General features: G+C 44.5%; 4 protein-coding genes and 1 long non-coding RNA gene across 13 annotated transcripts; 3 read left to right on the top strand and 2 right to left on the bottom strand.

Moving 5' to 3' along the window:
- Positions 1–71,192: 71,192 nt before the first annotated feature.
- UPP1 (uridine phosphorylase 1) lies at positions 71,193–90,998 on the bottom strand. Of its 6 annotated transcripts, none has more exons than XM_053361432.1 (8): positions 90,954–90,998; positions 85,746–85,808; positions 77,600–77,717; positions 77,213–77,371; positions 73,572–73,686; positions 73,276–73,485; positions 72,571–72,717; positions 71,193–71,488 (listed from the first exon to the last, which is right to left on the bottom strand). In XM_053361432.1, the coding sequence occupies exons 2-8, from the start codon at positions 85,790–85,792 to the stop codon at positions 71,349–71,351; spliced, it is 936 nt and encodes a 311-aa protein (XP_053217407.1). In that variant the 5' UTR covers positions 85,793–85,808; positions 90,954–90,998; the 3' UTR covers positions 71,193–71,348. The 6 variants fall into 6 exon arrangements, with proteins under 6 accessions (XP_053217407.1, XP_053217408.1, XP_053217409.1 ...); XM_053361433.1 differs by lacking the exon at positions 90,954–90,998 and adding an exon at positions 90,157–90,432; XM_053361434.1 differs by lacking the exon at positions 90,954–90,998 and adding an exon at positions 89,901–89,919.
- A 1,023-nt stretch (positions 90,999–92,021) lies between these two features.
- On the top strand, positions 92,022–94,937 carry LOC128399477 (uncharacterized). The gene is made up of 3 exons (XR_008327230.1): positions 92,022–92,244; positions 93,568–93,656; positions 94,649–94,937. It is a non-coding gene; the product is annotated as an uncharacterized LOC128399477 (long non-coding RNA).
- A 12-nt stretch (positions 94,938–94,949) lies between these two features.
- On the bottom strand, positions 94,950–113,027 carry C13H7orf57 (chromosome 13 C7orf57 homolog). Of its 3 annotated transcripts, none has more exons than XM_053360968.1 (10): positions 112,903–113,027; positions 112,412–112,468; positions 110,612–110,809; positions 109,463–109,583; positions 109,150–109,306; positions 103,628–103,675; positions 102,239–102,339; positions 100,913–101,028; positions 99,784–99,934; positions 94,950–95,752 (listed from the first exon to the last, which is right to left on the bottom strand). In XM_053360968.1, exons 2-10 carry the CDS (start codon positions 112,464–112,466, stop codon positions 95,710–95,712), a joined length of 990 nt encoding a protein of 329 aa, XP_053216943.1. In that variant the 5' UTR covers positions 112,467–112,468; positions 112,903–113,027; the 3' UTR covers positions 94,950–95,709. The 3 variants fall into 3 exon arrangements, with proteins under 3 accessions (XP_053216943.1, XP_053216944.1, XP_053216945.1); XM_053360969.1 differs by lacking the exon at positions 112,903–113,027 and adding an exon at positions 112,610–112,882; XM_053360970.1 differs by lacking the exon at positions 112,903–113,027 and having other exon boundaries at positions 99,917–99,934.
- A 148-nt stretch (positions 113,028–113,175) lies between these two features.
- Positions 113,176–132,943, top strand: SUN3 (Sad1 and UNC84 domain containing 3). The gene is made up of 13 exons (XM_053360971.1): positions 113,176–113,236; positions 117,446–117,580; positions 118,384–118,481; positions 119,481–119,571; positions 122,060–122,115; positions 125,195–125,283; positions 128,708–128,736; positions 129,398–129,569; positions 130,044–130,128; positions 130,617–130,732; positions 131,639–131,806; positions 132,338–132,430; positions 132,704–132,943. The coding sequence occupies exons 2-13, from the start codon at positions 117,471–117,473 to the stop codon at positions 132,818–132,820; spliced, it is 1,224 nt and encodes a 407-aa protein (XP_053216946.1). The 5' UTR covers positions 113,176–113,236; positions 117,446–117,470; the 3' UTR covers positions 132,821–132,943.
- Positions 132,944–133,214: 271 nt separating this feature from the next.
- HUS1 (HUS1 checkpoint clamp component) lies at positions 133,215–142,432 on the top strand. 2 transcript variants are annotated; one of them, XM_053361648.1, is made up of 8 exons: positions 133,215–133,275; positions 133,366–133,493; positions 133,577–133,753; positions 134,435–134,542; positions 135,855–135,929; positions 137,433–137,532; positions 140,692–140,811; positions 142,028–142,432. In XM_053361648.1, exons 1-8 carry the CDS (start codon positions 133,224–133,226, stop codon positions 142,108–142,110), a joined length of 843 nt encoding a protein of 280 aa, XP_053217623.1. In that variant the 5' UTR covers positions 133,215–133,223; the 3' UTR covers positions 142,111–142,432. The 2 variants fall into 2 exon arrangements, with proteins under 2 accessions (XP_053217623.1, XP_053217624.1); XM_053361649.1 differs by lacking the exon at positions 135,855–135,929.
- Positions 142,433–142,986: the final 554 nt, after the last annotated feature.

The raw sequence follows: 142,986 nt of genomic DNA, 5'->3' as shown, positions 1-142,986 counted from the left end.
CTTAATAGGCTGCACAGTCCTTTCCTTTTTCAGCCTGTTTTAGACTGGTGAGACCAAACCACTGAGGGTCTCCTTTGTGACACTCCACTAAGCTCCATAGAATTTTTCAGATTTCTACCTGCTGAGGATTTGCCTATAAAACCTATAAAATGTAAAGAGGTGCAGCCAGAAAGATTAAAAGACTCAGTGAACCCAATTTAAAAGGGAGACTTGAAACATTAGAACTCTGTGCTCTTAAAAAAGAAAAGACGGTGACCTCATTTCCAAATGCTAAAGGGAGGGAAAGGGACAGATGCTCAAGATGAAATGAACTTGTGTCAGAGGCAGTAACCCGGGGCAGACTCTAAAACTTAAGGAGGGCTTAAAAGCAGTGAGGCAAAGATTCCTTCTGGGGATTCTCCAAAGGTCTAAACATGCTTGAATAGACACATTTCAGATTTCTCATTGGCTAGTTGTCACGGACCCCATAGGTATCCATTCTCCTTCTGCCTCTGAAATGAAGCACTAAAGCATTATGCAGCATAGGAATGTGCTAAACAGTCTGTTTTGTAACTGCAGTCTAACTGCTCTCATTTGCGCATAGCTGTTGTTTCTTTCAGAGAGGAGAAAGGAATATGATTTTAAAAACTAGTTGTTCACTATGTGCACACTCAAGGGTTGCTCCCAACGCTTCAGGCCTCAGACACCTCTAGAACCATCAGAGATCATCGTGCTGTCCGAAAATGTGTGTGCAGTATAGTGTAATAACAGTTCTGTCACAATGCCTTCAATTCAACTTCACTAACATGGGACCTTGAAATTCTGGATCCCATCCAAAAAACACTGATGCCAAAGTTTTGTGCCATTTTGTGCTGTGAACCCTGCATTTTGTGCCATCCCTCAAACTGAGAAATTGACAAAGCAAATCAGGCTCACAAGTTAATGGCAAAAATTCCAATATTGTCTGAATGGCTCCAAACAGGTGCCAAGGTTTTGTGCCACAAACCCCACATTTTGTGCTGCCCTTCCCCAAACTGAGTAATTGACACGCAAATTTTACACTTTTTCATGACAAAAAGAAGAAAGTGAAGATATTATTACTTGGCACCACCATCGTAATTCCTTCTTTCTTGCTTGCCTCTTCTTGGTAGTGTTCTTGTGCTTCAGGTGGGGGGGGGAGAAGTCCCATGTGCCACCACAACACTCCTGCCCTCCTTCTATGAGCAGCTCACGTGGGAGGACCCTCGCTGAGCATCAGTGGGACTGGGAGGACAGTGATTGACATACCTATGACAGCTTTTAATTTCTAATGTTTTTGATTTTGCAATTGGGAGGGTGCAGGATCACAGCTCCAGTGCACTGCTGCCACTGCTGCCCAGCATAGCAGAACCACAGAAATGGCATGCCTGGGTCAGTCCAGCTATAATTCTGGGTACATTTGTTCCTATATATGTGTTTAATAAAACAAATACATCTATTCTAAACACTATCTTCTAAATACTAATGCAGTTTTGATTGCTAAGTTATTTATAATGCATTTCTTATAATCTACTTAAATGTTTTATTACAATCAAGAGGTATAATGAATTTTGTTAAATTAATAAATAACAGAAAAAATAAAACATTTCATGCTTTTTCAAGTCTGGATCAGATTTCTTTTGGAACATATCTATATCGCTCCTCACTCCCACCCCACCACTGCCAAAGGGCCATTTATTCTGGGAAGAAAAACCCTGGGAGAGAGGGGACTGGATTTTTTTTTAATGGGATCTATATTTCCAGAAATATTGCAGCTCTGTATTGATTACATTTTACTTTGCTTTAGTGTTCCTAAATCCATTGATCTTGCTAAAGAAGACCAACATGTTTTACACAAGATCAAATACACTCCTTGTTCTTCTGACTTTCTTTTTACAGGACACCCAAGAAAGAGAAGTTTGGCTGCTGGCTCAAAGTGGACTCTCTCCCACAGTCCTAGTTACCCAACGTTACAGTACAGGACTGTCATGGGGCAAACAAAGCACATCGCCACAATACTAGGTGCTTTTCTTCTGCTCTGAACCAGATTTGCTCTGGATAGAGGATAAAAGGCAACATGTGCTGTTTTAACAAGAATCTTCCATTCCCCAAGGTTTTTCTTTTTATGGTGTCATTAGAAGATACTCAGGAAAAAACCTAGATCATTAATGGATCTGACTGGGGTGGGGGAATCAATGGTCAAATGTTGCTTCTGCGTATCTCCATTGACATTGGAGCAATGGCCAGGAGCACTTGGGATGATGGGGGCCACTTTGGGGGGTGGCTAGCACCATGGTAGAGGGGGTGACCAAGACCTCTGAAGCTGAGACCAGTCTTGGCATCTGAAGCATGGTGCTTGTTGCAGCCGCAGTGCCTGCTGGGATCTGCACTGGCTAACTAGCTGCTTCCTTCACCACCACCATTACTGTGGCAGCCAGATTAGACTTGGAGGTCAGCTTGGTGGATTTCCTGGCGGGGACCTTCTTCCTTGGCCCTGCTTCCAGGTCCCCAGGAGCCTTTTGCTCCTTCCTCTTGCAAAATGCCCAAGTCCTCATCTGAGGCAAGCCGCTGAACTGTGGGGTACTTGGGGGTCTGCTTCACAGCTCCTACTCCCTCCTTTTGCCTGGCCTTTTTTAATCAACAGGAGTGAGAACTCTGAAACTGTAAGAAAGTGCAGCACAGTTACAACTCACACCAGCCGGGTTAGCAGGCCTTCCAGTCTCAACAAGAAAAAGGGCTAAAAGCTGAACTGACAAAAGAAGAGAAAAACCCTGCAATCTGCTACTTGGTGCAGTGAAGAATGGCACAAAAGCGCCACAGTTGCTAGGCAATAGCCAGGAAAGAAGCAGCAAGCTTGCAAAACACAATGCCATTAGAGGAGGCAAAGGAAAGGGCTCTGATACGGAGAGCCACTAGAGGAAAGGCACCCACCTGCCAAACTCAGTCCCCCCCACCTGCTACATAAAGGGAGTGTAGAGCTATGGGCAACTACCCAGAATGGTCCCAGGATACAGAGGTATGAATTGATGCTTGGGGCTGTGGAAGCCTGCAGGGCACACCAGAGCAAGGCTGCTTGAATCCGTGGACTTGAGGCAGACTGGGCGGAAGGGAGACCACGGGGATGGGAGACTGAAGGGAACTGACCCTTTAAGGTGCAGGCAAGCAGGGCCCACAACCCACTCACAGGCCCAGCACCCACTGCCTGCTGCCTCAGCCACTTGCAGCTCTTGCTCCAAAGTAAATTGTTATTATTATTTGTAGTAGTATATATCAAATTTCTGAACTGCCCTTCATCCAAGAATCACAGGGCAGTTTACTATATAAAAACACAGAAATACATAACACAGTATCACACACACACACACACACACACACACACACACACACACACAACAGTTTAAACAGCCATAGATTTTCACCTGGTGCCTAAAGATATGTCATGAAGCTGAGAGAGGAGCCTTCCTGGGGAGAGTGTCCCACAAATGGGAGGGGGCACTGCAGAAAAGGCCTATTCTCATGTCTGACTACACTCAGTTTTCCCTTCCCTCTGTATCAAGAAACCCAAGAGGGCATGGCCACTTTCCCTCAAGTTCCTAGCACTTCCACTTCATTGACCAGTTCCTCCCTGTTGGTGAGGACCAGGTCCACAACAGGTGATCCCATTCTGGCTTCTTCCATCTTCTGGGAAATGAAATTGTCAGTGAGGCAATTGAGGGATTTGTTGGCAGAGTTTGAATTCCAACAGATATTGGGGTGGTTGAAATCTCCCATGACTACTATATTTCTCCTTTCTGCATTGCAGCAGGTTGGACTGGATGACCTTCAAGGTAGCTTCCAACTCAACTCTATGATTCTGGACTCTGCTATGCCAGTAGACTGCTAAGCTACTTGTGTGACATTCTGAGGATTCAATACACACCTGGAGCAAGCCGTGTGGGACAGGGCAGGCTGCTCCCTTTCTCTGGGTGACTTTGTGGGTCCTCAGGTGATGGGAAATGCCAGGACTTCCTGCAGGCATTCCCATCCAACTTTGCTGTGCAAGTTTCCCTTCAGACATTATTTTCCACAGCACCAGGCAACCTGGCAGCAGCCCTGCATTCAGCAGGCTGTTCAGTAGTATCATGTACACAGCCCTCCTCAGCCTAAGTTTTTCTGTACAAGTTCCTCTGTCAAAAATTGTGCAGCACTGGGTGACAACAACAAACACTAACCATAGCTGTCAACCTTCCCTTATTTGGCGGGAAACTCCCTTATCCCAGCGCCGTGTCCCGCTGCTGTCCCTTATTGATGATGTCTGTTATGTACTGAAGTTCTCACCCTGGGCCAGCAGGGGGATACTGTAGATAGTTATGCAAATGAAGGATCCAAAGTGACGTTCAGTGATTGGATAGTTTGTATGCAAATGAAGGATCGAAAGTGACGTTCAGTGATTGGATAGTTTTAGAAAACTGTTACAGTAACAAGGTACTGGAGCTCTATATAAGCAGGCTGACTGAGCCCTTCAGCTCAGTTCAGTTCTGGCCTCAGAATAAAGAAGAGCTGTTTGAAGAATTGCTGTGTTGTCTGATATGTTCGGCCACAACTTAACAATGTCCCTTAAATTTCCCAGGTTTCATGCTCACCCGGCTCAGGAGGGAAGCAGCGGCTTGGGGTCCTCCGCCGCGAGAGAGCGAGAGAGAGCGTGCACATGAGCTGCCGTGTCTCCGTCTCTCCCTTTTCCCCCTCAGGGGAGCGTTGTGAGGAGACGGGTAGTGGCGGGCAGGCAGGCAGGCAGCCCCTCTCTTGTGAGACTTCCGCCCGCTGCCAGGGGAAGCCAGAGGCAGCGGCTGAGGACGTGGCCTGAGGAGGAAGAGGAGGGGATGGGGAGGGATGCAGAAGGGCGGCGCTTCAGCGGCTGCCGCAGCGCCGCAACCGCCTCATGTCGGGCTCGCTGGCGGCATGGAAGAGAATCTCTCTCCCTCCCTCCCTCCCTCCCTCTCTCTCGGGCGGGGAAGGGCCGATGGAACTCCTCGCGCCAGGACGACGGCAGCCCCGACGTGCTGCTTAGCATACCCTCCAACCAGTGCAGCATTTTAATTTTTATAAATCATTTGTCCACCCATAGTTCAAATTTTTACTACAAGTTTTCTGTCAATCCTACCAATGTATGCAACTTTTTACTTTTCAAATAAATTATAAACTTTCCCCATTCTTTATTAAAGAGGTCCTCTTCCTGGTTTCTAATTCTGCCTGTAAGCTTTGCCATCTCGACATCATTCATCAGTTTTGTCTGCCACTCTTCTATGGTCGGAGTTGTAGACCCTTAGGATCATGTAGTCCAACCCCCTGCAAAACACAGTCAGTCGCAGCAAAAGCAGCATTGCTCCATCAGTGCCGGATTTCTGCATAAGCGAAGCAAAATCCCTTATTTTGGCTGCTGATCCCTTATTTTTGAGGCTGCTGGTCCCTTATTTTCAAATCCGTAAGTTGACAGCTATGACACTAACCACATTGTTATAAAGAGCTAGGCTCATCTGCACATGTGTATCTTTCCTTTCTTTCAATATTCTTCAAAGTTGTTAAAATGGCATGATAATATTAGGAAGAAGAAATGCTAAGCTTTAGATGTTGACTTTAAAGAAATGAATGGGAATCTCCAAAATGCAAGGCAACAAAGGCAGGGTGTGAATTCGCTTGCTGCTGCTAAATCAATTTAATGGTGGAGGAAGTATATGGTCTAATAGAGCAACTGAAAGTATCAAGGAGCACACCAGGGACAGTGAGTGCCTGAGGCATTATTTGTGGCTGCCAGAAGAGTCTTTAATGAAAGCAGTTCCCTGGATTGTGTGCTGCTGTTCGCGGCAAGATCTGTTCATTGTGTTTGGGAATTAAGAACTTCTAAACTCACTCTAGACTGCCTTTCAGGTTTCTAATTGGAGCAATAACAGAGAACAAGTCAATGGAAAATGACATATGTGACCAAGTTAGGGGACAGAAAATGGAGAAAATCACCATGGTTGAAGAAAAAAGTCAGCACTTAAGACACCTAAGATCAATAAGACTTAGTCAATGCATGTCTAACTCTACCTAAGTGCAATATAGCAAGAGCAAGTCATTACTAAGTCCTTGTTCCACTGATTTCCTTGGGGCTGCTTTATTAGGGCACAGCCCTGCCAGGAAGATTTGCAAGCAATTAAATAAAATATCCACCACCCCCCACACAAATCAGCCAAATCTCAAAGCCACACTCTTTCATATCACCCCACTCCTAGGGGCCCAGGTCCCTTTGCTCACCTCCCCCCCCTTTTTTAGGTCCTCCCATCTAAAAAGTTGGTGAGCATTGCTATATTTCTTTCTTTTCCACAGTTGCATTTCCCAACAAGCCCTGTAAATGAACTTGTAAAGGGTTGCTAGATGGCAAGAGAGCTGGGATTGGGCAAAAACCTCTGACATCCTTTCTTGTGGCTCTTGTGACTGGAGCAGAGAGAGGGGGTGGGGAGAAAGAGAGAATGCAAACTGCTTGCTCTAGACTTCTGGGGCGACATCTCCTTTCTAGACTCCATCGAATGAGCTAGTAGTAATGTGCAGCTAAATGGCTGCTTGCTGTAAGAGAGGAATTCTAGGAATGTATTTCTGATAAGCAAGGACTGTGTGGATCTCAGAGAAGGTACTCAGTATGTTGAAAATACTAAAAACACACCACCAACTGTTGGTGTCATGCAGCAACTACTGAATGAGCAATTGAAAGAACCCAGAGCATAAAATGAGTTGGACAAAGCTAACGCTGGAGAAGGCATACAACCATGCTCTTCCGCTATATATTGTTACAATTAGTCATTATTAAGAGCTTCCACTGGTCATTTCCCTGATTTCAGCTAAACAGGATCTCCTTAGCTGAGTTTTAATAATAGGTGGAATGAACTCATTCTGTTCCACCCAAACTCCAGAGTGGATAACAGGATCCAATTACATCTGTTGCTAGTCACGTCTTTGAATCTTGTCCTTGAGATCCTCAAAGGTGCAGAAATAGCAGCTTTGAAGGCAAACAGTAGCTGGGAACATGAGGGAGAATGACATGTGGCTATAATACAAGCATCGTGGTATTATTAATTTTTGTATATTTTTATTTATCTTGAAGAATAATAAAAATGTCTTTAGAAGTACAGATAGATATTTCTTATATTTGAGTCAATAGCAGTTATTGCAAAAGTTGAGAAATGCAATGCATCAAGTAAAAATAGAATAAATAATTATTTACACACACACCCCACAAGACCTCCCCCAACAATAAAGTCTTTTTTGTTGCTGGCAAGTCATACACAGTGCACCCTGCAGAATAACATTTCAGCAAAACTCCAGCATTCTGACATTAATAATTTAATTATAATGAATACATGCTGGGGGGGGGGGACCCGACCTCTAAACTCTATTCCAGCCACAGGTGACAAAACAGAACTTCCTGATGAATCCTAACTCAATGGTTCCACCCAGCAGCCTCCCTTTGAAGTTCCTTTGCTGAAGGAGGATCACCTTAAGGTCAGTTACAGAGTTCCACAGAAACCACTTCGCCTTGTCAATTGTCACATAATTATCCCTATCAGCTCTATTTTGTATTTTGTATTATTTTGAACCCCCTCACTCCTGCATCTTATTTGGCTCTGTTTGACAAGTTGGGCCTGCCTCACGAACCAAGGCTGAATGGAAGCATGTGTGCTCAAAACTGCTTGCTCCAGTTGTCTGGGCTCCGTGAGGGTCAGACAGCCACTTTGCCTGCATGCCTCATCCCTCCAATGGTGTGCAGGCAAAGCTACACCACCCCTGACCTCCACTGATGTCCAGGAATGCAGGTGTCCAGGAACTGTTTTTATTCCCCCCTAAGTGTGGCATTCCTTTCATAGGTCTCAAGTTCCTGAACCGATACACAACTTAATGCAGCTGAATTCTTTTTGTGTTATATCTGTGGTAACTACTTTTATGCACACAAGTCATCACCTGATATTGCAGGAATTAAGTGATGTGTGAACATCATGATATCAGGAGATCCTTGGAAACCAAATTTAATTTCAGATTGTTACTCCTAACCTGATTCTCAAGAAAGGAGTACAAGGAAGTGGACAATATCCTGTTTAAATATGCTTAAATTGTTATAACATCTAAATTCCCATTACTGTACTTGGAATATAGATGTTGGGTGAGCAGAACACAACAAATTCAAAAGGCTAAGATCTAAAACTAGATATAAAATGTATCTTATCTGTCCATTAGCAATACCTTGTAGAGTAGGCCAAGTCTGACCCTCAAGCTAACTCTTAACTATGGAGATCTAAAACCCCATCAAATTAGGAATTTCAAAGCACAGACTAAGCCTTAACTCAAGCGCTTAAGGGAGACTATTGCTGTGATAAAAGGAAGCTCTCCAGAGCTCCTCTTGGTCTGATTCTTAGCAAGTTTTACTTTGATGGTTGATGAAGATCCCAAGACAATGTAGCCCTTTTGTACATTTGCTTGGTCTAAAAGTATTGGGACTTTTCTTTAATGTTCTGAGTCCTGTGCTCTATTTCTGATAATTTTATCTCCTCAATTAAAATTGCAATACATGGGGTGGTGCAATGATGCATCTTTCATTCTGTGATGACATTTTTGTTTTGTTCCTGTGTGGGGGTTGAATGCACAATGGCAGGCTAACTGTGTGTGTCAGGCGCTGTGAGGCTTAAGCATGGAGTAGGTGGGACGAGTGCCAGTTCCCTCCCCCGGCAGGTCAAGTCAGGTTGCAAATGCCATGGAGCAGAATTCTTTAGTGCCACTTAGGGCTGGCGTACTACTAACTCGTTCTGGAGAAAACAGATCAGTAAGGTGGGCTTCCTCTCTGTGAATCTAGAACATGGTTTCCCCTGCCTGCCTCTCCTTCCCGCCTGATGCCCTGCCCCCCAACAGACATGGATTGCTCTGGGTCATCCGGCCCGACCTGCAGTGATCCATAGCTGTCTGTACCAAATTCATACAACTCCCCAGCCCCTCTGAATGTGCCAGATTTGGCTTGGGACCTGGCTAAATCCAGTGCACAACCCAAATAATCATGGTGAAGCTTTCCCCATAATGTGTTTCCAAATGAGAAAAGGTTTAATCTGTTTAATTTCTCTTTAGAAATAATAATGATAATTTTATTATTTATACCCAGCCACTCTAGGCGGCTTCCAGCAAAATATAAAAACATAATAAAATGTCAAATATTAAAAACTTTCCAGTACAGAGCACTTCCCAATACAGGGAATAAGACCGAAGCAGGGAAAGTGCATTAAAGAGGAGGGGGAAACTTCTTGAGAACCTCAGAGATCCTATCACTTGGTGTCCAAATTCACGTCAACTCTGGCTTCATTTGTTGGTCTAATACTATAAATCACTGAGAAGCAGGAGCAGACAGGCTTGCTCATTTCACAGAAATTACTTAGAAGAGTACCTGCATATTTTGTTTCATATCTTTTTTTGTAGCCCCTTTCCTCTTTTTTTAAAACAAAAACAGGTTATCAATGAAAACCTTCATGCGCACAGGGCTGGCAACCCCTGCCTCAAGCAACATAAGCAGAGTTCCACTACAGAACATTGATGTTTATTTGTAATAATAATAATAATAATAATAATAATAATAATAATAATAATAATTTTTTATTTATACCCCGCCCTCCCCAGCCAAGGCCTGGCTCAGAGCGGCTTACAAGCAATAATAAAAACAAGATGAATGATTACAACTTAAAAACAAAAATAAAAAACAACATTAAAATAATGGAACATTAAAATATTAAAATGTAGCCTCATCGCAGGAGGAGAAGGAAAAGAAAAAAGAAAGAGAGGGAGGGAGGGAATCAAATTGGCTCCAAGCCAAAGGCCAGGCGGAACAACTCTGTCTTACAGGCCCTGCGGAAAGAAATCAGATCCTGCAGGGCCCTGGTCTCATGAGGCAGAGCGTTCCACCAGGCTGGAGCCAGTGCTGAGAAGGCCCTGGCTCTGGTTGAAGCCAATCTAACTTCCTTAGGGCCTGGGACCTCTAGGATGTTGTTATTTATGGACCTTGAGGCTCTCCATGGGGCATACCAGGAGAGGCGGTCCCGTAGGTACGAGGGTCCTAGGTCGTGAAGGGCTTTAAAGGTCAAAAGCAGCACCTTAAATCTGACCCTGTACTCCACTGGGAGCCAGTGCAGCTTGAAAAGCACTGGGTGAATATGCTCCCATGGCAGAGACCCCGTGAGGAGCCTCGCTGCAGCATTCTGTACCCGCTGGAGTTTCTGGGACAGCTTCAAGGGCAGCCCCGCGTATAGCGAATTACAGTAGTCAAGCCTGGAGATGACCGTTGCATGGATCACTGTGGCCAGGTCGGGGCGGGAAAGGTAAGGGACCAACTGCTTGATGGTGGAAAAATGTCGCCTTGGCTGTTGCTGTAACTTGCACCTCCATGGAAAGGGAGGCGTCAAGGATTACACCCAAACTCTTAACGGAAGGCAATGGCACTAATTGGACCCCCGCAAGAGAAGGGAGTTGGTCCCTCATCCCCATGCCATCCCGACCCAGCCAGAGGACCTCTGTCTTCGAAGGATTTAGTTTCAATCGGCTCCCACGAAACCATCCAGCCACAGCTTCCAAGCATCTGGTCAGTGTGTTCGGGGCCAAGTCGGTGTGGCCATCCATCAGCAGATAGAGCTGAGTGTCATCAGCATATTGGTGACAGCCCAGCCCAAAGCTCCGGATAATCTGGGCAAGGGGGCGCATAAAGATGTTAAAAAGCATCGGGGAGAGAATTGCGCCCTGCGGCACTCCACACACCAAGGAGTGGCGTGACAACATTTCCCTCTCTAGTGCCACCCTCTGTCCCCGACCAGAGATAAAAGAGCACAACCAGTTACGAGCTATGCCCTGTATCCCCACGTCTGCGAGGCGGCGGTCCAGAAGATCATGATCGACCATGTCAAAGGCTGCTGACAAATCTAAAAGGATCAGCAGTCCTGACCCGCCTCGATCCAGTTGTCTACGGAGATCATCTGTTAGGGCAACCAGAGCCGTCTCCGTCCCAAAACCAGGACGGAAACCGGACTGAAATGGATCTAATGCCAATGTTTCCTCCAGAAACCTACCAAGCTGTTCAGCAACCGCTCTCTCAATTACCTTACCCAGGTATGGAAGATTTGAAACTGGGCGGTAATTGGATAGGTCTAAGGGATCTAATGAAGTTTTCTTTAAGAGTGGACACACCACTGCTTCCTTCAGTTCCCCTGGGAATGTCCCCGTGTCAAGGGACAAATTGATAATTTCAACCAGGGGGGTCCGCGCAACATCTGGACACTCCCTAATCAGCCAAGATGGGCACGGATCAAGGAGGCAGGTGGTGGGCCTACCAACTTGGAGGAATCTATCCACATCAGTAGGGAGTATCCGATCGAAATGGTCCAACACTGGACCTGAAGTCAGTCGAGGGGCCTCCAGTTCAGTCACTGTATCTAAATTGGCAGGGAGGTCACGGCGGAGCAACAGGACTTTCTCCGCAAAAAAGCTCGCGAATGCCTCACAGCTGTGGGTCGAATTTGTGCTTAAATTTGGTTGTCCTCCTAAGGACGTTATTGACCTAATTATTCTAAAAAGTTGTGCCGGGCGAGAGCTAGCGGATGCAATGGAAGCTGCAAAGTAAGATTTCTTAGCAGCTTTCATAGCCATCTCATAGGCTTTCATAAGCGTCCTATAAGATGTTCTTGAGGCTCCGTCACGAGTCCGTCACCATACTCGCTCTAGCCATCTGAGATCCCGCTTCATTTTTCGGAGCTCCTCAGTAAACCAAGGGGCCCGGTTTCGACGGGGTCGCAGAGGGCGCTTAGGCGCAATCTCATCAATGGCTGCCAAGAGCCGGTTATTCCAGTCCTCAACAAGGTCATCTAATGAGTCGCCAGCAGAAGCAGTGTTCCGCAAGGCTTGTCGGAATCTATCAGGATCCATCAGTTTTCGCGGACGAGCCCAAATAGGTTTGCCACCCGAGCCGGGGAGGAGCGGGAAGTCAATCTTGGCTTTCAGAGCGTAGTGATCAGACCATGGCACTTCCACAGCGGGGAGCATGATCACATCTATGCCAGCCCCAAAGATCAGATCCAGCGTGTGGCCTGCTTGATGAGTGGGGCCCAAAACAAACTGGGAGAGCCCTAGTGTTGCCATGGAAGTCACTAGGTCCAGAGCCTGTGAGGAGGGAGCGGCATCGGCATGGACGTTGAAGTCTCCCAAAACCAGTAGGTTTGGGAACTGCAAGGCCCAGCCCGCCACCACCTCCAGCAGGTCTGACAGGGTGGCTGCAGGTGTGCTGGGTGGTCGGTACACCAGCCAGACAGCCAAGCTCTCCTTGGTGCCCCACACGAGACCAACACATTCAATGCCGGAGATCGCCGGTGATGGCAGAGCAATCCTCCCAGATTAACAATGCTACTCCTCCCCCCCGACCCACAGTCCGCGATTGATGGAGGACAGAGAAACCTGGGGTTGTTATCTCATGTAGGGAGACTACTTCGCCTTCCCGTACCCAGGTCTCTGTCACGCAAGCCAGGTCAATCCCCTGCGAGACAAAAAAGTGACGCATGGTGGCGGTTTTGTTGCCTATGGACCTGGCACTGCACAGCACCAATGACGGAGGTGTGTAATCCTTGCTCTCCCTACCCTCATCCCTTGGGATGGGGCGTAGATGGGAAGGGGTTCGAGGATCACTGCATCTCGAAACCCTTCGCCAATAGAGATATCTAGCCCCACCGCCATTCCTCCCTAGCCCTTCAATTGTGGAAATCCCAGATTTCACATTTGTGAAAATGTTTCATATTCCGCAAAGAGAAACACATGCACTGTCATCTGAAATATACTCAGTGGGGGTATTTGGGAGGGGACCCATTTCCTGCAGGTGACTATTGTAGCATTTCTAGAACCACTTAATGATTTTCAAAATATTAAGTGGTTTATAAATACATAGAGATAAACAGGTAAGTGCAAGAGCTTGTGCTTCGAGTCATCTAAAAAGAATAAAAATTGAAATTGTTGCTGATCATCCTAAACCTGCTGATTAGAGTTAGGGTCAGGGTTATAAGGGATGCGGGTGGCGCTGTGGGTTAAACCACAGAGCCTAGGACTTGCCGATCAGAAGGTCGGCGGTTCAAATCCCCACGAGAGCTCCTGTTGCTTGGTCCCTGCTCCTGCCAACCTAGCAGTTCAAAAGCACGTCAAAGTGCAAGTAAATAAATAGGTACCGCTCTGGCGGGAAGGTAAACGGCGTTTCCATGCGCTGCTCTGGTTTGCCAGAAGCGGCTTCGTCATGCTGGACACATGACCCAGAAGCTGTAATTCTGCTCCCTCGGCCAGAAAAGCGAGATGAGCGCCGCAACACCAGAGTCAGTCACGACTGGATCTAACGGTCAGGGGTCCCTTTACCTTTACCTTTTAAGGATTATAAGGGCCACTTTTAGACAGAATTGTATGTTTGCATTTTGCTGATGGAAACTGCAAACTGGGGCTGTTCAGAGTTTCCTTCCAATAAATAAATAATAATAATAATAATAATCTTTTGATCGGTAAGATTATTCTATTGATAAGAAACATTCTCCAACTACCTTAACATTTATTCATACATCACAAAAAGAGTTCATGACCATTACAAAAACTGACATCTTCATAATATAAACTTAAAATCAAACAAGTTGGTTGTTAATTTTTCAGGGATAACATACACCATAAGAAGCACAATGGTGCTACTATTGCTTCTGAACCTCTTATTATTATTGGCACTGATATATTGCCACAATTTTTGCGAACAGCATATGGCTAGAGGTTAGAAATGTCGGCACGTTGCTGCGAAGGTGAGAAATCCCATATGGTGTTGATGTAGCAAAGTGCACCTTGTCAAGCTGGGCTGGAAGAAATGTTCTCTAAATCTGTACTTGATTAATTTTATTGATTCAACCCTTGCAATACCAAACATGAACTTCATGGCCCACATGGAAAGTTTTTTGAAGTTTTATGCATGTAACAAGAAAACAATTATCCTTGCAAATAACAGCTAATCAATTTGCAATAGATTAAGCAGAACATGCATGTCAAGCTACTTTACAAAGAGGGTCACAGAAAAAGAAATTGAGGACTTCTCCTGTCTACCTGGGACACACATCTGCAGGATGAATTGTTGGTAAAGGAGTCTAAAGTAATTCCTTGTTGTCTACAGGATGCCTGCAATGGTCATTTTCTATGCTGCTTTTCTGTTGTGGCATTTTGGTACATAATATAAAGTAGGTCCATTCCTTGTGGTCTGGCAGAAGCACATTGTTTACTCCTTAAAGAGAGAACTGCCACAAGTAAAAAAAGGATTTCAGAAGATTGTGTGATTTTCTGAATGTCTACAAAGAAAATCTCCTTGATCAGGTAAAGCATGTTGCCACTCTACAGTAATCTTTGAACTTTGGTCTTGGAAGCTCATTTTCAGTGATTTTTAGTTTGAGTGCTGCTGTCAGACTTTTAGTTTCTCTTACAAGTTCACTTTCTAGAACCTCACCAGTTTCCTGTGGAACAGAATATGTTGCCAGGGTCATTTTTTTGGCCCACCATTGTGACTGGTTTACTGGATCCCTGAACTCTTCTGGACTCATAACAGGACATTAAACTTTTGTACACTTTTGTGTATATGAAGTCATCTGGCTTCTGCCAGACCACAAGGAATGGACCTACTTTATATTATGTACCAAAATTGCTGCATGCATGGATCCAGGTTTTTAAAAATGGGTGCCCAGATATTCTTGCCAACCATCTTTGGGAGCTCTCTGGTGGTTATAGGTTGCAGATGAAATTAGAGTTCTTTTGACCAGCTCCATATTCTTGAGAATATCATTGGATGCAGCCTGTTGGATTCTAGTTTCCATGAGACAAGACTTGGCAGACTTGGAGTCATGAGCCTGTACAAGGGATATGAAGGACCTGGCAGGGAAAGCCAGCACCAAAATCCCTGTAGACAGTCGCTGAAATAGGAGGGAACCTGACCACAAGGAAGGACGTCTGGGTGGAGAAAGAACTTTTCAGCCGTTTACTAAATTCTTGCAGTCTTTTTATGTTCCATTCTCTTTGAGAGTATTCTATGCATTTAGTATTTGAGCAACTGACTTAATTTTTTGAGTAATAAAATAAAAATTTCCCACATAGGTCATTTGATCTATTATTTATATATCTTACATCATTATTTTTATTTATCTTGAGCTTCATGTCCTCCCCCTACCCTTTTAGTTCATGTACAGTGGGGGTTTTTTGTAGCAGGCGGGTGGTGAAAAATTGGGATTCAGCTTATGTTGCTCTACCAAGAGTGTTTTCCTTCTCGTCCAGCTGCAGTGTATTTGAAGACTATTCCAGCAATACAAACAAAAAACTTGTTTGTGTGTAATTTCATTTTGACTCCTTTCAGTAACTACCTCAACTGAGTTAGATAGGGAAAATATTTAAAAGGTGGGAACATGGTAAGTTTAAGGTAATCATAAAAAGGAGAAATTTAATCCACACACGTGAAAAGGCTTTGAATGGGGAGAAGGGGAACAGTACATTCAAAGTGCCATGGAGATTAAATTTCACTGGTCAGAAAATGGCTCTTGGTTTGAAAAGCTTTTGTATGTCCCCTTGTTTGTTTTGAGGGTCATTTCAAAAGCCACAGAGACACCTCTTGTCTTCTGCTCATCAGGATTTTGATTTATTTGCACTGGAACTCCACCACATACAGCAGCCTCATTTTATGAGACTGCTGAAGCCGTCCACATCAGCCAGCATTTTTGCAAACTGCAGCTTAACAAGGGCTCTGTATGTGGATGCCAGAATACGGAAATAATTAATGATCTCTTGCAAAGGCTGCCTCAGCTTGGTTCTCACCTAAATTAAACATCCTTGTTAACTCTATCCATCTTCGCAACTTCAATACATCACCCGTATTTCTGTAGAGACAAATGGTGATGTATTTAAAATGTTTCATTAGAGATCATGCATGAGTGAGCAAACTATTGCTGGCCGCTGCCGTGGAGTCTCCAGCGTTAGGTAGCTTTCTCTGTACTACACAGCTCAAAAACTGTGAAAATCTACAGCACAGTTGATAAAGGTGGGAACTGTTGGCCCAGTCTACTCCTCTCTGGGGCGCTTGGGGAGGGGAAGTACGTAGCTCTGGTGGGGGGGGCGGCAACTGCAAGTTATGTGGTCTCTGCAGCCGAGCAGGTGCTGCAATTCTCCAGCACTCTGACTTCACCCTGAGGGGTGCACTCCATTGTCTCTCGAGACAGACAGATGCCAACAACTCACTTAATCCATACATGCTCTGCTAAAGTGATGTGGGGAGAAAACAGCATGAATTGGAGCACTGGAAGGTGCTGGTGTTTTCTGGTGCTTCCAATAACAACAACGTCTTAATGTCTTGCAAGTTGCCAGTGGCTTTTGTTCCACATCTAGGAAAATAAAATTGAATAGGCACAGGGGGTGTCAAGGGAGCCATGGACTCAAAAAGGCTGAAAATCTCTCCTGTAAGGAGACTGCATTCTGTGTCTACAACCGTACGCTGTTTGCACGTACCTGGAATTGCATTACTGTCAGTAAAAGCAACTGACTCTTCTTAGAAGTGGCATTTCTCTGGTCTTTTGCACTCTGCACATGCCCCAACACCTATATGGAGATGCCAAGAGGGTTGAACCCGGGATCTTCTGCATGTAAAGTAGGGGCTCTGCCACTGAACTCACAACCCTTCCCCTTCCTCAAGTATACAGCAGATTCTGGGGGGGGGCACTCTTAACACATGCTGCATTTATTCAGTTCTTCCAACACATTCATTATCCACTATAAATACCTTTAATAAATCTAATGAAGCCTATAGTGAGGCCCGCCAGGCACCAAAGACTCTGCCCCCTGCCCCAGCCCAGCCACCCCCAGCATTTGGGCACACACTTTTGTCTCTTGAGACAGATGGATGCCAACAAGCAGCAGCCAACATCATTTTATTATGGTATTTTAATTTTATTATTTTACTGTAAGTCGCTTCAAGACATTCATAGTGGGAAGCAATGAACAATTCTGAAAAACCCAAACCTATTTTAGGGAGGAATCATGGCTTAGTGGAGACCATGTGTTTTGCATGCAAAATGTCCCAGGTTCAATCACCAGATAAAGAGAAAAATATAAAAGGATTAGGAAGAAGGACCTCTGCTGAGTTTCACTGGCAGCCAAAGTCACCCCCATCGTTCTACCCGGACACAGAGGTCCAGCTCCAAGGGCCTTCTGGCAGTTCCCTCACTGCAAGAAGCCAAGTTACAGGGAACCAGGCAGAGGGCCTTCTCGGTAGCGGCACCCGCCCTGTGGAACGCCCTCCCAGCAGATGTCAAAGAGAAAAAAAGGCTACCAGACTTTTAGAAGACATCTGAAGGCAGCCCTGTTTAGGGAAGCTTTTAATGTTTGACGCACTATTGTATTTTAATATTTTGTTGGAAGCCACCCAGAGTGGCTGGGGATACCCAGCCAGATGGGCGGGGTATAAATAATAAATTATTATTATTATATAAAGTTGACAACGTTAGACTGTATAGACAAACAGTTTAACCTGATCTAAGGCAGCTTCATATGTACACAGTTTTATTTAATAGAATGTGTTTTTCAGTACCTTTTCTTCCACAATGACCTATTGTGGAAAAACTGAATTAGTCAAGTAATTCCCCCACCTGCAGCCTGAAGTGGTGCAGTCCAGGCATTTTGTGTAGATTCAGAGTTTCATCTATGGCAGCTGTTTCACATCTGCATGTCACTGTCATTATGATCTTCTGGTAAACGAGTGATGGGTATGCATGAACAAATTCACTGCTATTTTTAAAATGTGGCTTTATTTTGACTTGCAGAATTGGTACTTGATTTTATAACATTGCCCTCCCTTTCTCCATGTACCCAAGTTTGATAATATTTTAAGCACTACTCTCATTTAAACTGCTTGAGATTTAAGTCTCACCTCACTTAATTTATGAAACATGAAAGTTCTCCCAATTTTTTTCTGCACCTCCTGAAACTTAATGTACACACTCAGATTTTTTTAACCCATAGTGTAATATTTCTGAAAATCAATACAGAAAATAAGGTACTGCAAATAACCCAGGAGCTCACTAAACAATAAAGGAGTCTATAGCACCAAAGAGCCTTACTTCAAAAAATGATTAAATGGCCTATTCTGTAGTGGGGGGTTTTAATATAAAAAAGTATTTTCTTTTTCATGCTGCTCTCATAAAAAGATACCTTAGAGGTGCAATTCCATCTTTTACAAGAGGGATTTAATGTTTGTAATTTCAGACCAGAATAATTGAGATGATAGGAAAGGAACCGGAGACTGTTAAGAAAAGGACTTAGTGAGGCTTTTTAGTACGAACCATTATGGGGATGTATGCTTTCAATTTAAACAGTTATTTCCAGGCATTAACACAAAGAAAAAGAAAAATCCTGCTTTTACCATCAACAGAAATCCAGAGTGCCATTTTGAGATTTTGCATACAGCAGCAGATTATCTGGTAAGCGCACCTGGCATCTCTTGGGATCTCATGGCGATTGGGATGGTGTGTTACGATATAAAGCGCTAAAGAAAACAAATCAATTAGTCAATCAAAATATCCCTGACCAACGTGGGAGCCTGAGGGGACTTCCGGGTTGGCGCCATTGTCTAATGGCGGATTCCCTCCGAGCTCCGGAGGGAATCGGCTCAACAGGGGTCGGGTTCTGCCGCGGCGGCGACGCGGGGACCCTTAGAAACCACAGGTGCTGAAGCCTGTGGACCTGGTGACTCGGCGGGCACCATTTGCGCCCCCCCGACCCGTAAAGGAGCCTTTTTAAAGGCTCTGGAACGGGGGACGGAGAGCGGCGTGGTGCTGAGAGTTCGACTGCTTCCCCTGCTGAGTGAAGCCGCATGCCATGGACAGAGAGCGCTAACTTCTTCCTTTGAACATTTGGATCAAAAGTAACGACCCGTGAGTAACACCGTAATTGGACTTAAAAGGGAAATTTTATCTTTGGGAATTCGGCACGATCGGGCAAGGTGTCAAAAGGAAGTCTGCCTGCCCGCCTTGTAAACATCGTAAAGCAAGGATTTTATTACTAAGGTTGTGAGAATACCTTTCTTTTTTGTGGAGAAAAGCAATTAACTTTACGTTGGGGCAATTTAAGTGACTGTGCTGGAGGATAAGAGCTAACATTGAGAACGGAATTTACCCCTCCCCCAAGACCCGGGAGTGATCGGTGAGAGAGCCTGCGGAAGAGGTATAAAGATTTTGACAGCTGTCAAATTAGCTGTCAAGGTTGAAGAAAAGGGAAACTCTGTTTTTGCTGACTTTGCTGGTTATATTTGCTACAATTTGGCAACAAATTGTTAAAATAAAGAAGAAAAGGTTAACTTGGCTTTTGGGTGGGAATTGGAAGACATTAAGTAACTAGAATCCCTCTAGAGGGGGTTCAGGACATTACAAAAATGGCTGTAAGTGGAAAAATACTGGCTGAACTGGAAAAGACCTTCTCTCTCCTGGGAAAACTGCAGGAGCAGACAAATGTTTTGACTGTGAATGTTACAATAATGAAGGGAACAGTAAATAAAGTTGCTGAGCCTGGAAGGGATACGATTCAAGTTCCTGCAGATGAACAGGGAAGTGTTGTTGATCCAAAAATCCTTACAGCCAAACAAGAGAAGGAATTTGAGTCATTTGAGGAGGTGTTTAAAGAGGAACATGAGGACCTGAAGGAAAAAGAAGGAGGTGCTGTGATGCTGCAGATGATTAAGGAGAGCCAGAGGCCTGTTAAGTTGGACACAAAGGAAAATAAGAACAGGATGATGAAAATTTGGTTGGAAGTGAAGAATGGAAATTGGAGAAATCTCGGGAGACTTCCGGTGGAGCGCGATCTTGTCGCAAGCGAGGGATTTTTCGGAGAGGAAGATCCCAGCTATTTCGGGTGGAAAGGGGGTGTTACAGGGCGCAGTAACCCCCCAAAAAGCCTCTGGAGGGTGTCCGAGGCCCCAGGTTCCCGGCAGTGCCCTTGAGCTGCCCGTCCGGCCGTCAGGTAGCCCCCAAAAGGGTGAAGAGTACGGCGGAACGGGATAGCGGGCTATCGGGAAGCCATTGCTGCACTCGAATAGCGAAGCCCCGTGCTTGCAAGGAACAGCGCTCCGCTCTCAAAATTAAAGGAATTTGGACCTATTTGGACTAAAATTAAAAGATTTGGACCTAAAGGAAGCTCCAGATTATTAAGAATTTTTTTTTTCCGAGTTCGGCTTTTATCTGGGATCAGCTTTGACGCAGCGATACAGCAGAGCAGGAAAGCGAAAGTAAGTTGCCTCTAGCGGTTACTGTTTCCGTTTCTCCCATAACTTTTAAAAACTTTTCGAAACTTTCTGAAACAAAGTTGAAGTATCTTGCCAGCCTAAAGAAACCTAAGTTATATGCTAAAAGGGAGAACAGAAAGTATCTGGGTTTATTTTGAGATTGTCGATGGAACGGAGGAGCTAAAAGAGAAGCCTTCGGTCTTTGAACTTTTTTTTTGTTTTTTGTTTTTTTCCTGAAGACAAACAGCATTTGATATTACGGATAGAGGGCAATCTGAAAGGGCCACAACCCCAACGTCTGAGATTTAATATATTTGGATTTTTCTTTTGTTTGCATCTCTTCTATTAAATTGAACAAAAATTTAAATGGGACTTATCAACCATATTCTCTAATTGAATTTTGGCCCCTAGTGGCAGAAACTGGCAACTACAACTTGTTTTTCTGAGATCTTTCTTGGCCAGTGGAAAATTTTTTGAACTGTCTTTGTTTAGAAAATCCTTAGTTTATGTGACCTTGACAGTTCCCAGTTCCTTTGTACTCTCTTTGTACTCTCTGGACGGAAAATTCCTCTTGGGATGTGGTAGAGCGAAAGAAGCCGACTTGCCAGCAGAGAACTTTGTTTATTTTTATGACTCCAATAATCAGTGGAAGAGGAGACGGCTATATTTGGGCTGTGAAGAACATTTTCTTTTGGATTACAAATTTGGTCTCTAAACCAGCTTGGTGACAAGACCCACAACCCTTTCTTTCTATAAATATTATATAACTTGGATTTGTATGAGGGACAATACATCAGTTGGATTACAAATTGGACTACAATTTGGATTATAATTGCAAAAATTAAAAGGAAAGCTGAATTAAGGATTAGCCCGATTGGGGGCAAGAAGATTGGTTTCCATCTGTGACTGAGATATTGGAAAGAGTGGGACTAACTTTGGTTTATAAGTCATGTTTTTCTTTTAAATATTTAATGCATTTATTGTATATTTGAATCTAAGTTTTGAAATTTGATTTTATTGTGGGGATTTGGTGAAAAGGGGATTATATTTAAAGATATTGAACTAAAATGACACACCAACAAAAGAAAGGGATGGAGGGGGGAACGCCAACTGATAGGAGAGCATCCAAACAAGAATCTGACTTTAGAGCAGAAATATTGAAAATGTTCGCAGAAATTAAACAGAGCGAAAAGAATTTGGATACTAAACTGGAACAAGTGAATAAGAAAATGGAACAAGTGGATAACAAAATTGGGAAAATGGATAAAAAAATTGACGAGACAGTGAATGAACTGAAAGGGCAAATAAAAGAGGTGTCTAAAAGAACACAATCTGTGGAAGAAGGCCTGAAAAAAACTAAATTGGAGATGAAGGAGGTGAAGCGGGAGGAAGAAAGGCTGAAAGTGGAAATAACAGAAATTAACAAATCCCAGGAGGAAATTAAAGATACAATTGCCATGAATGAATTGAGACAGAGGGAGGTTAACCTGAGGTTGAGATCGGTACCGGAAATGCAGAATGAAAATATTAAAGAGAAGCTGATAGTAGAAATTGCGAAGTGGCTGGAACTACCAATGGAAGATGTGGCAAAAACAGTACAAAATGCATTCAGAATGAGAGTAAGAACAACAAAGGCAAGGAAATTCCCAGGTGATTGTTTAATTACATTTAAAGATCGGGAGATGAGAAATTTGATACTACAGAGGAACAGAGAGAAAAGATTATACATCGATGGAAATTACATAATTATTTTTAAAGATATACCGATTAGGTTGTTGAAACGAAGAGATCCATACAAGCCACTGGTACAGATACTTAAGAAAAATAAGATTGATTTTAGATGGGAGTTTCCGGAAGGAGTCTCCTTCTTCTACAAAACTAAAAAACGCAGGTTGACAAGCCCAGAAGAGATTGGGAAATTTACGAGAAGGTACAAGGAATTACAAGTTGAAGAAGAAGATGTGAAGGGTGCAGGAGCAGGAAGAGGATCAGGACCTAGAGATGAGTCAGAATCAGTGGAAGAGGAAGAGGAGCAGGGGAAAAGATCCGAAGAAGAAGAAGAAGACGAAGAAGGAGGTGAGGAAGAGGAAGAGGAAGCAGAAAAGGAAGACAGATTATAAGTAAACAAATAAAATTATTTAATTCGACTGTAAGATGGCGTTAAAATTATGGAATTGGAACATTAATGGGATGAATGATAAAAGAAAACGAAATAAAATTGAACAATTTCTTAAGAAGAAAAATCTGGACATTATATGTTTGCAGGAAACGCACGTGGCAAGAAGACACAGGAAAATTTTGATAAATAAGAGACTAGGGAATGAATTTATATCATCGGATAAAGAGAAAAAAAGAGGTGTTGTTCTATACATCAAAAACAAAATTGAAGCCAAACAACTCTTTAAAGATGAAGATGGGAGAATCATAGCAGTCCAGACCAAGTGGCAAGGCGAAAATTTAATAATTGTCGGGATCTATGCACCTAATGGAAATAAGACTGATTTTTACAAAATTTTGGAAGAAAAACTATTTGAATATATAGATCAGAAGATCATAATAATGGGTGATATGAATGGTGTGGTTTCTCTACAGATGGATAGACTAAGAGAAGGAAGAAACAAAGAAGGGAAACTTCCAAAGACTTTTTTCTCAATGACTAAGAATTGTAATTTGATTGATATTTGGAGGCTCAGACACCCATTGGAAAAACAATTCACGTACTATTCAGAACCGAATCAGTCAATGTCAAGAATCGATCAAATTTGGGTTTCAAATGAACTGACTCCAAGAATTCAAAAGATTGAAATTCAACCTAAAGTAATTTCAGATCATAACCCAATAGAATTGGAATTAAAAGGATTTGAGGAAAGATCTTTTAGATGGAGAATTAACGACTATTTACTGGACGATGAAAAGATCATGGATAAGGCACGAAAGAAATTAACCGAATATTTTATGGACAATCTTAATATAGGTACAAAGATTAGCATTGTTTGGGATGCAAGCAAAGCAGTGATGAGAGGTTTCTTCATTCAGCAGAATTCATTGAAGAACAAACTCAGGGAAAAAGGGAAAAAAGAAATCCTGAATCAGATCATGGAAAAGGAGCAAAAATTAATTAAAAAACCAAACAGTTTAAAGATTAAACAAGAAATCAAGATTTTACAGACGCAATTTTCAATTATTATAAATAAGGAAATAGAATGGAACATTAAAAGACTGCGACAGAGAAACTTTGAATATGCGAACAAATCAGGTAAATTGCTTGCATGGCAAATTAAAAAGAGAAAAGAACAGAATACAATTAACAAAATTATTGTGAATGGAGAAGAGAAAATCTCCCCAAAAGAAATCAGGAAAGGATTCTTGGACTTTTATAGACAATTATATAAGGACAAAGAAAGAAATAATGTGAAGAAAATTGAAAGATTTTTAAGAAATAAAAAGGTGCAGAAGATCCCGACAGAACAAAAAGACAAGCTGAACACCCCAATTGAAGTTGACGAGATTAAAGAGGTCGTAAAGGAATTGAAGAGAGGAAAGGCCCCGGGACCAGATGGATTTACATCAGGATACTATAAGGAAATGAGCGAAGTTTTGATGACTCCATTGAAAGAAGTAATGAATAATATTTTAAAAACAAGAGAGATTCCAGAAACATGGAAAGAAGCATTTATAACATTAATTCCCAAACAAGATTCAGACTTAACACAAGTTAAAAATTATAGGCCTATTTCTTTATTGAATACAGATTATAAAATATTTGCGGGTATTTTAGCAAAGAGAATCAAAAAGATATTAATGAGTATTATCCACAAAGACCAAGCAGGGTTCCTGCCAGGCAGACAACTGAAAGACAATGTAAGAAATATAATTAACACTTTGGAATATCTGAATGCCAGGAACGAGAAGCAAGCGATATTAATGTTTGTGGACGCTGAAAAGGCCTTTGATAATATAATATGGGAATTTATGTTGAAAAATCTTGAATATATGGAGGTAGGAGAAGAGTTCTTTAATGGTATCAAGGCAATATATACAGAGCAGCGAGCTAAATTGATAGTTAATAATGTGGTTTCCGAAGATATAAAAATATCTAAAGGAACAAGACAGGGATGTCCGCTCTCACCACTGTTATTCATAACGGTTCTGGAGGTCTTTTTAAATGCAATAAGACAAAATAGTCGAATAAAAGGGGTAACAGTAGGTCAGAATGAATACAAAGTGAAAGCTTTTGCCGACGATCTGGTTATAACGATGGAAGAACCATTAGAAAGCGTTGGAGAGCTACTGGAGGAGATTGAACAATTTGGGATGGTGGCCGGGTTCAGATTGAATAAGAAAAAAACTAAAATAATGGCTAAAAATATGGAGCAGGATAAGATAGAAATATTGCAACAACAAACGGAGATAGAAGTAGTGAAGAAAGTAAAATACTTGGGAATATGGTTAACAACCAAAAACATTGACCTGTACCAGAATAACTATGTTCAAATATGGAAAGGTATAAAAAAAGACCTGGAGGTGTGGAATAGAATGAAGCTGTCCTTTTGGGGCAGGATTTCTACAATTAAGATGAACGTGCTCCCAAGGATGTTATTTTTGTTTCAGACAATCCCCATAATTAAGGGGAGTGGAACCTTCAAAGATTGGCAAAAAGTGATATCAAGGTATATCTGGCAGGGCAAGAAGCCAAGAATAAAATATAAATTACTTACAGATGCGAAAGAGAGAGGAGGCTTCGCCCTGCCAGATTTGAAACTATATTATGAGGCAGCATGTATTTGCTGGTTAAAGGATTGGATTAAGCTTGAAAACAAGGAATTATTAGATCTTGAAGGTTTCGATAACAGGTTTGGGTGGCACGCTTATTTATGGTGTGATAAGAAAAAGGTTCACAAAGGATTTGGAAACCACATCTTCAGAAACTCGTTAATAGAAGTATGGGACAGGTACAAAAGTCTTTTAGAACCAAGGGTTCCACACTGGTTATCTCCGTTGGAGGTTATGAGTGTAAAGAAAGTGAATATGAGAGGCAATTGGGCTACATACGGAGAATTGGTAATGAAGGAAGGAGGAAAATGGAAACTAAAACCATATGAACAAGTTAAGGACTATGTATATGATTGGTTACACTACTTCCAGGTAAATGAAATGTTTAAGAAAGATGCAAAGGAAAAGGGGTATATAGAAAAAGACTCTAGGTTTCAAATGGATATAATTAATAGTGATAATAAGATTTTGTCAAAAATGTACAAGATATTGTTGGAATGGTGTACGAAGGACGAAGAAGTTAAATCAGTAATGATACACTGGGCTAGAGATTTTGGATATAATATCCAATTTGATGATTGGGAGAAACTATGGAAGGAAAATTTAAAATTCACTGCATGCATGGGATTGAAGGAAAATGTGATGAAAATGTTCTATAGATGGTATATTACACCTGTTAAGTTAGCCAAAATGTACAAAACGGACAATAAGTGTTGGAAATGCAAAGAAAGGGAAGGAACATTTTATCACATGTGGTGGGAATGTAAGAAAGTTAAGAACTTCTGGGAAGGGATGTATAATGAATTAAAAAAAATGTTAAAATATACTTTTGTCAAGAAACCAGAAGCTTTTCTTTTAGGAATCACGGGAAAAGAGATAAGAAGGAAAGACTGTAAGCTATTCCAGTATGCAGTTGTGGCAGCAAGAATTTTACTAGCCCAGAAGTGGAAACAGGAAGAAACACCGACAATTCAAGAGTGGAGAATGAAACTAATAGACTATGCGGAGCTAGATAAACTGACTGGAAAAATAAGATATTTTAAAAATCAAAAGTTCATCGAACATTGGGGGAAGTTTGTAGATTATCTGAAAAATCTATGTGATCCACAAACAACGCTAGTGGGGTTTCAAGAAGCACTGTAAAGGTTAAGATGTATTGTTTGGGAAAATATATATTGGTAAAGGTGAAAGTTAAAAGGCAATGCAAAAAAGGAAATGCGTTATAGTTAGGAGTATATATGGATGATTACCAGAAAAATCGAAGGAAGTCTCAAAAGTGTAATTTGTGAAAATTTGGTTAAAAATGTATGATTTTTGTTGTAAACTAATAAAAAGTATATTGAAAAAAAAAAGGAAATTGGAGAGATCTCCTCATATGGGGATCTGAAGACATATGGAATACAAATTTGGCTAATGTGGAATTTGGAGCCTTTGGGACATTTTGGACTTATGAGAAGTAAGAAACAAGATCTTGGCTCCATTGTTAAATATGGAGGTCTGGCTGGAAGAAATATGGACCTTATTGGAACAGAGCTTCTTCGAGATCTGGAATTTAAAATAAAGAACTATCAAAAAAACCGGCAGAGAGAAATTGAGAGAGAGTTAAGTGCCTCGGATGTGAGGTCGCCAGGCTGATTGCAGATGGACTGATGGACTTTGGTTGGGGTTCGAAACCGGGAAAGGGGGTGGTAGGGCTTCGGGAATCCAAAGGGTGTACAAATATATTTTGTTTTAATTAAGTTGGTTTTGCCACTAACATAAAAATGGGGATTTGGGGGAAGGGATTTGGGGCCGACCTTAGAAAAAAATTGTTAAGAATAAGTGTTGATGTATAAAAATCGAGGTTTTTAAGTTAAAATGGGTTAATTAAATTGATGGGGTGAATTTAGGAAAAGTATTTTAAGAATAAGTTTTGAAATATAAAGATTGAGGTTTATAAGTTAAAATTGGTTAAGTAAAATGAATCAGAGGAAACAAGGTAAAGTGTGGGGACAAAAATTTGCTGAGCTAAAAATTGGAATTGGGATACAAGAAGGGCAGGTGTGGGGAAGTCAAGGAAATTGGGTATGGAAAACAAGTAATGTAAACTTTTTCAACTGTTGCTTTTTCTTTTTCTTTCTTCTCTCTTTTTTTTTCTTTTCTGTTTTTCTTTTATATTTTTTTGAAAATTTCAATGAATATATTTAAAAACGTGGGAGCCTGTGAAATACACTTTAGTCTTACATGAGTCTGGAGATTGGGAGGTATTTAGGACTGGAGACCCAATACACGCACAGCCATATTTCCAACTGGTTCCACAATGGCCACTACTATGTGCTTTTAAATACAAGTGTTCTTGGGCAGGAAAAATAACTCTAGCATCTGCAGCAATGTTTGCAGCAGCAGGCGCAATTGTAAATGCCACTCATCCTTTATGCTTAGAACCTTTCTGTGAACCTGGATGGGGGGAAGGTGAGCTACTTTGGAGAGTTTGTAAATAAACTGTTTTTAACTTCCCAAACGCAGTCTTTTTCTGTGCCGGGGAAGAGGGAAACTGTTGTGTATTGAGTCAAAGGATTTTATATCTGTATTATTATTGTCTGTATGTGCATTAGGGTAAAGTAACTGCCTTTTGGTTCCAGAGGGTACAGCTACTATTGGTTCATTTAAGCTGCTGTATTTGGATCCTCTGTCTTATTGGTTTCCTCCAAAAGGCAGGACTGTGATTGCCTGATATTGTTCCCTCCAAAATGTATCCCTTCTAGCTAGTTCCCTGTCCCTATAAATGTAGCTCTCCCCTCCTCAGTTCTAAGTCTTGTTTGCTTTAATAAAGAAGTGTTACTACAGAACTGTCTCCAGCATATTATGTCAAGAGAGCTGAAATCACAAACCCCACGTCACAACAACTGGCGACGAAGGTGGGATCCGGAATGCTGAGGAGCGGTTAAACGCAGCCCTGCCTCAGAGTCCGGATTGTAGCTAAGAACAAGACTCACTGGCCAGCTGAGAAGACGACCCTGCCCACAGGACAATGGAGAGTCCAAGGGTATTGGAGCCCTTCCAGCCATCAGAGCCCCACACGTGGGAAGACTACGTCGAACGCTTCGAGTTCTTCGCAGTGGCTCAAGGGATCACCGATGCCAGCAAAAGAAGGGCCACATTCCTGAGCTACTGTGGGCCTGAGACCTTCAAGCTGGCCAAGGCATTGCTTGCTCCAGCGAAGCTAAGTGAGACACCTCTCGAAGATATTCTTGCCTGCCTGACAAGCCATTTGGCGCCTACTGAGACCATGATGGCCCGGCGGTTGGAGTTTCATAAGAGGCAGCAGCGTGCTGGGGAGTCTGTATCTGCATTCCTAGCTGAACTGCGGAAGCTCGCTCAGCACTGCGACTTCAAAGATCTGGAAGAGACTCTCCTGGATCGGTTTATCAGTGGTCTGAGCAGCAAGAAAGCCAGAAGCCGCATCGTGGCTAAAGAAGAGGTTACCCTTGCTTCAGCCTTGAAGGAGGCCACCACCACGGAGAGTTATGAAAGAGAGGAGCTTGATGCCAGTCGCAAGGCCCCTAAGCCACAGATAGAAGTTGCGCATGCCATGGACGAGCTAGAGGCTACTTCGAGCCAAAGCCCAGTCCGTGGGGTCGAGTCAGTGCGTCAGGCCTGCACAGTGCACAAAGAGCACCAAGGCAGGTGCCCTGGTTGTGGCGGAAACCATGAGCGGAAGAGTTGTCATTTCCGGGATGCTATGTGCCGGACGTGCGGGAAGACAGGTCACATCGCCAGGGTCTGTAGATCGGCGGCGTTGGGAGCGACAGGAGCACCTAGACTGGAGCATCGCAGACCGCCCACGGCAAACCATGTTCTAAAGGACTGCCACTATGTAACGGAGATCAACGGGAGGGTCGTGCAGTTTCCAGCGCAAGGCAAGGCACACATCAAGGTGAAGATTGAGGGTCAGCTGTGCGACATGGAGGTGGACTCCGGATCTGGATTCACTATCGTGTCGGACCAGACCGCGAGGACATTCTTCCCCAGGGGTAAGTTGCCCCCTCTGGAGCCCTTCCCGGCAACTTTGCAGTCATACTCAGCGGGCCGCATCCATGTCATGGGAATGTGTGCCGTGAGAGTACAGTTCCGGGACAAACAGGCGGTACTCAAACTGGTGATTGCGAAGGGCAGTCGCCCCAGTCTCCTGGGCACTGACTGGTTCCCCGCCCTGGGACTGAGTATATCAGGGCTTAATTCAATCCAAACCTGCCCTGAGATGAGCGAGGCATTATGCAAAGAATTTGCTGGTCTCTTTAACGGAAAACTGGGTTGTTATAAAGGGCCCCCAGTTGACTTCGAATTGGACCCTGGGGTGGCCCCAATCCGACTCAAACCAAGGCGAGTGCCATTTGCACTGCAACCCAAGATCGAAGCAGAGCTGGATAAATTGGTCAAGCAAGGAGTTCTCTCACCCGTGGACTCTGCTAAGTGGGAGACTCCAATCGTCACGCCCCTTAAAACAAATGGGGAAGTCAGGATCTGTGCAGATTACAAATGTACTATCGATAAGGCACTCAGGGGAAACTCATACCCCATTCCAGTCGTATCACATCTGTTGGCTAAACTGGCTGGGGGCAAGGTGTTCGCCAAAATTGACCTGGCACAAGCTTACCAACAGCTGCCAGTAACCCCACAATCAGCGGAAGCACAGACTATTGTCACACATAAAGGGGCGTTCAGAGTTAACAGATTACAATTTGGAGTTTGTGTGGCCCCAGGGATTTTTCAAGGGCTCATGGAACGCCTGTTAAGAGGTCTGCCGGGGGTCTTGCCATTTTTTGATGACGTTTTGATTGCTGGAAAAGACCCACAGGAACTGGTTGCGCGTGTCCATGCAGTGTTGCTCAAGTTCAAGGAGGTGGGGTTGCAACTGAAAAAGGAAAAATGCAGTTTTGGGGTGCCAACTGTGGATTTCTTGGGGTTTAAAATTGATGTATCAGGCATCCACCCCACAGATGCTAAGATTAAGGCCATCATCGAGGCACCACGACCACAGAACAAGACGGAGTTGCAGTCATTCCTGGGACTTATTAACTTTTATCATTCGTTCTTACCCCAGAAAGCTTCGGTAGCTGAACCATTACATAGACTGTTGCAGAAAAAGAATGTGTGGCGATGGGGGCAGGGGCAGCAGAAGGCTTTTGACTCCTTGCGAGGAATGCTGAGTAGCAGGAGCGTCCTTGCTCATTATGATGAGTCGAAGCCGCTGGTCCTGGCATGTGATGCCTCTCAATACGGCCTGGGGGCGGTGCTGAGTCATAGGGAACCGGATGGGTCGGAAAAGCCCATCTCTTTCTATTCCCGTACGTTGTCGCCCACGGAGTGCAACTATGCTCAAATTGACAAAGAGGCGCTTGCAATTGTGGCAGGAATCAAAAAGTTCCATGATTATGTGTATGGTCGCCATTTCTCCATTGAAACGAACCACAAACCACTGTTAGGGTTGTTCAACCCAAACAAACAAACGCCACAAATTCTCTCCCCCAGAATGTTGCGTTGGTCTATATTCCTGAACGGGTTTCAGTACACCTTGACCCATGTGCCGGGGAAACGGTTGTGCCATGCTGATGCGCTGAGTCGATTGCCCCTTCCTGGCGGGAGCAATGAGGATCCTGCTCCAGCGGAGCACATAATGATGCTGGAAACACTTCCGGGGGCTCCTGTAACGGCTACTGATATAGCTGAGAAAACGAGGAAAGATGCTGTTCTCTCCCGTGTGCTCACTTGGGTGGGGAGGGGGTGGCCAGGTGGTCCGCATGAAGACAAATTCAGGCCTTATGCGACAAGGCAGCACGAGTTGTCCATGCATAAGGGTTGTCTCCTGTGGGGAGATAGGGTGATCATCCCAGCACCACTGAGAAACAGGGTTCTTGAGACGCTTCACATGGGACACCCGGGAATGGTCAGGATGAAGTCGCTAGCCCGATGTTATGTGTGGTGGCCTGGAATGGACCAGAACATAGAACAATGGGTACGAACATGCAAGGCATGCCAAGAGGTGCGGCCAGAAGTGGCCAGAGCACCAGTTCACTGGTGGGAGCAGTCCAGATCTCCCTGGAGCCGGCTGCACTTAGATTTTGCTGGGCCATTCCAGGGGAAGGTCTTTTTGGTTATCGTCGATGCATATTCCAAATGGTTAGAAGTGGCGATGGTCCCTAGCATGGCATCAGCTGCCGTAATCAAGGTGTTGAGGCAGCTGTTTGCAACCCACGGGTTACCTGAGACCATTGTATCAGATAATGGGCAGCTTTTGTATCCCAAGAATTCAGGGCATTCTTGGCTGATAACTTCATAAGAGGGGTCACATCCGCGCCCTTTCACCCATCCTCCAATGGGCAGGCTGAGCGCATGGTAAGAACAGCCAAAGAATCCATTGCACGCTTAATGGAGGGTAACTGGTCAGCTCGCATTGCGCGAATGTTATTTTTGCAGCATGCGACGCCGTGTACTGCGACGGGCAAGTCGCCAGCTGAGCTGCTCTTGGGTAGAAGACTGGTAACGGTGCTGGATTATGTCCACCCGGATAAAATGCCAAACCGTAATTCAAGAGCAACCCCCCAGGCTGAGACTGACACAACAAGGTATCTCGCCCCTGAAGATCTGGTCTGGGTGAGGAACTATTCACGAGGTTCGCGGTGGGTGGCTGGTGTGGTCACCCGGACTAGTGGACCTGTGTCCTATTATGTGACCTTGGAAAATGGGCAAGTTTGGAAGAGACATATAGATCAGCTGAGGCGCCGGGCGCTCAGCAGGGAGGGGTCAGATAATTCATCTCTGGCTAACGACGCAGAGCTGCAAGACCAGAGTGAAAATGGCCCAGAGGTGCAGTCACCAGGGGCTTCAGCAAATGAACCAGGGTCTGCTAGTCCTCAGGATGACGAGGTACAAGTAGGGGACCCTGCGATGTTTGGGACTCCATCTGTTCCTGACGAAACCCCTATAGCACCCCCCCTACCACAGGTAACATCCAATCCAGAACCGGCAACACCTGTTGTCAGGAGATCAAGTAGAAGTTGTAGGACCCCACAGTACCTGAGAGATTACGTCTGCGGTGCTCACTAGGGGGGGAGGGGTGTTGTGTATTGAGTCAAAGGATTTTATATCTGTATTATTATTGTCTGTATGTGCATTAGGGTAAAGTAACTGCCTTTTGGTTCCAGAGGGTACAGCTACTATTGGTTCATTTAAGCTGCTGTATTTGGATCCTCTGTCTTATTGGTTTCCTCCAAAAGGCAGGACTGTGATTGCCTGATATTGTTCCCTCCAAAATGTATCCTTTCTAGCTAGTTCCCTGTCCCTATAAATGTAGCTCTCCCCTCCTCAGTTCTCAGTCTTGTTTGCTCTAATAAAGAAGTGTTACTACAGAACTGTCTCCAGCATATTATGTCACGAGAGCTGAAATCACAAACCCCACGTCACAACAGAAACATAACAAGGAACTTAGAAGGGGATATTTTAAAGGTCTGTCAGCCTATATTCCCACGCTTTACTTTGCTGCACATTTTGTGATTTTAAATCTTTGCTGGGTTTCTCTCACCAAAGAATCCTTACCCCAATCCTAGATCTTGGCATGTAGCTAAATAATATGCCAACAAGGTTTGGCCAGATAGGGAGTTCACACCAGCCTATCTCCAGCTGAGCTGGGATAAGGGAATTATGCAGGCCCAGCCTCAAGTAGCCCAAGTAGCCCAACCTATTCCTAACTCACTCATTCCAGTGGATCTTGGATTTGGATTGCACCATAGGATGCAGCCCATCAGCCATGTTTCCTAGGTGCTTAGAATTGGGTTTGCAGCCTCCTTCAAAATGCGCTCAGTTTGAAATGGGACTCACATCTTCTCCCCACCTTTGTCTAATCCTCTCTTCTAGTCTCCCACAAGTAGAAAACTACAAGCTCCATGATGCCTGAGAGGCCTTGTGGAGCATCTACACAGGAGCTAATCTGGTCACATTACCTCCTCCCTTCCCGAGAGTCAAGGTGTATTTGCTGCTGCTACTAAGAAAGGGTGCCCTTTAAAGTCTTTTATAAGCATACCATCCCAGAAAACACAGTTTTCAACCTATCCAACAAACCAATATGTTTAAACAATTTAGAGGACCTGTTTCAAACATGGTTATGGTGGTAGCTGTCCCTCAAGAGGCAAATTTAATTAGCTACCTGCTGTGTCACAAGCTGTCAAGGAGATTAGTAGGCAGTTGAAGCATCATCTCAGATCAAGGCAGATTTAACAGGATCTCCTCACCTGAGGCTGCTTCATCTGGGTCAGTTGGGACTAATAATATAAAAATCATCTAAGTTCTCAAGTGAGTCAGCAATACAAGGTGGAATGACAGAAAAGTTACCCCTGACAGTCAAAGATATGTCACATCAGGTGCCAATTCAGCCTACTTTCAAAAAAGTTAGCTATCTAACATGTGTATTAAAGAGTTCTGCTCTGTTTATTCTTATTTGAAATTCTGAAGACATGGACAGAATCTTTTCCACTGATCTGTGAACGTCACCCCGTGGTGATTTGGAATTGGCTCGGTTCCATATTTTTCTGCGTACTTCCACCCCTGCAAATTCTTACAGCTCCAAAGCTTTAACTAGTCTTGACACAAGCTGATTGTGGCATGTTTTATCAATGAATAAGTCCTATTCGTATTCAGTTTCATACAGGACTAATTTGGCAACTGATTCATAGAAAGCTTGGCTATAAGCGGTTTCCTCCTTCCCCACTCCCTTCCCAGGGAAAACCTGCACTTTAGCATTAAATAAGAAGAAATGGAAATCTGCAGAAAACCCGTCTGCCATAATTCGCTGCAATTAGGCGCTAAAGAGAGGTTTTCCCTGGTGGGGGGGGGGGAGCAGGACAAGAGGAAGTGTGGATAAGCCCTAAGTGAGTACAGAATTGTATCCTAGGCTTTAGTTTAGGGTTGGAAAGCAGGGTTATTGCCATCTTAACAGCTGTGTTATCACGCAAAATTTCAACAGGTTAACCTTTTCTAATATGGAAATACAATTATGGGGAAACCTTCACCTGCTCACATTCTTTCTGTCAGATTTTTTGTTCTGTATGAGAACCCCTGTTTTACTTGGGAGTCCTCCACTTCTCCTGCAAAGGAAGATGCATCTATTTATATGGCACATGCAGCCCTCAGGCAGGTCGGGGCCCAATGCACACAAAGTGAGCTGGCCCAAAAGATTCTGTGGACGCCTTTGGGCAGCCGTGCCACACTGGCCCCAGACTGTGTTTCATGTATTTCAGCCTTCCTTCAAAGAACTTATAGGAAGCCTCGTTTTACCTTCACACCAGCTCTGTAACTTAGAACGAAGAAGAACTTTCTGCTGGATACCTCAGAAGGTGGTAGGTTTTTAAGCAGAGGTTGGATGGCCATCTTCCAGAATGCTTTAAGTGAGATGAATCAGATGAAAGGTGCTTCTAATTCACAGAAGGTCTGTTCCCTCTCTGCAAGTCTATGAATTCTGAGCGCCTTTCCTCGGCCCCAGGTGGGCTTTGGCACTACAACCTCCTTCACCCGATGCTCAGTCCATAGACTTGTGGTGGATTATTTGACTTGCTTAATGCTTCACAGCAAGTGCAAAATATCATCCATGATACACACCGGCTTTCAGTCTATTTTCTTTACTTTTACAGAAAGGTAGCCGTGTTGGTCTGCCATAGTCAAAACAAAACAAAAATTTCCTTCCAGTAGCACCTTAAAGACCAACTAAGTTAGTTCTTGGTATGAGCTTTCGTGTGCATGCACACTTCTTCAGATACCAATCTGAAGAAGTTTAGGTATAGAGTCCAGATTGGTATCTGAAGAAGTGTGCATGCACACGAAAGCTCATACCAAGAACTAACTTAGTTGGTGTTTAAGGTGCTACTGGAAGGGGAAAAAAATTTCTTTACTTTTGTTACATCAAAATATAACTCTGATAAAAATACTCTTGATAAGAATTGCTCTTTTTTAATTCATCCCAATTAGTTACTCTGCAGAAGTATGAGACGCACCTAACTTTCATCTTGTGTATTTTATCATCTACTCGGGAAAGTTCTAAACTCTGAAGTTATAACTTTAATAAATTAAACCTAATTATGGATTCCACTCAGAAAAGCAAGTCACCTGCCAGGTTGACAAATGCACTGAGAAAGGGGAACAAAAATGACACCTCTTTCCTTACTCTTCACTTTGAATTCAAGCCATTTTACCTCCATGGCAGAGACAGTATCATTTTGCTGATAAACTCAACGGTACGCACGACATGATTCATGTGATACTTGCAATTATCCACTTGACTACCTAAAATTTTGAAGCTGATAGCATCACTCATCGCAAGTTGAGTCATCATGGATGATTACTGCTTGTTGCCATAAGGGAAAAACTTGGGAGCTAAATTGGGAGGGGCCAGTGGGGAATGTCTGGGTGGTAACTCACCCCATGATAGTTAATGCCACTTTGAATGTATTAACTCATTAAAACATAGATACAAGGTTATTTTATAACCGCCCTGCAAAACTTTATTCAGCTTTGTGGGTCACAAGTTGTTCACAAATACGTTACTGTAATGTCATATAATGAAAATGGATCAGACACTGAACTATATCTATTGTTATACAATTGGTGGCCTCCAAGCCCAGTCCAGACCAGCAGACACTTGCCAGGGGCACTTGGCTGGCAGAGGGAACAGCAGAGCTGTTAGCATTACCATAGAGAGTCATTGAGGTTGGTCTGCAACTCCTTGTCCCAGGTGTGACCAGAGACTGGAGATTTGGAAGGCTGCCAGGGTAACTGCTCTGGGTGAGGGCAAGGGGCCTCTGGGAAGAAGAACGAGGAAGAAAGGCCAAGATCCATCTTGGCGAGGGTGAAGGAAGGACTGCCTGCAGTGCTCTGAGCCAAGGTGTAAGATCTGGACCCCCTCCGTACAGACTGAGGATGTAAATAGGCGAATGACCCCTCTTCCTTAAACCACAACAGCCTCCACCATATTTTCTTTTCTCCAAAGTGACACAGACCCTGTGTGGGCATCTGGGATCCCATGCGCTCTTGCTGCAGCTTGGCAGAGAGTGGGACAGGTGCTTTTGTAACACTATTCTGGTCTCACGGGGCCAGCCAGATGCATACGGAAAGCCCAGAAGCAGGACCCAAGTGCAACAGCGCTCTCCTCCCCTGTAATGGGCAGCAACTGTATTCAGAGGAACACTGCCTCCAACAGGGGAGGGAAAATATAGCTGGCAGCCACTGTCCTCCATGAATTTGTCTAATCCTCTTTCTAAAGTCATGCAAGTTGAGGGCCATCACTATTGTTATAGGAAAAAACTGCTCCTTTTCCCTTATGGGGTATCCAAGAGCCCGTATAGAGTCCTTAAATAGGTTCCCTATCAGTAGGAGAAAATAAGAGAGGCCAACCAGAGAATATTGAGAAGCAAAGCAGCTAGTAAGCCTGATCTTTATTAAAGCTGTTGCAACAGGGACCTGTTGCACCACGTGCCAGAGGAAGAAGGAACCCAGAACAATGGTGCACAAGCCCTTATACAGACTTCTGAAATTGCCCACCCCGTAGCCAGATACCACCCCCAAAACATCATACATACATCCCAAAAATAGGTGGTCTACAGCAGAAATCCTGTCTGCCAGCATACCTGACAATGGATACCTGACTACATTACCTGGACAGCCCAGCCATTGTTTTGTGATGGTAAATACTTTAATTCCTGGATCCAGGTCACAGGCTCACTCTATTCATATACACATACGCCCTTAAGACAGGTAAGCAAAAGACAATGGAGAGGCGTTCCCATTTCCTTTTTTTTTTTTTAATAAGATATTTATTGAAGTTTAACAATTACAGAAAAAAGAAAAACACAATAATAATAAAAAAGATTACACTACTTAAAAAAAAAATACAACACTAAAGTGAAAAAAGAAAAGAAAAAGAAAAACATTAACATCCAGTATTTTCATATCATTATCTTTCATTTACTTATTTCCTTGACTTCCTCACGCCTCCCTTTTTGTATTCTATTTCATAATTGTTCCAGCAAGTCCTTTCCCTCTTTCTCAAATTTTGTTCCTTAATTTATCTTAACACAATTTAACCTTGAATTTTACACTTTAACCCAGTAACAGTCCATTTTTACTTAATTCTTTATAACCTTTCTGCTAAGACCATGCAAATCCATTCCAACACCTTTCTAGCATTCATTAATTTTACAGTATTTTTTTAAGTATACTTTAAATTTTTTCCAGTCTTCTTCCATCAACTCTTCTCCCTGGTCTCGGATTCTGCCAGTCATTTCCGCCATTTCCATATAGTCCATCAGTTTCATCTGCCATTCTTCCCGAGGCGTTCCCATTTCCTTCCTCCTTGCAGAGAAACACTTGAGGTCAAAGCCTCCAGATTGTCTTTTGCTTGCCTTTGTGGGAGCAAATTCTGCAGTTTAACTTTGAAGTACTTTCTTTTTTCTGTCCTGAATATTCCAACATTTGGCTCATTGGATGGACTCAAGTTCTAGTGTTCTGAGCGATTATGCACTCGCTTCTCCACTTCATACACCTCTAGCCTGCCCCACTTCTAGTCACTTTCAAACTCTCAGATGACCTCACCTTCATACAATTGTTTAAAATCATGTTGGGCAAAATAGATCCTTGCAGGATTCCACAGTGCATGCCATGGAATCAGGAAAAAACCCTGAAATGCTACTTTCTGAAACTCACCTTCAGTTAGGAGAGGAACCATCTTTTCACTGTGGCCCCAACTCCCATTCCAGGGTTGAGCAGAAAGATTTCGTGGCCAATGGGATCAAACACTGCAGAAAGATCAAGGTGAGGAACCCGGTGAGGAACCCGGCTTGTCCTCCTCCGCCCCCCCCCCCCCGCCCTCCCGCTCTCTGGGTCCAAAGCCGGGACCTGGCTAATCTGCTGCATCCAAAAGAAGCTGGACTTGCTTTTCATGCCTTTTGCTTTCTCTTCTTTCTCCCTTTGCTTGTGCAAACCTCTCTTACTGTCCCCTTCACCCACTGCTCTGTCTGTGTGTTTCTTGCTGCTTACTCATTTCCAGTTGTTTTCCTCCTGGTTTTTTCTAGTTGTTTTCAAAGTTTCATCCTCCTCTCTTTAGTTTGCTCTTCTGGAAAAATCTCTGGACCTATTGTTCTGAAAATTGGCGTGAGCATCCCCTCAGAAAGCACAACCATGCAGACAAATTGCCTCCAACTCTGGCAGAAAATAATTAAATTAGAGGCTTACTTTTTTAAAAAAAGTATCCCTGCATATAAAACCCACTGAGTTGATTTGCCTGCAGTTTGGCATGCTTAGAGTGGCTGGGGAAACCCAGCCAGATGGGCGGGGTATAAATAATAAATTATTATTATATTATTATAGTCTGGAGGGGCTCCTGTGCCTGCCACATTCCATCCAGCTTACCTGAAAAGGGGGGGGGAGGTTATGATCAGTCAGTTGCGGGGGCAGAGTTTTGGATTTAACATATCTGATTCATACCTGAATAATGTGGTACTGAGACATAACTTTAACTGCCAGCTTTCAGTTTCTGTCTGCTGTGCTTCTCTTTTGCTAACCTGTGAGCTTACTCCCAACTCCCCCCGTTCTCTTTCCTGGGGAAACTTGCCTTGCACTCCTCACTAGGCAGATTTTCCAACTTGCCTAAGTATTGTGATAAAGCGTGTTCTCCCTAACAGAGAGCACGTGTTGCGGTTGGGGGAACAGGCCACCCTGTCATGACTAGGCAAATTTGGTATGGAACCCTAGCCTTAAGGGGTTAATTGGGTTGCTGGGGAATTTTGGTTGTTGCCAATTCGGAGGAGGGGTCAGAGGCTTTAAATATAGGGGCCAGACGATGGGACGTCCTCTTGGCTGTTTTGCACCGGATCACATGGAGCACTTGGACAATCTTCTCATTGTCTGGTTACATTTCTTTATTTCTGTATTTCCCCTTTCTTTTTAATCCTCTCTAGTCCCTTAAATAATTTAATTCCCCCCTTTTCCTGTTCAATTTCTCACCCCACCCCTTACCCTGCCCTGTGGGAAGATTCTCCCTGTATCTATGGCTTGCCTTTCCCAATAGGGAGAGAGCCTCCGTTAGGGGCTTTCTTTCGCAAAAAGGTTTCCCCCATTTCTCTTGTTGAAATTGTGGGGCTAGTCAGGGCTGTTCCCAGCTTAGCTGGAATCACTTTCGTTTATAGTATCCCCAAAGGTTGGCTTTATTTTGAGTGTGTGCAGCGCTGTTGGCCAAATTTTAAGCTAGCCTTGGGTGGGAGCACTAATTTGAGTTCCTTTAATATTGCTATGAGACTAAGATTCTCAAGAGCAGAAGCAGGGAGGCCTATTCAGCCTGCACATAACTTCCAAGCCTAAGTCTGCTACAGGTAGCAGTTAATTGTTACGTCTCTGTGACACGTGACTCATTCTCGCTATAGGAGTGTATCTGCTTGCAGGCCCAGTTGCTGCTAATATATTTCTGAGGCAGACAGAGGGCCCCAGGGGCTCCCTGTGCCTCCAAGGACTATGAGCACTCTGTATATGCTCTTGAACTATGCTGTTTCTGAACAAGTTTATTTTCTTTAAGTTTGTTTTGCCCTGATAGTGGCGACTGCCATTTTAGAGACGAGCCATTGTGGCTTAGTGGCTAAAGTATAGGACTAGGACTAGGTTCATATCCCCCTCTTAGCCATTGTTATAACAAAACAAAACAAACTGCTCCTTTTGGGCTATTCTGTTGCTGGGTAGTTCGGCCCATTCGTGATAAAAGAACTTTGGGTTTTCTTGAAGGGGTGCTTCCCTCTAAAAGGGCAAGCAGGGGTACCTGGACAAGCTGTGGGCTACCTCAACTCTGCTATTTCAGTGGAAACATTTATGCCTGGCCTAGCAGGTGATCCTAGGGCTTTGCCCTAGAATTTAATGGCCTGGAAGCGTTTCCGGCCTGAATAGTGTCCCCATGTGGTCCATGAAGCATTGGTTTCACTGGGTCAGCGCATAGTGCCGGTAATGCCTAGGTTGCAGGATTGGTCCCTGTATGGGACAGCTGCATGCTCCCCCATTGCTCTACCTGGACACTTAGGTCCTTTTGGTGGTTACCTCACTGCGAGGGATGTAACGGGCGCCACGTTTGCAATATGCAAGTGGGAGAAAGCACCTTTGCGTGCCCGCATTGCAGTTTGCTCTGTGCGTTGCAGGGCACGGCACTGCACGGGCTGCAATTGCATTGCATTGCGTGAGAGATTTGCAGTTGCATTGCACGGAGGGTGGGTGCATTGCACGGAGTGTGTAGTTGCATTGTAAGGAAGGTGTGGTTTCATTGCACGGAGTGTGTGCATGTGCATTGCACGGAGTGTGTAGTTGCAGTGCATGGAGGGTGTAGTTGCATTGCACAGTGTTTTTTGCATTGCGCGGAGTGTGTGTGCATTGCACGGAGTGTGTAGTTGCATTGAACGGAGGGTGGGTGCAGTGCACGGAGTGTGTAGTTGCATTGCACCGAGTGAGTAGTTGCATTGCATGGACTGTAGTTGCATTGCATGAAGTGTGTGTGCATTGCAGGGAGTGTGTTTTGCATTGCACAGAGTGCGTAGTTGCATTGCACGGAGGGTTTGTGTGTGCATTGCACGGAGTGTGTAGTTGCATTGCATGGAGCGTGTTTTTTGCATTGCACGGAGTGTGTAGTTGCATTGCACGGAGTGTGTAGTTGCATTGCATGGAGTGTGTGTGCACTGCACGGAGTGTGTAGTTGCATTGCACAGAGCGTGTTGTTGCATTGAACCGAGTGTGTAGTTGCATTGCACGGAGCGTGTTTTTTGCATTGCACGGAGTGTGTAGTTGCATTGCATGGAGTTTGTGTGCACTGCACGGAGTGTGTTTCTGCATTGCACAGAGTGTGTGTCTGAAAAGGAAGCTGGCTTGGCGGCAGCTTTGTCGGGACTTCTTTAGGGGTTCTGGCCAGCGTCGGCCCTGTAAATTTACATATCATGATGGCAGCACAAGATGCCCCCTGCCCAAGCGGGGGCTGGAAGCTGGCAAGCAATAGCTCAATACCTTTTTGCCCATATTCCCATTTTATTTAGGGATCCAGTTGGATATCGTTGCTAAAACATAACCACTTGCCTATGGAGAAGCTGTCTGCCTTGAAGGAAGTTGTTTTGTAATACTTCCTCTGTAGCAAGTGATGCTTCATCAGATCCGATCTTGCTGGGTCACTTAATTAATCTTCCCACTAGGCCAGGCTGCCTGCGGCCTGAGGTCCCCTTACCTTTGTGTACGCCTACCAAGTGTGGTGAAGGCAGATATCAGGCGATGGTAGCAATTCCTGAATGTATGCAATAGTAGTTTGCCATGGCAGGATACCTTGAACCCGCACAGGGATTTTCAGGTTCATGCTGGTGCTGCTGGATCTTTGCCCCTTGGTTTTTATTTCAAGGGCTGCTGGTGTGCAAAGCTATGGCCTCAAGCCCGATGTGGTGAGGCAATCATGTGACATAACTTTTCTTGAGTTTTCCCCATTGTAGTAGCAGTTCACATGTGGCCCGAGGAGTTCAGTGACCATCGGATCTGCTTTTGGTTTGATAACCAGGTAGTGGTGAGCGTCTTGGCAAAACAGTCCTCACGCTCTAGCACAGTCTCTGCCCCTCCGCTCATGCTTTCGAGCTGCGCCGCTTAAGGTTTAATTTTGTGCTTTCTACTCTCCAAATTTCGGGATCCTCTAATGATGTCGCTGACACTATCCCATTTTCAGATGAAGCGCTTCAGATCCTGGGCTCCAGACTCAGCTATTGCCAGACTTTTCCAGACCACCTGTGGCATTTTGACAACAATTAGTAATTACAGAGAGCAGCAGCTTCCATTTCCCCTTCTGCTTTAGCTCTTATGGGAAGGCCTGGATGGATTTCTTAGCCTTAAGCTGGCAGTCCTCGGCCATTCAGATGAATTGGCCCCCATCCTCTGAGCAGATCCTGCAGTATTTGGTCCACCTGCTGCAGATTGGGCATGCGGTTATAACTATCAGAATTCAGTCTGCTGCAATGTCTGTTACACTGAAGCTTTATTTTTCAGAGACCCTTGTATAAAGTTTGTAGTGCGCAGGGCCTTGGAAGGTTGGAATAGGCTCCAACCTCATAGGACAGTGGGCAGGAAGTCGGTCATTTTTACCTATGCAGTATCTGCAACAAGTTAAAACTTGTCTGCTGGTTAAAGATCAAGGCGAGACTCCTTTCAGTAGTCCATTGCATTTTTGCACTGAGGGTTGGGGAAATGGTTGTTGGAGCCAGCACGGGGCTGAGAGTCTGGAGGCTTATTGCTTCAGGACTTTTCCTTATCCTTTGGAGCTTGTCATTAGAGTTGGGAACTCAAAAACAGACTTAGTGGGCAGGAGTGCCACAATCAGGCTTCCCGCCACAGGTGAGGAGGGCCCTTGCCCGGTTATGGATAACAGAATATTTGGCTTTTTATTCCCTGGGGGCTGACCTGCTCCTAGTGCATGAAAATGGGTTCCCGTTAGCCAGGCATCAATGTGCTTACGTTGTGCACCAGTTATTACGGCCTGCGGCTTGCTTACCGCTGAACACGCCTCATTCCTTCTGAATAGGGCTGCTGCAAAGGCTGCACACTGGGGGCCTGTCAGGAGACAGGATTGTGAATACGGGTCATTGGAAGTCTGACGCTGACAAGGGTTATATCAGGAAGTGTCACAATGATGTCTGTGCTGATGCTTGTCTGTTATTTCCTTTTTTCATAGGAGCAGCTGTGCACATTTGGGCCACAGCATTGTACACTAGGCTGGCAAGTATGATGACGAGTTTGGACTGGGGCGCCATCTCAGTCTTCCTGCCCATGTGAACATATACTGGATGTCCAGATGGGGAATGCTTTGTGAGGAGATGCTTCCTTTGGTGCGGTCGAGTGTGACCTGTGCAGGTCCTCCCGCAGTGCTGGTAGTACAGCTGGGCGAGAATGTTTGCTGTCTTCCTCCAGCATAAGTCTGCATCCCTGCATGCAAGAGGGCTTGGATTGAGTTGATGGCAGCTCTCCCTGGACTCAAAATAATTTAAGGCATTGGTTCAAGGTGGTCTGGAGGGGGGGATTGGAGCACCTGTTCCCTCCAATGCGCAAAGATATTCCATTAAGGGAATCCAAGGATTCGCCATGCTTTTGTCGACCCCTTTCGAGGGGTAGGGCCACGCAAGAGTCCCTGGGAGCATTTGGGGGTGAGCTGGAGTCTGATCCTGGTTCATTGCTCCCCCACACTGTTTATTTGTACTGACGATATGGTGGGGCCCAGTCGTCAGTGCTGCCCTGCTGAGGTCAGGTGCAGCTAGTCGGGAACCAATGCCTAGACAAACTACCACCGAGCAGGCCAGAAAGCATGTTAATAAGGTGGTGGACAATAGAATAAAATAAATAAAGTAAATAAAATAAAATAGGTCCTTGCTTTAGGTGGTTCTGTAATATTGCACCCTGCTATTTTCTTCAAGGCTGTTGCCCTCTTTAGGGCAGATGGGGCGCATCTTTCCCCTATGGGGAACGACACCTGGCGGGATGCGATTGCCTTGGGATTCATTGCTCCCCCACAATGTTTGCTGGTACTGACGATATGGTGGGGCCCAGTCGTCAGTGCTGCCCTGCTGAGGTCAGGTGCAGCTGGTCGGGAACCAATGCCTAGACAAACTACCACCGTGAAGGCCGGAAAGCGTGTTAATAAGGCAGTGGAAATAAAATACAGGTCGTTGGAAATTGAATGCATTCAAAGGTTATGTTCGTTAACATTATTGGTGTCTTGTTTTATCTTAGGTTTAGCAGCTGTCCGCATCTGGATGGTGGGGCACAGCCTCATGCATTGGGCTGGCATCAGTGCACGGCAGTCCGGATTGGGACCGGGTCTTGGCCTTCCTCCACACGTGCAGTTGCCTTGGCTGTCCAGACGGGGAATGCGCCAGCCAGAATTCCTGCCAATGATTCGGAGGCAGGTGCTGCTGGAAGGGCCGCCCACTGCTGTTGGGGTGCAGCTGGGTGAGAACGACCTGGTTTCCATAGACTGTTTTTTCACCACGTGCTGCAATTTTGGGTGACTTGGAGAAGCTGCGGGCAGTGGTGCCGACAGCAAAAATATTTTGGTCAAAGCTTTTGCAACGGCGCATTTGGAAGGGCAGTCGTTGCCCAGCCGCCACTGAAAGGCCAGAAAACGCATCAACTCCGCTGTATCTAAAAAGATCGTTGAGCTGGGTGGAGATGTGATTTTTCACCCTGAGATTCTTTTTCAGGCGCCATCCTTTTTCCGAGCTGATGGCGTGCACCTTTCTGCTTCTGGGAATGAGGCTTGGATAGGTGCGGTGGTGGCCAAGCTGAGGTCTTGGCTGGGGCTGTGAGTGGTTTGGCGGTGAGCTGTGGGCTCCATGGCGGTTAGGCATTGGTTAAATTGGTGCTTGGAGGGGTAAGTGCCTATCCCTCCAAATGATGTGGAAAGGGAATTCCGTTAAAGGAATCCAGGGGCTTGCCATTCTTTTCGTCCTTGTCCGTGGAGCCGGACTTGGGCCGTGCAAGCCCCACAGGAACATGAGGGTGAGAGGTGAGGGACTGTTGCCCAGCTTCATTTTCTCACCCAATACTTGTTTCCCACGCTGGCTTCCGTTGGTGTCCGGAAGGCCAGCTCTGTCCCTGAGGGCAAGGACAGATAGTCATAACCAATGCCTAAGCAACCACTCACATTTTTTGTATTTGAATAAAGTTGTGGCCAAAAATTATGCCAAAAACCTTAAACAAAAAATTGAAGTGTGAAGTGTGAATTATTTTGGGGGGTGGCACTGTGGGACTCAACACGCAAAAAAACTGACCCTTTGCAATGGGCTCCCAAAATGGGTTTCACACTTTCCTTCTGACGCCATCATTTTTATCATAATTTTGTAGCTGAACAGTTTCTTTAAATAGAATTCATTGCCAAGGCTTGATTGCAATGGTGAGTCATTAAACATAATGACAGTAAATGCATCCTATTTATTCCTGCTGCTTAATCCAGCTCTTGGCTTTAGAGAAAAGCTCATCTCCAGCCTTCTCAAAATCAACTAAATACAAAGACTTGTGCACGTGAAAAGAAAATAGCTCTCACATTTTGTACTAATGTTATTTTCTTCACCAACATTTGTGTATTGCCATATCATAATCAAGAAGGATGTAGTTATCGGACTTCTGGGGAGGATTCAGGGCTGGTTATATTCACATCTGCTGTTGACAGGGGTAATTAAGGGGTGATTAACAATAGCTTCCAGTGTGACATAAGGTATGGAAAACACATGCACGTCCAGACCTTGCCTGCCTGCTTTAATATTAGGATTGGGACTAAGAGAAGGGAAATTAATTTTTAAAATCTGTTTGTATGGGCTAAGGACTTCTATCCATCCTTCCTTACAGTTGACCCTTCCGATTCATCCTGTTTTACGTGAGAATGTATATTAAAATAAAAAGATTGAAAATAGGGAAGAAACACCTCTTTTTTCTTACTCGTCAAAGCAATGGGGCCTTTCTGTCCCTGGGAATCCAAGGCTAGTCGTGCCGCGGCTTCTGCGTTTGAGGCAGGGGGTCTATCAGTTGGGAGGCTTCATCTGTCAGACCAGACCAGCCATGCAGGAGTCTATAGGGAGAGAAAAAGAAGACAAATCCAGCAGAAACCAAATACTGAAGTGAAAAGGGAAATTAAACAAATGAAGTGGAAGTTAATTAAATAAAACTTCTCAGTAAAATTGCCAGAGTTCAGATCAACGTTGTAAAGGAATGAATGCCAAAATATTCAATGCCACTAATTGAATTGTTCAATGCTATTAATGAGGTGCATAGATTTTTTAAAAAAAGAACAGTGACAGAATGAATACGGTGGGGATGTTTGATGTTCATTATAATAAATTTGCTTTAATTCTCCTACTGGAGCACCATTACTTGATATATTAATTACAACTATAATTGGAAAGGTCATCACTTGCCAACAGCTTTCACATCTAAGAAGAAATATTACTGGTTAGAAAGTCATCTTTTGGCAGTCAGACAATTGTGGAGATGAAAAATTTCAGTGTGATCCATTGAAATAATTAGGCAGGACACATTGGCAAAATATTTTAGTATTATGTCCACCTCATGTCTCCAAGCTTGAGACGTTCCAGGGTGCAGCACTTAGCCAGGCCCAGTTTCCTCTGGTGGGAAGCCACAGGCGTCTTGTAATGTCTTGAGTTCATTCTCCCATCTCGACTGGAGCATCAATGGAGGCCCTGCATAAACACTGCAAGAGACTGGCCCAGGCAGAGTTCACTGCTTCCGCCTCTTATCTCTAGAGAGGAACAGTAAGCACCTCGTGTTTTAAGCTCACAGAGTTTGCCATCTTTCATACTGTTGTAAGTTCAGTTCAGTGCAGTTCAATTTATTGTGTCTAGCAAACAGCCACTACACACGTGAAAATAATAATGACAAGAATACAACTATGAATAGTGGTTTAAAATTTCTACTCCCTGACCTTGAGAGGATAAATCATTTCCCATTCCCCCTTTTAAGCTTTATTACATGAATCTGTAAAGCCTTTGCAAGAAAATTGGGTCTTCTAAAGGATATATACCTCTCCACATTGGACAGCATAAATCAGGTCTTTTCAAAAGACGTTCTTCTCTTCTCCAGTCTTGACAATGGACAGTCGCAGAGGAAGGGGGGTGCAGTGGGTCTGCCCTGGGTGTCATCCCTGGGGGGGGGGGTGACATTCAATGTGCTGCAAATGGGTACACTTGGGAGTTGCGGGAGGGCAACACAACAAATGTCCGCCATTGGCGGCTCACTCCGCCCCTGAGCAGCTATCCCATGCTCCACCCCCCCCCTCGGGAGCATGTCTGCCCTGGGCAGCGCAGGCATATGCTCCGCCGCTGACAATGGATGCATTATTATAAGTTGGGGGACCCCTAAACCCTATAAATTTAACAATGGCTGGGTTTTGATTATTTGGGATGTGAAGGGAGAAGTATGGCAGAGGAATTTCTGAGCTAGCCTATGTAAAAGAAGCTGGCCAAGCCAGGGCCATTAAGAAGTGTCCACCCCAGGTGTGAAGAGAGGCGGAGGATCTCGAAGGTCACTGGGTGTGAGGTGACGGGGGAAGACTGTCTTTCGCTAGGGTGCCCTATTTCAAAATGTGAAAATCCAGACAGAAAAGTTGTGGAGTTGACCATGCTGTGAAAGCTGGACTCCCTCCCTCTAAACTCAGGTGTAAATATGTGAATAAATCCTATTTCTTAAAGCTGTGACAGCCTCTGCCAGGTTTTCAGTTCTCCAAAAGGAGCACAGATCCTGGTTGAGGGCTGCTCACAGCTTGGCCGGGACTAGCGTGGCGGGTAACAATCCTAAACCGCAGTCCCTCTCCGCACAGAGGCAGCTGGGCTGCAATATCCTAAAGTGGGAGGGGGGATTGCTCCTGCTGCACCCTTTCATTAGCGCTCTTTTGTCAAGATCAATGCAATTTGGTTTGCATTGCAGAGACCTGGCTGGGGGAAGCCTGGCTTAATCCCTCTCATCTCTGCAGCAGCAGGTGAGACCTAGTGGCGGAGGCAGGTGGGGGGTTGCTGCCTGCAGGGAGGGGGCATTGCAGGGATGTGTCGCTGTCCCAGAGTCTACTGGCTTTGAGGGCAGGCTGGGTTTGAGCAGTTGCCCAGGAAAGATTCTGCTGCTGTGCCACCAGCCGCCCAGCAGTTCAACTGTCTTCTTTATGTTGGAGAAGTAATATGAGGACGTTTGCTTTACAGTAGATCTTCTGCATCTGGAATGATGAAATGGAAACAACATACTCCTTACTTATTTCATTTGGCTATATTAAAGATTTGGTCTTGACAGATAATAGAGAAATTGTCCTAAATTAATTAATTGTAGCTCATTTGACCATTTCTCATAACTGGAAAAATATAAGAAATCCAGGACTCAATGATTGGATAATAAAAGTATGGAAGATAGTAAGTTTGATCAAATTAACATGGTCAGAGTCAGAGAATGAAGAGAGTTATATAATGATTTCATTGGCAAATAGAAAGTCTTTATAATGTATTAGAGAGAGAAAAAGATTTTTTTTAAAAAAACACTTTGAAGTATGATGAAGTCTGTTTTGTGCATATGTATTTGTACTCTCTCTAGTTCAGTATACAATTATGTGTTTATTCTATCCGTTTTCAAAACTAATAATACTAAGCATCAATAAATAAATAGCATCAAAAGAATAATCAGTAGATAAATGTCAGAAAAGGGAGTCAATGGAAATTCACGAAAGTTGAATACCTGCACCAGTAAGGTGTTTTGAGGGGAAATATCTCTCCCTCTCTTCTGAAAAACAGGAAATGGGAGAGCATTTGGTAGAGTTTCTAATCATATTATACAATAAATGCACATCTTCAGCATGTGGCTGCAATCCTGTACACAGTTAGGTTGTTTAAGAAGGTCCATTGATGTCCAAGGGATTTGGGTAGCCTGTGCCTAAGATTGCAGGTAATGTTTAACTGTGCACCTGTTGTACGTTTTCATTTTTAAAGTGACAATTCAACATAAAAATGAGCCTAGCCGTTTCAGCTTCTACAAATAGGTTTTCTTAAATTTCTAACTGGCTTTCCTAATATAACAGAACCTTCTGCACTCACGTAGAATCCCCAGACGGCAGCTTGTATTGCATAGCAGATTAGAAGAACAGAAACATTTTCACGACTCAGTAAACCTCCGTGCTGCTTTTGTGGCCTCTAAAGCTGGGCTTCACCTGCGAATACCCACCTCCCCTCCGTGGCCGATAACAGACGTCCTGGACTTGTATAGGCCTACAGTTGTGTAAAGAGTCTGACACCCCCAGCTAGCATTTTGAATCAGCAGCATTATTTATTAGATATCATTTTAATTACTTGCCATTCATCTTTCTTTTAAATCAGAGCAATTTAATATAGTGAACTGAAAGAGAATTTGACTTTCTCCTTTGCCCATTAATAAAGGAAGCAGAAGGACCAGATAAATTTGAGCTAAGCCTTCAAATCTGCTTCACTCTCCAAAGGATCATAGGTGGTGTCGTGTAGCCTGGGGTGGGGGGCTTGGTCATCTGAGGGGCTCCAGGCTTTGAAAAAAGCCCGGTGAAGACTGGAGCACGAGTGGTGCAAGCCTCCCTGTGAAGTGACCAAGCACTGGCTGGCGCGCATAATCTTGCCCACCACGCGGGCTGCAAAAAGGGCTCATTTTACGGCATGCATTGCATCCCCCAGTAGCCGGCCAGCAGAGTTATTTCAGACAGTCCAGAGGTTACTGCCTCCCACTGCAGGGAGGGACCCCTTGAGCCCTCAACGGCCCCCTGGGACCAACTAGAATAAAGTGGCTCAACTTCGGAGATTCTGCACCTGCGGCCAGTACCCACATGGAGGATGTGTTGTGGGACCAGTTTCATTATGCGATCAGCTGGTGTGGACAAAGTACAAAGTTTACTATACAGCGGAAAGGAGCAGCCAAGCATACTAAGACTCAATTTCTCGACTTTAAGAAAGCCGACTTCATAAAACTTAGGGAAGTGCTGGGTGAGATCCCATGGACAGTAATACTAAAAGGAAAGGGAGTTCATGATGGCTGGGAGTTTGTTAAGAGGGAGATAGTAAAAGCACAACTTCAGGCAATACCAATGAGACGGAAACATGGAAGGTGCCTAAAGAAGCCAGGGTGGCTATCTAAAGAACTTTTAACTGAGTTAAGATTAAAAAAGGATGTGTACAAAAAATGGAAAAGGGGGGAACCACCAAAGAGGAATTCAAACAAATAGCCAGCACGTGTAGACACAAAGTCAGAAAAGCTAAAGCACAGAATGAACTCAGGCTTGCTAGAGAGGTTAAAAGCAACAAAAAAGGCTTTTATGGGTATGTTCGTAGCAATCACCTCTCAGATTTAATTTTTTAACCGAAATTGCTTCCAAGGGAGAGAGCCACCATGGTGTTCTCCATTCTAATAAGTTTTTGTACTTATCCCAATACCTCGTAGATTGATTTTCTTATCAAGTAGTTCAGGAATCCTTTTTGTGCTTTCGTTTTATCATACCATAAATATGCGTGCCACCCAAACAACCGTGTGGCCTCTCAACCCCGGTCCTTCCTGGCTTCTAAGATATTGCAGAGGGGGTCTGACTGGTTGCGTCCAGAGCCTGGCTATTGCTTCATTGCCTGAGGGGATGGTTCCTGCTACCAGTCACAGCTTAGGTCCAAGCTACCCGAAAGACGAAATCCTCTCAGTCTCACTGTTAAGTTGTGGGTGAACATATCAGACGACACAGCGATTCTTCAAACAGTTCTTGTTTATTCACAGGCCAGAACAGAACTGAACTGAAGGGTTCAGCCAGCCTGCTTATATAGAGCTCCAGTACAACGCAACTGTAACCATTTTCTAGAACTATCCAATCACTGAACGTCACTTTCGATCCCTTATTTGCATATGTGGACCTGAACTATCTACAGTATCCCCCTGCTGGCCCAGGGTGAAAACTTCAGTACATAACACTCGCCTCCCTCACAGGCACGTTTGGTGGGGATGCGTGAGAGGGCCTTCTCAGTGGTTGCTCCCTCCCTACAGAAGCTAGAATGGCTCCTTCCTTGCTGTCCTTCCACTCATCTTTTTGTTCCAGCAGAGTTTTGGGAACTGCCTGCTTCTAATGAAAGGGCTGGTGCCATGCTCTTTTAATTGTAATCATTGGTATGTTTTAAACAGGGGTGTGTGTTTTAACTCTATCTATGCTTAATTGCTTTTTAATTATTGCTTTTTCTATGTTTTTAGCAGTTCTTCTTTTTATCTCTAAAGCATATTGAGCCGTGTCGTGGAAAAAGCTGGGATATAAACAAATATATATTAATGTAATAATTTGCACCACCCTGACTCTCTCTCCCATAAGCTGTAGCTATTTTGGCCATGGATCGGGTGGGGTGTGTTGGGGGGCATTTTGAGGAGAGCTTTAGCAAAGACAGCACGCACTCTGTGTCTCATAATGAAATAATATCCATATGTGTGTGTGGATCTTTTGAAGCTTTTCTCCTAATGAGAGTGGAACATCTTCCCCACCTGCTCCCCCCACCCCCCGCCTGCACTGTGCATCAGGCCCCATGCAGCAACTTGTTCTCTCAGCCTGTGCTGTGAAGCAGTAATCACCTTCAAAGTGAGAATATCATGTTCCTAAGCAATGGGGTCTGGCAGCCTTTGAGATTTCTGCTTCTGTAACACCAGCCCTGGTTCTGGAGCAGCGTTTCCAATCACCTACCCAAAGAGAATCCGCAGGAGAGCAGCAGCTGCCAGGTTCTTGTGGAAAATGAATGCTGGTAGCTGGAAAACAGCAATAATGCCAGTTGCAAAGGCTGGATGGAACCAGGTACAAAAGCTGCAAAAATAAAAAATAAAAGTAAAGCACAGCATTAATGTTGGCACCCTTATGCATATGCTATCAATTCAGCCGAATGCTGTTTCACTTTGTCATATAACACAATCATGTCCTAGAACAGTAAACCCACCTAACTTCTCCAGAGTCCACTGGTAGCCCCAGGGCTTCCCCACACTTCCGTTTGTTTTGTCCTAGACGGGTCTTAGTGGTTTTCCGCTTGACCCACGTTTGCGTGCCGAGGCACCTGAGCCACAAAGTTCCCAGGAGCAATAAAGCACACGGTCACAGAGTATTTTGGTTTATGGGTTCAAATAGGCCACAACTTTATTGGTTACAGATGTGAATGGTTTGGCTTAGGAACTGGGGTGAAGCCCGGCTATATCTTGACTCCTGCCCATCTTCAGGGAGTCCACTGAAGGGTAACCACCGATAGGGGTGCCCTGTGCCTTACATCAAATAGGGGCACCGCAAGGGGTCCCCATAGGGGCTGTGACACGGCCCTAGCCCAGGCTTCAGGCAGGATTCACACCCTGGATCCCTTTAACAGGATACCCTTACTGAGGAGGGGCAGGCGAAGGCTACAACCTCCCCTCCATCCAAACAACAGTACCCACTGCCTGACCTCACACAAAGTTGTGACAATTGCTACTAGGTAGGTGAAAACCAAATGGCCAGGGACAATTTGCCAAGTGCAAAAATTCCTCCCCGGCCCCAACAATATGGCGACCGACAATTGTCCATAGCAAGGTCATATCTGAGCAAAGCATGAAAAGAGGGTGGGTGGGTGGGTTGAGTGATCCGGCGATGGGGTGAAAGGGGGGGGCTGGCCAGCCGCACAAGTGGGCACACCCACACAGAGAGCTGATTGGCTGGGGCTGTGACGCATGATGCAGGTAAGAGGTGGCAAATCATTAAACTATCTATTCTGACCCTAAGGTCACATTCCTGGTGAATCAATGCCAGTTCAGACTGTTATGTAATGAAGTTCTCTCCCTGCCCACCAGGAGTATCATGTATATGGTTTTCACTCACGTCCACGTCAGTTACTTTAGGCGGGAAACCCTGGGTTGTTGTTGCTACAATGTTGACAGCCGGCTGCCTATAAAAGCAGGCCGGCTGAGCTGTTTGCTGTTCAGTTCTGTTCCAGCTTACAAATAAAGAGCTGCTTTGGAGAAATCACTGCGTCGTCTGCTATGTCTACCCCACTATTCAACACAGACCCCATTCATATACATGTGAAATTAAATTTTTGGGTTCCAGTGTGCATCATTTTGCAGTTGTTTACAGTGAATTGAACTTGCTATTTTACTGCTCATTTCCCCAGCTTGAAGAGATGCTTCTGGAGTTCCTTGCAGACTATTTTTGTGTGCATCTAAGCTGGGCTGCGTTGAAAGGCATTTTGTGAGAATCTACTCACAAAAAAGTATCTTGCATGCAGGCAACTAGGCCTCTCTCTCTCTCTCTCTCTCTCTCTCACACACACACACACACACACACACACGCTTATATAAACACACACTGTGATTTACTGAGTGATTCGTTTTGCAACAGAAGAAAAGTACCGTATTTTGTAAAACACTGCACAGAGGTGTTCAAGATTACAATGACTCATAGAGCAATTTCCTCATACCCTAATTTACCATTCTTCTTCATAAAATTATGGCTAAATTATAACATTTACTGTCAGATTAACAGGACCTAAAAGGTCAAAGTAGAAATGTGTCCATTAATTAGTGAAAGGTTAATGCAATAATTTGATATGTTGTTGTTTAGTCGTTTAGTCGTGTCCGACTCTTCGTGACCCCATGGACCAGAGCACGCCAGGCACCTCTGTCTTTCACTGCCTCCCGTAGTTTGGACAGACTCGTTTGTAGCTTCGAGAACACTGTCCAACCATCTCGTCCTCTGTCGCCCCCTTCTCCTTGTGCCCTCCATCTTTCCCAGCATCAGTGTCTTCTCCAGGGAGTCTTCTCTTCTCATGAGGTGGCCAAAGTACTGGAGCCTCAGCTTCACGATCTGTCCTTCCAGTGAGCATAATTTGAGAAAGCTTCCTTCCCCGCCCTGAACAGTTGTATATTAGAGTTTAAAAGGGCACATTATAATGTAAATTATTGTCAGAGAGTGCCTTTTGACTGATGTTATATAATTTGATATAACATCAGTCAAAAGGCACTCTCTGACAATAATTTACATTATAATGTGCCCTTTTAAACTCTAATATACAACTGTTCAGGGCGGGGAAGGAAGCTTTCTCAATAACAGTTTGGCTGTCATTTATTGCTGAATGGATTGTTGGGTTGAAATAAATGCAGCCAGGGCTGCTGCATTATGCTTAAATTCACTTTCAAAAACTACATATTGCGCTGGAGATAAAAGCATGTGCATCAAATCTTTCCAATCTTGGGGTAGCATTGTGTAACCGCTTGCTATCCCCTCCAGCATCCCTATCACGTAGGAGGATTTTAAGCCAGAATCAGTAATGGCTCTCCTTAGTTCCCTCATAACAGAATAAGGAAGCGCCTCGTACATTACCTGTTGCTGCGCAGTGCCTGGGTTGGTATAGGATATAGGGAAAGCAGGTGGCATTTCCCCAGCCCATTCAGACACTTCCTCTAAGGACAGGAGCCCTTTCTGCCTAGCTAAAGAAAGCGCAGCGCGCACAGCTCCTGTAGGAGAGCACGCAGGGGCTGGGGCAGGCGAAGGAGGGATGGGGGGGTGGATGTGGGCTGAGGCGTAGGGAGGTGCTGGCAAGGTTGCAATGGAGGTAAAATCTTGGGGTAAGGTGGGGGATTGTCTGCAACTGACAAAAGAGCAGGTGCCGTCGGGGGCTGAGATGCCTGAGGTCCTAATCTAGCGACGGCGTCTGCACATTTCTGCCAAGTGAGCAGACAATGAATCGGAGCCCTCGGTTCTGCAAAGAGGGTTTTTCCGATCTTTTGCCAAGCCTCTGACCCTAAAGACCCCGATTCTGGATACCAGGGACATTGGCAAGCAATCTCACATAACAATTGTTCAATTTCATTCAAAGAAATATGAGCGTCCGCCACCCGCTGTCTAACGAGATGGAGCAGTTCCTTGGCATGCTCTTTTTGGAATTTTGTCAATTCCCCCCCCCCCATACTCACGAATTAGTGCGCTGAGACTTTTCCATTCGAGTGAAGTACAGGGGCTTGGCTGCGTAAGGGATCTGGCAATCACGTCGGGGTCACCAGATGTTGGGTTGAAATAACGACAGACAGGTAGCGAGTGTCATCTGGGAGGCATCTCCTGAGCAAGTCTCAAGGAGCCTCTTTTATTGAATATTACAGCATTGCCACATATGTGCTTATTGCTGATTGGTTAACACAAGTACAAAGCAAAAGGTTGCATATAGGCATTAATCACCGATAGATTAAAGGCTGGGAAAGGGAGCACAGAACTAGACAGGCATGAAAACCTCCTTATTAAACTTTTACTAGTGATTGATATAGCATTCATCCGTAGATGTGGTCAACAATGCATTAAGAACAAGTCAGGTACGAACTCAATGTGAACTGAACATTCTAGGAATGTTTCAGCTTAGAACGGTTTGCGCAGCATCATATGCAGAAGCGAAGCTTTCCTTCAATGGATGATTCAAGACTGTGTGCCAAAGGTGTTAGAAATAAAGACAAAGGCTGATTTTTTGGGTTACTCCAAAACATGCCCGAAATTATTTATATGATTTTATGTCTGTATTTACAATCGCAAGATACGACATATTGCTGCTAACTGCACCACTTTCATTTCCCATTAAGTAGATCAAGGACAAGTGACACTTTAAGGCTCAAAAAATGCATCCAGCAAAATGACAGACTAGCAAGAGCGTATTGCAGAAAGGGAGATCCTGGAAATCCTATGAAATGAAGCGTAGTAAGTTAAGTGAAATGCAAGGATGGAGGAGAGACACAGAGAAACAAAACCAAAAGGAAAAGCTACAGTCCTTGTCATTCTTTCCCTCGCCCTCTGCCTTTTCTTTATCATCTTCCTTCCTTTTGCAGTTTATCCATAGTTTTCTCTTTTCCATTCTCCCCTTCTAGCTCCTTAGCCATTTCCTCCCTTCCACAGTCCTGTTACTAGTTTTGCTTGATATTATAAATAAATAAAAGCTAATTCCCATCTATGAGTTAAACCTTTCTTCCTTAGCATTGTAGCAAGGAAGCTCCACTTTTTCTTTTATGTGGGTTATTGGTGAAATATCTGGGGGAAACAGGAATTCATGGCCATCTGCCATTGCCAGCGGATTCTGCCTCATCACTGACATCAACGTTTCCTTCTCCTAAATTGCAGTAGACTTCACTTTTAATTTATTCTTGGCCCTTTTTGAATTCTGCCTATCTGTGTGCTCCAGTTGTGCTGCTTTTACCCCTCTCTTGCTTCTAACATTGCACCAAGCAGCTCTTCCAAAAAGGCTTCCAAACCTGGTGCTTCTTTCAATCCTCTTATATTTATTCCCAAATCTACATCCCAAATTATCTCACATTCTTTTTTCCAGGTCTGCTTCTTTCCGTGTCCCCCTTGCTGCCTCTTCTTGTTTCACTGTCTTACAAAAGTCGGGTGTCACTCCAGACTCTCTCTGCCGAGCGGTAGCAAGATCCCCGGGGGGGGGGGGCGGGATCCAGGCACTCTCCCGGGGTCTGGGTTCCTTTGGAGAATGGAGTCTGGAGGAGAGTGCTGTAGCTTTAAGAAATGTGGTTTATTCACTTATCTGCACCTTCAGTCTGCATAATATTTTGTACAAAAATCTCTGGCCATGCACACCTTATATTTACAGTGAATTATAATTAGTTTGAAAGCACATCAAAATGCAAGTAGATAAATAGGTACCGCTCCGGTGGGAAGGTAAACGGTGTTTCTGTGCGCTGCTCTGGTTCGCCAGAAGCGGCTTAGTCATGCTGGCCACATGACCCGGAAGCTGTATGCTGGCTCCCTCAGCCAATAAAACGAGATGAGCACCGCAACCCCAGAGTCGGTCACAACTGAACCTAATGGTCAGGGGTCCCTTTACCTTTTTATAGTTAGGGGAATGGATGCTCCCTGGCTCTTGAATTGCAAGGGGAGAGAATTGAAGAGGTTTATCGTTCGCAATATATTTGCATTCAAAATGCTTAATTTTGGCCAGATAGTGTTCTAATCATTTATAAGCCAGATGGTTAATCATTTTTTAAAAAAAATAAAAGGTTATAGTAGCACTATAGGCCTATTTAAGAAGTTTTCCTAGCCTGGCAAACAAAATGTTAATATTTTGTACAAAAATCTCTAGCCATCCACACCTCATATTTACCATGAAATATAAATAAGGGGATGGATGTTCCCTGGCTTTAGAACTGCAAAGGGATAGAATTAAAGAAGTTTGCAGTATATCTGCATTCATAAACTGCCATACACACAAAATGTGAAAAGGAAAAGCAGCAAAACCCCTTTTCAGCTCATTGCTCCAGGATCTTTTCTCCTGAAAGGCATCTATTTCCTTCCTAGCCTGTCACTTTAGATTGTAAGGATCAGCAAGAAGCAAGCCTAACAAACTCTAAAGTGATATAACCATGCTCCAGACAGCTCAGTTATATAAATGAGATCTTCTTCCAGCCCTATTCCAGATAATTGGTGGGAGTCCTTGCCCTGCATGTAAAGCAGAGAATGAAGAAACAGATTTTGGGCCATGGCAGTGAGCTCCTCAGCCGCCAAGGAGCAGTTAAGGCAGAACTGGGCTGGTGAATCTAAGCCCGCTTTAACTGCGTGTTCAGACCCAGAGACCTCCCCCCTAAATAAATTCACACTTGATTCAAATTTTGGTTTTTGGCAGAATTTAGGCCATAGCTTTATTGATTACAGAAAGTGACTGGTTGCATAGGCTCTGGTTTGACTAGCTCCCTGCCATGTAGGTAGCGCTGACTCAGGGTTCCAGCATAGCTCAGCCAAGGGTGAACACCTGGATAAGCAAAAAGCCGGGAACAGTTTATCTCCACCACCCAAATGTCCCCCTGGACTCAGGCACGGGCACAACCCCCTCTCAGGGGTTGACCAAACCATTGAGGCCCTGGATTCCTTTACCGGAATACCCTTCACATAGGGATGGCGAGAGCCTTCTCCCATCCCTATCACCTGAACCAGAGCCTATCTGCAACCTTACAAGTTGTGACGATTTGCTACACGGCAGGCGAAACCCAAATGGCAACAGCCAATCAGCCAAATGGGGGAAATTCCTGCCGTGCCCGTTTCTCAAGGACAGACAACACACGACGGCATAGCAAGGTCAAGCACAAAGCCCTAAAAGTAGGGAGAGGTGGGTGGGTGTTCCGATGCATGCACCGAAAGAGGAAGCTCTGGGTTACGTGCATGGGTATAAATAGGTCCCTCAAACCATTTGGACTGCGTCCCATTGGCCAAATTGCACCCAGTTACGAGGGACCTACCAATCAGGTGTTGTGACTGACCAATCGTACCCACCCACAACACAGGGAGTCGGTTTTCCAGGTCTCACCGCAATACGTGCCCTCTTTAAGGGAGGACCCGATTTTTTAAAGATTACTGCAGTCTCACTTTTCATGCTATGTGTATGAGACAAAAACCTTAAGAATAATTTATTTTATCCACACATCTCCAAGTGTCCCAAAAGGCTTGTCTTGGCATTCAATGTGAAATGGAAAATCTGACTTCAGCCAGTCTGCTGAATTTTTTATTTCTCTTCTGGTTTTGCAGCATTCGGGTTTCAAGTTGTTTGTGCACTAAGCTGTTCAAAAACCGAGGTATTCTGTTTAAGCTTGAGTAGTTCTTCGGAGTTGTTTAGGCTGAGATCCAGTGTCTACCGCCAAATTTGCGATGTCTTCCAAATGCACACCTAAGTCAGTGAGCTTGCTTTCTAGTGGCTTTAGAAATGTGCTCCAGCTTTTGGTTAGCTCTGCTTCGAAGCTTTGGAGCTGAGCTGTCCAGTCATCCTTGAGACTGAGTGCTTCTGGCTCCAAAGAAGTCATCCCTGAAATATTTTTGTCCTTGCTGTATTTAGCAGGTTGGGCTGTCAGTTTCAGTCAAATCCCCTTCTTTGATCCCCAGTGTTCAGGCAGCACGTCCTAATACTCCACTGATGAACTGTGCGTAAAATACGTTTTTCTGCTATTGAAGGAGGAGTTTGTATACCAAAGGACTGATGAAATTAGGGAATTAAGCAGCTATTCATCAGCTGAGACAGCAATTTCCCACCTTCAATATTGTTATGAGTGTTTTTTGGTGGAGAGTAAGCTGTGTGCCGGGAAACGAGTGGCGCTGTGGGTAAAAGCCTCAGCGCCTAGGGCTTGCCGATCGAAAGGTCGTGGTTCGAATCCCCGCGGCGGGGTGCGCTCCCGCTGCTCGGTCCCAGCGCCTGCCAACCTAGCAGTTCGAAAGCACCCCCGGGTGCAAGTAGATAAATAGGGACCGCTTACCAGCGGGAAGGTAAACGGCGTTTCCGTGTGCAGCTCTGGCTCGCCAGAGCAGCGATGTCACGCTGGCCACGTGACCCGTAAGTGTCTGCGGACAGCGCTGGCTCCCGGCCTCTTAAGTGAGATGGGCGCACAACCCCAGAGTCTGTCAAGACTGGCCCGTACGGGCAGGGGTACCTTTACCTTTACCTTTTTAAGCTGTGTGCCAAGTCTCTCCTCACCACTAGATCCAGCAAGCCTAGGAGCCAGCTCCACCTAGGTCTGAGGTCCCTTCACCCCCCATAAAATATTCAGTGGGGCTGGAGTCTGGACCCCCCAAAGTTGATGAGCATTGCTATTCAAATGTTGTGTGTGATCGATTATGCAGGGCACAGCTTACCTGCCCCCTCATATATTTTTTAAGTTAGCACTCCTGCCAGTAAGTGTCAAATATAAGCCAGGCTAACTTCCTATTGAGGTGGAATAAGCCATTATGGGGAATAGAGGAAAGTGGCTCTCTGCAAGTCGGCAGGTGGGTGGCCCTCCCACAACTTATGGGTAGTTAGAGCGACAAAGCCAGAGTTGAGAGTTTGGAGTGATGTAAGCTAGAAGAAAATCAGCAAGCAGGAGAGAGAGAGAGTCAGAATGACGTTTGATTTCTGTTTGAATCTGAGGCTGTGGCTATGGGGGAAAGCAAGGCCCTCTTGGGGTGCTGATGCTGTGAACCCCCCATCCTAGGCTCAGGTTGCATATATGTGTATCACAAAGACACCCCAGTCTTCGCTGTGCCTCATTCCCAAAAGGAAACACAAACCCTGGCTAAGCACCTGCGACCCCTGGAATCTCACACTGCTTAGAGATTGGGGTGGCTGCAAACATATAAATTTACAGAGGTGCACATAAGTTTAGCCATTTATGTGTTCACTCTTTATCTTATTGGGGTCAGGGTCAGCAACCAGCACCCGCTGCTGCCCGTCTGCTGCAGCCAGCACCCCCAACTTGAAAAGTCAATGATCTGCCAGTGGAGAAGGTCGGTTCCTACTTAGGCCCCCATAGCCCAGGTCAAAGCTCCGAGCGCTGAGGGAGTAGCAGCGGGTGACCACAGGCATGCGGAGTGTGGCCTTGGCAGCCCCACTCTGCAAGGACCAGCTGCCCACTGACTCCCAGCCCCAGGGAGGAGGAGGAGGCTGTGCTGGGCCTCTGTACCATGCTGAGACAAATGAAAATCACCTCCAGATTTCTAACCCTTATGGCAAGTTGTGTCAACATAAAAAAAAGGTAAAGGACCCCTGACAGTTAAGTCCAGTTGCAGACGACTCTGGGGTTGTGGCGCTCATCTCGCTTTACAGGCCGAGGGAGCCAGCGTTTGTCCACAGACAGTTTTTCTGGGTCAGGTGGCCAAGCATGACTAAGGTGCTTCTGGCGAACCAGAGCAGCGCATGGAAACGCCATTTACCTTCCCGCTGGAGTGGTACCTTTTTATCTACTTGCACTTTCGGCGTGCTTTCAAACTGCTAGGTTGGCAGTGTTACGATATGGATGCAATGCAGCTGCAAACTGCTAGCTTGAAAACATCACATGATGGGAATGTTGGAGCTGACTGTGGGAAACAGCCTTCCAGTCAGCTCACAGGGCAGTTCACCGGAAATTGCACAGAGAGTAATTTGAGCTCTTCCTCTTGCTCTTGTACAGGAAGTACAGGAAGCCTTTGTCACTTGACTGCTGGAGTTTGAAGAGAGCAGTCATGTTTTCTGTAGTGCTGCAAAGACAGAAATAAAAGCATGTAAATACGTTTCTGTCTATCTCCTTTTCCCTGCCGGGGGAGCAGGAGAGAGGGGGGGTGTTCTTCCCACGTTTGGGAAGAATCGCCTATCGTGACGTAGCCTGGATCTTGCTGGGGAATGCAGCCAGGGAGGTCAACAGGAGACCAAGCCGGGTGCCTGGGAGAGCTGCCAGTTTCTCCCGATAAAGGCTTGATTTCCGACAGGCAGAAGCTGGGACCAAGCAACAGGAGCTCACCCTGTCACAGGGATTCGAACTGCTGACCCTCTGATCGGCAAGCCCGAGGCTCAGTGGTTTAGACCACAGCGCCACCCGCTGTGTTGACATACAGCTGTACAAATCACCACTGGATTGACTAGGCATTCAGACAATTCTCATAACAGAGGATACAGGTTTTGCAACTTTAAAAAGTCACTTTTTAAAAGGGACCCACCAAACACATAGTTATTTAAATTTCTGAACCACTGTAATATTTACATTGATAATTTAGCTGACCCAATTGTTAAAAGTTGTCATGCTTGATATATGAATGTAATTACATGTAACAAATGCAATTACATCTACAATTAAATTATACTTTCTAATTCATCCCAATTCTCCCTTCTCATCTTTGAAGTGAATATGATTGATTACTACTTAGCTTTAATTTAAGCAGCTGTTATTGCTAGGTGTTATTTGCCATCTCTCCCTTTTTGTACGGCTTTCAGCATACTGGCAACTCTCCATTTACACAGGGGTTACCAGGCACCACATGTTTAAGCAAAATAGCGTATATTTGAAACGACATTGGAAAAGCCTGCAAACAACCTCTAAACCTCTGGAAGCCCTTGTAATTTCAGAGCCTTTGATTGGTTGACTGACCAAACCCAAGCAATACTCATTCAAGGTTCCTCGTCATCCTGGGAAAAAGTGACCAGTGGGGTTCTGCAGGGTTCTGTCCTGGGCCTGTTGTTGTTCAGCGTCTTTATAAATTACTTGGATGAAGGAATTGAGGGGATGCTCATCAAATCTGCAGGTGAAACCAAACTGGGAGGGGGAGCTAATACCACAGAGAGAATCAGAATTCAAAATGACCTTAACAGATTGGAGAACTGGGCGCAAGCTAACAAAGTGAATTTCAATAGGGACAAATGTCAGGTTCTGCACTTAGGCAGGAAGAACCAGGTGCACAAATAGAGGATGGGGAACACCTGGCTTACTAGCAGTACATATGAAAAGGATCTAAGGGTCTTGGTAGACCACAAATCTAACATAACAGTGTGATGCAGCAGCAAAAAAGCTAATGCTATTCTAGGCTGCATCAATGGAAGTCCAGTGTCCAGATCAAGGGAAGTCATAGTCCCACTCTATTCTGCCTTGGTAAGACTAAACCTGGAGTACTGTGTCCAATTCTGGGCACCACAATTTAAGGAGGATGTTGACAAGCTACTTCTGCTTCATTGACTATGCAAAAGCCTTTGACTGTGTCAACCACAGCAAACTATGGCAAGTTCTTAAAGAAATGGGAGTGCCTGATCACCTCATCTGTCTCCTGAGAAATCTCTACGTGGGACAAGAAGCTACAGTTAGAACTGGATATGGAACAACTGATTGGTTCAAAATTGGGAAAGGAGTACGGCAAGGCTGTATATTGTCTCCCTGCTTATTTAACTTATATGCAGAATTCATCATGCTAAAGGCTGAGCTGAATGAATCCCAAGCCAGAATTAAGATTGCCGGAAGAAATATCAACAACCTCAGATATGCAGATGACACAACCTTGATGCCAGAAAGTGAGGAGGAATTAAAGAACCTTTTACTGAGAGTGAAAGAGGAGAGCACAAAATATGGTCTGAAGCTCAACATCATAAAAACGAAGATCATGGCCACTGGTCCCCTCACCTCCTGGCAAATAGAAGGGGAAGAAATGGAGGCAGTGAGAGATTTTACTTTCTTGGGCTCCATGATCACTGCAGATGGTGACAGCAGCCATGAAATTAAAAGACGCCTGCTTCTTGGGAGAAAAGCAATGACAAACCTAGACAGCATCTTAAAAAGTAGAGACATCACCTTGCCAACAAAGGTCCATATAGTAAAAGCTGTGGTTTTCCCAGTAGTGATGTATGGAAGTGAGAGCTGGACCATAAAGAAGGCTGATCGCCGAAGAATTGATGCTTTTGAATTATGGTGCTGGAGGAGACTCTTGAGAGTCCCATGGACAGCAAGAAGAACAAACCTATCCATTCTTAAGGAAATCAGCCCTGAGTGCTCACTGGAAGGACAGATCGTGAAGCTGAGGCTCCAATACTTTGGCCACCTCATGAGAAAAGAAGACTCCCTGAAAAAGACCCTGATGTTGGGAAAGATGGAGGGCACAAGGAGAAGGGGACGACGGAAGACGAGATGGTTGGACAGTGTTCTCAAAGCTACCAGCATGAGTTTGACCAAACTGCAGGAGGCAGTGGAAGACAGAAGTGCCTGGCGTGCTCTGGTCCAGGGGGTCACGAAGAGTCTGACACCACTAAACGACTAAACAACAACATGACGAGCTGGAACGTGTGCAGAGGAGAGCAACTAAGGAGATCATGGGTCTGGAAACAAAGGAGTGCATGAAGGAGCTGGATTTGTTTAGTCTGGAAAAGAAGAGACTGAGAGGAGATACGATAGCCATCTTCAAATATCTTAAGGGGTGTCAGATGGAGGAGGGAGCATGCTTGTTTTCTCCTGCTCTGGAGATTAGGACTCAAACCAATGGCTTCAAATTACAAGAAAGGAGATTCCAACTAAACATTTAGAAAAACTTTCTGACAGTAAGAACTGTTTGGCAGTGGAACAGACTCCCAAGGAAGGTGGTGGACTCTCCTTCCTTGGAGATTTTTAAACAGAGGCTGGATGTCCATCTGTCATGGATGTTTTAGCTGAGATTCCTCCATTGTAGGGGGTTGGGCTAGATGATCCTTGGATCTCTTCCAATTCTATGATTCTATGAAAAACCCTTTACAAAGCCAGTAGCACTTACCAGATGCCAAACTCCACCACAATCACTTCCTCCAAACCTCCTTGCTGAAACTCCAACTCTTCATAGGCCTCCACAGGATTGCTAGGAGCTGTTTTTGCTGATTTTTTGCCCTTTCTGGGCTCTTTTAGGGCTGCTTTTGCCTTTTTTAAAGTCACTTCCAGGTTTGGCATAATGCACACAGTTGAGCATCAATTGGACCTGTGTAAATTGGGAGCTGCCTTGCCCAACCTGGTGCCCCCTATATTTTGTGGACTACAGTCCCATCATCTCTGACCATCAGCCATGCTGACTGGAGATCATGGGAGTTGCACCCAAAACACCTGGAAGGCACTAAGTTGGGGAAGAGTGAGTTAGTACAAATGCAGCACTTCAACACTTATTTTTTTAGTTCATTAAATTAATTTCATTTATTAAATATTTTTTATAACTTTAATGTAAATCTAAGGCTACATTCCTATAGGTTTTTGCTGTTTTCCCTACACTACTGTCCCTCTTCCACCATAACATGTCAGACTATGGCACTGTTCACAGGGAAAGTCGCTGGATGATTGCACCGCAAGCTGACAATGGCATATTGATCAGGTGCTTGTAAGGATGAGTGGGGAAAGACCATAGCTACCCACGATACAAAGAAAATACACAAATCACAGGTGCGAAAGAACTTAGTCCCATTTTCTTGTTTTGTCAAAGTAAAGCTGAATTCCAGACATCTGTGTCAAGATTTGAGCACAGGCTTCAGCTTCTCAAATCCATCCATTTTAATCCAAAACTCAAAAGTAGCCAAATGTCAGGACATCTCTAAGAAAGTGACATACAGTCCTCAAACAGGGCAGCAGCCAATGGCCTGAATCATTAGAACTGGCCCAGGAGATTTATTGTAGCCCATCAATTTAACTCCTTTTATGCGGGGGAGGGGGGCTCTACTTGGGCACCTACGAATTAGGACATTTGCTCCTGGCTGCCAGTAGATTAAATCCCAGCAGCAAGAACACAGAAGGGAAATGGAAAGCATTTTGGAAGAATAAAATGCACATGTGCCCACAGGCTGTTTATGGTCGTCAGTCATATAAATTTACTAGGTGCTGAAAGGCAGGCAAATATTGATTACTATATGTACAGGTGATAGAACTGTTCAAAGAGGCTGGTCCTCTGCTTGCTGAGGTCTAAAACACTTCCACATACCATCTTCCAGCCAAGGCAGCTGAGAGGACACGAGAGAAAAACTGCTGCAATGGAAGAAACTTTACAATTCATCTGAAGAGTGTGGATGTACTCATTCACACACACACACACACACACACACAGAGAGAGAGAGGGAGGGAGGGAGGGAGGGAGGGAGGGAGGGAGGGAGATGGTGGGATTTCTTGATTACCAACACCCATGGCAGCTGATGAGACAATCCAGTGCTCTGTGTCCTTTTTTGCAATTTACTGGCTTCTATTCCTGTGAGCACTGCAGAAGGAATGAGTCAGACTCCATTTCAGCAAACGCAGGAAACACAGTTGTGCAAACTACACAATTCTCTGTCAATTCCAATTGTGCAATTATTTTGCATGTCTGATTTGTTTTTCCCTTTGAAGTGTCTCCATTTACTCTTTTCATGGCAGCCAGTAACTTTCTTCATTGTCTTTCAACTCCTGTCTGCTGCTGGAAAGCCAGGTGTTTGTGTGTGTTCTGCTAGTACTTGCCTAGGTTGGCATCCTTCTATCTTGGGAGACAATGGAGGAGGTGAGGTCCAACTGTTGGCAGGTTGCAGGACCTGCTGTGGCTGTAGAAACTGATGGGGATAGACGTGTTTTGTTGCAGAGCCCTAGAATAAATAAGCTAGAGTTCAAAGGGGCTCTCTCATTTATGACCCAAGGCCCTTTGACGCTCTTTGAAGTGTGGCTTACTCATCTTCTCTGCCACATGGGTTCAGACCATCCTATACATGCACAGGATCATATAATACATAAGTGAAGGTGCTCTCTTTGCCCCCAGTAAATTTGGGACCCAGCAATCAGGGACTGATGAAGAGGACTGGGGGCGCAATTAGATGGTGCTACTGATTTTTCATTAAGATTTTTATATTAATATTTTATTTGGTTTCAAGATTCAAAATTACATTTTAACACTCAATAATTATAATCCTATTCTACCTGTAGTTACATATAGTTGCATTTTAAAGTTCCCTCATACTGAGTTTCATCCTCGTTAACAGGTCACTTAATATAATCTACTATTTCCCCCCCCCTTAAACTTCAAACCCCAATGTGGACTTCGTACATAAACAGAGCCGTCTTTCCCATAGAGCTTAGTGATGCGTTGCACCAGGGCGCCGGCCACTCGGGTGCCCCAGCAAGTGGGGGAGCTGCGCAGCTTTGCCAGCAGCCTCCCCTTTCCCGGCATGCCCCCCAGCTGCACCCTGCCAACCATAAGGCTGGCGGGCGTGCAGCTTCCCTCCCAAGCCTCTGAGGGGATTGCTCTCCCGCAGCGGCATGGGGGAGAGTTGCACACACACACACACACCCCGGGTGGCTGGCCGTCTGCAGCTACGGCCACCCCAACACTATCCGTGGTAATTTGGGGGCACTGGGCGGATATTTGCACCCTGGCGCTGCATCTGCTAAAGACGGCCCTGTATATGGTTACTTTTTAAGTAAGGTAAAGGTACCCCTGCCCGTACGGGCCAGTCGTGTCCGACTCTGGGGTTGTGCACCCATCTCACTTAAGAGGCCGGGGGCCAGCGCTGTCCGGAGACACTTCCGGGTCACGTGGCCAGCGTGACAAAGCTGCTCTGGCGAGCCAGCACCAGCGCAGCACACGGAAACGCTGTTTACCTTCCTGCTATAAAGCGGTACCTATTTATCTACTTGCACTTGGGGGTGCTTTCGAACTGCTAGGTGGGCAGGAGCTGGGACCGAAAGATGGGAGCTCACCCCGCCGCGGGGATTCGAACCGCCGACCATGCGATTGGCAAGCCCTAGGCGCTGAGGTTTTACCCACAGCGCCACCCGTGTCCCCTAATGGTTACTTTTTAAATAGCCTAAAAAAGTATTTCCAGTCCACCTTGAAAGAATCTAAACTTGAGTCTCTTATCAAGTGCTGTCAGTTTAGCCATCTCTGCATAAACCATGTTTTTTGTCAAAAACTCTTCCTTCTTTTACTCACGAGCATAAAGATTTCACGCCGCTGTGGTTACATACATAAATACAGTTAAAGAAAAAAATGGAAAAGACTACCAATTTGTAAAATAATAATAATAATAATAATAGTAAAAGGAACTCACCACCACCACCACAAGGGACCATTAAACCTGAACCAGCAAAAGATGGCAAGAATGCAGGATCCAAAAGGAGAAAACAAATTGCAGGAAGGTTGTTTATGGAAGTATCAGGTGAGCTGAAGGAACCCCATTGCTGAAGACGCCCAGGGAGATGGCACTCAATGATTAACATTAGTAGAACTTACGTTGCACCATTAGTTGTGCAATTGGTCCTCAGAACAAACAGTTTGAAGTCAGCTGCATAAATTTCACACAAAAAAAAGTTTTGGGACAGTTAAAAGATAATTTGTAAGCCAAATGAATAAACAAGCCAAATAATGGTGGAGAAAAAACTCTCTTGTTCCTTTCTTTGCTTTGTGGAGCACCAGCGACATCCAGTGGCCACTAAATTCCTGTTATCTCCAATAAACACAGAAACAAACCAACTAGCTAAAGCTATGAGAAGAAACTCAGAACTCCACTGATGCCTGCTGTGTGGTGTAGCCCAGATGGGAACATTTTGCAGGGAAGGCAATGCCTTTCCAAGCCAGATTAGTGCACTGGCAAGAGAGACACGAATATGGCAGGAGTGGACCATTGGGTGTGTGCTCTCTCTCTCTTTCTCTTTCTCTCTCTCTCTCTCTCACACACACAGACACAACAGAAGCCTTCCAAACTGAGAACTTATTTTCCCCAAACTATACAACCAGTTAAAACATTTATTTATTAATTTTAAAGGTAGAATGGGCAAAGTTCCCCGCTTGAACTCCGGCATCAAAATCTGCCAAATCTACTGGCAAAACTCAGGGTTGAGAGCCTTGGCGTTGATGAGAGGGAAAGCGAAACAAGCTCCCTGAGCCAATCTGCTACCCCCCTCCCATTTGGATAGCCCCCTCTGCCAGCCCTATTCCCTGCGCCGACCTCTGAAGCAACCGGCCAGGATGCCTCTGCTCCCCCAGCCTGCCCATTGGAGGCACTGGCTGAAAAAAGAAGGCTGGGAGTCCACAAGGGATTTGTGCCGTGCTCAGAATAAGGCTGGTCCTCTCCAAGCAACACAAAGGCAAAAGAGAGTTGAAGGCAGAGTCTGTCCCACGACCTGCACAGGGAGGCTAGGCAGGATCAAAACTGGAGCAGCTGCTCCCCCCCCCCCGCCCATCAAGGTAAGAGTTACTTGATTTGCCCAGTCCTGCCAAGTGGAGTCAGCAGGAAGGACAACGCTCCTCCACTGCAGGAAAATCTGTTATTTAAATGACTAGTAATTCTTTAAGCAAAATAAAACACAAAATATTATTGACTACTCCTATGGAACCCCCAATGGGATACTGTGGTAGTCAAAAGGCCCCCCCTCCCAATTTTTCCACATGCTTTTTTAAAATTAAAATGAAAAATCACTCATAGAAAAAAACCATCGAAAAAAGAGGCATGAAAAATCAGAGCAAGAGACAAAAAGAGGGTCAGAGACATCAGCAAGACATTCCAGACATTTAATTTAATAGAAATTACAACAAGCCTATAAAAAAATTTAAAACACAATGAATGAATGGATCTTTATTACTAAAGCTATAAGCCGTCACAACTGATCACAATGCGCAGAATACAAATAATTGAGTTAAAACTGAACAACAGCAACAGCAAAGCAAACATACAAAAATGTAAAAATCACTCTTGCCTAAGTTTACTCCACGTCTCACACTCCCCCTTACTTGTCTTGGTGCCTAGCTCTCCACTTACTTGCAGCCAAGACAAATTTTGGAACCAGTGCAGTAATAAATACATTATTGCCGGCAAGCAAAATAGATTTGCTCAAGGGGAGGTTGGTTGGAAAGAGAGCAAAGGATGCAATCGAGGAATTTTTGTCTAGGGGATAGATATAAAGGGCATCGTAACAAATAGTGTTGAATGTCCTCCACTTCTCCCAACCAACTCTTGACTCATCCTGATCCCATAAAAATCTTTGATAATTAGTTCTGGAAATTAGACCTTTCATGGTCAACTCTAAACCCAACTATTTAGTTAAACAACTTAACCATGGCTGGTTTGATGCTCAATGCATCACTCAGAAGAACATTCTAAAAACACAATAAGCATGGATACTCCTTATTTTGCATTTCCAGCAAACCGTAGTTTGTGAAGCTCTAGATGTGTTCCTGCTATATTGTATTATCCACAGGCTGGAGGTTGGCGAAGATTGGTTATGTTCTGCATTATTAACGTAAACAATAAAATCATACCAAACAGAAAGGAAATTCTCTCTCTCTCTTTTTTAAACCTCCAGAGGCTCTCAGTTTATACAGGCAACCCCTGGGGGTCGCATTTTGGCTCATCACACGTGACGGCGGAGCATGTATAAGCCCATTCTGACCCCTTTTCTGGCCACTTCCAGGTCACCAAGATGCACGTGTGTGCAGTTGGGTAAAAACTGAGCACACGCTAATTGGTCCTTGCCTGTATATCCATTTTTATAGTAGAGCTTACCCTCATGCACCAGTAAGAAACATCAGCTGGAGTTAGAACTCTGTAAAAACAAGCTATTTTTCCATTTATTATTTAATCAATTAATTGATTAAAATTATTTTCCCTTTACTGTTCTCATTGGCTTCCTTGCTGTGATTCTAAAAGGTTTTTTCTGGCCCTTCCAAGCTTTCTAACATTGCCCATAAAAAAAAAAATCACATGTCCACTTTTACACATCAACCATGCCTACGTTGAAATGTGATCCCCAGGGGGAGGCCACCAGGGGCGCATTGGAAGATGGCTGACAATTGTGAGGAGAATCAGAACTTACAGGGTTAAACAGTTCTGTGTGACGTCTCACATTCTGAGGCGTGGTTATGTTCACATACGGGAATCTTTCTTTGTGTGTGAGTTTCCTTTTCGTTTTTGGCTGAGAGACGAAAGGATGTCTGCTCTCTCGGCGGGCTGATTTATGATGTTTTTCTTCTCATTAAAGACTGTTGGAGATTAGCAAGAAGCTTGCATTCAGTCTGATTTATTATCCACACACAAGGCAACACTTCCTGCCGCTGCAAAACTCTGCTAAGGACTTTGCTAAGAGAGCTAAGGGAGCTCAAGTTTTTTCTATCGGCACAGACGTCCATCGGCGCAGCAGAAGCGTGCCGGGCGCCATCTTATCTCACAACAATACCATCTCTCCGGCTCACACAGGGTAATTAAGAGGCTGATATGGGAGTATGCAGCCTCCCTTGTTACCCCAGGGAATGGGGAAACACTGCCTCGCCTGCAGTTGCCATAAATCACCCCTGAGTTCGAAAGAAGAGGGTGAAGGCACTAGGCGCACAGCCCCCGTGGGGGCCGGCTCTCCCGGACGCTGTCTCTGATCGCGCAAGCTGGCTGCACGAGCGCGAAATAAACAATTAGAGAGAAGCAAATGTACATATTTCAAGTGAAGAACGGGAATTAAGACTGCTAACTGAAGTGACCTCTGTGAAGTAGAGCGACGGGTTGGATTTAACAGGAATATATCATGAAGAAGATACATCAAAGGGTTGGTATGTCAGAACGGGACTGGAAGGGGGGGAAAACTTTTTCTTTTCTTCTATGTGATTACCCAAGAACCCCTCCCCAAGAAAGAACCATCGCATTACTGACCTAAGCGGGATGATTAAAAACTGTGTGGAAATGAATTATTAACCAAAAGTTTGGCTTATGGAGATCCGGAAAAGAATAAGGGCTTTTGGAATGGCGCAGCAATAAAAACTGAGTCGCCATGTTGGCAGGTTTTGTCGAAAGATTGATGATTGAGGAGGAGGAAGCTATGGATTTGTTTTCATATGGGATTCCTGGCAGAACCTCCTCAGAAGATTGAGAAAGGGAGTGACAGACCTGTGAAGATTAACGAGTAGACGGCAAGAGTGTGTTTCTTTATGGAAGTGATGAAAAGCGGCAGCCGTCTGAATATGACTCTTGGATGAATGGAAAAACCCACGCAGGACTACAATTGGTTTCAACTCGCTTGTGGAGACTATCAGAGGTCACAAAAAGAAAGGAAAAATATATGAAAATAACAAGAAGAGATGTGGAAAACAACAAGAATGGATTGGATAGAATTGTGAACATCATTTGGACAGATTTGTGGACATTAAAGCAGCAGCAACAAGATGATTGGATCCCTTTCGGAACTTGAAATATGGGTACCACCAACAAAAATTTAACATTTGGCTTTGTAATTTGGAATTAATGTGATTTGATTTGATTGGTCTGTTAATAAAAAATTATTTTTCAAAAAGAAAGAAAGAAATGTGATCCCCGGGAGCCTGAGCATGGGGTAAATGTGCTCTCAGCCCCCAAAAAAGCTTGTCACCCCTAAGTTAAAGGTTATTTATCATGAATTCAAAATGAAGAAATGTTGAGTTTTGTATTTATTTACAGTATAAAGCTAACTAAGAATGTCAATGTCACTTTTTCCGAAGACGTTTCTTAATCCAGTGCCCCACCAATATCTGCGGCCTCTTCTGGTATTCACCCAGCACATCGTGGGGGGTTGAGATTTGGTCGCCCTCCAGTCGGTTCAGAAGTGTTACACAGACCACAGCACCTGCGTTTATAAAGCAAAACCCAAGACCAATACACAGAGGTTACTTGAAAATAACACTACAAACCATGTGGGGAAAAGGACACTTTACCCAGGATAAGATGAACTGAAACTGATGAATTAACCCAGCAAAGAAAGAAACAGTCAAACATTGGGAAAAGTGACAGATAAAGCCAATTCACAATGGAAACAAAACCTTCAGCAGGAATTGGGCATTTGTTAACTAGCCCATAGGCTGTTTCACCTCCAGATTCAAAAAACAGAAGAGCAAGGAAGTTCCTCTGTGCACACGGGGTGGTTATTTTGTTCCTCAGGGAGCTGTGGTCAGCAGGACATAACTCATCAGATCTTTGCTGTGGTGTATTTGCTGCTACCTCACTTTTCCCCACAGAACCAGCTCTTGTGATTTGTTCTTATATTTTTTAAAAAATAGGATACTTTAAAGCTTTCTTTCTGTGGTTCTGAAATTTGGATCTAGTTAAAGATTCTTCACCTTCAAACATAAAAGCATTCTTAATCATGTCATGGCTAATTAGTGGAAATTCTGCACTGCGGACATATGTTGAACTTCGACTGAGATCAAATTAGGGGTAACGGGAGACTATCAAGCATCCCACATGAGCTGCTTAGGACCAGAAAAGGGCCAAATCATAAATCAAGCAAGGGAAGGAAGCAGTATAAACTGCAAGTGGCATCAAATCAGTTGGAAACATCAGACAAACATCAAACATGAACTGTGATGCATGTTTTGGTCAAAATAAGAGAAGGTCTAATGGACACAGCAATAGTTCTGAAATATGCTGTTATTCTGGATTCGGAATGTAGGGCAAGAGGCTTAGAGCTTTGAAAGAAAAACTGAGCCCAAGATTTTCAGACTTAACTTTTCAAACTATTGTCTGTCTCCAGCCTTAGATAAACTATTATGGATTGCACCTGGAATTATTGATTAAAAATTATACTAAAGCATTAAAATACTCAGCATGTATGATCAATATTAAAACTCCTCTGTGGCTATGAATTACATGATAAACTATTGACTGTTGAAACTAGTGAATTATGTAAGACTGGACACATGTGCTGCTTACCTTTGATACCAATAATATTGCACATGGCTGCAAAAACAGAAGATTCCATCTCAATATTCCTGACTCCGGCCTTGTAAGCTGCCATTAAATATTGTGCCTTCTCTTCCTCAGTGTATGAGCAGATTGCGCCATCAAGACGAGCTTGGCCTACAAATGTATGAAATGAAGATTTTAATACATGCAATGAAATCTCTACAATAATACCCCATGGAGTTGAACTGCCTGATCAGCTATACCCGCCTCACTGCTTGAACTTTGGCAAATGGATGGAACCAGAGCTACTGTATGGCTGGGGAAGATTTTAGCTCACTCTGCATTTGGGACCAAACCGTCCCATTTCCCTCCACCTTACTTGGACCAATGTGCAGATCAGAACATAGTTCTGAGAATGAGGCCACACCATCAGTTATATGTGTTATTTTTCATGGGGAAGCATTCAACTATGAGAATAATCCCCTCACATGTAGTCTAAAATGCAAGGTGAAGCTGTTCCTTTAACCTATCAAGATTCTGCTTGTGTAAACTAGGTCAGACTTGTGGGGGGACTATTGGTTTAATTATCCAAATATTCTGATTTTATTGTTTCAATATTATTCCGTTTTGTTTTTAAATGCACATGTTTAGTGAACATTTTTAATGTTTTGCTTCTCTTCTGTTTCCTTTGCTTTGTTGTTCATGAATATGGTTGCACCCTTTCAGCCTTACCTTCATAGAAATCCAGAGTGCACATGGTGTTCCCAATGACTGTTTTGAATTGATCCAGTTCCTTGGCACACTCCATCAAGTCCTGAGCCAGTTCCTCGTCTAAGTTTGTGCTACGATATACAGGCTTTCCCAGAACAAACTGTTCAAACTGAGGTTTGAAGGTGGCATCTACAGATTGCTTGGTGATCACCACAGATCCTGGTGCCAAACCTACATTTCAAATATATGTTTCATAAACCAATAACTGTGATTTCATTTCATTTTTTGCTTTAAAGTAGTAAGGGCATGAGAAATACCTATTCCCCCAGATGTGCCGATACGAATAATGGTTACATTGGAACACTTGGAATGACACAGCAGCTTGAAGAGTTCGTGCAGCATGATAGCAATGGAAGGAATCCCCATTCCATGCTGAAATGCAAAAAGGGGGGGTGGGGAAAATTCATAGTGAATAAATCATTCTATTCTAGGTTATTGTGGGGATGTGGGAAAGGAAGAAAATAACTATTTTGATGGTTACAACCTTCTACTATATTGAAGGATTGAAGCAGGAAGCCAGCAAAGCATTTATCCTGAAAGAAAATATTGCACTAAAGCCATTTTTTATTCGGAGATTTTCAAAATACGGTCTGCAGATAACCATAGTAGCAAATATTAATGATAAAGAGACTTGCGGTTGCAAGAGTGTACAATGTGAAGTCAAGTACGGTATATTAACTAAAAGAGTCTCTCCAAAAAGTGGAGGAACTATAGTGTGGCTACATTTATTCACACCAGCAAGAAAGCAACATGACGCATCATCAAAGGCAATTTTATTTAAACCCTTCAGAGCTTTTAAACTACCTGTTAATTTCTCAGCCAGGACCATTTGCCAAAGGTTAGTGCACCATCTAGAAATAGGCCATTTCCCCAGTGTTTAGCAATCAGTTGGTGAGCCGTCACTAACATGAAAGTTATCAAAAACCTTGTAAGGTATATCAGCATATTCATAGAATCATAGAATCATAGAGTTGGAAGAGACCACAAGGGCCATTGAGTCCAACCCCCTGCCAAGCAGGAAACACCATCAGAGCACTCCTGACATATGGTTGTCAAGCCTCTGCTTAAAGACCTCCAAAGAAGGAGACTCCACCACACTCCTTGGCAGCAAATTCCACTGTCAAACAGCTCTTGCTGTCAGGAAGTTCTTCCTAATGTTTAGGTGGAATCTTCTTTCTTGTAGTTTGGAACCATTGCTCCGTGTCCGCTTCTCTGGAGCAGCAGAAAACAACCTTTCTCCCTCCTCTATGTGACATCCTTTTATATATTTGAACATGGCTATCATATTACCCCTTAACCTCCTCTTCTCCAGGCTAAACATGCCCAGCTCCCTTAGCCGTTCCTCATAAGGCATCGTTTCCAGGCCTTTGACCATTTTGGTTGCCCTCCTCTGGACACGTTCCAGTTTGTCAGTGTCCTTCTTGAACTGTGGTGCCCAGAACTGGACACAGTACTCCAGGTGAGCTCTGACCAGAGCAGAATACAGTGGCACTATTACTTCCCTTGATCTAGATGCTATACTCCTATTGATGCAGCCCAGAATTGCATTGGCTTTTTTAGCTGCCGCGTCACACTGTTGGCTCATGTCTAGTTTGTGGTCAACCAAGACTCCTAGATCCTTTTCACATGTAGTGCTCTCAAGCCAGGTGTCACCCATCTTGTATCTGTGCCTCTCATTTTTTTTGCCCAAGTGCAATACTTTACATTTCTCCCTGTTAAAATTCATCTTGTTTGTTTTGGCCCAGTTCTCTAATCTGTCAAGGTCGTTTTGAAGTGTGATCCTGTCCTCTGGGGTGTTAGCCACCCCTCCCAGTTTGGTGTCATCTGCAAATTTGATCAGGATGCCCTTGAGTCCATCATCCAAGTCATTGATAAAGATGTTGAATAAGACCGGGCCCAAGACAGATCCCTGTGGCACCCCACTAGTCACTCTTCTCCAGGATGAAGAGGAACCATTGATGAGCACCCTTTGGGTTCGGTCAGTCAGCCAGTTACAAATCCACTGAGTGGTAGCATAGTCAAGACCGCATTTTACCAGCTTCTTTACAAGAATATCATGGGGCACCTTGTCAAATGCCTTGCTGAAATCAAGGCAGGCAATCCACTGCGTTCCCTTCATCTACCAGGCTTGTAATTCTGTCAAAAAACGAGATCAGGTTCGTCTAACATGACTTATTTTTCAGAAATCCATGCTGACTATTGGTGATCACAGCATTCCTTTCTAGGTGCTCACAGACTGTTTGCTTAATGATCTGCTCCAGAACCTTCCCTGGTATTGATGTCAGACTGATAATATTGATTATCAAACAGCAATAGCAACAACTATGGAAGCTTTTAGCTTTGCCAATTTCCTCAAATACCTTTCACAAAAATTGATTGACTGTAGAGCAATCCCACCACAAGTGGTAGAAAGTTCCTTTTGTGTTATAGCCTCTCCAGCATTCTTTGTTCTATAATCCGTATATCACTCAATTTAATGGGTGTAACATGCCACCTGTAAATTAATTTGGGAATATTTTCATGGATTCCTGGGTAATTCCATGAAAATGTCAACAAATAGACTCATTTTTCATTTTATTATATTGTTAAAGGTGAGGTACCTATTTATCTACTTGCACTTAAGGTGCTTTCGAACTGCTAGGTTGGCAGGCGCTGGGACCGAAAGACGTGAGCTCACCCCGCCGCGGGGATTCGAACCGCCGACCATGCGATCGGCAAGCCCTAGGCACTGAGGTTTTACCTACAGCGCCACCCGCGTGCCATTATATTGTTAGCATGTTCTATAAAATTTTAAAGTTATTTCCCCAAATTTTATCATTTGGCAACAGGTTTTCACAATGGCATTTTACATGTGAATAAAAACAAGCAGAAGTATGACATGCAAGGTGACTCAGGGTTTCTCTATTTCGCCCCCTGAAGCTCAGTTAAGCACCTCTGCAAGAAAATAAAGAACAGGTTAATGACCCTTTAGTGTACTGATAGCTTTGCCTTCTCATCTGGTGAACTGACAAGACATTTTATGTTAGGAGGAAAATCAGGTGAGCTTAGGACAATAAAATGTACATTGGTTTAGTGTGTAATGTTGACCACAAAACATGTGCTTTTTTCCATCTCAACAAATGAAAAGAAAAATCTATATTCTTTAACTTTATTCTTTTCTTTTTACCATTTTTACCATTAAGAAAATGTGATGAGATAGTAACTAATATGTGTTTTACATGCAAAATTTCTTGTGATCATTGTAACACAGTTACATTTTTCCTCTTCCTCGTTAAGACTGATTGTGCTTAAAAGGGAAGGGAAGAGATTTCTCTCTGTTATTCAGTGCTGAGTTTGGGCGCAACAGCACTCTGCAGGGAGCTGGTTGGCACATCTGAATGCTTTCCTGAGCCCAGTGCTAAGGATCACCCATCTCCTGACAGGGGAGGAGTGTTCCTGCTTAGTGCCGAGTTTGGGCATGCCAGAAAGCTCCCTTGGATGGTCTTAGTTTCTGCCTGGAAGCCAAAGGAAGGAACCTCTCCACTGTGAGAGGCTGTCCTGTCCTGGAGCCTCCGCAGTGGTTCTCAACCTGTGGGTCCCCAGATGTTGTTGGACTACAACTCCCATCATCCCTGAGCTCTGGCCTTGCTAGCCAGGGGTGATGGGAGTTGTAGTTCAACAACATCTGGGGACCCACAGGTTGAGAAAGGCTGCTCCAGAGGAACACAAAGCACAAGCCCAAAGCCCCCAGTAGCCCCCAGTTTTGTGTCCTTTGTCAATTGTACATATGCAGTTTGTATATATACAAATCTAATCTAATAATGCATTAATGATCATTTAGAGATATTTTTAAAAGAGAAAATTCAGTTTTAATTGATAGACAATGTATTGCATGCCCACAAATACCTGGCCCACTTACACTGATGGATAGCACTGGCCCTGCTTTGTACATCGCGTAACGATCAGTTCCTGCGCAGATATTGGGGTAGTCCTGGCCTGGGCTGCCAACTCCCAGCTCTTCAGCTATGTAGGTAATAAAAGCTTTCATTCGTGAAGGGCTTCCTCCAACACACACAAACTAGGCAAGATCAAAGAGAGGAAACTGTAAGAATATTAACGCTAACTATGGAAATATTTAACAATGCATTTTTAAAAACATTTTAAAAATAGAAATATGAAAAGCCTGTTCATGCTACAAAGACACCTTTTAACAATTCACACTAGACAATGCAGGAATATGCAGCTGCCCCACATGGGGATCAACCCTGCGACCTTGTTGTCACCAGCACCATTTACATCTCCAAACCTTTACATCTCCAAACAAGGCAGGGAAGTCATGGGTGCCAGTCCCCAGAGCGAAATGGTACAGGATGTCATCGCTCATCTTCTCAAGATGTTGATTTGGGACACGAATGGGGGTTTCCCTGTCAAAAGAAGGGAGAAACATAGTATGACTTTATAGCAGCAGAACGAGCATCTTTAAACAAGGCAACAAGTATAACGTCTGGACAATTAGGATTCTTCTGGATCACAGCCTTGAATGTTTAGAATTGTCTCACATATCGTATTACCAAGAGTGGCGTTGGGCCCACCTAACTCAGCTGTGCCTGCCCAGGGACTCAGTGAAGGAACCAGCCAGACTGGAGAAGGGAAGGAGATGGGCTGGAGTTTGCTCTGTCACCATCCAGAATAAAGCTGATATGCATTTTTCACCATTGGAGTGGCGGCCTTTTTCCTGGCTTGCAGATGTCACTTCCCCGCAAATGTAACAAAAGTTATCTGCACTATTAACACATTTACGAGGCATCACTACGGACGGATTTACACTGCAGTGATCACTTGTGTAGAACGTATGATGCAGGGTAAATGGGAGAGTAGCCCACAAAGTCGCACAAATGACTTGCTCACCAGTTGATACTTTGCTTTATACTAATGATTGCTTAGTTATTTATTTGCCACTATTATTATTATTGTTGTTGTTGTTGTTATTGTTCTGGTGTCCATGGTTCTCCTCCTCCCCATTTCCTCCTCACAACAACCCTGTGAGGTAGGTTTGGCTAAAAGATGGTGACTGACTCCAAGGTCACCGAGGGAGCTTCATGGCTGAGTGGGGATTCGAACCCAGCTTCCTCAGGTCCCAGTCCAACACTCTAATCATAACGCCACACTGCAATCCTAAAGCCACAATGTCATGACTCAACTGCACTACTCAGCTGCATGCCATTGGTCCTGGTGTACCTGATGAGCTGGTGCAAGATGGCACCGTATGTCGCAACCAGAAGCTTGAAATGCAGTGTTGCCGGTCCATTAGTCTACCCATCTCTGCTTACCTACCCTCCCCCCCAGCCTCGGCGGCATCGCTGAGGCAACTACAGAAAACCCAAGAGAAGTTCTTAAAACACAGGCTAGAAGTGACACAAATGACCAGCTAATCCAAACGCTCTGTAAAAGCCACCAGCCAAAGCCTGATCAGCTCAGCAACCCAACAATACTCAGGAATCACCACTGCCACAACTCCTAACCACCACACGCCCTACCCCAAGTGGACGCCAAGCCAACCTCAAACCAAAACTATAAGGGAGACTGAGATGACACCAACCAGGGAGATGGCAAACAATGCTAAGATGGTAACTCCCCTTCAAGATGATGACCACCCAATAACGAAACGAGATCTGAGGGAAATGGAAGCAAGATTAGAAGCACGATTAGAAGAAACACTGAAGGCCACAATGGCTCCCATGCAGGTACTAATCAACAACCTAACCTCCAAAGTGGAAGCTCTAGAGAACAAAAACCAAATGCAAGAAAGAATAATAGAGCAATACCGGGAGGAGAACGCACGTGTGAACAAGAAACTGGACGAACTGGTAAACCAAATGGAAGCAGAACACAGAGAGATGAAAATTAAGCAAGCCGACCTTGAAGACCGCAATAGACGTTGTAACATCCGCTTCCGCAACTTTCCTGAAAAAACAGAGGAGAAAAGCCCAGCAGACCTAATTATACGCTGGCTGAAAAACACAATCCCAAGCCTGAAACTTGAGGCAGCTGACTTGGAGAGGGCTCACAGAGCCCTAAAACCTATGCCAAAACCCAGCGCCCCCCCAAGAGACATCATTGTATGCTTCACACGCTACAAAAAGAAGGAAGAGATATGGCACCACCTCAGAAACTCAAGTAACCTTCGATATGGAGAAACCCCCATTCTGGCCCTACAGGACCTATCTCAGGATACCCTAAACCGGAAGAAAAGCCTGCGCCCATGCACCCAGCGTCTCCAACAAGCAGGGATCAAATACCGATGGGGCTTCCCCTTCCGCCTCATTGTAACAACCAATACAACACAACACATGGCTACCAACATACCTGAGGCCCTGCAACTACTAAAGAACCTTGAACTCGACCTCCCACCGGAATGGCAACCGACAAACCCACCAAGTGACAGCCCCAACCACGAGGAAACAACAGCAAACAACTGGACGACGGTACAGAAGAAAAAGAAACAACAGAAGCGGCACAACAACGCAAACCAATACAGGCAAGCATCATGCTCAGAACCGTCCCGCCGGCCATACGACACAAGAAACCAGACCAAGATTAACCAAACCAATTCATCGCAGATGGACAACCCTACAACAACAACAACCCCAGCTGAATGAAGCAACCAGGGAAAAACCACAAACTGAAGGACTGGTGATTTCCCCCCCTCCCCCTCTCTCCCCCCCCAAAACATAGATTTGGTTAACACAATCAACATCCCCCCCAGCCCCGCACCCCCACAGAAATCCCCACCCCAACACCAGTCCAGACGACCTCAACCACACTCCCCATCACCCACACCTTCAACATCCTCATACTCCATACTAAGGAAAAACAACTCCAACCTTAATAACACAACCCACAATCAGGCTAAAATCTGATACCCATCCAGCACTATGGTGGCACCAGAGCGTACCAGCACCCACATCCCCACCCCAACACACCAACAATGTTGCTCATAACATTGGCAACATTGCTTACGAACCTTATACCTGACAGCGACGTTACAAAGTCACTTCACACTGTCTCGCTGATCACCCCCCATCGCAAACAACAGGGAGGATGGCCTGCCCTTGAACACGGCCCTCCACACCAGCTGAGACCTAGGACCAACCGGCTAAATGCCAGATGGCCCAAAATACCCCAAACAAACACCTATATGACTACATATAGGAAACTCCCTACAACTTATCCCCTACTCTTTAACCCAAATCTCACTCTAATCCCACTAGCCCCCCACCCACCACACCCTAGGTCAGCGCAACCCCACTGGTTCTTTAAACAACACGAAGAGAGAGACACAAGACAACCCGAACGGGTTGGCAGGGAATCGCCCCACATAATAGATAAGCAAGATGGCTAACCTAAAAGCAATCACATTAAATGTGAGGGGGCTGGGAAACCCCATCAAAAGAAAACGCATCACCTCATACATAAACACCATGAAACCACACATCACCTTCCTACAAGAAATACACAACCCACCCAAAGGCAGCAAACTCCTGAGCAACCCCCGCTTCAGTCAACAGTGGGTCGCACAAGGCTCAGGGAAAGCTCGTGGTGTAGCCATAATACTCAGTAGAGACCTGAACTTCACTGCCACAACAGTCCTCAAGGACAAAAAAGGCAGGTTCATTTTCGCTAAAGGGACAGTAGATGGCAAAATCAAACTGACAATCGGCTCCATATATGCCCAAAACACGAAACAATTAGAATTCTTCCAGAAGACACTAAACAAATTCCTCTCCTTCTCTGAAGGGGAAGCAATCCTAGGAGGGGACCTCAATCTAAATATGAAAGGTTTATCCCTGAAAGATATCCACCCCACAACCCCATGGGCAACCTTCCTCCGAAGGAAACCCCCAACAACTAGGAACTCTTACAAGTTACAAAAAATGCTAAAAAACAGGGGTCTCTACGACATTTGGGGTGAGCAAAACCCGGGAGACATCAGCCATACATTCCAATCGAGACGCCATGATACAGTGTCCAGACTGGACAGCATTCTACTCACACAGGGTCTGATCCCCTCAGTAGAATCAACAAACATAGGTAACATTAAAATCACATATCACGCCCCAGTAGAAGTCATCGTTAAAATAGGAGAAGGAACACAAACCACCCCATCATGGTCCTTCAGTCCCATCCTAACTACAAACAAACAAATTAGAGAGAGTCTCACAAAAACCCTCCAAAACTACTTCAAGGAAAACGATGTAGACAATATAACAACCCCCCTCCTATGGGACGCAATGTAAGCGGTCACCAGAGGAGCTTGCATAAAAGAGAAAACATTCCTTAAAAAACAAACCTCCTCAAAAATTAGCAAAATAGAACAAGACATCACAGCCCTCTCATCACGCTACAAACAAACAGGATCTAAAAAACTCCTCAAACTTATAGAACAAAAAAGGAGAGAACTAGACTCCCTAGAAATTAACAAAACAATGATCAACATTCTATACTCTAAACAATGTTTCTACGAATATGGAGGGAAAAACTCCAGATTACTAGCAAATAGATGTAGGAAAAAAGCACTCAAAACAAGAATACACTGCATCACCAAAAAAGACGGCAACATAACATTCTCCCCCGAAGAAATAACCTCAGAATTTGCAGAATTCTACTCCAACCTATACACCTCCCATAACCCACCAGAGAAGGAAATCAGAACATTTCTAGCAGGACTGACCATGCCTACCCTAACTGATGAGGAACAGGAATTCATGGACAGCCCTATCACCCCAGAGGAAATAGATGCGGTCCTCAAAAACCTGAAACCACACAAAGCCCCAGGCCCAGACAGCTTCACAGCAGAATTCTATAGGAAATTCAAAGAACCCTTGATGCCCTACATGACCCGCCTATTCAACGACATCATAAAAGGGGGCCCCATCCCCAAAACCTGGACCCACTCCAAAATAGTCTCCATCCCAAAACCACTAAAAGATAGCCTTAAAGTAGAATCATACCGCCCAATCTCATTAATAAACCAAGACTACAAGATATTCACATCAATCTTGGCCAACCGCCTAAAAATCTTCCTACACAAGTTAATAGCCCCAGACCAGACTGGCTTTGTCCCTGGCCGCAATATAACAGACCCCATCAGGAAACTACTGAACCTGATCGAACACAGCAAGGCAACCAAACTCCCATTGACAATTATGTCCCTAGACATCCTCAAAGCCTTTGATTGCTTGGAGTGGAAATACATATTAGCAGTACTAACTAACATGAAATTTGGCCCCAACTTCCTACAAATCCTCAAACAAATATACTCCCAAGCCTCAGCAAAATGCAGAACTAACAATATGGATTCTAATACTATAGCTATCCAAAGAGGCACGAAACAAGGATGCCCACTGTCTCCCTTCTTATTTATCCTGGCTCTGGAACCCTTAGCAATCCGCATCCGAGCAGCCACAGACATCAAGGGAGTGGAAATAAAAGGCAGAACCTATAAATTAGGGCTCTTTGCAGATGACCTAATGGTCACAACACCAGACCCCATAAGCACAGCAACCTCCCTAATCAGAGAACTCAACACATTTGCAATGGTGTCGGGCCTACAGGTAAATTTCACAAAGTCAGAAGCTATGTGCTTCAACAGCCCTCCTCACACCCAAAAAGAACTCATGAAGGTCACCAAAATAAAACTTTGCCACACCAAGTTCAGATACCTAGGGGTACAAATAACCAGAAACCTCAATAAATTGTACCTCCACAACTACAAGCCCCTGTGGCGACAAATTAACAAAGACCTAAAGAGATGGAATAACATGAATTTCACTCTCTCAGACAAAATAGCCATGATCAAAATGATCACACTCCCAAAACTAACCTACCTATTCCAAACCCTCCCAACCTGGATCCCCTCAACCCAACTTCGCAGTTGGCAGAGAAAACTACACTCTTTCATCTTCTCACATAAAAAACCAAGAATAAGCCCCAAATACCTGCACCTCCCAACCTCAGAAGGAGGATGGGGAATCCCCAACATAGAAGCATATTACAATGCCAACCAAATACGCCATATAATCCCATATATACTAGAAGATGAGACAAAACAATGGGTACACCTAGAGAGGGACACAATTGAAAACACCTGCACCACAACATACCCACTCCTCCCAAACAAACTAAAGAAAATTCCCACAACACTTAACAGGTACACACAGACCATGCTCAAAGCATGGAAAACACGAATAGGCAAACTATCCCCAACCCCATCCCCACTAATCCCCCTGGCGTACCACCCATTATTCCACCATGCAGCACAAAACCTCCAGATAAAAACCTGGCGAACCAAAGGCTTATATCGCCTAATAGAGTTTTATAAAAATAACAAACCCTTGTCAACACAAGAAATACAAGACAAACTAGAAGACACCCAAATGACCTGGTTAACACAACACCAACTACATGCCCTCTTAAACAACCCAACAGTAAAATCAGCAGCAACTAGGCCCCTGACAACCTTCGAAAACCTCCTCCTAACAACAAAGGGAAACGGTAAAGGGACGGTATCCGCAATATACAAAATACTACTCCAAAACCCCGCAAATCCCCTAGACGCAATCAAAAAACAATGGGAGAATGACATAGGCTATGAGATTAACCCCACTCAATGGACCAGAATGTGGTCTAAACCCCCCTTTAAATCCATATCAACGAAAAGAAAAGAACTCACACTGAAACTCACCTACAGGTGGTACCTAACACCAAGGAAACTAGCGCTAATACACCCAGGAACCTCACCAAAATGCTGGAGAGGGTGCACCTCCACAGGCACATACCTCCACATGTGGTGGGAGTGTCCCAAAATTCAACTATTCTGGACAACAGCCATACAAGAAATATGTAAAATAACTAAGCAAGTAATAGACATCACCCCAGAATTGGCCCTACTAAACATCTTCCAAGACAACAATGCCCATTTACACCACAAAGAACTCATAACCCACCTGCTCTCAGCAGCCAGAAACACCATAACCAGACACTGGAGAGACCTGTCAGGAGTAAGCATGGACCAATGGTACCAAATAGTATGGGAAACAGCCCTACTAGAAAAATTAACTAATAAACTGAAACTGACACGGGGACAAACAGAAGAAGACGCCTTCACCCCGGTATGGCTCCCCTTTATCACATACACAGCCCAACAGGACAATGACAATAATCCACCAACAGCATACAAATCAATATGGCTAACCTGATCCAAAACACACACCCACCTCACTCACACACGAAAACAAAGATCACCACAGCCAATCACAAGCAAACAATCACACCCTAGGCCAACCCCAACCTCTCTCACCACCAAAGGAACACAAGTGAACAACACAAGCAACGCTGACACCAAACTCTACATACATTAAACATAATAGAAACACCGCCACCCGACCCCACCCCCATCCATCTTCCCTCTCTCCACCCCCCCTTTCTTTTTTCTTTCTTTTTTCTTCTCCCCCCAATGCCTCAACAAATGAAACGGATTTGTAAAAATGTTACATGGACGAAGAAGAAAAATACGAGGCACTACACTTCTGTAAAACAAGAAAATCCTTAATAAAAAATATTTTTTTAAAAAAAGAAATGCAGTGTTGCCAAATGAAATTCTGTACTCAGTGTGGCCTGGGTTGCTTGTGCATGACCATCTTTGTATCTTCTAAACAGGAACCGATCAACAGATCCCACCTCCCCTCGTTTTTGTGTTCAGCATCTCAAAATTAGTAAAGATTGCTTATTTTCCTTTAAGAGGCATCTTGTGTGTTGTGCAGTGATTTAGTTGGGATTTCCTTTCTTGTAGCTACCCTTCAGAATGCAGAGTGATGAGGGAGCAGGATTATACCCGTCACGTCCGCTGACCATGCTCTCTATGCACACACAACGTGATGTATGGGAGATCTGTGTGTACATAGTTAATATGCATGTAGGTGCTTTCAGACATTACACGGATTGCACTAAGGTGTAAGGCTAGCAGGCACAATCCCACAGCTTCTTCCACATCCATTCAAACAAAGGCCTGAATACTTTCTAGCCCTCATGTGCAAAATTCCCTAATTCATTGATCTGCTGTTTACAGAATTACATTTCTATGGGCACAACAGCATGACTGTTATTTAGAAGGCAATCAAGACAAGATTTCTTGAAAACAAAGGTTTTGCAGCAATAAATCATGTTCTTAAAGGTTACTTGAAAGTCAAGTAAGTGTAAGAACAGGCGGGGCAATTGAAGAAAGGGCACAATGGCAAGCAGATGTCCCTTTCCCACACCGTCTTATCCACCCCCACTTGTGTGACAGCAATATAATGGAAGTTTGAAAGTAATGTCCCCCTACTCCCCCCTCCCACAATTTGTGAGGCAATTTATACCTAAACCTATTAAATAGCACTTGATTCACTTCTTACGTGGAAGATGTGTTCATGGTCTTCTCCACAGCATCCCCAGAAGCCATGATATTCAGTCAGACTCTGAGGAAGGAAATTTAAGAAATGGGACATATACATCACATGGTCAGCACTGTGAAAAATTGTATAAGGAACAAGATGGTTTGCCAGCTACAGAAATAGACAGAAATAGATTATTATTAATACTGGTTACTATCAATATTATGATTGCTCTCATTATTTTACTTTATTACCCATCCTTCACTGTAATGTCCCAGGGCAAGTTACAATTTAAAATGCCGTTTAAAAACTCTCAATTAAAAATGCAACTACAAAAAATAAGATGGGGCCTGCAGAGATACATCTCAGGTGTCAATGGGTAAGCATTCGGCATTCACAGAAACCTGTATAATGAGGTCGCCAGATGTACCACAGCGGACCATCGGCTGTGGGGAGGACTGCAGGGCCTGCTCCCTCCCAGGGCCTTTTCCAACTGGCCCAGGGGACGTGGCCCAGGCCCTGACTTGGAACAAACTATTGGGGAAGTGTGGGAAGTGTTCTACCATTGCTTCCCTGTTCCAAGTGGTTAATGTGTTTTAAAATGTCCTCAAGCAGTCGGTGGCATTTTAAATTTTTATTTCTTTTTTTCCTTTTTTCCTTTGTTGGGGGTGGGTGGGTGGGATGGATATTTGATTGGGGATTAATTTTAGTATAATTGTTCTGTTTTTGTTTTTTGTTGTTTTATTGGTTCTGCAGTTTGTGTTTTGTTTTAAGGGGCGGGATTAGGGCTGCCTGGGAGTGGGGCCCCGGCCAACACGATGGCTGGGACAAGTTCCACAGGGAGGGGAAGCACTGGGACATCCGATCTGGGTGATCATGGGCAGGAGGCGGAGTTACGCTAAGACCAGACCATGTCATTACCGAGGAGGCAGGTTTAGTCGTTGTTTGAAGACTATCCCTGCCTCCGGGTCTGGCCTTGACCGGATGGATACTGGAATCAACAGGGGAAACCCACATGACCTGAAGGTGTTGCTGTGTAATGCCAGGTCAATAATGAATAAAACCACTGCCATCCACAACCTGATTGTGGATGGAGGATTTGACCTGGCATGTGTGACAGAGACCTGGTTGGAGGAAGCAGATGGGCCTGTCCTTGCCACTGCTTGCCCACCAGGTTTCTCTTACGCACAGCAACCCAGGTCATGTGGGCGGGGAGGGGGGGGTTGCATTTTTAGGAAGTCATTAGCTTGCATGAGGCGTCCTACTGGGAAGACCCAGTTCTCTGAGTGCATGTTCTGGAAGTTGGGCAATAGGGGCAGTACAGGATTCCTTTTGGTGTACCGACCTCCCTGCTGCACCAAGGATTCCCTGTCCGAGCTGCTTCAGGTCGTGGCGGATGTTCTCCTGGAGTCACCTAGTTTAGTTGTCCTAGGGGATTTTAACATCCATGCCGACACGACCTTACAAGGGGCCGCTTGGGACTTTGTGGAAAGCATGGCCTCCATGGGGCTGTCCCTGAATAAGTTTGGCCCAACTCATAGTCATGGACATGCCTTAGACCTGGTGTTCACCTCTAGTGACGTGGGTGATCTGACACTAAGTAAAAGTGAAACAAAAGAAGTGCCATGGTCAGATCACTTCCTGGTGCAACTGGACTTCTCCACGACCCTTCCCCTCTGCAGGGAGGTGGGACCAATTCGGATGGTCCGCCCCCGCCACTTAATGGATCCAAATGGTTTCCAGAGAGTGGTAGGGGATGTTTTATCCCATGTTGATGGCCTTTCAGCTGATTCCCTGGTGGCCCGCTGGAATGCGGAGTTAACCAGGGCTATCGACTGTCTGGCTCCGAAGCGTCCTCTCCGATTGCATGGAGCCCGGACAGCCCCGTGGTTTTCTTCGGAGCTGAGGGCGATGAAACAATCGCTGAGATGGCTAGAGCGTCGGTGGCAAAGACTCACTCCGAATCTGACCAGACACAGGTTAGAGCTCAACGTCAAGCCTACCAAGTGGCGATAGCGACGGCGAAGAAGACCTTATTCACCGCCTCTATTGCATCTGCAGAAAATAGTAGCAGGAGACTCTTTCAGGTGGTTCACAATTTAACTGAACCACCTTTACCACCGGAGCCTTGTAAAGACCCCAAGATCTCCTGCAACAATTTTGCAAAGTTTTTGCAGATAAAATCACTCATATTCGGAAGGAGCTAGACACCACCGTGGGAGCAGGGCTGGGGCGGGAGAGTGCTAGAGCTCTGTCTGGTCAAGTTGCATGGAATCAATTTCAATCCGTTACCCCCGAGAATGTGGACAGGCTGCTTGGACGCATGAAACCAACCACCTGTCTCCTTGATCCTTGCCCATCCTGGCTAATAAAAGCAAGCCGGGAAGGGCTGAGCGATGGGCTCTGCGGGGTGGTGAATGCTTCCCTCTGTGAGGGAACATTCCCAGATCCGCTGAAAGAGGCGGTCATTAAACCGCTTCTTAAAAAACCATCTTTAGACCCGGCCAGTGTGGCCAACTATCGCCCAGTCTCAAATCTTCCATTCTTGGGCAAGGTGATTGAGCGCGTGGTTGCTGAACAACTCCAGGCACGCCTGGAGGATGCGGTCCATTTGGATCCCTTCCAATCAGGATTCAGGCCTCATCATGGGACTGAAACTGCCTTGGTCGCACTGGTTGATGATCTCCGGCGAGCTAGGGACAAAGGTGAGAGTTGTTTCCTAGTTCTGATGGATATCTCAGCGGCCTTTGATACAATCGACCATAACACCCTTCTGGACTGTCTAGAGGGGTTGGGAGCTGGGGGCACTGTCATACAGTGGTTCCGCTCCTTCCTCCTGGGCCGTGTTCAGAAAGTGGTGGTGGGGGATGAGTGTTCAGACCCCTGGGCCCTCACTTGTGGGGTGCCTCAGGCTTCCGTCCTCTCCCCCATGCTTTTTAACATCTATATGAAGCCGCTGGGAGAGATCATCAGGGGGTTTGGACTGGGTGTCCATCAATATGCAGATGATACCCAGCTCTACCTCTCTTTCAAATCAGAACCAGTGAAGACGGTGAAGGTCCTGTGTGAGTGGCTGGAGGCGGTTGGAGGATGGATGGCGGCTAATGGATTGAAGTTGTATCCTGACAAGACAGAAGTACTGTTTTTGGGGGACAGGGGGTGGGCTGGTGTGGAGGACTCCCTGGTCCTGAATAGAGTAACTGTGCCCCTGAAGGACCAGGTGCACAGCCTGGGAGTCATTTTGGACTCACAGCTGTCCATGGAGGTGCAGGTCAATTCTGTATCTAGGGCAGCTGTCTACCAACTCCACCTGGTACGCAGGCTGAGACCCTCCCTGCCCGCAGACTGTCTCGCCAGAGTGGTGCATGCTCTAGTTATCTCCCGCTTGGACTACTGCAATGCGCTCTACGTGGGGCTACCTTTGAAGGTAACTCGGAAACTACAACTAATCCAGAATGCGGCAGCTAGACTGGTGACTGGGGGCGGCCACCGAGACCGGTCTTGAAAGACCTACATTGGCTCCCAGTACGTTTCCGAGCTGCTGGGAAAGATGGAGGGCACAAGGAGAAGGGGGCGACAGAGGACGAGATGGTTGGATAGTGTTTTCGAGGTTACCAGCATGAGTTTGACCAAACTGCGGGAGGTAGTGGAGGACAGAGGTGCCTGGCGTGCTCTGGTCCATGGGGTCACGAAGAGTCGGACACGACTAAACGACTAAACAACAACAACAAACGTTTCCGAGCACAATTCAAAGTGTTGGTGTTGACCTTTAAAGCCCTAAACGGCCTCGGCCCAGTATACCTGAAGGAGCGTCTCCACCCCCATCGTTCTGCCCAGACGCTGAGGTCCAGTGCCGAGCCGAGGGCCTTCTGGTGGTTCCCTCATTGTGAGAAGCAAAGCTACAGGGAACCAGGCAGAGGGCCTTCTCGGGAGTGGCGCCCGCCCTGTGGAATGCCCTTCCAGCAGATGTCAAAGCGATAAACAACTACCTGACATTCAGAAGACATCTTAAGGCAGCCCTGTTCAGGGAAGTTTTTAACATGTGATATTTTAGTGTATTTTTGGGTACTATGGAAGCCACCCAGAGTGGCTGGGGAAACCTGGCCAGATGGGCGGGGTACAAATAATAATTATTATTATTATTATTATTATTATTATTATTATTATTATTATTACCTTTGTAGGGAGGGATCTCCACATCTTGGGGGCTGCCACAGAGGAGGCCCTCTCCCAAGCCACCACGCTGAGTGTCTGGAGTGCTGGAACTACCAAGAGGGCTCCCACTGCCGGTCTTAGCACCCAAGAGGTTTTGTAGTAGGGAAGGAAGTGGTCTTTCAGATATTTTGGGGCTGCGTGGTTTAGGCCTTTAAACACCAATCTGAGCACCTTGAATTGGGCTTTGAAACAAAATAGCAACCAAAACAGGAGTTACAGGGGGTCTGCGTGGAACCCCAGCCAGTAATCTGGCTGCTGCATTTTGGACCAATGGAAGTTTCCGATTGTCTCCAATGGGAGTTGCTCCAAGTCAGGCAAGGATTTGGAACTGGCCGCATGAAAGGTGTCCGCTTCCCTTCCCTTCCTCTCCTTTTCCTTTCCTGCTCCAGTCCGTGAGAAGCCTGTTTTAATGGAGGCGATTTGAGCAACAGTAGCTCTGTCCACAAGCTATTTTAATAAAAATACAGCGAGCATGCTTTCTCAGCAACCATCAGTGGGGAAAGGCAAGCTGCATCTTTTCCCTATGGGCTGCTGAAAGCAAAGTGGAATTAGCGGAGTGGGGCAATAGCCGCATCCAGCAAAAGACAAAAGACACGACTAGCCCGGTTCCCAGGATGCAACATGGGACTTTCTATTGTATTTCCTCCCTTATTGAATGGGCGGAGTGGAGTTGAGCTGGGGCGAAGCGCAGGCTGCCGGGCGGGGGGGGGGGGGCGGCTTTGTGCGGATCCCATAGCAAAACGAGAAGACCCCTCGAAGCCCCGCCGGGGAAGGAACACGGCCAGGGTTGGGCGGCAGGTGCGCCGGGCGCTGACACTCTCGGGCCGCCGCCGCCGCTGCCTCGTCGCCCGGGTCCCACGGGCGCAGGAGGCGCCTCTCCCGCTGCTGGGCGGCCCCGCTCCGCCGGCAAGGAAGCGCCTCCTCGCCCTTCGCCCGGGGCGGCGACGCACCAAAGCAAGCGCCCCCCCCCCCCGGAGGCCTCTGGCCGGGAAAGGAGACCCGAGAGGCCCCTACCTGAGGAGGAGCGAGGCCAGCAGCCGGGAGCCCAGCAGAGATGCCGCCCCTTCCTTCCTTCCTTCCTGCCGGCGCCCGCCGCGCTTCCTCGGCCGGCGAGGTCCCTGCGGGCGGGGGGCACCGATCACAGGCTGAGCTTCCCGAAGAGCGCGAGGAAGTTCTCTTGGGAAGGCCGAGGGCCTGCACTGCCAAAGAAAATGGTCCGCGCTTCCCTATTTAGAACAGCCTGGGAGGGCAGGATCCGGCCTGTGGGAACAGCGCCTCTGAACTTGCCAGCCCAAAGAGGCAGGGAAAGGTGCTCTCAAGGCGAGCAGAAATATCTCCTTGGTCAGGGCGTGGACTTTCCTGAAGTTTACTTCACAATCTAGCTAGTAGTTTGACACAATATGCCGGAAGCACTGAAAGACGCAACGGGGGAAACTCTGAAATAACACCACACAAAGTGACACCAGAGATCACTGCCGCAATCCCTTTAACTAGCAAACATCCTCTAAAGAAACTAAAATTTCTTCAACAGAAAAAACCATTTAACAGTTATATTACTATCAGCTGTGATCACAAATATTAAGTAACGATCTAGAGATTAGGCAAAATGTAAGATGATCAGCGGAATAAACTTCCTAGACAATTGTGAAACTACATTCCTATAATTTACTTGTGAAAAGGCTAGCTGGATTATTTTGGGCAGACAATGTCCCGCCCCAGCATAAGTGGTTGAACATTTTCCAGTTCGGTGGCAAGCAGTTAGAAACATAGCAGGCATTCAGACAACCCCCAGGCACTGAAAGAACACATGGGGGGGCAGGTGCGGGTCAGCCAGTGCGGCCCTTCCAACGCGCTCCCTCGAAGCACAACCACCTCGTCCCCTGGCAGGGAAATGAAGGCCGAGCAGGAATGCAGGACACTTCTACAGGCTGCCTCTGAGCGAGCGTCCAAAAAGAGGCAATCAGATTTTAATTTGGTCGGAGAAAGAGCTGGCATTACCAGCTTAAAACAGGGAGATCAGGTTTCTTCCCCCGCCGTGTTTCAGTTTGAGCCTGAACATTGTTGGGTCCATCACTGCTTTTTCAGGTTTCCACGCTGTCTGCCCACACCTGTGGGTGGGGAGGAAGTGGGGATCATGTCTTAACCTGATGTGAATTGACTGACTGGTTTCCCTGCCCCAAACTCATCCCAAACTCCATACGGCTGTCATCTTCCTTCCAAGTAAATGTGAATGCATAAGATCACAGCCCACGGTGCAGAAGTAAGTTTCAATGCGTTCAACAGGCTTTCTTCTCAAGTAATGGAGGTAAGCAATCCTATTCCCATTTATCTGGGAGAAAGTCCAACTGAATTTAATAGGCTTTGTGTTTGAGTAGGACATGGTTAGGATCACACTGAAAAACTCACTGTTGCATATGCTACAAAGCAGTCCTAGAATGCTGTTGAAATGGGATGTCTGTTTTTAATGGGAAAGCATTTTACAGAGGGGCACAGAGACACATTGGCTCCCTCCCTTTGTGGGTGCAAGCAAGTATCTTGGATTGTCTTTTTACTGGGAGAGAGAGCTGGGTAGAGACAGAAACATCATCATCATTATTACCATCTCCCCCCGCCCAATTTTGCCATAGGCAATGCGGGGGACATGAAAGACCACCCACCTGTGGGAAATCCGGGCTTCAACTGCCAGTTGACTATAGCTAGTTCTCAAATCAGACTGAAGCTGGTTTAGAATAAAGCATTGTTTGAGAAGAAGCTAAATGAACATCTGCAAACAGGTACCTGCTCAGCCAGCTCCTCTGACTATATTTTTTAAAGGATGCTGCAGAGGTCCTAACATTTGTTTGCTGCTGCCCCCATCACCTGCCACTCTCCACATGGCCCTGAGGCGGAGTCCCAGCTGTGTCAAGACTGGCTTTGCTTGTTCAGTCTTTGCATGTCCGGTGAGCAAATACTATAAAGACATTTTCTTATCTTAGAAATGTTCATATGCTAGTGGCTGATACACCATCCTGCAGCACAACTCAGTTCTTAAATGGCAAGCTATGTAAAAATGGTCTTGGAGATGAAGGTTTTGGAGAAAGGAATAAGTGCCTCTAGTTTAATATTTCATTATAAATTTTAAATTAAAATGTATAATCAGCTATGATGCATAGCCATCGTATGATAAAGCAATAGCAACAAACCAGTTACTAAGTAAGAAAAAAATTATTGAGTTATTCCATGTTGCATTCCATTTTCCATTTCAATCGTGGGTTTAGTCCAGTTTTGACCTCGTAACTGCCTTGGCTGCTTCATATAATGACTTTTGTCAGGAGTGTGTCACTCAGTGGCTTCCAGTATCCTTGAACATGGTATCCTCCTATTGTAGCTGCCTGAACTGGGGGTGGATGGCAACACTCTGTGGTAGTTCCAATCCTGCCTGGAAGGTCATTTTCAGAGGCTGATGCTCTGAAAGTGCTTTTCAGCCCCGTAGAGCCTTCATTGTGGGGTTCTGCAAGTGTTCAATTTTATCCCCCATGATGTTCAATATCTACATGAAACCACTGAATGGGGGCCAACCCGAGATTTGAAGCATGCTGCCAGCAATCATCTGGTAACACACAACTCTACTCTTCTTTTACACCTGCAGGTGCAGCAGTGGATATTCTGGACCAATGTCTTGCCTTAGTAATGAATCACATAAGAGCCAATAAACTGAAGCCTGGTCCAAACAAGATTGTTAGTGGGCGGTTCCCTAAACCAGATGACTGGGATGAGCCCTGCTCTGAATGGGGTTATACTCCCTCTGAAGGAGCAGGTGCATAGCTTGGGGGTACTCCCAGGTCCATTGCTGCAATTTGGGCCTCAAGTGGCCTCAGTAGTACAGAGCACCTTCCATCAGCTGCTACTGGCAGCTCTGCTTCACCCTTCTCTGGACAGAGACAGCCTAACATCTGCTAGCTGTGCTTTAGTAACCTCCAGGCTAGATTATTGCAATGCATTATACATAGGGCTGCCTCTGAAGATGAAGAACAGTGGTGGACTTGGGTACTATGGCACCCTGTGCGAGGCCAAAAACTGGTGCCCCTGCCCAGCCTTCCCAAAGGCAGGTAAGGGAGCGCCTGGCTTTGGGTAGGAGGCACCTGGCTGGGAAAGCGCTAATGGCTTGGGGAAGGAGGCCTGAGGGCTCATGCCTCCTTCCCAAATCCCAGTGCCTCGCTTACCTGGCTTTGAGATGGTGCCCCCCTCGGCTCAGCGCCCAGTGCATGCGCACTCACACTCCTAAATCTGACCCTGTTAAGAAACTAAAGCTTGTGCAGAATTTGATAGCCAGGTTGCTGACCATTGAAAAATGGTCTGGACATATAAAACCAGTTGTGTCACTCACTACTGCACCAGCTATTAGAGAAACATCACATTGTAGAATTGGAAGAGAACTTGAGTCATCAAACTGCAACTGAAGCATCCGCAAAAGATGACAGTTCAACCTCTGCATAAAAACCTCCAATGAAAGAGAGTCCACAGTCTTCTGAGGGTGTCTGTTTCATTGTCAAACAGTTATTCCCATCAGAAAGTTCTTTCCAATGTTTAGTCAGAATCTTTTCTTGTAACCTGAATCCATTGGGTTGGGTCCTACTCTCCAGAGCAACATAAATAAAGCTTGCTCCATCTTCCATGGGACAACTTTTTGGATGTTTAAAGATGACTACCATATCTCCTCTCTTCTCTAGGCTCAACACGCCCAATTCCTCAACTGTTCCTCATAGGGCTTGCTTTCCAGACTCCTGGTTGCCTCCTCTGCACACAGTCTAGCTTAAATTGTGGCTCCCAGAACCAGACACAGGACTCAAGGACTCCAGAAGCTATGTGATATTCTCATTTGATATGCTCCTTGTTTTAGGTGAAATGTAACTTTTGAGTAGATTTTGCATCATAATTTTGTCCTTTGCTGTTGTAACATAAATTGTCTTGGCTAATGTGCCTAGTCGATAAAAAACCACTTTAATGTTTTAAGAAATAGTTAAAAGGCAATTGTTATCACTCTCTTATGATGTTTATTCAAACAGAATTCCAAGTATATATGCAAGTTTATATGATGTGAGGTATACATAAGAACAAAATGAGAATGGTGTTGAAAACGATCATTTCAATTCAACCTCCTGAATAATAATCTCAATGCCAATATACATACAAGTTCAAAATATATAAAACATCACAACAATCTGGCTTTTTACTTACCCCATTCAACACTTGGAAGCAGAAAAATAAAGACTCAGCTTTGCAAAGTTTATGTTGCTCAAACTGGTCTCAAGTGTTTTGTTCCACTGCACACTCTCTTCAGTAGTGCAACCCCATAGCAAAGCATCCATTAACCAGGTCCCAGGACTGCAGAGATGCTACTGTTCACCAACTCTCAAGCAGCCCACGAAGCTTTAGAACATGAGGTTACAAGGCAAACCTTGGTAGAAGTGGGTGAAAAGTAGAAGCAGAAAGCAGGTTCAGATACAGACGGAGGCATTAACAGCAGAAGCAAGCATCCAGGCTTTAAACTTACGGGGTAGATTATTGGACCAAACTCATGTCAGTTGCAAACTTACTGAAACAAACAGAAAAACCAACAGGAATGAATGTGGTCCATTGTTTAAATATCCTGGTTAAAAAGACACATAATCTAACACATCAACGTATAATTATTGAAGCCTGCTTCCTAAGCTCTATTATAGTCTTCTGCACTCAGTGCTGTTTTGAAATAGTGAGAATTTTGACAATTCTATGAAGTATCTGCTTTTACTCATTGTCTGTTTGTGTTGATTCTGGCTGGGATGTCTCTGAATCTGAAAAACAAGAGGTGACAGAAAAATGAGCATTTTTTCTCACTCAAAGACATTAAATATCAATTTCTTTCTTGTACAAAAAAGATTCTCTGAGGTCAATGAAGGATGGCCCTGCTTGTGTAATATTAAAATGAACTAACAGCAATGAAATTGGGTTGCTCCTTGTACATTTGGACTGCCCTTCCTCTTTCTAATTTCCTTTTCAGTGTGAACAGTGTTGCTTTAATAGTACATTCTAGGGGTCTTAGGAGGAGGGGACGACAGAGGACGAGATGGTTGGACAGTGTTCTCGAAGCCACTAACATGAGTTTGACCAAACTGCAGGAGGCAGTTGAAGACAGGAGTGCCTGGTGTGCTCTGGTCCAGGGGGTCACGAACAGTCAGACACGACTAAACAACAACAACAAGGGGTCTTAGATGACCATAAGTCTAAAATGTGATGCAGCAACAAAAAAAGCCAATGCTCTTCCAGGCTGCATCAACAGAAGTATAGTGTCCAGATCAAGGAAAGTAATAGTCCGGCTCTATTTTGCCTTGGTCAGACCACACCAGGAATACGGTGTCCAGTTCTGGGTGCTACAATTTAAGAAGGATATTGACAAGCTGGAAGGTGTGCAGAGGAGGGCAACCAATATGATCAAGGGTCTAGAAGCCAAACCTGCTGAAGAATAGTTGAGCAAGTTGGATATGTTTAGCCTGGGAAAGAGGAGACTGAGAGAAGTTATGACAGCCAGCTTCAAATATCTAAATGACTGTCAAATGAAATATGGGGTGCTCTTGCATGGAAACCTGGAAGGCCCTGAGAGCATCCTAGAGCCTGCCTGCTGAGGAAGACTTGTCTGTTAAGCAATCTGGAGAGTTTAAAAGTAATCTTTGCTTGAGGGTAGGGAGGTAGAAGCATAGAATTGTAGAGTTGGAAGGGACCCCAAGGGTCACAAAATAACAACATATGATGCCCATCTGACTGGGTTGCCACTCCAACAAAATCTAAAGAACACAACAAAACATCAACCATTAGAAAGGCCTGCTCAGCACACCAGCTCTGGAAGGTAAGGCTGGTGGGGCAGCCGGCCCATTTTTGCATATATGCACCACCCCAGAATGTACCCCGCCCCCTCATAAGATGCAACCATACCGTATATGGTTTTTTTGTATATTTTTCTTGTTGGTGCTTTTAGTGTTAAACCACTTCAAGAGATTACATAGGAAGCAATTCATAAATGCAACCAAATCAATAAAAGAAATGAAATGCAAGCGCTGTTGGTTGCAGCTTCAGATACTAGAATTGCACTTCTTCCCCTGAAGGTTCAGGTGTGCACCTCGGGTGTGTTTCTGGGCTCTCTGCTAACACAGGGAATTAGATGTGGTATCCAGAAGAGCCTTTAACCAGCTTAGGTTGATAAGCCTGTTGTTACCCTTTCTGGATAATCTCCTATAGTTATTCAAGCGCTGTTTTAGATGTGGCTACCCATCTATTTGTGGGGGCCAAGCAATCAGTTATGTGACATCAATATTGTGCCAGCTACAGTGGCTGCTAGTTTGTTCCCAGTCCAAATCAAAGTGCTGGTGATTGCCAAGGAAGCTCTAAAATAGTGGTGGCAAACCTGCAGCCTGTATCTGTATGTAATAATGCATGATTAAAAATGCTTTAAAATAGTGCAGAGTTGGCGGGAAAGTCTTTTGGAAGGCAGTACTGAGAAATCCAGTGCTCACCACACCAACTTTTGCCCCTGGAAGGATGACCATGGGCCAATGTGGCCCTTGGCCCGAAAAGGGTTAACTGCCCCTGCTTTAAATGGCATGGGACCAGGTTACCTTAGGGACCACCTGCAGCAATATGGAGACCCTGTTGAGATGCCTACAGTAAAATGTATTAGTTTGGCGGTCATAAGAAACAGGGTCTTCTCTGCCCTGGCCCCTTACCTATGGAATTCAATCCTTGGGGAGATGCCCTCCCCAATTTCACTTAAACTAGCTTCAAAGTCACATCTGTTTAGAAAGGCATTTGGAGTTTAAATTGGAATGCTAGATAATTGGGGCTCTTTGAGCAGGGCTTGTTTTAGTCAGTTTTATGGTTAGATGGAAATAGGGTTTTATTACTCTGTTTATTGTTCTAGTAACGGTTTTGATGAATTGCATGTGAGGTCTGTTCTAAATGGTAGTACTGAAGTTCTTTAAAATAACAAAAATACACTTTTTTATATCCTCAGTATTCTATTACATTGATGACTTCCACATTACCCCCCCCCCCAAATCTATGGAAATACTGTCCTAGAATAGTAAATTCCATGTTTAAGCAGCACACATGAACCAATGGAGATGGTGCTGATGTGGGGTCCATTAGCCTGCCAAGCACACGGCATCCCATGTGTGCAGGTAGATTATGGATACCTTTAAACTAAATTCCTAGGCCGGGTGTATGATTCTAGTCATGGCATGTAATGCTGTGCACCTTTACTTAGGAAAAACAAACCTGCTGTCAGTGGATCCTACTTCTAGGTAAGTGTACAGGACTAGAGCGTCACAGTGCAATCCCATGCATGCCTGCTCAGAAATATAAAGAAACATTGGCTGAATGGGATTGCAGCATAATTTTTAAAATGAGGGGTTTTATGTAATAATTGAGGTATATAACAGAGTTGTTATTCTGACACACAAGAGTTCATTGTCCTAATTTGGATTATTGTCCTTTTCTAAAAGTATTCTGCTTTGCTTTAGTAGACCTCAGCTGCATGAACAAGTTTAATAAACTCCATAGAACAACTCTCCCCTTGTCTCAGCCATCCTGGCTAATCAGTTTTCTTGCCTTTTCTTACCTTCTCCAACATAGCACATACATGGTCCCTTTGGAAATCACTGTGGATATCTTAACTATGCTTGATCCATTCTCTACAGACACCACAACACAAATATAACCTTCCTACCTGTGAGCTTCTGAAATGTGGAATTAAGTTCTAAGAAACAGTTTGGATGTGATAAATTCTATATACATGGAAACACTTGAACTACATACGCCTTTCAGCCCTACTATTGTGTATGTGCATTACATCATGAACTCTAGATTCTTCTTGAGTTTGCAGCCTTCTGCATAATGGCCTCATCCAGTGAGGCACAAGTGGAAAATAAGCAAGTGCTGTAGGACTTTGTTTCTCCAAACAGCAGCATCCCACAATGCATTGCAAGCAGCTACTCAGGGGGTTGGACTAGAATCAGGCATGGCCAAACCTGGCCCTCCAGCTGTTTGGGGGCTACAATTCCCATCATCCCTGACCACAGGTCCTGGTAGCTAGGGATGATGGGAGTTGTAGTCCCAAAGCAGCTGGAGGGCCAAGTTTGCCATGCCTGGACTAGATGATCCCCTGGGTCGCTTCCAACTCTACAATTCTATGCTTCTAGTGTTTTTAAAATCAGCCAGTGATGCAGTGCAGAAAAAAATGAGGTAAGCATCACTGCATATATGCTGATTTCCCTCTCATGATTGGGGACCTTGTGTAGAATGTATCATTGTATTTTATTATGCATTTCCAAAGCAAAACTTTCAACCAATTTAAAATAAATGCAGTGTTACTGCCCTCTATTTGGATATGCCAAAGAATAAAAATTGAGAAGAAAATATTTTCTTCTAGGTCTGCTAATACCCAATTGCAAAGACTTGGGGGAAGTGAACTTAAGGAAAGTGTGAGGTGTTGAGGAGTGGCAGGAGAGGCTGCTGCAGAATTTATGAGAGCGCCCACCCCGGGACACCGAAGGAGATCTCTGCCCGTGGATAACAGTGGATGGGTGGGAAAGAGAAACAAACCACTGCTCTATACAAAGCAAAAGGTTTTTTCCCCAATTAATTAATTAAGCTAGAAGTAAAAATTCATATTAAAAACATTTGTAATAAGCTTTACGTTTAAAAAGGTTACTTTCCTTCACTGTTAAATTCTATTGACAATTAAAGAAAAAGACTGTATATGTTTGGAAATGAATAATTCTTAGATCTGTTAAGGCAGAAATGGGCTGGTAGGATAGTGCTTTGGGTGGCATACATTCTGAGGTTGAAGAATGGCTTCTTAGGCTGGGCCCCCATTTCAAGTCCAGATTGAGATCTAGGTTTTCTTTTGTATGACAATGTGTGTTTCCTAGCTTTCTGCCTCTTTTCTATTTTCTTCTGGTACTCACTTGGAGGAAGAAGAGAATCTGTAAAAAACAACAGAAAAGGAATTCTTTATTTAATATGCATTCATGTCATAAAATAAGCCTCGGTTGCTTTAATAGTCTTACAAGGTATTTGTTAGGGGGCAAATGAGCTAAAAAGGTGTCCAAAAGCTTTTGAATACAATAGGATATTTGCACAGGCTTCATTCTGTAAATGCTATTATCTTATTAGAAGGCAAGTCTTTTCAAAAGGAGCATTTTAAAATAAATATTATATTTGGGTGCCATTTATCCCATGCTACCTTGCATCTTTAAGTGGAATTATCATTTGGCATAAGCAATGATGTCTGATGTCAGACTAAAGTCCAGTACATGCTTCCCTGGAAGCAATTTCCATTGGAGTTTACAGAAGTTACATATAAAATTGTGTAAAGGTTTAGTGTATAACATACACCACCCAAGTAGTTTATTTTTTCTATATGCTCTACAAAAACTGCAGAATGAATGCAGATTAAGTTAGCTCTACTCTATCTGACCCCTTCATGGATCACTGCCTTGCCGTGGCAAAGGGGCTTGAATAACTCAGAGAAGCTATGAGCTATGCCGTGCAGGGCCACCCAAGATGGACAGGTCATAGTGGAGAGTTTTGACCAAACGTGATCCACCTGGAGCAGGAACCGGCAAGCCACTCCAGTATTCCTGCCAAGAAAACTCCATGTTTTCTTGACAGGAGTGCCTGGCGTGCTCTGGTCCACGGGGTCACGAAGAGTCGGACACGACTAAACGACTAAACAACAACACTCTATCTGAACAGAAACAAAATCCCAAAAACTTGTCCCGAATAAACAATATACCGGGTCTGTAGGCAATACAATGAATAAGCTATGAATTGAAGCCCAATTTCCATATATCTACTGGAATGTTTTATGGGATTAATACACATATTTCCATAGGTCTACGTTACAAAGAAAGACATAGGTCAGTAAATACTGCCTATTTTTTTAAAGTCTAAGATGTTACCATTAGGCTGCGAGTTCTTTTTCTCCCAGTCATCACGCTGTTGAAGCCACTCATCTCCATAACCACTGCTGATCAGTTTGCTGAAGTTTACAGGTTCGTTTTTTTTGTGAGCAGGCCTATACGAGAACACCAAACAAGAAGCAAGCCTTTTATCAAAACTGGTACCCATCTTTCTTTTTCTTTACTATGATATATTAAAAAGTGTTTTTGAAGCTTCCTTTGGTATTAGAAGCATTCTGGCTTTGTGGCAAAAAGGCCTCTAGTAGAAGTATGCCAGCTGTATAACCAGCTTTGAAGGCCAGCTGGTAAAACAGATCCACGTGCAAATCTTCACATAGGGACAACATACATTGATGCACACCTTCTCAACATCCAGCAGTGAAGAAAAAGTTGTTTCAAGTAACCCCAGTCAAAACAGGAACTACTGGTAAATATGAATGACTAAGACAAGTAACTTATGTGATTGAAAGACGTCAAGCCTACAGCAATCCCAAATGATATCAGGAGCATAGCATGGGGGGGGGGGCATGCATTACTGAGAGGGCACAAGATGGCACAACCAGGCACCCCCACGACAGGCTCCCTCCCTCACCAAGCTGTGCCCTGGCTGGGTCTTCAGGGCTGCAGCAGCAGCAGCACCTCCTTCTCCTCATAGCTGGCTAAGAGGGAGGAGGATGGCAGCAGCAGCAGCACCACCCACCAAGGAGAGGTGAGAGCCTCTGGCAACCACTGCTGGTCTGCCCTCACTGTGAGCTGGCTTTGAGCGTTTCTCCCTCCCCTTGCCTCACTCGCTGCCAGCTCAGACCACTGTGGCTCGGTGAGCGGTGAGGGCTTGGGCTCGCGCAGCCACACTTTGCCCCCGCCCCAGCACACACACACACGCATCCTGGGTGCAGAGAACCTGTGCTACGCCCTTGAATATGTTCCCAAAATAAAGCAAGGTGTACTCTGGTCTCCATTTCCACCTGTTCCAGATTACCAGTCATGTAACATGACATCCAACGAGGCTTCTCATCTGGTACACTGACAAATAACTGATACAGTGTACATATGATAATCTAGGGTAGTTTTTAATAAACTACACTTTTTTAAAAAGTGTGCATACTGCCTCCCCAATGCCTACCAACTATATCTTATTGTGATTATATGCTTATTGTTAAGATCAGCATATAGCCATCACTATGATGCAATACACTAATTCATACAGCAAACTGAACTGGAGCAAAGGGTAACAATTTTATGCACAGCTTTACACTGGCAAGTTGAGTACTTGCACATCCATCTGTAAGGTCTGGATTTAAAACACAGCAATTATATTTAGCTAACATTGGAGGGAAGTAGAGTCGGTTTCCTCCATGAAATTCTTTAGTTGCAATAGGTTGTGGTGTTCTGTGTGGGTATCTTGGCGTTATAGCAGGAAGCTTTATCTGTGTAAAAAAGATAATGCTAATTCAGTAATGGACATACATATACCTATGATCAAAACAGGTTGAAATAACAGCTAAAAAGAAAGAATATTCCCTGGATTATATATTCTGTAGCAATCTGTACATGGCTTCTGTATTAGGCTCCTGTTTTTGTGATGTTGTCACTCAAAGTAATCTGATCTGTCTAGGCTGAGAAATAAAAAAGTTTGATATGTGATGACTAGAACTTTTGAGTTGGCTGATCAAGACTGGACCCGTTCCCCATATGCTATAAACCCAATTTAAATCTGTTATAACAGAACATGTAGATTGACCCTTAGCATTACTTTCAAAGGGTGGTTAAGGTTGCTTGGTTTCTGTTAGGTGCACCTTTAACGTGCAGGTTTAAAATATGTACACTGAAGTGAGAAGGTGCTGGAAGGAGCATGTGTGCAAGTTCACATTTGCAATGTTGTGTCTGCACTACCTGTGTTTATTCAAGTTCTGATTACCAGTGGTATGTGCCATTTGAATGCTAAAATTGTAAGCTTTATCTTAAAATATAAGGGCCAAACTGCCCATGCTGTTATATGCCTCTTTAAATTTTGTGTGCAGATTTGGAAGGAAATCCCCCATTGGTGACAATTTAGGATTTCCTCCTCACCCTACAAAGCAAATACCAGAGGAGGGGTTTTCCTCGGGAGGAAGGCAGAGAGTTAAAATTGCTTTATAAACCTGCTGTGATTCCAGTTACGATTACCATCCTGCATGTTAAATACAAGAACGCATTTAAAATCTTGTCAAGTTTAGTCTCAGGTTTTAAGAAAAAGCTCACATTTTCGAGCAGGTGCATACTTCAGAATGACAAAACTTGAGTACACACAGGGTGATGCATACAGAAACTTCAGAATTTATTAACCAAGGTAAGAGATCATGAGTGGAACATGAGCTTACACGTGCCCATCCCAGCCCCTCCACCACAGAGTCAACTCCTTAGTCAGGCTGATTGGAATACTAAAAGAGCATTGATTGGAACAGTACTAAAAAAGCTTTTCATGCTAACCAGTTTTATTCTTTACCAGAATCTGAAACTTTGAAGCTGGCTAGAAGACTACTAAAAATACAAATGCATCCAGGAATCAACACTGACTTTTAAAAGGAGGGGAGACCACAACAGTAACTTGGAGAAAGATTTTGCAATGATGTGCTGATGGAATCGCCAAATACCTGTTTCTTGGCTTAGTCTGGTCAATTTGAGATTTTCCCTCTGTCTTTTATCAACTCCAATTCTAGTTTCAGAAAAACTCACCTCTTCTTTTGTGCTGCCTGGAGAGCCCTCAACTTGTACTCCATTTTCCTGTTTGGATTTTTTTAAAAAAAATAATAATTTAAGTAATAGATCTTAAAGATAACAGAAAAGAGATTAAGAAATTGTTTAATGTTTTACAAAAATGATCAGCTTGGTCACATAAACTGTATACTACCTGACTTGCCTCCGTACAAACTTCATTTCAGAAAGAATAGAACCTTTCTGCTGGGGGGGGAGTGAGGTAAAATTTAAATCATGAAAATGATGTACACAATATTATGTCTCCTCTCTGAGCCACAGCTCCAGCAAGATTCTGATACTGCTTTTAATTTTTTTTTAAAAGGTAACCTTCAACAGATCCCTTTGTTCCTGATTATCCCATTTTACATCTAGTTCCATACTCTTTAGAAACAGAGTATGGAAGCTTTAATAATAATATAAAAAGATAACCAGTGTTCCTGAAAACACTCCCAAAGAAACATTAATGTTCAGAAAAAAAGAACATATATTCTGGAAGCTGAAAAGAATGGATCTACAATCACTTGAGTAACCTGATCTAGAATGCACAAGAGGCTTCCATGTTTTTAATGAGACCTGAGAAGAACCCTCTGGGATTAAAATGTTTTTGTACTGTGATATGTCCTTAAGGATTTATTTCTTTAACTGGAACCAACACACTTTTCCCTGATAGAATAAACTAAGGAGGCTGAACTTTAAACAGTACTCCTGGCTAGTATTTCTTATATCCTGACAAAACAATTAAAACCCATAACTCTAAATAAGCAGGTATCTGAAAATAGTTTATGACTGCAATCCAGTAATGTACTTATCTGAGAGTTAGGCCCATTACACCCAATGGGACTTGCTTCTGAGAAGATATATAAAATGAAAGTTTCACAAAGCTAATGAAATTTAAATCCAAGATTTCAGCAGTTATTTCTCAAGGTTTAGCCATAAGGGTTGGCCATCAGGCAATTAAATTATGTTTATATGTGATTCCTGTTGAAGGACAAAAGCCACACTATCCATTCAAAGTTAATTTCACCCAGTTCAGTGGGAGAGGTTTTAATCAAAACAACTTTGCTACTGAAATCAACTACTATGCTTCATTTTGGCTGAATTGTGCCCAATATTACTTCAGAGGGATCCTTAAAAGAGCTGGGAGACAAATGCACCAAATTAAGATACTATGACCTGGTTTGCATGTGGTGCTATGCCAAATTATGGTTCGATGTTACTAAGGAAGGATGCTGGTGAGGAGCAAAAATCTCACCTGCTTCACTTCTTCCCCAGTCCTGCTGTTGCCATGAATGTCCTCAAAGTGCACAAGAAGCTATCCCTGAACAGAGAAATCTCTTTCCCATTTAGTCAAGGTCTTAGTTTCACAAAATTTGTATAAATTAAGCAGGAAAATTAAAAAACCAACCAACCTGATAATGATTTTATTAGTCTGTCAGCTTAATTACAATGATACAAAAAGCATCTTAAGTCATAACCAGGATCACAGAATGAGTTGGAACGCCACCTCCCCCCCCCCCGGGTAATCTAGTTCAAATCCCTGCAATGCAGGAACCTCAACCAATTTTCATAAGAAATTTACACCCTTCAAAGGGATTATTTCACACTATATTCTTCATGAGTGGGAAGTGCCTGGCACTTCCCAGGAATCTGAAGAAACCCCAAAATATTGTGATTTTTCAAAGGATAGTGTAATTAGTGAGTTTTAGAGCTGTGCACAACTATCCACTTACCCACCCGGGCTTCACCCTTGCCTGGGGAATGCTTGACCCAGCCCCAAATCAAAGGGAGCTAATGTTTACTTAACGTTAATTTGGTTAATCTTGATTCAACATGTCATCTGGCATCTAAACATAGACCACCTCCTCCACCTTGGGAACGATCGTGCTGACACTATCTCTTCAAAGGCATCTAAGCTTGGCACTGGTTGGCAACGCCACATCAGATTTGGCAAAGTCCCACCAAACAGGGTGATAGTATCTTTAGAGGTGTACAATTCCGCGTAATTTGGACCCATCATGCTATACTGGGCAAAGTCATATATCAATCTGTCATCTTGAGTCAACATGGTGCCCAGTGTCCAACTGTAGGATTAGATCACCACCTCTACCTTGGGAACTCTCTTGCTGAGTTTGGTGATGTTATCTCAAGAGGCATCTAAATTGGTGCAGGTTGGAACTGTCATTCCAAACTGGGCAAAGTCCTATAAAATGGGATGACAATATCTTCAGAGGTTTAAAAATCTGTGTACTTTGAGCCCATCCTACCAAATTGAGCAGTTACACCAAAGTCACATTTTGGTCTGCCACCTTGATTCAAAATGGTACCTGGTGTCCAAAGACAGATGAATATTGCCACCTCCATATGAGGAACCCTGATGCAGAGTTTGGTGACAATATCTCAAGAGGCATCCAAACTGGTGCAGGTAGGAACTATCCTGCCAAATGGGACAACAGTATCTTCAGAACCATCCAAATTGGTGTAGTCTGGACCCATTACGCCAAAAACCAGGCAAATTCACACCAAAGTCACGCTTTGATCTGCCATCTTGATTCAAAATGGTGCCTTGGCATCCAAAAATTGATGAAAACTGCCATCTCCCCCTCGGGAACCCTTGTACAGAGTTTGGCAACAATACAGTATCTTGAGAGGTAGCCAGACCCATAGAGAACAGAGACATACAGAAAAACGACTATCCAAAACATATGGTAGATTTTAGCACCCAAATACCATACTTTTTCCAAAAAAAAGTTGATTTCTATAAACTGTAGGCACACTCCAGCTTTTTCTAAAAGTAACAAAAAGTACAAGTGTCTGCACCCCAGCCCCCAAATCTGCAGCAGTTCATGGAAGACATTATATATGAGGATTGTGTTGTTAAGTCCTACAACACATTCTGGGGCTGGAAGGTAAAGGAAGGGTCTGCAACTAGTCTAGTTTTAAGGATTCTGGAGTCTATACAGAGCCAACATCAATTTAGCCGCTGATAGTTTCTTTCCAGTTCCAGGACACAGCTTGGTTCTGAATGAAACAGCATCATATGGCGACATTTCATGTTCAGTGCAAATAAACTTGTGTATTGAGGGCACAAGGAGAAGGGGCGACAAAGGACGAGATGGTTGGACAGTGTTCTCGAAGCTACAAACATGAGCCTGACCAAACTGCGGGAGGCAGTGGAAGACAGGAGTGCCTGGCGTGCTCTGGTCCAGGGGGTCACGAAGAGTCGGACACGACTAAACGACTAAACAACAACAACAACAATTCAATAGAAAAAATTATTATTATTATTTATTACCCACCTTTCATCCTAAGACCCCATGGCAGTGATTATTATGTGACCTTAGGGTGAAAGTTGGGTGATAACTGGTTTCCCAGGCATCTGGTTGACCGCTATGACAGCAGGAGGCTGGAGTGGGCGGGCCATTGGCCTTGTCCAGCAGAGCTCTTCTTACAGAGAGGTATATTTTTAGGACCCACCTGATTTTTGTGATTGTAAGTTGCTTGGGGCCTTAGTCAATCAGAGCTATAAACACTGTGAACACCATGGGCTCAGAAACAAACTGGCAACTAGTGCAGCTGTTTTAAAACAGGGGTTATGTGAGATCGAAACAGAACGCCAGCCAGTAATCTGGCCACTGCACTTTGGACTAATTGAAGCTCCTGCTTCAAGGGCAGCCCCACACAGAACAGAGTGCAACAATATGATCTGGAAGTTATCACAGCATGGAGTACAGTGACCAATTTGTTTTGTTTAAAAGGTGTAGTAGCTGGTGAACCAGCCACAGTTGGGGGAAAAGGCACTCCTGGTCACCAAGGCCACCTGAGCCACCAAGGCCAGTGTCAGCACTGAATTCAAAAAACACCCCCAAGCTGTGGACCTGCTCTCACCACAACAAGCCATCTCCTCACCTCCTGGACATCAGAACTTGGGACACATAACACCTCTGTCTTTTCAGGATTCAGCTGCAGTTTAATGGCCCACATCCAAACCACTGCCTCCAAGCACCTAACACCTCAACTGCCTCTCCTGATTCAGATGAAACAGAGAGGTAGAACTGGGTGTCATCTGCATACTGATGACGTTCCACTCCAAATCTCCTGATCACAGAACCAGAGACCTCATATAGATGTTAAATAGCATGGGAAACAAGATGCGATCCTATGGGACACTACAGGACACCAAATGCTAGCCTCCCATAACTACTTCTTAGAAATGTCCCAGGAAGTAGGAGTGGATGCACTGAAGCACAAGGTCCCCAGCCCCAACCTCCCTGAGACAATATGCTCCTCCAGAAGGATATTGCGGTTAACAGGATTGAAAGCCACCAAGAGATCAAGCAGAACAAGCAAACTCAAGCTCCCATCTCTTTCCCAACAAATGTCATCAACCCAAGTGGCCAATGTGGTTTCAGTGCCACAGGCAGGCCTGAAACCAGAGTGGAATGGATCCAAGTAATCAGTTTCCTCCAAGCATGCCTGCAGCTGGACCAACTTATCGAGCACCTTGCCCCCAAAGGGGATATGATCATTTTTAAACACTTCCACAAATTCTATGAAATGAGCCAGTCTGGCTGCTCCTGCCTATCAATGTTTTTAGCCAATGAGTGAAGACGGATTTGTGACTGATAAGTGAGCTGTTTGGACACCAGATAACCGGAAACGCTGGGTCCTAAAGAGCTGCTCTTCCACCCTGCCCTTTAGTGCACTTTTCCTGATTCTGTCTTATTTTTTAGTTCCTGGAATCTCTGTAGTTTGTCCTCTTGCTTTCCCTAGCAGCCAGGGTGCATTTTGTTTGTGGTGGCTTCATCTGAGATCAGGTAGTTTCTAGAGGTTATTTTCTGCAAATACTGTTAAACAATGTTTGAGTGGATGTTAACTTCAAAAGGAAAATTTGAAACATTTGCAAAGAGGCATGTCACCTGCTGTACAGCAGTTAGAGATCAAGCACTCAATAAGAATTCACTGAATAGTTAACTTACAGTATAATGTAATCTACTCAGAAGTTTCTTTTTATTTAATGGAGCTTGCTCCCAGGTAAGTGGATGCAGGATGGCAGCCTAGGCTTTGGTTTAGGGTTGGCACTGGGGGAAAACAGGCATTTCTGCATCTTAGCAGACAGAAAATCAATAAGTGAAACCTTTTTGGTGGGGAAATAAAGACATGGGAAAAGCTTCACCATGACTGTACTCTCTAATTTTGTGTTATGCCGCACTCTCCATGGCGGCTGTGTTGTGTTATGCCATGTCATTTCCCCATGGCGGCCATTTTTTGATTGGCACCCACAGCAATACCTGATATAGATCTGCCCTGAAATCTATGGATGCAGGGTGGTATACAAATAATAATAATAATAATAATAATAATAATAATAATAATAATAATATTTTCAACTGCAAATTAGGCAGAGAAATACAAAACACCAGTTCATTGTGTGCTAGTTCATTGGGATTTGCGTGAGGTGCTGCTGTCCTGACCCACTCACCAACCAAGAGAGGTTCACATACCTCTCTTTTCTCTTTGTTCTCTTTGTCTTCAGCATCTCTTTGCCAAACACTTTTCATATCAAAATCAAAAGGCCCTCTTTTAGGCTCATAGCTGGCAGGTTGATCAGCCTTAAACTCCTCATGGACCATGTAGTCTGGCATAGCTGAAACTCGAGGCCTGCGGAAAACAGTTTTACCGTTTACTGTGAAGTATTTTGTTATGAAAGGTTCCAGGTGCTTCCAAATGCTGTGACATTTTCTTCCTTTCAACATTCTTCAACTCCACTCTTCCTTAGTCACCCAAAAGAGATTAGCATGAAGACAGAATACTTACTTAGACTCATCAGCTGCTGTTGCTGCTGCTGCTGGTTTGCCATGATGTGTATACCACTCAGGTGCACCATAAGACCCCAGAGACACTTTCCGTGGAGTAGGTGTAAAATGTCTCAACAAGTCTTAAGTGAAGGAGACAAAGTTATTTAAGTTTTTTTTAAAAAAACCAAGTAGATAACTAGTTTTCTGGACATTCTTAAAACAAGAGGACAATATGAAAAATGCTTCATTCTATCCCTCCCCATGAGATTAAGGGGCAAACTATACTAGGTGACAGAGACCTACGACAGGATCTCCTGGTGCTGGCCCTGCCACTAGTATGCAGCCTGTAATCACATTTCCCTGAGGGAATGTGGTCCTTGGCCCTGAGAAGGTTGTCCACCAATGTGCCTTCCCAACAAATGTTTCAAGCATTAATTTTTTTTAAGTAGACAGGGAAACTTATTTTCTCTCTCACACACACACTCATGCACCATGGCTCACACACAAATCTGCCTGCCTTCCCCAATTCCCTACACTACAAAAAAGAATACTGAAAATATCCAAATAGAGGCAGAAAAGGAGGGAAGGGAAACAGATCAAATGATTTCTTCTTTTTTTATTTTAATTCAAGAGAAACAATCATTTGTCAGAAGATCTCTACTTACTAACAGAGCAAACCAATATACAGAAATAAAAACACAAAAGCAACTGCATTTATGCCTGGATTAACTCCCCTCCATGCTGATTTACAAATAAAATTGTTCCCCAAGGCTGTTACTTATTTGGAATAAAATGTGCAAGTTTCCTCTGATAGCTGCTTTCAGGTAAGGTGATGCATTTACAGCTTGATTCAATGCACTTTTACTCTGAAGTAAGGCCACTGATTTCAATTGGCCTTACTCAAAGGTAAATGTGGAATTTTTAGTTAAGTATGAATTCAACCAAGATTGCCACAAAAGGTTACAGAATACTGCTAAAATGGTGGGTTCTTTCAAAACAAAAGAACCTGCATTTCTGCAACATCACAGCTTTCAGGGTGGCGTGGAACATCCTTATTTTGTGTGTTTTATCCTCCCCAATGTCCCCAAATTTCTTATAGCACTTTCCAGACCATTTATATGTACAAGCCTCCTGAAATCGCCATAAGATTCATATGAATTTTAACTACCAGGTCGGCCTCCTTGTTTTGCCAGCTTTACATATTCTGAGTCAGTGTCTTTAATCCACTTCCTTCGCCCCCCAAATGTAATCTCACTGTGAGGATCTCCAAAATCACCGAGACCTGGGATCTGGGATGTTGGCTGCTGTTGAGCTTCAGAATTAACAGACTCCTCTGATCGCTTGAGTGGCACGTGATAGTACCAATCTGCATTAACAAGCAAAAAGATGAATATCACATTTTGAGATTTGTATTATATTAAGTGGTATAAACTTAATTTGATTTTGTTCTGTGAACCACCCTAAGATCTCCAGGTATAGATAGGGCAGTATATATATTCAATAAGTAATAATTATAATTATAAAAAACAATGAAAAACGGGGAAACTATTCCAGTTTTTAAAAAAAAACATTTATAAAGAATAATTTATATAACTTCTACTCCCCATTACTACAAAAACCAATGACCTAATATAACAGGAACCCACACAATTAAAAGCCTGGCTGCCTCTCCTGGTACTGTTCATCAGTTAGAAAGATCAAGGGCATTTCAATACCAAGTCAGATAGAAATGTCTCTACATCAGGATAGCCCAACCTGCAGCCCAATGGCCACACATACCCCCCCCAAGCTCTTTCTGTGAACCCCGCAAGGTGCTTGGCTGCTGCTGTAACGCTCCTGGCTTTCTCCTTTAGCTCTACACTGTTCCTCATTGATCCAAAAGGCATCATTTACTGCCGCTTTTCTGGTCTTCTTTTCCTGCCCTTTACTGCAAAAACACACCAGTCAAACTGTTTCTTCTTGTCTCCAAGCAGCTCCATGACTGCTTCTGTTGGTCCTCTTTTAGTCTTCTCCTCCAAACTAGAATCTTGGTCAATTTTTCCCTCCTGGACACAACAGCAAGTGTGCACAAGAATGTGTATGTGTGCAAGCATAGGAGCCAACTCCTAGGGGTCAAGGTCCCTTCGGCCCACCAATAAAATATTTGAGGGGGCAACTACCCCCCAAAGTTGATGGGCATTGCCATTCAAATGGTGTGTGCATACCACATTTATGTGGGGCGTAGCTTACCTGGGCTCCCCCAGTATTTTATTCAAGTTGGCACCCCTGCATGCAAGAGAGAATAGGAGCTTTTCTCCTGGTTGCCTGCCTCCCCTTGTATTTTTAAATTGCCAAGCATGTAAAGCTGAATGCACACAAGTTAAATGTGCATAAGTAGTGAGCTTACTGTACAAAATGAAGATGTCTAAACACTGTAAACACCACAGGATCTAGTTCTGAGAAAGGTATTATATAGTCCCGAACTAAAGTTTAAGAAAAGATATATGCACAAAGATGGAAAGATGCAGCCCTACCTACTATGGAGAAATGGTTGGTAAAATTATTTGACTTAGCTGAGATGGCAAAGTTAATGTGATTAATTAAATAAAAACCACTGACGTTTATTAAGGATTGGAAACTTCTTATGGACTTAATTGTGTGAAACAGAAAATGAACTTGTAATAGCTGGATTTTAAGACTGAAAAAGTATTGGCGTATAGAAAACAGAATCGTTGGATGTTCATGAGCCTCTAGTTGAGGGCTGGCTGGACGGCAGGGGCTGCCTTGGCAGGTCCTGTGTCAGGACCACCATTTTCTGCACCTGCCTCTTGCCTCTATTTTGCGCTGAAGAGACTGATCCACAGTCATTATACTTTGCTCTGTGCGTCCTATCAAATTCAAATGTGAGCTATTTTCACTAAAATAAAAAAGAGCGCAGTTTTGCAAGGCTTTACATGAGAAACATCACATTTATAAACTGTGTACTTGCCACATGGTGCGTATCGATTTGGGGGTCCACGGGGCTCTTTATTTGTATTCCTCATACCTGCGGAGCGGGGAGAACGGGGTGTTTTCAAAAGGAAGCCTTTGGCCAAATCCCTGCCGAAGAAGCCAGGCAAGCCGGCCGACCCCCCCCCCCGCCCCATTTCTGAAGCAGAAAGGCTTTTGCGCGAACTTTCCCGCCCACCTCGCAGCAGCCGGAACCAAGTTCACCACAGCGTCGCCGCAGAGACGGGCTCCGGGGCTGCAGCCGGAGCTGCCCGACTCGGGTCCCTTCTGAATCCCCGGGTCCGCCGACCCGATTCCCCGCTGACCCTCCCGAAGGAGACGCCGCCCACCCCCGACCCAGCCGGGGGAGGCTCCTCCGACGGGCCTCGGTTAAGGCTGCCGGGGGAGCCGCGCCGAAGGCGGTTCGCCCGGCTGGAGACCCTCCGCGAGAGGAGGAGGAGGGCTCTTTCCTCCCTGGTCGCCCTCTCTCGCCTGGTTCCGGGCGAAGCCGAGGGAGCTCGCCCCGGGGAAGACACCCTCCGCCGCCGCCGGGCCCGATCCTTGGCGCCGCCGCCGAGTTCGAAGTGGGACGGGAGGCCGCCGCCGCCGCGAGAGCGACCCAGAGGAGGCCGCAAACAATCCCGTCGCCCGGCAACGGCGGCTTCGCGCGCCCCGGGAGCGGGAGGCCGAGCGGGGGAGGGAGGCGAGGAGGCCGGGAGAGAGAGCGAGGGAGCGAGCGAGCGAGCGAGCGAGGGGGTCTCGCCGGCGCCCCACTGCGCCCCACGGAGGGCGACCCCAGCGGCAGGGGGCTTCCTCAGCCGGCAAGGTGAGCCGCCCGCCCGCCCGCCTCAAGGCGGGTTACAAAAGGGCGAAGCCCTGGAGTCGAGAGAAGTGAAAGCCCTGAGGCAGATGGAAGTCACCTCAGCTCCCTTAGCCTCTGAGGTGGCTTGTCCGAACAGGAACGCCTTACCACGAGGGTGTAGCTGGATTGACACGTGCACAGCCAGCACTCGTGTGTGTCCCCAGATACGCACTGCAGAGAGGTGATCTTAATCTTGTCCCCACGAGAAGCTCTCACACCAAGACAGCTCGGCTTGTTCTATGAAATAGGAGGGACAAAGCGCTGGCACCACCCCCGGGGGCGCCCACAATATTCTTGCTGTGGGGGCCCTGGCCTTGGCCACCTCTGTGCAGGCCCCAGCCCAGGGGCCAGAGCGCGTGACAGCATGGCGCCGCTGTGGGGCACCCCTGAGTGGCAGAATAGAGTGGTACCTCAGGTTAAGAACTTAATTTGTTCTGGAGGTCTGTTCTTAACCTGAAACTGTTCTTAACCTGAAGCACCACTTTAGCTAATGGGGCCTCCTGCTGCCACGCCGCCGGAACACGATTTCTGTTCTTAACCTGAAGCAAAGTTCTTAACCCAAGGTACTATTTCTGGGTTAGCGGAGTCTGTAACCTGAAGCTTCTGTAACCTGAAACGTATGTAACCCGAGGTACCACTGTATATAAAAATGCTGCTTTAGATAGCAAAGCTACAATCTAAGCAAGTAGAAAATTCTACAATACATTAAATAAAGAGAAAACATTTCCCTAACTATTATTTCTAAAGGCCTCCAGAAGCATGGGCATGGCAATTTTGCCATAAACCCCCACTAGAAGTGGATATAGGAGGGAGAAGGAAAATAGACCTGTCCTTAAAGCGAAGCAGAAGTGAGCCCTGGGCAGTGCTGGGTCCAGAGCTCACTTGCCTTTGAATCCAGTGTTTTTCTACATTTTCGCTAAGGCATGCAGTGGAGAGGGGAGCTGGCTGTGAAATGAGTGATTCCTATAATTTATATAATTCCTTTCAGAATAGTGGGAAATGGTTGAATCTGGCCATCCTGGTTGCTGAACAAACAAGTGAAAGGTTTTTTTATTATTATTATTTATTATTTGTACCCCGCCCATCTGGCTGGGCCTCCCCAGCCACTCTGGGCGGCTTCCATAGTACCCAAAAATACATTAAAATATCACACATTAAAAACTTCCCTGAACAGGGCTGCCTTAAGATGTCTTCTGAATGTCAGGTAGTTGTTTATCGCTTTGACATCTGATGGGAGGGCGTTCCGCAGGGTGGGCGCCACCACCGAGAAGGCCCTCTGCCTGGTTCCCTGTAGCTTTGCTTCTCGCAATGAGGGAACCGCCAGAAGGCCCTCGGCGCTGGACCTCAGTGTCTGGGCTGAACAATGGGGGTGGAGACGCTCCTTCAGGTATACTGGGCCGAGGCCGTTTAGGGCTTTAAAGGTCAACACCAGCACTTTGAATTGTGCTTGGAAACGTACTGGGAGCCAATGTAGGTCTTTCAAGACCGGTGTTATATGGTCTCGGTGGCCGCCCCCAGTCACCAGTTTTGATAATGAGCAGTTATTTGAGGGGCATCTGTCTGCCATCTGCATTTAAATCACCTTAGCATCTTCTGGAGGAGCTGAGTATCCTGTACTTGACAACTCAATTTGCATGTGGAAACTCAGATTATTCTTCAGGGGTGAAACTAGGCTTTCTGTCACCCTGTCAAAGACCCTGTTTGGCAACCCTCCGCTGCACACGTTTGCATTCACACCCAGCCACACCCTCAACACATTTGTTCATAAAGGACATAAAAAGTAGGCAATATATTATTTGAATACAAAGGAATTCTAGGAAGTATTATGACTGTATGACCAAAGGGAAAATGAACATCCCTTCCAGTAAAAGTATATTGTTTGTTCAAAGTAGAACTTCCATGTGCAGCAATTGTCTATCTGAGGTCAGGTTTTGAACTGGATTTATTTGGTTACAGGATCATTAAAAGGCTGCATTTCCATAAGATCAACCAAGACCAAGTCTAGTTTCCTTAAATATATCTATTGGTCTCTTTGAGGCTTTTTGCGACCCCTCTTCTTGGTTCTGTACAAATCCTTTCAAGGAGTTTTGATATGTAAAACTTCAACAGCATTCCTTTAAATTTACTTTTGTTTGATTACTTCTTTCAGGAAATTATACTTTTGTTGAAATTTTAGGTCCAGCTTAAGGTGAAGAAATGCTCTAATTTCAAGTAGAAAGTGCCCCTCCAATAATAGTAATAATATTGGTTGCCCTCGCCACTTTCTCTCCCTCCCTGAAAGTGATACACATAAGTGGTACCTTGGTTTAAGAACAGCTTAGTTCATGAACAACTTGGATTAAGAACGCCGCAAACCCTCAAGTAGGTGTTTTGGTTTGTGAACTTTGCATTGGAAGCAGAACATGTTTCACTTCCTGTTGAGTGTAAATTGAGTCCCCCGCTGCTATGGGAAAGCACGCCTTGGTTTAAGAACGGACTTCCGGAACGGATTAAGTTCATAAACCAAGGGACCACTGCATATACAACCTGAGCCTACAATGGGTTCAAAGCATTAACACCACAGAAGGTCTTGCTTCTTCCCATAATCACAGCCTTGGGTTGAAGCCAAAATAAGGCATGGCTCTGACCCCCAACTTCTGCCTGCTAGCCCAGCTCTCTCACACCCCACTCTAACTCTTTCTCGTCACCTGCCAAGCGAGGGAGAGGAACCCACCCATTTGCTCTCCAGCACAAAGCCGCTTCCTTTGTTATACTAACGACCATGCTTAGGCCCCAAGAAGCTGGCCTGGCTACCCCAGAAATTAGAAGGGACTTGGGCATCATCATGACCATAGCAGTTTCAAAGATAATGCCTAAATAATGGCATGTTTGATATGTTTTTCATTCACACTGATATAAGTAAAAAAAACCTCCTTTTCCCTTGGGGTACCCAAGAGCCCATATAGAGTCCTCTTTATAGGTTCCCTATTGGTAGGAGAAAATAACAGAGGCCAACCAGAGAATATTGAGAAGCAAGGCAGCTAGTAAGCCTGATCTTTATTAAAGCTGTTGCAACAGGGTGCTTCCCACACACACACGAGGGGGGGGAGACCTTGAGCACAAGCGTGCAAGCCCTTACAGACTTTTAAAATTGCCCACCTTCAAACTCTAGACCACCCCCAGAAGCATCATACATACACCACAGAAGGGGTGGTCTAAAACAGAATCCTGAGTGTGTTGTTTATCTCCTGTCTGGCAAGTTACCTGATTGCATTATCTGGGTTTTGGCCACTCTTTTGTTATTAAAGTAAAGGTAAAGGTACCCCTGACCGTCAGGTCCAGTCGCGGACGACTCTGGGGTTGTGGCGCTCATCTCGCTTTATAGGCCGAGGGAGCCGGCATTTGTCCGCAGACAGCTTCCAGGTCATGTGGCCAGCATGCCTAAGCCGCTTCTGGCGAACCAGAGCAGCGCCGTTTACCTTCCCGCCTGGAGCGGTACCTATTTATCTACTTACACTTGACGTGCTTTCGAACTGCTAGGTTGGCAGGAGCAGGGACCGAACAACGGGAGCTCACCCTGTCGCGGGGATTCAAACCGCCGACCTTCTGATTGGCAAGCCGTAGAACCTAGATCACAGGCTCACACCCTGTTCATATCTTGAATGTGCCCTTAAGACAGGATTTGTGAGGACAGGATTTGTAAGGAAAGAGACAATGGGGAGGTTTTCCACTTTGACGTTGCAGAGAAATATTTGAGGTCAATTTATTCAGGACCTTTTCTGTGGTGTTTCAGACATGTGGTTTATATATACAGTAATGAACATTTCACCCACATTTAAAATGGCACATTGTTAGCTATTTTAGGTCAGTATACGCTGCAATTAGGGACACAGGTGGCGCTGTAGTCTAAACCACAGAGCCTAGGGCTTGCCGATCAGAAGGTCGGCGGTTCAAATCCCCGTGACGGTGTTTCTGTGTGCTGCTCTGGTTCGCCAGAAGTGGCTTAGTCATGCCGGCCACATGCCCGGAAGCTGTCTGCGGACAAATATCGGCTTCCTCGGCCAGTAAAGCAAGATGAGCGCCGCAACCCCAGATTCGTCCACGACTGGACTTAACGGTCAGGGGTACCTTTACCTTTATGCTGCAATTCTTTTTAGTTCTCTTTTATATATTTCCTTATTCATATTATTTTAGCATCAAGGAATAAGCGCATAAAAATATGTACAGAATCCCAAAGAGCTCAGGGAGTATCTATTCAACAGAAGACTCTAATGAAGCAAACAATGGCTGTAACAATGACACATCAGACACCCAACAACTTTTGGAGAGGTATGCATGGTTCTGAATATTAACTAATTTATTTCAGTGTTCAAGAAACATACAATATAACAGATGTGGTAAAATGTTCTCTCTTTATTCTTCCCAAATAGCTGTCCAGCTGTAGTAGCTTGGGGCTGGGGATTGCATGGCACAGACATTACTTTGTATGTCATATTATTTAAGGATATTAAATCTATTACATGTATTTACTTATATATATTTAATTAAATATTTTAAATAACATTAACTGTTAAATAACACAAACACTTTAATTTACAATATGGAAATTTAATTCAGTGTGTGGCTTTCATGTTCTTGTGTCTGAGAGGTTGCACCATCCTGCTATAGATAGTGGATAAAAAACTTGTTTTCCTTTCTAATTATTTATTTATATTTCTTATAATGTCTGTGTTAGCATCCAAGATGCCATGAAACAATGTAGAAATATCAAAAGCAATACATAGGTAAAGACAGGTAAAATTAGTCCAATAAAACAGAACTTAGAATTAATAATTTAGAAGCTGGGGTCATTCAATGAAGCTCCTTCAGGTTCAGGACAGATGAAATTGTGACCTGTAGATTAAATGGATTTTAAAAAGAACGGAATAAGCTTAGCCTTTCAGGGATGTACCAGCCATAGCAGCTAAATTAATCTGTGTGTATAGAAGCAGTAGATTCTGAACAGCAGATGCTGAGGATGAACGTCACCTTCATGCCCTGCTTAGGTTCTTCCAGAAGCATCGGAACACAAGACTTTTGGTCAAATCCACCTGGGCATTTCTTGAGCTCTTAACACTTTTTTCATTTTGTAGTTTGTCCCAAGGAAAAAAATCACCTTGCAGCTGCACCAACAGCCACCCTCTCTTCTCTCATAAAGGGAAAAATGTTCAGTGTCCATGCCCACCCAAGAGTAAGTTCAATTGTAGTTATTACTCACTTATAAGGGGGCTTTTGCATTTTTTTATGGTTTGTGAACCCAGATGCTGAACCAACATGTTGACAAGATTTCCTTCACTATTTCACATCCTTCAGTCCTGTGTAACAAACAAAAAATACCAAACATAATAAGAAAAAAATGATTCAAAATGGTCAGGTTGACTAAATTAAAGTAGTTTGTCCCTTGAAACAGTGTTCCTTTTTGCTCTTATCCTTTTATTTCGAAATAATATTTTTGGAAGCTCAAGAGCTCATTTTGTGACTCTGTTCTAAAGTCATATTGGGCCACTACAATTACCTATTTTCTTGTTTTATCCAAATTTACTGCCTATTTTCATAATGCTATGGGTTTGCAGCGTTTCTGTGGGGGAGTTGGTTGACATAAACTTTCATATTTTTTCTGGTGTCCAAAGAGTTTAATCTTGGGTTTTGTTTTGTTTTTCAAATCTTGATTAATGAGGCTAATAAACATTAGTTCAAACAGCTTGTCAATACAATAGCATGATTGAAAATGGAGAACATTTCTTTTGAAATTATTGCATTGAGGTTACATACTGAAGAATGGATCTGTGTTGGATAAGGACAATAAATACAATTGGAATTTCACAGAAATAAGAGATTCTTCAGTTGTGGGGAAAATTACATTTCTCATGCTTGGCTATAGCTTTGCTATATCTTTTCAATTTATAAAAAACAAATTGTAAAGCATGTTCCAGTAATTTTCATTAGTATGTCTGTAATATAAGGTGTGATCTCCTGAAAGTTAAGCACATTCAATTCCTATTGATTTCAATATACCCCCCTCCCCATTTTCCTGGAAAACTGCCAGCAAGTATGGTCTTAACAAATTAACTGCATCTGCTGAATAAATATGACCAATACAGCAAACATGAAATTGCATAGCATGAGCTTTGTAAAGTCATTCTAACGATGTGTTGCATTGTTTAATTGTCCTCTTGTGTGTATTTTCCAGAAAGTTTCACTAGACTCATCTGTAATTTGATAGGGCTGAGCCTAATAACTCCATTTTGCTTAGTGAAAAGAGTCTGCATCACTTTATCAAGGTAAATATGAGGGGCAGGAATGTTTTCTGAAACTGAAAAAAGGCTGCAATCCTAACCCCATTTTCCCAGGAGTAAGCCCCACTGAATTTAATACGACATTTCTAATGGTTAGAATTGCACTGTAACACAGTACTTTCCCGTGTTTTTAAGCAAGACCCACAAGTAAACCTACTCATCCTTTCAAGACCCACTAGTAAACTAACTCCACTTCCTTCACACCTGGGCCAGCGCAGATGCTGCCTCTGCTCCCGCCCGCTGCCTGAGATGACTGGAGATCGCCCAGTGAATAATACACATCCCTTATTGTGCGGACCACCCAGGAATATTTAGGGACCCACATTGTGAGGTGTAACATAACATAATAACTGGAGTAACAAATTATGGTACAGCCTACAGTCAAATTTGATGTGATGTTAATCATGTGGTTCCCCCACCCCTTTCATTACCACATTACATTACTGGAGATGCTTATCAGGATCAGGAGGGTTGCAGGAGCAGGAAAGGCTTCAACCCTTTACCACAGTCGTGATCCAGATTAGGGCCCCTATGGCTTCTGTTGCATTGGAAGGAAAAATCACGTTCTTTGTAACAAGTGGAATCCCTTCTGAGGCATGCAAAATATTTTGCCATGTGTTAGCACCATGCCGCCGTGCCATTTTTGTACTTTGCAAGGTATTAATATTGGTGATATATTGTACTGCACTGATGTACCAGTACAAAGGGGGACTGACAAAGGAGTAAGCAATACCTGGTTCCTCAGTTTGAGTCCTCCACCTGCACAGAGATATCCACAATGATGCATGCTTATTCTTATTTATTGAATTTACCGTATATACTACCCTATATAAGGAGGTCTCATGGCAGTTCACAGAAAAGAGCAACATAAAAACCACAGTATATATAATCAAAATAAAAACAACAACCCAATAACACACCCCCCCCACACACCAAAAAAGAACCACAATTTAAAAGCGCATCGGATGTCAATCAGATCAACCAAAGGCCTGGTTAAAAAGAAACGTTTTTGCCAGGCACCTCAAGGTGTACAATGAAGGCACCAAGTGAACTTCCCTGGGGAGAGCGTTCCACAACTGGGGAGCCACTGCAGAGAAGGCCCGTTCTCGTGTTGCCACCCTCCGGACCTCTTGTGGAGGAGGCACATGAAGAAGGGCCTCAGAAGATGATCTCAGGGTTCGGGTAGGTTCATATGGAAGCAGGCAGTCCTTGAGGTATTGTGGTCCTGAGCCATTTAAGGCTTTATAGGTCAAAACCAGCACTTTGAATTGGCCCAGAAACTAATTGGTAGCCAGTGCAGTTGGACCAGGATCAGTGTAAGATGCTCAAACCGTCTTCCTCTGGTGAGCAACCTGGCCACCAAATTTATGCACCATCTAAAAAAGAACACGTGATCTCCCACCCATCTGATCTAGGGAACCACCCACTAACAGTGCCTCCGTCTTATCTGGATTGAGCTTCACTTTGTTGGCTCTCATTCAGTCCAGCACTTCCACTGCAGATGTAAAGGAGAAATAGAGCTGAGTGTCATCAGCATACTGCTGACAACGTACTCCAATCCTCCGGATAACCCCACCCAGTGGTTTCATGTAGAAGTTAAACAACATGGGGGATAGGATTGAGCCCTGCGGAACCCTACATTGAAGGTTCCACGGGGCTGAAAAGCATTCTCCAAGAAACACCGCCTGGGAACAACCACCCAAGTAGGACTGGAACCACCGCAAAGCGATGCCAGCCACCCCTAGTTTGGAGAGTCGCTCCAGATATATACACTTGTGCAGGCCAATGAATGCTTTTGTGCAGAAACAGGATTCATTCAAAACAGGGGAAATGTGCTCTGCCAATTTCTCCATGAGCTTTTCTAACACTTAATTGGGGTTGAGAAGGAGGCAAGCTTTAAAAGGTAAAGGGAACTTCTCCAGGTTGCATCCACTAACTCTATTTCACTATCAAGCTAGATGCCTCTAAACTGTCACTATTTTGCAGGAGATTGAAAGTGCATACCAGGAAATTTAGATTTGAACAGTTAAAGCACTGTCTCCTGTCTCCACATGTTCACTTTTTTAAAAAGAAGCAGGAAAGTGGTGAGGAAATACATTGACAAGTGTAGAATGAACAAATGATAAATGGAAATGTAAAAACACCCCACCAGAAAATCAGGATGAATGTTCATTGTTGTATAACCTCCCTGCAAACAAATAAAAATGAAAGCTCAATAAAGACAGGATGAGTAAGATTTGTTCAAGCAAATCGGAGTGAATGCTTAAAAAATCTGGAGGAGCCATCTTATTGAAATTAGAACCAGATTATTGTACAGTATACCTGAAATCAGTAAACAGTATCAAGCCCATAATAGAACCAACAGTCTGGGCTTTCTGGGGTGTCTAAGTTGGAGTAGCTAACTTAGCTGTTTGTTCAAAGTTTTATATGACTAGAATGTAATGCTAGAATAATTCTCTTTGTTGTTTTGCAGGGCGAGCTCTGCTCAGAAAGTTGTGTCTTGGGTGACGCTGTTCCTACTGTTTTTTGGTGCGCTTCTTCCTACGGGGCTAAGTATACACTGAGTATGCACTGGTGTACATTATGGCTAGCTATGTTTACAAGGACATAAGATTCACATAATTCAGTGGAACTTACTGTACTAGCCTATGCTGGACGTGGATGGCACTGTGGTCTAAACCACTGAGCCTCTTGGGCTTGCCGATCGGAAGGTTGGTGGTTCCAATCCCCACGATGGAGTGAGCTCCCGTTGCTCTGGCCTAGCTTTTCCCAACCTAGCAATTCGAAAGCATGCCAGTGCAAGTAGATAAATAGGTATCGCAGCGGCGGGAAGGTAAATGGCATTTCCATGTGCTCTGGGTTCCGTCACAGTATTCCATTGGGCCAGAAATGGTTTAGTCCTGCTGGCCACATGACCCGGAAAGCTGTCTGGACAAACGCCAACTCCTTCAGCCTGAAAGCGAGATGAGCGCCGCAACCCCATAGTCGCCTTTGACTGGACTTAACCATCCTGGGGTCCTTTACCTTTACCTTTCACTAGCCTATGCACGTCTGTTCGCAAGTAACTCCCAGTGGGGCTTACTCACTATGAAGTGTGTTTAGGATTGCAGGTTTGTCAGCATGCTGAGGATAGTAACCTTAAATTGTTGGGCACATAGAGGACTTTGGTTACTTTGGTTACCTGTCCTATGTACTAGCTATTACTCATGTGATTTAATAACATGTTTTATAGAGCAGGGAATGGAAAGTTGGAGTTACTGTGAAGTGTCTTTCTGGTCAGCATAGAATGGCACATAGGTGAATGAATTACCGTATTTTTCGCTCTATAACACGCACCCGACCATAACACGCACATAGTTTTTAGAGAAGGAAAACAAGAAAAAAAATATTCTAAACGAAACAGTGGATGTATGATTTTTGTGGTTCATGCTGTGGCCACAGACATGTGATCTGACAGTGAGTTTGGAGTAGCCCAATGCAAAAATCCTGAGGATCCATGTGGATCCATGCTTTGTAACCACGTTTTTGCACCACTGCGGCCCCAGGCAACAGTGGATGTGTGATTTTTTGGGTGCAAGATGTAGCCATGGACATGCTATGTGATCTGATGGTGAATTTGGGGTGACCCAGTGCAAAAATCCTGAGGATCCATGTGGATCTGTGCTTTGTAACCACGTTTTAAGTGGGGAGGAAAGGAAAAGCACTCAGGGGACAAGGAGCACGCGTGGGGTGTGTGGAGAAGGATGCTGCTAATAATGCAGAAGAGGGGTTTAAGGGGAGAAGAAGCACGCGTGGGGTGGGTGGAGAAGGATGCTGCTAATAATGAAGAAGAGGGGTATAAGGGGAGAAGGCTCCTCTCCTCTCCCATTTTGCTTTTTTAAAGCAAGCAGGCTCTGCTTTTCTCCCTCCTCCCCGCTCATCCCTGGCTTAGTGAGCTGAAAAACTTTGCTGCTATGTAGCGAGCTGAGTGGGGAGGAGAGAGGGACAGAGAGCCTGCTTGCTTTAAAGGAACCAACCGGACAGGAGCCGCTTACTCCTTTAAAGAAGGAGCTTTGCTCCTTTAAAGAAGCAGGCTCTCTGTCCCTCTCTCCTCCCCACTCAGCGGCTCTTCTCCCGCTTTGCTGTTTCAAAGTGAGCCACGGAGGAGGGAAGGAAGGGGAACCATGGATTCTCTGCTCACGACTGCAGCAGATCCCCCCCCCCCCCCGCTACCTGTAGGCATTCCCTCCATAACACGCACAGACATTTCCCCTTACTTTCTAGGAGGAAAAAAGTGAGTGTTATGGTGCAAAAAATACGGTAACTCATCTTCTAGAGGCAGGCTAATTTTTTTAAAAAATAAAAAATTGCTAAGACCAGCCAGAATGGGAGGTGACCTTCCTGTAACCGCCAGATATGAGCAAAGCTGCTAGCGGCAGGTAGAGGACAGCAGAGTTGTCATGGGGAGCCCTGTCTGACCTTTCCAGAGTACTGTGCAAATGCAGATTGAGAGAAGCTGCCCCCTAATCCTAGGTTTGACCTAGGTGGGGTGCGTACAAGGTGGAGCTGACAGGAACAGGATGCAAACCAGTTTTCATCTGCTACTGCATGTGGGAGGAGAACCTAAGCCACAACCCACTGGAACATCTTCCTGCCGGAAGCTGCTTCTGCAGAAGCACATTTGTCCACTTAAGCGAAGGTGGACAGGTGAGCCCAGGTGATTGCCCTGCATATAGATTCTAGCAGGGTGCAGGTGTGTAAAGCTGTGGTGGTGATTCCACACACTAAGTGATATTGATGCCTGTTGGAGGACTCTGGGCTTTTGCCTGGTATGCAAGCATGATTCAGGCCCTGCCTGACCTGCTGATAGTGTCAAGGTACTTTCCTACTCAGGGACCCCTGTTTGAAGGAGGCAGACAAGGATTCTGATTTTCTTAAGGGCTCTGTGTAAGTCAGGTACACCCTGAGGCCCTGCCTGATGTCCAGTGTATGCCATTTCCTTCCCTCATGGTGAATTGGGTGGAAAACAATTTGGGTGACATGATGGCCTTATTCTTATGAAAGGAAAAGTCTTCTTTTGTTAAGAAGTTGAGTTATGGTGCAAGGCTACCCTGAGTAGCATGTGCAGATAGCAACTGGCTTAAGAGCCCCCTCTGGCTCCCTGGCTACGCAAAGGGATTTGAACTGTATTCTCCACAGTCCTGACCCAGTACTCAGTCTAGTTACCTTAACTCTGGTTTCCGCTAGTGCTGATGAGAGAGCCTTTGTTCTTGCTTGGCTTCTGCATTCTTAACCCCTGCACCAGCTCCAAGTGTTTTACTTGGGAACACAATGTGTGAAATAAAAGAAGCAGATAAAGCCATGTTATGGGTTAACCTACCCATGTAGCAGCGCTTTTTTCAGGAGGTACTCAGGGTATGCAGTACCAGCATCTCTTTTTGTTGTTGTTAAAAAGTGTGGCACTTACTGTAACAACTTCATGGTTAGTGCTGGCACCTGTTTTTCTAGAAAAAAATCACCGCCATGTAGGATGACATACTGAGATTGTTGCCATGTTTAATCTGCTGAGAAGGAAGAGAATAATCAATCTTGTTAATACAAAGAGGGTTTTTATTACTATTATTAATAGGTGCTACCTACATGGGACTATTTGATGGAAATAAATTTCAGATTTTTGGAGAAGAATGGAGGGACTTCTCTATTTGTGATCTCATCCAGGTGATTTTTTTGTTTTGCTTTGTTACAACAATCTCCCTAGGTAAAATCTGAGAAATTGTAGAGCACAAATTATGTTTATGCATTATCTCATTTCAATTTGCAGCCAGAACAAATGCTGTCCTTGAAGGTTTCACAGATAGAATATTTTATGATCTCCTTTGTGTTGAGAGTAGGATTACACTTTTTTCTAATCCTGCATCTGTTTCATAGAACCATAAAACTATAGAGTTGGAAGGGACCCCAAAGTTATCGAGTCCAACCCCCTGCTATGCAACTAAAGCATCTAGCATCCCTAAGCCAGTGAAGCAGAGCTTTTTTTCCAGCCGGAGCTCACTAGAGCTCAACTCTGGCACCTCTCAGGTGGGTGCCATTGCCGTTCTAAGAGAACAAGGGAAAAGTTCATGGTGAGCTCCAGCACCTCTTCCTTTCGAAAAATAGCACTGCAGTGAAGCTTTTTCTGACTTCATGCCAGGGACAGCTTACCAGCTTAAGTCAGTTTAAATGCATAAGAGCAGGGCCAGTAAAAAAGGTGGTGACCCTAATTTTGGCAAAACCAAAGATTTCCAGCTTGGCTAATATTAGGGAGTCTCATCCTCAGAGCACCTTACCTTTGTGAGCATTCAGTGATGCTTCCATTAGCTTTTTTGTGATCAGGTTTGTACTGGCAAGATCCCTGCACTAAAGGCAGATTATAGGTCAGCTGCAGAACCTTCTGATCTTGAACTTTGAGGAAATACCTTAGTAAGGGGGTGAATGCAATGAGGACTATCTCCACGGCAGTGGCATGCGGTCAGTGGACTAGGGGGACTAGCCTAGTCCACTAAATGTTCCTGGAAAATTAGAGTATTAAAGCCTTGTGCCTCCTTCCTAAAACCCGGGAAGCTTCTGCCCTGCTTAGGTAGGGAGTAGGGCTGGGCGATACCTGGTTTTCAACATTACGATATATAACCAGTTAAACATTGTGATATTTCAGTATATCACGATATCTAAAATAAGGCTGGAGCTATGTAGAGGTGAACATGGTCCTGGCAACTGCTATTACTTATGGGTCTAACTCTAAAACTGATAAAAATTTACTTAACATATTGTTACAACTGTTATGTTATAGTACTACTGTACCAATAATAGTACATTTTCTCTAAAATTAAAGCTGTGGAAGTAATTTAGTAGCATAGATACCAAAGGTTCCCTAAAAATTTAATTACATTACTAAACAAGAAAAAAAGCAAATTCAGTGTCACACTTTTAGATACTCAAATATAATTCACTATCGAGTCTTAGTTGAATGTATACATCGCACAACACCAGTTATTTGATAGTTTGTTAATTTTCTTTTCTAAACGAGGCCAAAATAGAAAGAATGGAATGGATAAAATTTAACAGAACAAAATATAAACAAAATTTATATTCTAATTGTCAGGAAAATTTGCATTTCTTTTATAAACCAGGCCAAACTGGAAAGCATGGATAAAATTTTACAGAACAAAATTATTAAATGAATTTGTTTTTGTTTTTGTTTTTTTTGCAAGTGAAATTTGCATTTTGGTGTTTTGGTTTGTATTTGAAGAACATTGCCAGCCAAGATGAACAGATTTCAGATTGCACACTTGTTCTTGGGATAGCCAAAAACTTATTTGCAAGCTCCTTCAACCTTGGGAAGGATGCCTAATGCTCCTTCCACCCCATCTGAGGGCATTCGTCAATGTCCACTCTTGGCGTAGCCATCTAGGAGAAAATGGGCAGCATAAGGGGGGGGAGACCCAGAAGAGGCTCAAACGCAAAGCGGGGGGGGGGCGGTTCCTTTTACTCTGAAGCAACTTGCAAGCCAACAAGCATCTCAAGAGCATATTTGCCTCCTGTTTGCGTCAGGGGAGGGGAGAGCTGAAGACTGGCAGAGTTAACTTGGGGCTGGCAGCGTGGGCTGCTTCTGCCCCAAAGAAAGGCACACACAACTAACACTGAGTGTTTTCCCCCTTTTATTCTGAAGAAACATCCAAAAACACACACAGAGAGAGAGAGAAGCAGGGAAGGCGAATTGGGGCTCATTAACAGAGCAAGGAAGGAGAGAGAGAGAGACCTGGGGCTCCCGCAGCCTCTGCGCAGCCCTAGCCTGGCTCCGAAAGAAGCATCGCTGGGGGAGTCAGGGAGACACCATCCCACCCCCAAGCAGGGCAGTTTTAACAAGGGGGCGGCTGCAGCTTACAGAAAACGAAGTGAGAACTTTTGGCTGGGTTAATAAAAAACGCCGTGCTTTTAGCCCGGCTGGTGGCATCGGGAGGGGGGCAGACACCCGGACACACAGGCAGGTGGAGGGGGTGGCAGAAGAGGGCCAAATGCCAAAGGAAGGGGTAGTAAAAGGGGCTCCTGAAGTCTGAATCTGCCGGCTTGAACCCAGCTCCCAGCCTGGCGCCCTGAAGCAGGAGCCTGGCGGGAAGAAGTCGCTGCTTGCCGGCTGGCTGGATGGCTGGCCAGGCAGGGAGGCGGAGAGCCAACCGGTTCTCAAAGCTGCAGTCATTTGTAGCAATTTCTTGCTGCTGCGGAAGGCAGGGAAGAGCTGACCGAGGTGGAGTTAGCACCCACAGGAAGAAGCATCAGCTTCCTGGTTTTTCCAGTATTGTGATTTTTTAATACCACAAAAAACATGATATGCGATAAATTGCAAGCAGATTTTTTAAAAAAACGATTATCACAATTTGATCTAAAACCTGGTATCGGATGATATAGCACAGCCCTCCTGGGGAGGCATGATGCTCCAACGAGGTCCAAGAGCCCTTCTGCATCCTGTCAGAGGCTTGGCGCCTCCTTCCCAAAGCCCAGGAAGCTTCTGCCCAGCTTAGGGAAGGAGGTGCGAGGCTCAGGCACGCGTGCGATACTGCCCCCCATCACCCTTGCAAGCTGGTGCCTCTGTGACCCTACAAAAAATTTCGCCGCACACCACTGCTCTAAGCGCCAAACCAGATCAGCTAGATTAATTCAGTTAGCATATTGTTTAGTATGGCCCAGCATTTTTTCCTACACCAAGATTTTCTGGCATGGGCTACTTAGATCTGACCCTACCCAAAAGCCACTGGGTGTTTTGTCTTTGGCATCAGTGGCTGAATTATTTAAAAATGGGGGGGGGGTAATTAAAACATCCAATTTAAACATGTTTACTCAGAATAAGAGTTAGTTTGCTTATATTCCACTTAGAGCTGCTTACCCCTCCAAAGGATTGTTTAACTTCACTTAACCTCAACAAAGCTACTGCATTAGTTGCTTCAAGACCATTCGCTGGGACCCAAATATGCATAGGATACTGGTGTAATGAGAAGCATGAGACTCTTATTTCCATTATTTTACTTTCTTGCCTTTGTGGAATGATCTCTTTGGTGTAAGCTTGTTTCTAATTAAACTTGCTTCTCCCCCCCCCTTTTTTTATATACAGGGTGAAACACAAGATCTGAGATCCCTAATGTAAGAACAAATTTAAAATAATTTATGTAAATATTTGGCAAGTGCCTGTACCTTCCTTCCTTGTCCATCTGACACACCTTCCCCCTCTCTCCTGGCTCCCACCCAGGGCCTAAACAAACTCACAGCTCACCCACAAAAGTCTCACAAAGATTGTGAGACTGCTCTCAGGCTGCCCACAGCTGTGTCCCATTTAGTCAACTGCACTCCCCATACCCAGGTCTGAAGGCACTTGGTAAGAGGATATATTAATTATATTTTAATGGGGGGGGGCTAACAACGAAAGAATGGCTGGTGCCGGTTTTAAAAACATGGGGCTAGCACATAGAGAGCCCTAGTAGCAGAGTATTAAGTCCCATTGTTAGACAGATTAATGAAGCCTAGGAATATTAACTTTTTATTCCATTCAGCTGTATGAAGCAGCTGATTCCCCATTTTGGCCCTTTTCAATGAAACAGACCACAGGCTGCAAAGTAAGTTTAAAATGCTTTAGTTTCTAGGTCCCAGACATGCATCTTTGCTTATGCAAGAGCAATAAAAGAATGCAGGTAACAATATTCTTAGAATTGCAGCAAAGCAGCCTCAGACACATGCACTCCAGAACATATATGCACAACTAAAGGAACAGTGCTTTGTATTACTTTCCTCCATTATTTTCCCCCAGCAAGGCAAATAACATCTTGGAAAGAAAAGCACTTGAAATTGCACCTCTGAAGGAGCAGGTGAATAAGTTACAATTGCGGCTTCATGATGTGAGATCTGGTATGAAGGACATTGCCCATCATGCTGTCAGTAAAGTACTGGAAGGATATACTAGCAAGGGCATTACAAGATGGGTAAGATGAAGTAATGTGATTTGTAAACAACTGTCAGACTTTTGTATCTATTTTACTCTAATCAGGAACGACCAGCCTACTTGACAACTGTACCATAAGTTGGATGCTAACACTATGCCACTCCATTGCACACTGCAGCACATACGCACAACCTTTTGCCTTGTGATTTCTTGGCTTCCATCTCATGAAGCTGAAGAACAAGCAACATTCCAAGGGAGGGAGGCAAGAGTGTCGGCCTCATTCTACCTATGCTGTAGTCAGGCACAATAACAGAAATGCCAACGACAACCCTTTATTATCTGCACCTTCTAAGGTGCAGGTTGCCTCCCCTGCCCCCCAATGAATAATTATAGTTTATGATTTCTGAAAAACTGCAGTCACAATTTAATATTATTCTTCAGGTTGCCCATTGTTTCTTTAAAGTTTTTCTATTGTGGTAATGATAAATGAATTATACCTCTTATCCATTGACAGAGTATTGAAAAGATGCTTAAAAAACTAATGGAAAAGCTGGATGAAGATGACGTCCAAATGCCCGACTATGCCCTCAAATCAGCAGGTATTAGAAACAGTTGTTAAACAAACTTGCCCATGGTATTTTGGACATTTTTTGTTATTCAAACACAGGAGTCAGTCAATATCACCGTGATCATTACGATGTTAGTTCTGGTAAGCAGTTTCCACCAGTAAGATGCTGCAGTATTCTGCCCTTAAATTGGGAGGGCAAGGCCTGCTGACATTTTCCTGATTATTATTATTATGCATTACTAACAGACCGACTGGGGACATAGCCTTTAAAAATTCCTCCCATGCATAAATGCCCTTTTCAGTAGTCTCCCATCTCCAGAGAGTGTTTTCCTTCTCTAGACTGTGAGAAAGTGCATTTGTGGACAAACTGCCTCCATTAGCCACTCGCACAGCTAAAAGTAAACACACACATGCACTTTGGCAGAGCCTAGACTCTCTGCATAGTCTTCTGTGACAAGCAATACTACTGTTGTGTGCCTGAAATATCAGAAGTATTATTCTACAACTGTTTAATTTTAGGTGCCAACATTGTTCAGTCCAGAACTACTAGAAGCTACCGCCATGATGGAGGAAAATACTTCTGGATGTCCTTCGTTATGCTTCCTTTTGTGAGGTCTCCAGATGTAATTCTTGAGGTAGAAATCAACTTTCAAGAAAGTATTCATGTTTTCTTATTTTGGATATTTTCTTTCTACACTACTTTTTCCACTTATGTAACCATTTTATTCCTTTTCAGTATCTTCTGTCCAAAACCTTTGTCACTGCTTATGCCTGGCAGACCAATGCTCTTGTAAAATCCTAAGGAGCGTTTCTTAAATTCTCTGGGATTTAGGAATGATTAATTTGAAAATTGCCTCGAGTCACAACTTTTTCAGGGTTCATCTTGCCTTTTAGTGTTCAAAACAGAATACTGTACAGTTTGAGCTATGCAATTTTGTAGACAAGCAGAGAAATGAGTCATGAGTGCGACAGTAACAAAGAAAAAGGACAATGGGAGCTATAAGATAAATGTCAGAGCATGAAGTCAAATAAAAGATTAATGGTGGGGTGTTTTCTCTGGATATTTAATTTTTAAAGTCCTGCACATATTGAACGCATTTAAATGGGGGGTTCCGTGTACTGCAGAACATTGGGGTAGTGTACAGCAACATAAAAATCCATTTAGAAGCAATATAGAATGACTCAAACACCATTTAAAGATCTGTATAGGCCTGCTGGTATAAAAAAAAGGATTAAAGAGACATTTGAAAGTCAAATGCAAGGAAGCCCAGTGAATTTCTGCTGCAGGAGTGTTCCACAGCATTGGGGCAGCAATGCTTAATGTCTGACTTTTGACCGTTTGCTGGCTTTTTCAATGGTGTTTCAAATATACATGATTTCACTTAAACACAGTGCCTTGGAACGTAACCTGAAGTAAATTGCCTGTAATAATTTTAACTACATGGACCAGTTTAAATTCATTTGCTTTGGCTGAATTATAGCACCTATAACCTTAGCCACATAATATATAACCCATTCAGAATTTCTCTGCTCTCTTGCAGCCCAATTACCACCCTGGAAACTGCTGGTCTTTCCCTGGGAATCAAGGTGAAGCGCTTGTCAGGCTAGCCAAGGAAATTATTCCAAAATCTGTTACAATAGAACATATTTCTAAGAAGGTCTCCCCAACAGGAGAGATTTCTAGTGCTCCCAAAGACTTTGCCATTTATGTAAGTGTAATATTCCAGTTTTCAGATTTGAGTTAGGGAATGAGTATTTTTCAAAGCAAATTATGAAATTATTATAACATGCAACTTGGATTTTTTCTCTTTAACATTTCTCTATAACATTTAAACAGTAGTATTTTTAATTGTATTGATAACTTAAAGAAATTAGCTGAAATAATTTCCCAATGCTTTGAACATCTTATGTGCATGCAGCTACAGTTCAGGGATCCTGAACATTCTTGCTAACCCATTAACAGCAGAAGCATATGTATCAAAAGTAAATCCTAGATCTGCTTACCTGGGCGTTGGTAGGCCTTACTTCTGAGTAAACATGCTGTAAATGGTTTGTGCCAGTTATGGGGAACTTTTGGCCCTCCAGATGTTGCTGCTTTACAAATCGCATCAGCCCAAGCAAGTGTGGCCAATATGTGGGCTGCTAGCTAGCATAGTTGTCATTGGAAACTGTGCATTTGTTTTCTGATCTAACGTATTTCTTGAGTGCTGATGATATGCTTTTTACTGTCCCCCCTCAAGGGACTAAAAGAGGAAAAGGAGGAGCAGGGAACTTTCCTAGGCCAGTTTCTTTATGACACTGAAGGAGATTTAATCCAAACATTCCAACTGAAGGTATGTTGAATATGATGGGAAATCACCACAAAATTCTAATAAATGCAGTTGTTAGCTAGTTGGGTAATTAATACTCTTGGCCCATGTGATCTGTGTGTCTTTATGATCACCAATACCTTGTGGGTAAAAGTCAGAAAAACAGAAGTCTGTTTCTGGAAGTCTGGCTATATGATTATCTGATATTTTATGTCAGGGAAAACTTAACTGATGGATAATTTCATTCAGCTGCACCAATAGGGCAATAATTAATACGCTTACTTTCTTTACTTTCAGAATGAATCGTCTGAATCTATGAGTTATGTGAAACTGACAGTGCTGAGCAATTGGGGCCACCCGAACTACACCTGCATTTACCGCTTCAGGGTGCATGGAAACCTGCAGTACATCTAGATGCTCTGCGAAGGGAGCCGGCTCGCTGGTGTAGAAATAAAGCCAAAGCCTCACAGGGCTGAACTGAAAAGAATTTGCTGTGCTGCTTTTTCAGTTATAAAAGAAATATGCAACAACAGTTAACAGCTTGTGGAAAGTTGCTTTATTTGTCACTTTCATAACCGCATAGAAAATGCACAGCTGAATTTTAAACTATTTAGGGAACAAAAATTGGGAAGGGGGTGGAGATGTCCTCCATAGGATGGGGTTTCTTTTTAGGCTTTTCTGAGCACTCGGGGTCGAAAGGAAGTGGTTGCGAGCGACCTGCGGAGCCCTCTCCCGCGGAACCGGCGGGGCTGCCGCGGCCTTGGCGACACTTCCGGCCCCCGAGGGAAGCGCGGAGAAAGGGCCTCCGCCGCCCGCGATGCGCTTCCGCGCCAAGATCTCGGACGCCGGCTGCCTGGCGCACTTCAGCCGTGAGTGGCGGGCGGGGGGGGGGAGGCGCCGCTTTCCGGCGGGGCGGCGTCCGGGCTAACGGGGCTCTCCGTCTCTCCTCCCTCCCTCAGGCGCCGTGGCGACGGTGGCCAAGCTGGCCAAGGCGTGCGCGCTGCGCCTGACCACCGAGCAGCTGGTCTTCGTGGCGGGCGCCCGAGGGGCCGTGGGGGGCGCCCGCCTGTGGTGCGAGGTCCGCCAGGTAGGCCGGGGGCGGCGGGACCCCCAAGCCGGGCGGGGGCGCCCCGGTCTCGCCCCGGGCTCACCCCGCTCCCGCTCTTCCAGGGGAACGTCTTTGACGAGTTCCAGATGGAGGGAGTGGCCGCAGAAAAAAATGAAATTTATCTGGAGGTGACGCCGGAAAACTTATCCAGAGCCTTGAAAACGGCACAGAATGCGAAGGCGGTGAAAATCAAGTTGACGAACAAGCACTGTCCTTGCCTCACTGTAGCCGTAGAATTGGTGAGTAGAAATGGATGCGGGGGGGGGGGGCGTCTCTCTCTCTCTCTCTGCCTCAGGTAAAACTAGACTATCCAACTGCTTAGTCATCTAAAAGGTGAGGTCGCTCAGGAGGAAAGCCTGCGTCCTCCCCCCGGGTGGCAGGTGGAGCTCCATTTGTGCCCCAGTTACAGATCGTGGAAGCCGGGTGGGAAGAGGTCCCAGTGCCCACCCCCCAGGGCTGTATGCAGGTGTCTAATAGTGTTGGGGACCAAATAGTGCCCTGCAGAGCCCCATAGCATTTGTACTAGGGGACCGAAGCACACTCCGGCAATGCTGTTCTCTAGACTCACCTGTGCAGGGAGACCTGAAACCACTGTAACTGTGCCTTTGAGCCCCATCTGAGCAGTTGGGCTGAGGGCACCATGATCAATGGGATCAAAAGCTGCTGAGAGTATGAGTATCCAGGTTGATCAGTACCTCTTGTCCCCACACTCATCCCCAGGGATGAGTCAGTCCCAAAACTAGGCCTGAACTGAAGTTGATCCAGATAATCATGCTCATCCTGGAACACATGAAGTTTCTCTGCCATAGCGCCCCCCCCCTTTTTAAAGAAAGGTGGCATTCTTACATAAGTGTTTATAGGATTACAGCCTTTACTGTCGTGAATTTTGGTTATGTAACCTTTTGTTTTCTTCTCTCTAGCCTTCTTTATCCAGCACTAGCCGTGTCGTGACTCACGACATTCCTGTGGGTATTATCCCAAGAAAGCTGTGGAATGACTTCAGGGAACCAAGTGTGCCGGACTTTGATGTGAGCCCCTTTCAGTTTCCACAATATCAAAATTAAATTCTTTAAACAGTATTCCAAATACCTCCCATCTCAAAGGAATTTCCTTTTAGTTAAGATGATTGGATTTCATTCAATCTAAAAGTGTCGTAGGCTAATAAGCACATTGTGATAATGTAAACTGAGGATGAGTTGACTTTACATAAAGTTGTTTTTCATTATTCATGTTTGAATTACAGCCATTATTCAATTACAGTCGTTATTCTACCAAGGATTGCAATTAGTGCAAAAACTTCTTTTTAGAGAGAATGTGTATTTTACCATTGGAGACCAGTGAAAATTTACAGTGTGCTTTACAGTATCTCCTGAGTCCATTTCACATTCACTCTTTCATGCGCTGCTGCCCATTCATATGACTTGCAAACCTAACTAATGTACCATTCACACAGCCATGCATACCCTCTTCACAATACTCAGCTTAACACTTGGCTGCCATGTCAAGCCATTCACATACAGTTGCTTTTTTTAAAAGAAGACCAACTGGTCCTCGCTCTTGAGTGCTGACCATTTAAAAACAACACAAACTTGGAACAGTTGAAATATTTTCAGAGCCAAAATTCTCACAGCCAAAAGCAAATGTGTTTTCAAATAATGCAATCTGAGTTTACCTCATTTTTTTCCCTTTCATTGGCTTGGTTTGCACTTAATGTGAAGCAATTGTTTATTCCCCACAAGCAGTTAACAAATATACATACCACCAATACAATTCATTGCTAAGGGAGGCATCCATATTTCAGCCAAAAACTCATCTCCTCAAAAGTGTTTTAAGGCCCTGATTACAGTTTTGACAACTGCAAGGACTTCAGAAATGTATCTCTCTCCAAATAAGTTACTAAACATAAAACAAAACTTTAATTATCTTACTCTAATTAGAAGAAAGGGAGAGTAAACATTCTCTTGCAAAGAATGTTTTTTACAGTTTTCTGAGGAAGTTCTTTGAAACAGGACCTTACTCAGCAGCCTGTGGCCAGCTGCTTAGCATTCTTCAATACAACAACAATAATTTTTGTGCTATATAGTTCATTGTAAGCCTTGCTGGAATGTTCACTTTCTGCTTATAATGATATATTGTTCATTTTATTGCAAACCTTTCTCATTATCAATCTAGTTTCTCACAGTCTTATGCCCTTCAACATTATCGTAGTTGCTATATAGAACTGTGCCCTTGCATGTGACTTTATCCCTTTTAAATTGACACTGGGGGTCATTGCCCAGTAACAGTGTGGGGCAGTCGTGGCTTATCTGCACTTTCAAGGCAGTTGATTTGATTTTGTAGGTCAGCATTTATTTACCAGCGCTGAAGACCATGAAGAGTGTTGTGGAGAGAATGAAAAACCTCTCCAATTCTATAGTAAGTTCTTATATTCTTAACGTGGGAGTAGAAGTGGGGAGAGAGAGAGATGCATCACTTGGGATGAGTTTTTATGCAATCATTGTAACCGCTGGGTCAAGACACCACACAACTGGAAATTGTGCATTTTTTCTTACTTTTTTTTTTAAATAGTAAATAGCAGGTTTGTGTGGCTAATCTAGTTTGGGACCTTGGGGGAAGCTGGAGGGCTTTAATTCTTTACCTCCACTATGGTACTGATCCAGATTGGATACCCTGTGCTTGGTATTTACTTTAGAAAAGACCATCTTGCAGTTGCTAATTGTGTGAATGGTGCCTGGTCTTGGCTCTCACTTGATACTTTGCACATAAGACTCCCATCAAGGTTTAGTTATCCAGGATTGCTCTCTGAGTACACAGCTGGTAAGCAATTGGAGCCACTGGAGATGACTAGCATATCATACCTATATGATCCCTCAACCCAGAGGTTTTCAACCTTTTTGAATCCACTGCTTCCTTGACCAACTTCTTGAGTTCCTTGTGGGAAACCTGGTAAAAACTAAAACTTGACCATCATTCAAAGCACCCTAGGGCACCGTGGCACCACTTGAAAACCATTGGCCTATGCCAGTAAGTAATGTAAGGAAAAAGGATCCATCTCTTTTAGACTTTGTAAGTGATAAGTAAGCATGCACAGGGCTTTTTTTTCTAGAAAAAGTGGTGCCAGAACTTGACCTTTTTTAGGGGAGGACCCACCCAAAGTTATTGCGCTTTTTAAAGGGGCGATCACCCAGCCAAAGTTGTTAAGTTGGAACGTACCTAAGACGTGCCAACTGGAAAAAACCCTGAGCATACACACTTTATATAGAATGCTTTACCTGGTTGCATGTCCTGTATACCTGTACAGCCTTCATTGCAAGATGTTGCCAATAATTCCCAGGCCACTGTCTGGTCCCTAAGACTATACAAATTAGTTATCCCTGCCAAACTGACCTTGTGAATGTACAATATTTTCTTCTTTTTTATTGCATGTTTATGAAATGCATGTTTAACTTGTAGCTATGGAATTTTGGCTGTCAAGAATTTTACCTGCTCTTGTGTCTTAACAGCAGCTTGATCTGAAATCATTAGTAGATTGTGGTGTTATCTCGGCGCTGGAAAGCTTCACTTGCCAAATCTGCAGATCAGTCTTCTGGTTTACCAGCACCAGAGAAGGCTAGGCTTACTTATTTGTCCGAGTCAGTTGACACTTTTGTTCCATTGTTCACAGTACTAGAGACCATCACATGGATGATATTTTTACACACCTCCCTAATTTATATAACTGACTTTTTGATGCTTAGTGATTTGTTGCTGCAGAGCTCTTAAGCAGAGTTGTCTCCGTTTATTTATAGGTGTGTCTGGAGGCATATATTTAGGAATAGAACCTTAATTGTTATAAGTGCATTCCCTTGACAAACCAGTGTTGGTAGAATACATTTAGTAGTCGTGAAAAGCATATGAACTGTTTTGTTTACATTGTAGGTAATAGAAGCAAATCTAAATGGAGAAATGAACTTGAAAATAGAAACTGATCTAGTGTGTGTTACAACCCACTTTAAAGACCTTGGGAATCCTCCCTGGGGTAAGCAATTTTCTTTCCTTGTCAGATAACAGATCCTAACAAAAGTACATAACAAAAGCTACAGTCCTGTGTACACTTATCAGGCAGTAAGGGCTTGCTTCTGAGTAACCATGCATAGGTTTGCAGTGCTCTGAAAGTAATCACCAACAATTTTTAGCCAATTTTATAGTTGTTGTAAAATAGAGCTAGCTTGAGTCTGTCTTTAATAGTTTTCTTTCCCCACGCTCAGATGTCAGTAACAAAGTGAAAGGAAGGAAATACTGAATTGCGGGTCAAATAATTGAAATAACATTGTAGCTTCAAACAATGGACTAATATACATAGTTAATTATCATGAATGGGGAAAATACAGGTGTATTACAGGGGACCACATATACGTGCAGTGCCATGAAATAAATCAATCAATCAATTCAAACCTGGAAATGGCAGGAGAGAGCTGGAGAGCCCTTGTGGCTGGTGAGAAGACCCTCCACAGAGCCTGAAGAGGACGTCGGAGGAAGCCCAGAAGAGAGCAGAGGCATAGCAGGGCTTTGTTTACACTGCTCAGCCTCCCTGACTAACAGCTGATGCGCAGCAACAGTGGCCACTTTCCCACATGTCCTCCTGCTGGAGCTTCAATTCTAGTATTTTTTGTATGGATTGAAGAGAGAGCGGCAGAGAGGGTGCTTAGAGAGCATTCCCCACTTTATGAGAATTCACTTATGTACACGGGGGCCCAGAACATAATCCCCACCTCCTCTGCAAATATAGAATTAGAGGATAAGATGAAATAGCTATTTGTCAGTATTCTTGGGAGTTCACAAATTTTAACTGGTCTTCATAATTAACCAAAAAGGTGTGGTTGCCAGGCTCTTGTTGCTCCTGCAAGGTGTTGTTAGTGACCTCATGCTATCACAGCCAGAGCTGGGCCACCCATAAAGGGGACTAAGCCAGCTGCCTTGGGGGGTGGAATCCCAAGGGGCAGCACTCTCGCAGGTGCCCCACCCCTGCCACCGCCACCACCCCCAGAGAAGCGAGAAGAAGTAGCAGCTTCCTGCAAGATTTCACAGAACTCTCGTTGAGTTATACGGCAAGATCTCATGGCTGCCTGCTCCTCGTGTCTCCAGCCAGGGACGGGGTGCACTACCAGAGAAGCAAGAAGTGCCGTGATCATAGCACAATATCCTGTTCCTTTTCCCAGCTCCAGACTTGGGAATTCCTTCTAGTCCTCTTCTGCAGCTTGAACTGTATAGAGAGAGGTGGAGACTGTCACTGCAGTTGCACGGTCCTTTGAAGGGCCTCAGAAGTCGGGTGCAGTTGCCGAAACAGTTTGCACCTCTTCCACAGATCCAATATGGACACAAAGATGGTTGTAGCGCAGAAGCAAAATATCCTGCTGATCTCCATTGCGGCAAGGGAGGGTTGGGCTTAGTTTGATTTCCTGGTGCCCTTTTAAGGCACAGTACTAGAGTTCTCTTTTCTTGCATCTGTGAAGAAGATTGGGGCTTCTCAGTTTGCTCCTGTGCTTCAGAGATACTTGGAGCACCTTGAAGGTACATAATTGAAGCCAGTTTCCTTCTCATCCTTGCAGCTGGGGGAGGGATTGCTCTACATAGTTGTGATGAGTTTCTGAAGTTCTGTGCAACTTGCAGAGATAATCTCCACAGACAGATACTACAGCTCCAAGGTTGGGATGGTGGCTAGGATTTGTTAGGTGTGACAGAAGATGGTTGTGCACACTTCATGGTAAACATGATTAAAACGGGGGGCTCCTGGTGGTCCTGCTTATTACCTGATGCAGTATGAAAAATCATTTTGGTAACACACACTAGTCTTCTCCTTTTCCTGAATGTATTGCAATGATGACCAGTGCACACAGGAGCTTATGAACAGAGACATACCATGGGGTTGGCAAACTGGTCCCCACTGCCCAGGCCCAGGGGGGTGCAAAAATCACCCCAGATTACTCCAACCGAGGAAACAGAGTTGTGTGGGGTGAGAAACACAAGAGGCAGATTGTGTGGATGACAATTGCCTCAGAAGAAGTTGAGATGGGTGATGACTGGGCAGCTGGTGTCTCTGCTGCCATCTTTGCTTCCACTACCGATGGAGGCTTTGAACTTCTCCCAACCTTCATGTGCACGCACAGCCCTCAAAGTCCCCACTTTTCAGGGGCCTGCCTGCCTCCCTGCTTGCTGCTTTTGTGTGGTACTTGCTCAGCTGGTGGCTGTTGTGATGAAGTGATTTTTTTCTGGGGTGGGGTGTGCCAATACAGCACCTCTGCCTATGGACAAATCTCTGTGTGTACAGAAGCCTCTGGCTGGATGCAGTACAGGGTCTGAATATTACTGTAGTCAATGTCAGTGAGCCCCATTTCAACACGTTCATCATCAGTGCCTGCCACTGCTAGTTCCTTCCTCTCTTCCTTCAGCCACTTTTGGTAGCTCCTACAGCTAACCAGAGACATACTTTCATGCAAGCATCTGTGTGAACTGGCTCTGGGTCCACTCCTCCCCAGTGGCTGAGGTTGGAGCTGTGATCTGGTCCCACGTGGTATTATTTTATTTTTTATTTATTGAATTTATATGCTTCCCTATACCTGGAGGTCTCAAGGTAGTTCACAGAAAAGATCACAGTATATAAAAACAAAATAAGAACAATAACCCAATAACACCCCCCCAAAAAAGAGCCACTGCCCTGCTGAGAGCCTTATCTTGCCTTTTGACAAGTTAGCTACTAGCCTTGGTTTGTTCTCTCTGAAATGGAAGTATGAGGTGGTTGTCACAATGAGGAATAGAACATACTACATACTGGCTGCTTGATCATATTCATATGTACAGTGGTACCTCTAGTTACGAACTTAATTCGTTCCTGAGGTCCGTTCTCTTAACCAGAGGCGTGCTTTCACTAATAGGGCCTCTTGTTGCCGCTACGCCGCCAGCACACAATTTCCATTTTTATCCTGGGGCAAAGTTCTCAACTCGAGGTAACCTCCAGGTTAGCAGAGTTTGTAACCTGAAGTGTTTGTAACCTGAGACGCTTGTAACTCAAGGTACCCCTGTACTTGGAAGTAAAATGCACAGATTACAGCCTTAAACTCTTAATGGAAATTATGTACAACCCTTTTAAAAAGTATTGTTCTAGTTAATAAAAGGTTCTATTTTTTGTGAATTTTCATAGGCTCCCAAAAGTCGAGTCAAGAGAGAGATCCCGAGACCATGGCCGAGGCCCGCATTGACATTAAGAGACTTCTCCAGTTACTTGCAGGGCAGCAAGTGAATCCCACAAAAGCACTATGTAGTAAGTGACCCTTTTGGCCTGTTGTGTGAACAAGTCATTTGCCACTCTAGAGAGCAGTGTATGAAGAAGATACCACGTGTTTGGAAGGGATTGCCATATCCTTCCTGTAAAAGCAAATTTCAACATTTCCACACACCACTGTATTTGGACCAGCATTCTTAGGGCCAAACCAGACACCATGGGGGGATTGTTGCTGTTATTGATAGTAATTTTTTCTTATCTTTATTTTAGATGTTATGATTTATGTGGAAATTTGGTTGTGTATATTTTGATATTTCTTTATTGTTTATGACTACTTTCGTTATATTTGTAATTAGGTTCTGTTTCCCCCCCACACACCATGTTGTAAGCCACCTTGAGCATGGTTTTAACTGTGGAAAGGTGGCATACGAATAAAATTATATATGTATGAATCATGTTTATGTACCGTATTTTTCGCCCTATAGGACGCACTTTTTCCCCTCCAAAAATGAAGGGGAAATGTGTGTGCGTCCTATGGGGCGAATGCAGGCTTTCGCTGAAGCCTGGAGAGCGAGGGGGGTTGGTGCGCACCGACCCCTCTCGCTCTCCAGGCTTCAGGAAGCTATCCGCAAGCTGTGGGAGAGCTGCGCGACTTCGCACAGCTCTCCCATGGCTAGCAGACAGCTTGCCTGCACCCAGAAGCTTGGGGCACACTGAGCTCAGCACGCCCCAGGCTTCGGGCTTCGCGCAGCTCTCCCACGGCTTGCGGATAGCAGCCTGTTCTGGGGTCGGGGGAAGCTCGGGCTTCCCCCACCCCAGCCCCGCACCTGGGGGGGGATTTCTTTATTTCCCCCCAAAAAAACTAGGTGCGCCCTATAGGCCGGTGCGCCCTATGGGGTGAAAAATACGGTAACTCACCTCAGCCCCCCCCTTGCCCAGCTCCACCAGGGCATATGCATCTGTAGGCAGAGTCAGGTCTGCTGTCAAGTGGAGGTTGTTGAAAGTGCCTTTTGTCTGGGAGGGAGGACCTGGCGCAGCTTTTCTTTTTGTTGTCTTTCTCCTGGTTGGGAAAAACAGTTTTAAAAAAGTTTTGGAGGTTGATTGTAGCCATGTTCAGAATATTCCAGACCTCCTGCAGCTTGGCCCCTGCATCTGTGTGGCCTTCAAAACTGGAGAATGTTGGCTATTGTTGAACGTGATATTTTGGGCCCTCTGTCATCCTTTGAAGTGTAAAATATGGACTTGTGTTTTGCAGATATTGCAAGCAAAAGGATTGTTCACTTCATCTTGCTCCACGAAGATGTTTCTCTTCAATATTTCATTCCAGCCCTTGTATGAATTGAACAGTTGTTCCAGCTCACCTGTTTTAAATGCTGCAGTGTCTTCTCAAAGGCGCTGAACCAGGCACAGGAAGACGGAAGACGGGGTGGGAGACACGAGTGCTTGCTATGCTTGTTTAAACCCCTTTTATAATCAGATTCTGGGCAGAGAACTGTATATTTAATACCTTATATTTGGTAAATAGAAGAAGTAAAAAAAAATCTGTTTGACTGGGCTATATATTTTATTAAAGAAACAGTCCATTAGATCTTTAGTTATTCTGGTTCTCCATGCAGTAAAAGAACTGTTGGTTTTTTCTTTAAAAAAATCTTGTTTCTCAGTCACCTGTCGGTTCCATATATTCTACGCCTCCTGTCCATTCCATCATTCATTACTGCATATAGGTCACTTCAGTCATATTAAAATTCTCCAGTACCCTCAGAGCTTCCATTTAGGCAACAGATTGATCCCAGTTAGGCTTCTGACTTCCAAGTAGCTATGGACCTCTAGGGTCAGGGCACATACATCAGAAACGTTAACTGGGCAATATATATATATTTTGGCAATGTTTATCATTAAGAGGATCATCTTTTCTAAGCAGTAAATGAAGTTTACTAATTTATAGGTATGTAAAGTAAGGTCGAAAGGTCGGCGGTTCGAATCCCCGCGGCGGGGTGCGCTCCTGTTGCTCGGTCCCAGCGCCTGCCAACCTAGCAGTTCGAAAGCACCCCCGGGTGCAAGTAGATAAATAGGGACCGCTTACTAGCGGGAAGGTAAACGGCGTTTCCGTGTGCTGTGCTGGCTCGCCAGATGCAGCTTTGTCACGCTGGCCACGTGACCCGGAAGTGTCTCCGGACAGCGCTGGCTCCCGGCCTCTAGAGTGAGATGAGCGCA

Source organism: Podarcis raffonei, chromosome 13 (assembly GCF_027172205.1).
Source record: "Podarcis raffonei isolate rPodRaf1 chromosome 13, rPodRaf1.pri, whole genome shotgun sequence".
In the NCBI taxonomy this organism is placed as follows: Eukaryota; Metazoa; Chordata; class Lepidosauria; order Squamata; family Lacertidae; genus Podarcis; species Podarcis raffonei.
This window is presented reverse-complemented; position numbering and strand designations above follow the sequence as displayed.

Excerpts from the sequence above, each read along its gene's own strand:
- SUN3 (XM_053360971.1), top strand. The coding sequence starts at position 117,471 with ATGTACAGAATCCCAAAGAGCTCAGGGAGTATCTATTCAACAGAAGAC. Across the intron at positions 119,572-122,059 it reads GTCTGCATCACTTTATCAAG|GGCGAGCTCTGCTCAGAAAG; the intron begins GTAAATATGAGG and ends GTTGTTTTGCAG. Across the intron at positions 130,733-131,638 it reads CTCCAGATGTAATTCTTGAG|CCCAATTACCACCCTGGAAA; the intron begins GTAGAAATCAAC and ends GCTCTCTTGCAG.
- C13H7orf57 (XM_053360968.1), bottom strand. The coding sequence starts at position 112,466 with ATGAGGAATACAAATAAAGAGCCCCGTGGACCCCCAAATCGATACGCA. Across the intron at positions 110,810-112,411 it reads AAATCGATACGCACCATGTG|ATTGGTACTATCACGTGCCA; the intron begins GCAAGTACACAG and ends TTGTTAATGCAG. Across the intron at positions 95,753-99,783 it reads CCATTCTTCAACCTCAGAAT|ATTCAGAGACATCCCAGCCA; the intron begins GTATGCCACCCA and ends CTTGTTTTTCAG.
- UPP1 (XM_053361432.1), bottom strand. The coding sequence starts at position 85,792 with ATGGCTTCTGGGGATGCTGTGGAGAAGACCATGAACACATCTTCCAC. Across the intron at positions 77,718-85,745 it reads ACCATGAACACATCTTCCAC|GGAAACCCCCATTCGTGTCC; the intron begins GTAAGAAGTGAA and ends TTCTTTTGACAG. Across the intron at positions 72,718-73,275 it reads CACTCTGGATTTCTATGAAG|GCCAAGCTCGTCTTGATGGC; the intron begins GTAAGGCTGAAA and ends ATACATTTGTAG.
- HUS1 (XM_053361648.1), top strand. The coding sequence starts at position 133,224 with ATGCGCTTCCGCGCCAAGATCTCGGACGCCGGCTGCCTGGCGCACTTC. Across the intron at positions 133,276-133,365 it reads CTGCCTGGCGCACTTCAGCC|GCGCCGTGGCGACGGTGGCC; the intron begins GTGAGTGGCGGG and ends TCCCTCCCTCAG. Across the intron at positions 140,812-142,027 it reads TCCCACAAAAGCACTATGTA|ATATTGCAAGCAAAAGGATT; the intron begins GTAAGTGACCCT and ends TGTGTTTTGCAG.